The 144,179-nt window shown below is 33.9% G+C and overlaps 1 protein-coding gene across 1 annotated transcript; it reads left to right on the top strand.

Annotated features, from left to right (window-relative positions):
• Nucleotides 1–28,865: 28,865 nt before the first annotated feature.
• On the top strand, nucleotides 28,866–114,792 carry LOC149166147 (bifunctional dihydroflavonol 4-reductase/flavanone 4-reductase-like). Its single transcript, XM_089430063.1, has 9 exons — nucleotides 28,866–28,995; nucleotides 29,918–30,084; nucleotides 30,351–30,557; nucleotides 31,235–31,406; nucleotides 112,144–112,243; nucleotides 112,903–112,975; nucleotides 113,217–113,313; nucleotides 114,204–114,379; nucleotides 114,622–114,792. Exons 1-9 carry the CDS (start codon nucleotides 28,866–28,868, stop codon nucleotides 114,790–114,792), a joined length of 1,293 nt encoding a protein of 430 aa, XP_089286189.1.
• Nucleotides 114,793–144,179: the final 29,387 nt, after the last annotated feature.

Raw genomic sequence — 144,179 nt, forward strand, 5'->3', positions numbered from 1 at the left:
TTGTGAGGGACATTGGTTTGTTGCAAAAAGAGTTCTAAGGTACTTGAAGGGAACTCAAGACTTTGGAATCAAGTATACATAGGTGGATGACTTCAGTTTGATTGGATACTCTGATTCAGACTTCGATGGAGACAAAGAAACTGGGGTATCAACTTCAGGATATGCTATGAGTCTTGGATCAGGAGTTGTCTCTTGGAGATCACACAAACAATCAGTTCCAGTAGATTCCACAATAGAAGCAAAATACGTGGCAGCAGCTGAAGCAACAAAAGAAATTGTGTGGCTCAGGAAAATTCTTGAAGATTTTCAGGTTAAACAAGTACAATCAACTCCACTCATGATTGACAATACTTCTGCAATAAAGTTGGCCAAGAACCCAAAGTTCCATGATCGAATGAAGCACATCAATACTAAATATCATCTGATTCGACATCATGTTGAGGCCAAAACAATCCATCTCCGTAATTGTTCCACAAATGAGAAAATTGCAGACATCTTCACCAAAGCTCTTGGAAGGGAAAAGCTTGAACGATTCAGAATGATGCTTGGACTCACCAACATCCCTTCATATTAAGGGGGGAATGTTGACACCTAATCCTTGTGATTAGGTGAACTATTGTAAATAGATAAATAGGAAATATGAACAGTCATTCGGAGACGAACTGAAGAGTCTCTCCCTCATGTATATAATGAAGACCTACCTGATGGAATAAAAAACAGTCAAATGATTTCTGCCTTATGGAGTTACTGCCTGGCCTGACAAATTCTACTATTTATGTTTCATAATAAATTAAAATATTAAAATTATACAATATTGTATTTTTTTTTTTAGGTAATTCAAAGGATTTTCATTAATAAAAAGAGTTTACATGGAGTTCATATTTCTGAACTTGGTATATTTTACATCATTAAAAAAAACATGAACATCATAGTCATCCATAACATATAGAGGCTACACAACTAAGAGACGAAAACCAAGCCACCAAGAGATTCATTCTATGTCATACAACAGAAACCAACACTAAGCATATTCTAATTTTATAATAGTAGCTACGCACAAAAGACCATAATTTCCAACATTTTCATGCCAAAAATGGACGAAGACCAACGTGTACACTATGCCAATCCTACTGAAACAGATCCTTTGCCATCCCACAAGTCAACCAAGACCAATAGTTACACTGGGTGATCCCTGCAAAACAAGAGCTTATGTCTACTGCAATATACCATCTATCCAATCATGCCAAACAAGAACCATTAGCTACCACAAGATTCCACGAACCAAGGAACCAAAGCGAAGACCTAATGGAGACCAAAAGAAATGACCCTCAGCTGAAGAGGTTTGAACAAGAGGTTGAATTAAGCACGTGGCCGTCCAATGCAATAAAGAGTGTATTACCATACCCAGGAACCATCCAGAATCCATGAGGGAAAAACCCCAGGAGCCAAAACAAATGTAGAACCTAAAAACAATCTACGAACTTATTTTTACAACGTATCACCACAGAGAAGATCACAAAAAGCAATGAAAGACTAAAAACTATGATCCAATGGGAGGGTGCTTTCTTTGAGTGTGAGATACCCATAATTTTTTCGATCAAGGGATGATCTCACATATATTGGATATATTCTCCAATATAGATGGACTAAACCTCAAATTTGGGATCCAATAGTGCTTTGGGAAGGCAACTCCCTAGCACCTTGTTTCCATGATAGAGTATTAGGCGACAACACATTTTGTTGCTTCAAATTAAAGTGTTGGCGAAAAACATTGGGGTTGGAGGTAGAGGGATGCCCAATGCAATTGTAGCCTACTATAATCCAATTGTATGAATGGACTCTTGTCCCTCTACTAGAATTATCCATAAGAGGACCAATTTAGTGGCCACAAGAGTCACAACTGCTAGGATTTTGTTGCAAAATATGACAAAATATGTAGCCCTCTCTAATCAACTAAACAATGGTATAACATTTTTAAGTTATAATATATTTATGATTATTATTATGTGTGGGATATTAAAAGTAAACCATATATAAATGACGATTCATCCTTTAAAAGATATATAATAAATATCTATAAATTTTATTATCTATAAATATTTATATATATCTATTATATTTAGTATATCCCTTTCTTTGTTTGATAGATTTAGAGCTAAGGTGAATTTACGTTGAAATATAGTGAATATTTTTTCTTTTGATTGCGAGGTAAAGTGGTTCCTAAGATTATTGACATCCCTAATCTTTTGCTTGAGTCACTGCAATCTAGAGGCATGTAAGACGTTAGATCACCCATAGATTGCACCTAGTCTGGGCCACACTAGCCATTAGCATGGTTGGTTTTTTTATCATAGAGTTTTGAACTGCTGACATTTTCATAATGGAATGCCTTAACAGAATACCCTATCATCATCTATACCCCTTATGGGTAGATATTTAATGAATATTATTTATTGGTTTAAAATAAGTTAATGAGCAAGATCTTATACATATTTAATAAATAAATACAAATTATACCATTATTTAGCAAAAATATTTAATAAAAATAAAAGTATATTATTTTTTTGTTTCCTAGGTAATGTGAGTCTTTTGATGGTTAATATACCTAACCTGTGGCTTGAGTGATCATGAACCACAATCATCTAATATTATTATTTACTAAAAATATTCAATAAAATATATATATATATATATATATATATATATATATATATATATATATATATATATATATATATATATATATATATATATATATATTTCATTTAAAACTTAAATGTTATAATTTTTTCATTCTTTAATCAATATATAATTAGCATATTATTCTTAAAATTAATTATATTTACAATTTGTTAAAGATTTTATATTTTGATTACATTTAATTTGTATAATATTTTTATGTTATAATATATGATGATGATTACTATTATATGTTAAATAATGAAAGTAAATTTCATATAAATGACGATTCATTCTTTAAAAAATATATAATAATATATTTTATTTTAAAATGAATCTATATTTGTATAAATCATAATTCCATCACTAAAATAATATAAAAAAATTTCAAACATATTTAAAAGTATAAAAAATGTTGATGTGTTTCAATATGGTTATATATATATATATATATATATAGATAAATGAGAGACTAAATTGTAATTGAATTCTACTATTTATGCTTCATATTAAATTATAAGATTAAAAATTATATACTATTGTATTTCTTTTTTAGATAATGCAAAGGATTTTCATTAATAAAAGAGTTTACATGGAATTTATACAACTGAAATTGGAAAAGTTTACATCATTACAACACACGTGAACATCATAGTCATCCATAACAGATAGAGGCTACAAAATTGAGAGACGAAAACCAAGCCACCAAGAGATCCATTCCATGTCATTAAACAGAAACCAACATTGGGAATATTATATGATTACAACAGTAGCTACGCAAAAAAAACCATAATTTCCAGCACCACTATGCCAAAAATGAACGAATACCAATAGGTACACTACAACAATCCTACAGAAACAAATCCTTTACCATCCCACAAATGAACCAAGACTAATAGTTACACTATGTCATCCCCGCAAAACAGGAGCTTTTGTTTACCGCAATATATCATCTATTTGGTTGTGTCAAACAAGAACCATTGAATACCCCACGATGCCATGAACCATGAAACAAAAGCATAGGCCTAATGGAGACCAAAAGAAATGACCCTGAGTTGAAGAGGTTTGAACAAGAGGTTAGATTAGGCCCAGGGCCATCTAATGCAACAAAGAGTGTATTACCATACCTAGGAACCAGCCAGATTCCATGAGGGAAAAACACCATGAGCCAAAACAAATGTAGACCCAAAAAACAATCTCCCGACTTAGTTTTTTCATGTATCACCACAAAGAAGACCAAAAAAACCAATGGAACAAAAACTATGAAGCTCAAGAACAACAAAATTGCAAGATGAGATCCTTTTCAATCAGAGGAAATAAATATGATGTCAAGAGTGTTGTCAAGACAAGGGCCTGAAGGATTTACATGAGAATCACTGAGCCCTCCAAAGCATGAGTCTGACACAATATAACCTTCCCCATGGCGTAAACGCGAATCTATGTCATCTAGGTAAAAATGTATATTCCTGAGTAGGAGTTTTATATCCTCTTGACCAGAAAAAATCTTGTAGTGATCAACTTGTTGATCTTATAATACCATATGAAGGAGGGTATCCATTAACTGTCTTCGTTTCCTGAAATTACCTAGGCCTCGGAGCTAATGGAGACCATAGTTTCCCACTTCTGAATCAGAAAAGTTGGGATGGTCTCCAAACTCTTTCAATTCTAGTTCTTTTATTTTCCGACAGGCTTCTAGAGAAATAGAATCAAAGTAGGAAGGAATTGATTCTCATGCAAACAACATGTATGGATAAACCCTACAAGAAATAGCTCCATGATGACGACTAACCCTACGTTGGCGTGGAGGCATGGTGACTTGAACAATAGAACAGGGACAAGAACCACAGAAAAACCACAACCGAAAAGACACACAACAAAACTTACCACATACCTATGAGGACACAGATTGAGCACAATGCAATCATCCCCCAAACACCACACTCAAGGCTCAAGTAGAAATAGGGCTAGAGAATTGTAATAGAATAAAGAACAATGTAAATATTGAAATGAGAACTAATACTATTACCCATTTTTTTGACGTAGTAAAAATCAATTGATTTTGAAAAGTGGTGATTCATAATACATCCTTTTTTTAGCATATTTTTTATGCTTTAAATTTTTTTATGTATCAAATATGAACAATATTTTTAAAATGTTGGTGATTTTCATGTTGATTTTGAAAAGTATTGATGCAACATCAACCACTTCAACATAGGCATTCAACATTTTTGAAGACATTTTTGACACTTTAAATTTTATTATGTTCTTAGTATGCACAATTTTTTTTAAATGTTGACTATTTAACAAATTTTCAAGTTGTCTTATTTCTTTTCTTGTTTTTTGTCCTAGAATGTTAGTTTTTAAAGGGTTTTCCAAACATGTGTTTTTTTGTTTTTATTTGCAATGTTTTTTTATAATGAAATTTTAATTTTTTTTTTTTAAATAATAATAATAATATTAATAATAATAATACATATACATATATGTAAACAAAAACAAAGAAAGAAATATAAAAAGCCAAAAAATTAAAAAAATTAAAAATAAAAAATTTCATAACACATAATTTAACAAAAAAGAAAAAAATTAACACCTAATCCTTGTGATTGGGTGAATTATTGTAAATAGATAAATAGGAAATATGAACAGTCATCGGGAGACGAACTAAAGAGTCTCTCCCTCATGTATATAATGAAGACCTACCTGATGGAATAAAAACAGTCAAATGATTTCTGCCTTATGGAGTTACTGCCTGGCCTGACAAATTCTACTATTTATGTTTCATAATAAATTAAAAGATTAAAAATTATACAATATTGTATTTTTTTTTCTTAGGTAATGCAAAGGATTTTCATTAATAAAAAGAGTTTACATGGAGTCATATTGCTGAACTTGGTATATTTTACATCATTAAAACAAACATGAACATCATAGTCATCCATAACATATAGAGGCTACACAACTAAGAGACGAAAACCAAGCCACCAAGAGATTCATTCTATGTCATACAACAGAAACCAACACTAAGCATATTCTAATTTTATAATAGTAGCTACGCACAAAAGACCATAATTTCCAGCATTGTCATGCCAAAAATGAACGAAGACCAACGTGTACACTACGCCAATCCTACTGAAACAGATCCTTTGCCATCCCACAAGTCAACCAAGACCAATAGTTACACTGGGTCATCCCTGAAAAACAAGAGCTTATGTCTACCACAATATACCATCTATCCAATCATGCCAAACAAGAACCATTAGCTACCACAAGATTCCACGAACCAAGGAACCAAAGCGAAGACCTAATGGAGACCAAAAGAAATGACCCTCAGCTGAAGAGGTTTGAACAAGAGGTTTTATTAAGAGTGTGGCCATCCAATGCAACAAAGAATGTATTACCATACCCAGGAACCATCCAGAACCCATGAGGGAAAAACCCCAGGAGCCAAAACAAATGTAGAACCTAAAAACAATCTACGAACTTATTTTTACAACGTATCACCACAGAGAAGATTACAAAAAGCAATGAAAGACTAAAAACTATGATCCAATGGAAGGTGCTTTCTTTGAGGACCAGATACCCATAAATTTTCCGATCAAGGCATGATCTCACATATATTGGATATCTTCTCCAATATAGATGGACTAAACCTCAAATTTGGGATCCAATAGTGCTTTGGGAAGGCAACTCCCTAGCACCTTGTTTCCATGATAGAGTATTAGGCGACAACACATTTTGTTGCTTCAAATTAAAGTGTTAGCGAAAAACATTGGGGTTGGAGGTAGAGGGATGCCCAATGCAATTGTAGCCTACTATAATCCAATTGTATGAATGGACTCTTGTCCCTCTACTAGAATTATCCATAAGAGGACCAATTTAGTGGCCACAAGAGTCACAACTGCTAGGATTTTGTTGCAAAATATGACAAAATATGTAGCCCTCTCCAATCAACTAAACAATGGTATAACATTTTTAAGTTATAATATATTTATGATTATTATTATGTGTGGGATATTAAAAGTAAACCATATATAAATGACGATTCATCATTTAAAAGATATATAATAAATATCTATAAATTTTATTATCTATAAATATTTATATATATCTATTATATTTAGTATATCCCTTTCTTTGTTTGATAGATTTAGAGCTAAGGTGAATTTACGTTGAAATTTAGTGAATATTTTTTCTTTTGATTGCGAGGTAAAGTGGTTCCTAAGATTATTGACATCCCTAATCTTTTGCTTGAGTAACTGCGATCTAGAGGCATGTAAGACATTAGATCACCCATAGATTGCACCTAGTCTGGGCCACACTAGCCATTAGCATGGTTGGTTTTTTTTATCATAAAGTTTTGAACTGCTGACATTTTCATATTGGAGTGCCTTAACAGAATACCCTATCATCATCTATACCCCTTATGGGTAGATATTTAATGAATATTAATTATTGGTTTAAAATAAGTTAATGAGCAAGATCTTATACATATTTAATAAATGAATACAAATTATACCATTATTTAGCAAAAATATTTAATAAAAATAAAAGTATATTATTTTTTTTGTTTTCTAGGTAATGTGAGTCTTTTGATGGTTAATATACCTAACATGTGGCTTGAGTGATCATGACCCACAATCATCTAATATTATTATTTACTAAAAATATTCAAAATATATATATATATATATATATATATATATATTTCATTTAAAACTTAAATGTTATAATTTTTTATTTTTTAATCAATATATAATTAGCATAATATATTTAAAATTTGTTAAAGATTTTATATTTTGATTATATTTAATTTGTATAATATTTTTATGTTATAATATATGATGATGATTATTATTATATATTAAATAATGAAAGTAAATTTCATATAAATGATGATTCATTCCTTAAAAAATATATAATAATATATTTTATTTTAAAATGAATAATAAATCATAATTCCATCACTAAAATAATATAAAAAAAATTCAAACATATTTAAAAGTATAAAAAATGTTGATGTGTTTCAAGATGGTTATATATATATATATATATATATATATATGAGAGACTAAATCGTAATTGAATTCTACTATTTAAGTTTCATATTAAATTATAAGAATAAAAATTATATAATAATTTTTTTTTTTTTCGAGATAATGCAAAGGATTTTCATTAAGAAAAGAGTTTACATGGAATTTATATAGCTGAAATTTGCAAAGTTTACATCATTACAACACACGTGAACATCATAGTAATCCATAACAGATAGAGGCTACAAAATTGAGAGACGAAAACCAAGCCACCAAGAGATCCATTCCATGTCATACAACAGAAACCAACATTGGGAATATTCTATGATTACAATAGTAGATACGCAAAAAACCATAATTTCCAGCACCACCATGCCAAAAATGAAGGAATACCAATAGGTACACTACACCAATCCTACAGAAACAAATCCTTTACCATCCCACAAATGAACCAAGACTAATAGTTACACTATGTCATCCCCGCAAAATATGAGCTTTTGTTTGCCGCAATATATCATCTATTTGGTTGTGTCAAACAAGAACCATTGAATGCCCCACGATGCCATGAACCAAGAAACTAAAGCGTAGGCCTAATGGAGACCAAAAGAAATGACCCTAAGTTGAAGAGGTTTGAACAAGAGGTTAGATTATGCCCAGGGCCATCTAATGCAACAAAGAGTGTATTACCATACCTAGGAACCAACCAGGGTCCATGAGGGAAAAACACCATGAGCCAAAACAAATGTAGACCCAAAAAACAATCTCCCGACTTATTTTTGTCATGTATCACCACAAAGAAGACCGAAAAAAACCAATGGAACAAAATCTATGAAGCTCAAGAACATCAAAATTGCAAGATGAGATCCTTTTCATTCAAAAGAAATAAATATGATGTCAAGAGCATTGTCAAGACAAGGGCCTGAAGGATATACAAGAGAATCACTGAGCCCTCCAAAGCATGAGTCTGACAGAATATAACTTTCCACATGGCGTAATCGCGAATCTATGTCATCTAGGTAAAAATGTATATTCCTGAGTAGGCATTTTATATCGTCTTGACCAGAAAAAATCTTGTAGTGATCAACTTGTTGATCTTATAATACCATATGAAGGAGGGTATACATTAACTGTCTTCGTTTCCTGAAATTACCAAGGCCTCGGAGCTAATGGAGACCATAGTTTCCCACTTCTGAATCCGAAAAGTTGGGATGGTCTCCAAACTCTTTCAATTCTAGTTCTTTTTTTCTTCGACAGACTTCTAGAGGAATAGAATCAAAGTATTTAGCAATTGATTCTCATGCAAACAACATGTATGGATAAACCCTACAAGAACTAGCTCCATGACGACGACTAACCCTACGTTGGCATGGAGGCATGGTGACTTGAACAATAGAACAGGGACAAGAACCACAGAAGAAACCACAACCGAAAAGACACACAACAAAACTTACCACATACCTATGAGGACTCAGATTGAGCACAATGCAATCATCCCCCAAACACCACACTCAAGGCTCAACTAGAAATAGGGATAGAGAATTGTAATAGAATAAAGAACAATGTAAATATTGAAATGAGAACTAATACAATTACCTATTTTTTTGAGGTAGAAAAAAATCAATTGATTTTGAAAAGTGGTGATTCATAATACATCTTTTTTCTGCGTATTTTTTATGCTTTAAATTTTTTTATGTATCAAATATGAATAATATTTTTAAAATGTTGGTGATTTTCATGTTGATTTTGAAAAGTATTGATGCAACATCAACCACTTCTTTAATAGGGTTTATTTTTAACACTTTAAATTTTCTAATGTATTAATTGTGGATAATTTTTTTAAATGTTGGTGATTTTCATGCGGATTTTGAAAAAAATTCAACATAAGCATTCAACATTTTTTAAGACATTTTTGACACTTTAAAGTTTATCATGTTCTTAGTATGCACAATTTTTTTAAAATGTTGACTATTTAACAAATTTTCAAGTTGTCTTATTTCTTTTCTTGTTTTTTGTCCTAGAATGTTAGTTTTTAAAGGGTTTTCCAAACATGTGTTTTTTTGTTTTTATTTGCAATGTTTTTTTATAATGAAATTTTTAAATTGTTTTTTTGCCAATAATAATAATAATACATATACATATATATACATATACATATATGTAAACAAAAACAAACAAAGTAATATAAAAAGCCAAAAAATTAAAAAAATTAAAAATAAAAAATTTCAAAACACACATAATTTAACAAAAAAGAAAAAAATTAACACCTAATCCTTGTGATTGGGTGAATTATTGTAAATATAAAAATAGGAAATATGAAAAGTCATCGGGAGACGAACTGAAGAGTCTCTCCCTCATGTATATAATGAAGACCTACCTGATGGAATAAAAAACAGTCAAATGATTTCTGCCTTATGGAGTTACTGCCTGGCCTGACAAATTCTACTATTTATGTTTCATAATAAATTAAAAGATTAAAAATTATACAATATTGTATTTGTTTTTTCTTAGGTAATGCAAAGGATTTTCATTAATAAAAAGAGTTTACATGGAGTTCATATTGCCGAACTTGGTATATTTTACATCATTAAAACAAACATGAACATCATAGTCATCCATAACATATAGAGGCTACACAACTAAGAGACAAAAACCAAGCCACCAAGAAATTCATTCTATGTCATACAACAGAAACCAACACTAAGCATATTCTAATTTTATAATAGTAGCTACACACAAAAGACCATAATTTCCAGCATTGTCATGCCAAAAATGAACGAAGACCAATGTGTACACTACGCCAATCCTATTGAAACAGATCCTTTGCCATCCCACAAGTCAACCAAGACCAATAGTTACACTGGGTAAAACCCTGCAAAACAAGAGCTTATGTCTACCACAATATACCATCTATCCAATCATGCCAAACAAGAACCATTAGCTACCACAAGATTCCACGAACCAAGGAATCAAAGTGAAGACCTAATGGAGACCAAAAGAAATGACCCTCAGCTGAAGAGGTTTGAACAAGAAGTTGTATTAAGCGCATGGCCATCCAATGAAACAAAGAGTGTATTACCATACCCAGGAACCATCCAGAATCCATGAGGGAAAAACCCCAAGAGCCAAAACAAATGTAGAACCTAAAAACAATCTACGAACTTATTTTTACAACGTATCACCATAGAGAAGATCACAAAAAGCAATGAAAGACTAAAAACTATGATCCAATGGGAGGGTGCTTTCTTTGAGGACCAGATACCCATAAATTTTCTGATCAAGGCATGATCTCACATATATTGGATATATTCTCCAATATAGATGGACTAAACTTCGAATTTGGGATCCAATAGTGCTTTGGGAAGGAAACTCCCTAGCACATGTTTCCATGATAGAGTATTAGGCGACAACACATTTTGTTTCTTCAAATTAAAGTGTTGGTGAAAAACATTGGGGTTGGAGGTAGAGGGATGCCCAATGCAATTGTAGCCTACTATAATCCAATTGTATGAATGGACTCTTGTCCCTCTACTAGCATTATCCATAAGAGGACCAATTTAGTGGCCACAAGAGACATAACTGCTAGGATTTTGTTGCAAAATATGACAAAATATGTAGCCCTCTCCAATCAAATAAACAATGGTATAACATTTTTAAGTTATATATATTTATGATTATTATTATGTGTGGGATATTAAAAGTAAACCATATACAAATGATGATTCATCCTTTAAAAGATATATAATAAATATCTATAAATATTATTATCTATAAATATTTATATATATCTATTATATTTAGTATATCCCTTTCTTTGTTTGATAGATTTAGAGCTAAGGTGAATTTACGTTGAAATTTAGTGAATATATTTTCTTTTGATTGCGAGGTAAAGTGGTTCCTAAGATTATTGACATCCCTAATCTTTTGCTTGAGTAACTGCAATCTAGAGGCATGTAAGACATTAGATCACCCATAGATTGAACCTAGTCTGGGCCACACTAGCCATTAGCATGGTTGGTTTTTTTATCATAGAGTTTTGAACTACTGACATTTTCATAATGGAGTGCCTTAATAGAATACCCTATCATCATCTATACCCCTTCTGGGTAGATATTTAATGAATATTAATTATTGGTTGAAAATAAGTTAATGAGCAAGATCTTATACATATTTAATAAACAAATACAAATTATACCATTATTTAGCAAAATATTTAATAAAAATAGAAGTATATTATTTTTTTGGTTTTCTAGGTAATGTGAGTCTTTTGATGGTTAATATACCTAACCTGTGGCTTGAGTGATCATGACCCACAATCATCTAATATTATTATTTACTAAAAATATTCAAAATATATATATATATATATATATATATATATATTATATATATATATATATATATATATATATATATATAACTTAAATGTTATAATTTTTTCATTCTTTAATCCATATATAATTAGCATATTATATTTAAAATTTGTTAAAGATTTTATATTTTGATTATATTAGATTTGTATAATATTTTTATGTTATAATATATGATGATGATTATTATTATATATTAAATAATGAAAGTAAATTTCATATAAATCACGATTCATTCTTTAAAAAATATATAATAATATATTTTATTTTAAAATGAATCTATATTTGTATAAATCATAATTCCATCACTAAAATAATATAAAAAAATTTCAAACATATTTAAAAGTATAAAAAATGTTGATGTGTTTCAAGATGGTTATATATATATAGATATATATATATATATATATATATATATATATATATATATATATATATATATATATATATATATATATATATATATATATTCCCAGCTGGTTCACGGACCCTGGTCAGTTGATCCGCTACTCCAGGTTCGAGAATTCTGGGTGGACCCCTCCCGAAGGGGGTCCACCCCTCGGTCACCACAGACCTAACCCCAAGAGCTTTCGAGTTTCGACCCTGTGACCTCCCATTTGGCGAGGCCCCGACTTGACCGATTGAGCTAACCCTTGGGGCTAGTTATATCTATATATATATATATATATCTATATATATATATATATATATATATATATATATATATATATATATATATATATATATATATGAATGAGAGACTAAATTGTAATTGAATTCTACTATTTATGTTTCATATTAAATTATAAGAATAAAAATTATATAATATTGTTTTTTTAGATAATATAAACGATTTCCATTAATAAAAGAGTTTACATGGAATTTATACAACTGAAATTTGCAAAGTTTACATCATTACAACACACGTGAACATCATAGTAATCCATAACAGATAGAGGCTACAAAATTGAGAGACGAAAACCAAGCCACCAAGAGATCCATTCCATGTCATACAACAGAAACCAACATTGGGAATATTATATGATTACAACAGTAGATACGCAAAAAAAACCATAATTTCCAGCACCACCATGCCAAAAATGAACGAATACCAATAGGTACACTACACCAATCCTACAGAAACAAATCCTTTACCATCCCACAAATGAACCAAGACTAATAGTTACACTATGTCATCCCCGCAAAATAGGAGCTTTTGTTTGCCGCAATATATCATCTATTTGGTTGTGTCAAAAAAGAACCATTGAATACCCCATGATGCCATGAACCAAGAAACAAAAGCATAGGCCTAATGGAGACTAAAAGAAATGACCCTAAGTTGAAGAGGTTTGAACAAGAGGTTAGATTAGGCCCAGGGCCATCTAATGCAACAAAGAGTGTATTTCCCTACCTAGGAACCAGCCAGAGTCCGTGAGGGAAAAACACCATGAGCCAAAACAAATGTAGACCCAAAAAATAATCTCCTGACTTAGTTTTGTCATGTATCACCACAAAGAAGACCGAAAAAAACCAATGGAACAAAATCTATGAAGCTCAAGAACATCAAAATTTCAAGATGAGATCCTTTTCAACCAGAGGAAATAAATATGATGTCAAGAGCGTTGTCAAGACAAGGGCCTGAAGGATATACATGAGAATCACTGAGCCCTCCAAAGGATGAGTCTGACACAATATAACTTTCCACATGGCGTAAACGGGAATCTATGTCATCTAGGTAAAAATGTATATTCCTGAGTAGGCGTTTTATATCCTCTTGACCAGAAAAAATCTTGTAGTGATCAACTTATTGATCTTACAATACCATATGAAGGAGGGTATCCATTAACTGTCTTCGTTTCCTGAAATTACCTAGGCCTCGGAGCTAATGGAGACCATAGTTTCCCACTTTTGAATTCGAAAAGTTGGGATGGTCTCCAAACTCTTTCAATTCTAGTTCATTTATTTCCCGACAGACTTATAGAGGAATAGAATCAAAGTAGGAAGCAATTGATTCTCATGCAAACAACATATATGGATAAACCCTACAAGAACTAGCTCCACGACAACGACTAAACCTACGTTGGCGTGGAGGCATGGTGACTTGAACAATAGAACAGGGACAAGAACCATAGAAAAACCACAACCGAAAAGACACACAACAAAACTTACCACATACCTATGAGGCCTCAGATTGAGCACAATGCAATCATCCCCCAAACACCACACTCAAGGCTCAACTAGAAATAGGGCTAGAGAATTGTAATAGAAGAAAGAACAATGTAAACATTGAAATGAGAACTAATACGATTACCCATTTTTTTGAGGTAGAAAAAAATCAATTGATTTTGAAAAGTGGTGATTCATAATACATCTTGTTTTTTAGCATATTTTTGATGCTTTAATTTTTTTTATGTATCAAATATGAACAATATTTTTAAAATGTTGGTGATTTTCATGTTGATTTTGAAAAGTATTGATGCAACATCAACCACTTCTTTTATAGGGTTTATTTTTAACACTTTAAATTTTCTAATGTATTAATTGTGGATAATTTTTTTAAATGTTGGTGATTTTCATGCAGATTTTGAAAAACATTCAACATAAGCATTCAACATTTTTTAAGACATTTTTGACACTTTAAATTTTCTTATGTCCTTAGTATGCACAATTTTTTTTAAATGTTGATTATTTAACAAATTTTCAAGTTGTCTTATTTATTTTCTTGTTTTTTGTCCTAGAATGTTAGTTTTTTAAAAGGTTTTCCAAACATGCGTTTTTTTGTTTTTATTTGCAATGTTTTTTTATAATGAAATTTTTAATTTTTTTCTTTTTGCAAAATAATAATAATAATAATAATAATAATAATAATAATAGATATACATATACATACATATACATATATGCAAACAAAAACAAACAAACAAATATAAGAAGCCAAAAAATTAAAAAAATTCAAAACACACATAATTTAACAAAAAAGAAAAAAATTAACCCAAAACATAGAAAAATACAAGCAATTTTAATTTTTTTATGTTCTAATATATTTTATTATTAACTTATTATTATTATTATTATTATTATTATTATTATTATTATTATTATTTTCTAATTTTTTCAATGTTTTATTGTCATGGTTTTTTTTATATATTATTTATTTATTTATTATTATTTTTTAAAATTTGTGTGTGTGTGTATGTGTTGTTCAATGTTTTAATTTTTGTGTTCTTCTATATTTTTCATTTGTATTTATTTATATATTTATTTATTATTTTGTTTTATTTTATTTTTTCCTACAAGGTCTGTGTCGATCCTCGACTAGTAACCCAATCTCATTATGTCTCAATCTGGTTGTTGATTTTAAATCTTTCGTTATAAAGAAACGATTCCACCCTCACAATGTATCAATTTGATGGTTGGCATTTAAGTTTTCATTACAATGGGTTAAGTTTTCTTATATTATTTGTAAATTTGATCTGGTTATGCTGACCTTTGGGTGGAACTCATTCAAGGCACCCCTTATATGTGAACATCTAGGTCTCGTTCAAGATGCCTTATATATAGGCATTCTGTCGAGATTTCATTCGGATCCCCTTCTATACGTCCTTGTCTTAGAGCATCAAAACGGGATGTTAAGTATCATTCAAGGATTTCCTTGTATATGAGCATCCGCTCTCGAGGTGGCCACTGGCCTAATGAGCGCTCCTTCAATGTTATCAATTGATTTAGTTCCCCTTCCTTTCGAGTGTCGATTCCTTGGTTGGTTAGGTCTCTTTAGGAGTGGGAATCCTCAATTGTCCTTTGTCAGATGCGGGTCCATCTGTGTGGTGGGGGTTGCCTCCATTCCCCTCCCCCCCTCCAAGCCCGAGAGAGATGCGAGAAAACATAATCAATCAAGTGGGCGGCATATCCTTTCGGGTACCAATGCTAGATGACCTTCTGTTCTTACCCTTTTAAGCATGGCAATGTCATGACATTATATTTGTTGACTTTTAAATTTTTGTTGCAATACGTCATGTTGTCTTAAGCTAAGATTTTAAAGTTGTCATATTTGTAACATTTAAAAATGAAATTACTCATATAATAACTTCATTTAGGTGTTCATTTTTAAATTTTTTTTAGTCATAAAATTTTTCCATAATGTCATGGTTGAAAAATTGTCAAAATTTTAAAATTTTTCTGGCACTCCAGTATTCCAGCATCAACAATTTTCATTTTTAGGTTGTTTTTCATATTTTTTGGGGTTTTTTTGGCTAGAGTTCTCATTTTAAGTTTACAGTTCCCGTTTCAAAATTTACATTGTTAAAGGTAGATACCTTTGAAAACTCCCTGCAACAGACACCACAATGAGACGCTTTTAGACAAATACTATTCATTGAAGCACCCCTAGAATGTGATACCAACACAGCCTCAGACATTGTGAAAGTAATAGGAAAAAGATAAGAAACAACCCCTAGTAAAGTAGCAAAGCCCCAATTCCTCAAATGATTGAATGAAAAAAACTTAGACCAGAGATGAAACCAGAATGCCCAAATATTACATGGCATTAGCAAATGGAAAGGAGAAAAGCACACACTAAAACCAAACTAGGAAATTTCCAGGATACCAACAACCACTAACTAATACTAGGAAACAATATGAAGTACCTGCAAAATCGTAATCCTCGAGGGCCAAATTCGAAAGGATGAAAACCAATTCGAACACACGTCTGCTTGTTGAGGTGTGCAGAAAGAGAATGAATAACATTGACCCAATTCTAGAATGAGCATGAAGGAAATCATGAAGCAAGGCACTACTCTACGGTTTACTCCTAAATCGACAACAAAATCACAAAAATACTTGACAAAACCTCCAAAGAACACTAAAACCACAGCTAGAGAAAACTAGAAGGGCTGAGGTGAGGATATGACCTCCCCTCCCCCAAACTCCACTTCATAACTTTTCCACCCTATGCTTTCCCCCATGCATTTATAGTAAGAAGATGTGAGTTGATACACTGAAGTCTGAGATTCAATGCGATACCACACCATGACCATAGTTTGACAGGTGCTGAGTTTGCATGCCATTCAACGTAAATGAAAAAACACATTCCCTCTACGATTAAACCCCCATCAAGGACCCTCTAGATTTAGATGTTGTGTCCAGTCAAATAAGGATGACGTACTCTTCATTTCTTCAGGCCACTCCTTTAGGGGCTAGGGTTCATGTAGATGTAAATACTTAATCTAACATCCTATATTATCTAAAAAAATATACCACTTGGTTCCTTGGCTATCTTGTGTGTTGCATAATTGCATACTCCAGGTGCCTCAACAAACCGCTAATATCATTCACCAACCCCTCCAGACGCCAGCTCTGGACAGTCTTAGAAACTGGTTGTCCATGTAAGAGTTTCTGAATACATTATATAACTAACAAAGAGTCACCATCCACCTATATCAACTTAAAGCCCTCCCAAATGGTTATCTGAAGGCCTTTTCCTAAAGACAAGAATCTGGCTGAGTTATTATTGGTAAACCCATTACTCATTGTGAAAACCCTTAAGGTAGCACAGGTCTTATCATGAAAAATGCCTCCAAGCCTTGTTAGGCATGGGTTGCCATTTTAGGCCCCATCAAAAATTTATTTTGATGAAATTACTGGGACGGGGCCCGAGATAGGACATGTTTGTTATGATAGTAGCAACCTGTTGTGACCCAAGTCTAGAAAAGATCATGGCTTTATCCAATTTGAGATTACAAAAAATTGCAACTTTTGACACCCCCACTTCCAAATCCACTGACGACCATTGTGTGACTAGAAGTGTTTCCCTCAAATTTGAAATGGATATATCATGAACCACCTAAGCTGAATGTTTCTTTTACTTAAAAATCCTACCATTTCTCTCCTTCCATAAATTCCGTAAGATAAATTCAAACATCAGATTCCAAGATCTACTAATTATAGGGTTCTTGAACCTAGGACAATACCAGGGATCCAAAATCATCAGGAAATTAACATGATTAGGATGAACAACACCAAATATACTAAAACGAATATCCTAGACTTGTAGGGGAAATGCACAAGAAAGAAATAGATGATTTATGGTTTCCTTTTCTTGAAAAAAAAGAAAGCATATAGAGGGTCCTTCGTAACATCTTGTGAATCCTTTCCTAGGTTAGAAGTTTACGCCAAGAAATCAACCACAAGAAGGTGGAAATATTTGGCCATGAGAAGCCTAACCAAATCCAACTCCAAAGTTTGTCTTTCTCTAGGAATGAATGGTTTGCCACAATAGAATATGCTTCCTTTAAAGAAAAGGACCCTTTGGGAAGCCTTCCCTATCACAAAATATCACAACTGTAGGAAAATCAAAGCAATCTTTCTTTTAGCTTTTGATGCAAGAACTCCCAAGGTAGGTCCTGAGAGGGTGTGGGCTAATCCTCCTTAGTCTTCCATCACCTCCAAGACTTAGAACCCTCCACAGGTTTCCAAAAATGTGCTACTTTAATTTCACCTAGATTGGTTGTAAAAATTTAGAGAGCCCTTACATTCTCCTTCTCCAAAAACGATGGCATTTTTTTCCATGTATCATCCTAAAACCTAGTCATTTCCCTTGTCTTGATTTCCCAAAAGGCATGTTGTCACACCATGTCCCTATTGTCCTACGCCCATGCCCAAAGGCTGGAACTTTCTATTAATGAATTGAATCGTAATCTCGGTTCCTATGTCTCTAAGGGAGCATATTTGTGTTTCCAAATTTGTTTTTAGAATTCATTGTCTCCTTTCACACACAACCACCTTAACTTAGCACTAAATGCTTTACTCATATTTGAGGATCTTGTAGACCAAAACCTCCAGAGGATTTGGGTTTGACTAACTTTTCCCAACCTATTAATGACTAGCGATTCACCTTATTCTAACCTCACCATAGGAACTCATCCCATAATGATCTAAGTTTGTAACATATAGTCTTTGGAATAAGCATAACAATGATTTGATAAACAAGAATAGCCTGCAAGACAGATTTGTGAGAGTTAGTCACCCTGCAAAATTCAAAGCGTGAAAAATCCATTTGTTTACCATGGTGGACATTTTTGTCAATAAATATTGCAAACAAGAAGTACGTTTTGGGTAGAGGACCAATGGAAATCTCAAATATTTGGAGGGAAGTTGGTCTCTATGAAATTCTAGCACACTAGTTAAATGCCATTGAATATGTTCTTTACAATTAAAGAAAAATATATTGGTTTTCTCCTTGTTGACAAAAGTACTAGAAGCTTCCATAAAGATCTGTAAGATTGTTTGAATTCCTTTTGCCTCCCTGAGAGGAGGACCAGACAAACAAACATTTTCTATAATTTTTTGAATAGAAGATCATCACCATACAGGTGTAAACCTTTGATGTAACCTTGAACACATTCACGAGAAACAAATATGCCAAGACCTTCCAAAGCCAATATGAACAAGAAAAGGGATAGGGGTATCCATGTCTCAATCCTTGAGATGATTTAAATGTATGGGAGGGAAAACCATTTACAAGAATTGAGAAAAAAAGGGGAAGAAATAAGAGAGAAAATAAAAGAGATCCACTTCCATGAGAACCCAAAAGCATCCAACACTTGCAACAAATAGTCCCAGTCGATTCTATCATAGGCTTTAGACATATATAAGTTAATCAAAATCCCTGATTTATTTAATGATTTTAAAGATTTGATGATTTCCTAAACTGTAAAGATACCATCTGAAATATGTCTACTAAAGCCAGTATGTTCTGGCGAAATTAACATAGATAGGATAGGTTTCATACGTTTCACAATAACATTAGATATCACTTTATAGAGAACATTACATAATGCAATAGGGTGAAAACCACTGGGATCTTCAGAACTTCGTGATTTGGGAACTAAGGCAATGAAATTAGCATTAAGGCCACCCCACATTGACTGAGTTTGTCTAGATTCCTCTACAAGCTCATGGGTCTCTTGATTAAGAAAATACTAGCATGCTTGATAAAAACCAGAAACAAACCATCTGGTCCTAATGATTTATTTCACAACATTTCTATTACCATTAATTCTACCTCTTGGAAAGAGATAAGTTGCATCAATTCTAAGTTTTGTTATGTACTAATTAGTTGAGGAATGCTCTCCAAAATCCTATTTATATGAGATTGTCAGTGGAAGGAGGGGTCTAATAATATGTGATGGTTATAATCAACCATTTCATGCTCTATGTCCAAATGGAAGAATTTTCGAGCACCATCTCGTCCTATTAGGGAGAAAATCCAATTATTATGACACCTTTGTAGCATGGACTTATGGAAAATTTTCGAATTATGTTTGCCCTCTTTTACCCACTGTAACTAGAAATTCTACCTCCATAGAATTTTCTCTTTCTTTCTTCATTGTTCCAGGCTATGCAAAGTTAAACATTCTTCAATAAATAACTCTAAAGTTCATCCTTCAAGTATCAAACGTTTTTGCAGTTCTTTTATCTTGACTTCTAGTTTCAATTTCTATTCAAAGATATTTCCAAATTCTTTTTTATTCCATATTTTTACCCCATCTTTGATCTATTTAAGTTTTAACTGTAATGAGTGCATTTTGTTATTACCTGATACCTTAATTGTCGTCCACCAACCTTTGAGCTTGTCAATAAATTTAGGCTCTTGTAACCAAAAACTTTCAAACCTAAATGGGCGATTCTTGGGCACTTCCTTTAAATTAATTTCCATTTTAGATGGCCAATAATCTTGCCCAAGAGAAGGAAAAATAGTTGCCTCAACAAATAAATATTTTTGCATCACCTGCTCCAATACAAAAAGTTGTCTAGGTGACTAGATCTTTGATTTTAACCACCTGTTCTATTGTTCCAGATGAAAACCCCATTGATAGTGGGAATGTCCAATAAGTTCAGTCGTTCTATAAGACCATCAAACAAAGCCGAGGAAGGATATAATTTGCGTAACCCCCCTTTTTTCTCCTTTAGAGATCGAAGAAGGTTGAAATATCCACCCAAAATCCACAAAGAATCTAGGAATACCTGTCAATGACACAACATTTTGTCCAAAAATTGAACTTTCTCCCCTAGGAATGGAGGGTTGTATCTTGTTGTCAAGACAAGTTGTTCTCTTGTACCAAGATAACGAAATCATTGAGTCATAATTCTAGGGATCTCTAACCAATCTTGAAAGATGATTTCCATAGGATGCCAAAGATTTCCAACCCACCCGAACTAATTTGAGCATCTAAGACCATGAACTGGTAGCCCCTCCAACAACTATCACAAATAACAGACATCTTATTTCAATCAATTTTAGTTTCTTGCAAAATAACCACTGCCAGTCTCTCATTTATTTTACGATCTTGTTGGATATTGGTGGCCACCTTCCTATTCCAATTGGACCCCCACCATTGTTTCTTTCAGTTTCCTTAATTGTAGCGCAATTTACTATTTTTGTCAGTTTTTCGGGTCTTGAACTTCTGGAGCCGTTTTGAGGCCCTAAACGACATTTTTTTGGAAAATGGACAAACAAGTATAATAATTCTATGTTTATAGTTGAAATTTGTAGTCCTGGGATAAATCTTTCTAATGGGTATTATACACATCAAACAAAGATCGTATTCCAAAGCTACGCCCCCCGGAAGTTGATGTACCAATGTACCCTAATGGGGCCCATAGACTTTTGACGCTTCGTCTGTTAGGGTTAGGTTTTAATATGTTTAGGGTTTTCCATTATTTTTAAAAAATAGGTAGGTGTTTGAGCCTCATTGTAACACAATTTTTAAGGCATGTAACTGACACATCTCTTCTCAAATATAAATTACCATCACCTGAGCTAATTTATTTTTATCCTACATGTAAACAATTTTCAATACTTTGTTATTAATGAATTGAAGTTTTATTTCAATATATATTTGGGTTTCTATTTATATATTTATTTCATTTCATTCCTCCATAAATTTGGACTAGTGGTATCAGAGTGGTCTACTCTTTCTTTGTTTTTTTATGCATGTCCCCAATGAGGTCGGGGTATAAGGAGTTAGGGCTTGAACTAGTTGAACCGTTGCAAGACCAGTCTTGCCGACCTTGAAGGCCTCCCATGGCGAAAGAAAAGAAATACGATGGAGCAGGAGATCATTTCCAAATATTTCTCGAAGAAGCCCTCGAGGAACAAAGGAACGTGATGATGGACAACTTTGCCCAGATCCTTCGGTGGATGCCCACCAACGACGCATCTTCATCCAACAGTAACTTTGGAGGTGTTGTCCCCTTAAAGGTATAAGTGAACTTTGATATGCCTATATTCAAAGGTCAAATACATGCAGATGTTATAGATAAATGGTTGAATCTACTAGAAGGTTATTTTTCATTCAATAGTTTCTTGGATAGGGAGAAGATTACTTTTGCACTGCTCAAGGCCGCCCCAATGTCAAGGACTGGTGGGAAACTTACTATGAGAAAAGGGGTCAAGGAACCCTCTCTGTTTACTGATAATCCAAATTAGAACTCTTTCCGAGATGTTGTCAAGAAATAGTATTACCCAAAGGGGAGCTATGAGGACAAGTACATACAATGGACCACACTAGTTTTACAAATGTTTTTCATACTCTACATATAAAGTTGGGTATTAAAGACTCTAAGGGACATCTGTTGCTCAAGTATCGTGGCTATCTTCACAAATACATTCAGGAAGAAATGGAGTTCTTAGATATCCCCTCACTTGGTGCAATGTACTGATATGCTGCCAAGATTGAACAAAAATTCAAACAAAAGAAGTGTGACTTTGGGTTTGTGAATCAAAAGCAACACAAGAGCATCCCCAAACCACAGAACAAAGGATAGAGCCAAGGTGGAGCAACCTAGGAAAGCCCATCGAAGTCGCAAGCAAATAATAGGACCATGAAGACGAAGAAGGACATAGGAAAGTGGTGTGAGTTCCACAAGATCCCCACTCACAACACAAATGAGTGTCGCACCAAGTAGTCACTAGTGGTCAAGATGAAGGCTTTCGAGTATGAGGCATTTTCTTATTTTTAAGCCAGAACTAGACAAGGGGAACGATAAGGGGAACTAGATTATTGACTCTGAACCCAGTTCCACCATTGACACCACTAAGTTCCAGAAGATTGAGCCTGAAGATCCAGAGGACAGGGAGAGTATAGATGTGGGTGAAGGGTTTTCCACTGTAATTCATTATCAATAGCGGGAGCTAAAAGAGCCTCATTTGAGCATAGGTCATGAAGCGCTTGGGCCTATTTTCCAAACCACACCCGTAGTTGTAAACCATCGGGTGTCTTCACCAATGACGAGATCTTCGCGTCAACCAACAATGCCACCTTCCATACAACATCAAGCCCTTCGTGAATGAGGTATCGTTTGATATTTCTCCTCTTGAAGTTTGTGATGTATTATTAGGCCAAGAGTACTTGTGGAAGTGTCATGTTGTGTATGAGTCTAGGCCTCACACTGTATTTATTACTTTTGGCAATAAGTTATACAAGATACCAGAGAGAGCCCCGCCTATTGCCATCTCTTTCATCTCTGCTAAGAAATACAGTAAGATCATCTCCTAGACTGGGAACTAATTTTTTTTAGTTTTATTCGCTCTCAAAGTAAAGGAAGATTGTGGCGACATCCATGGCCCCTAGGAAAGGTTCCTCCACGCAGCAGAAGCAAGTGGATAAGGTCGTGGAAGAATATAAGAACACATTCTCCTCATCCACAGGGGTTCCCTTACACTATCGGGTCAAGCATTTGATTGGTCTAACCCCCATAGCACCTCTACCTAGTGGGCTGATATACCATCGCTCCATCCTATAAAATGAAGAGATCAAGTGGAAGATCCAAGAACTATTGCAAAAAGGGCACATCTGACCAAGTTCCTCACCTTGTGGGAGCTTGATTGTACTTTTACATAAGAAGGATGGGACCTAGAGGCTTTGCATTGATTATCGGGCTCTGAACAAAATCATTGGCATGAACAGGTATCCAATCCTATGAAGTGATGACCTTCTTGACCAACTCAAGGGGGCCAAGTATTTCAGCAAGCTCAATCTGAAGTTTGGTTATGATTCATATTAGAGGAAATTTTAGCCTAAAAGTTCCCTTGAAATTTTCACGTAATTTCCATGTCATAATATGTAAACCAATCAAAATCCTTTAATTTTAGAAAGAGGCACATGTCCTAAATAATTTTAAATTGTTTAATTTGGGTATCTGTGAAATATTTTATTATTAATTTAGATAGCAGTGAAATATTTTATAATTAATTTGGGTATTCGTGAAATATTTTATTAATGTTATTTACCTACCTTACCCATATGAATTAGAATATCGAAAAATTATTAATGCAAGGTAAATCTTAATATTAGTGAAAAAATATAAATAAAATATGTGGGTCCATTTGACATTAATAACCATGCCCCAAGCCCCAAGGGTTAGCTCAACTAGTCAAATAAGTGCCTCACTGTTTGGGAGGTCACAAGGTCAATTCTCCCCGAAGCCCTTGGGGTTAGGCCTAGATATTGGCCGCAGGGCTTGATACCCTTGATCAAGCTCAAATATTTCCGTGGATGTAGCGGCCACCTAGTGACCATAGGTGTCCATGAACCACACGTGAAAAAAAAATAATAACCATGCCCTGTGAAACACCAAAAAAAGTCAAATATAAAATATATTTATAGGAAGTTAAATAAAAAATAGTTAAAAAGTTAAAAAGTAGTTAAATATAAAATATGTAATATGTAATATAAGCCAAGATCTTCTGGAGAAATCACATAGAAAACTTAGAAAACTTAGGGTCGATGCATTTTGAACCTCTATCTAGGTTCATTATAGGACAAGGATGAGGAGCAAGATCAATGGACCACTAATTTATATCAGAGATGCAACGGTAAATTTCCAACAGTCAAAAAAGAAATATAACTAAAAATATACGTTAAAGGATAAAAGGCAATTTAGTTACTAGTTATTTTTTAATTTAATTCTAATTTATTTAATTTATATTTTCAATATATAGAAATTATTATAGATTCTAACAATTTCTAATATTTTATTATATAATTTATTAAGATTCAAATGTCTTAACAATTAAAATTATATTAAATATAAATAATGATTTATTAAAAATTATATTTATCTAATATGAAAGGAAATTTATAATAATATTATTATTAATGAAAAATAACATTATAACTCTCTAATAATAAAGGAAAATTATATAATAATATTATTATTAATAAAAACCAATAACTATAATGATAAAACAAAATTCAAAATAAAATCAAAACAAATAAAAGAAAAGAGAGATCCTAGAACCGAACAGACACTAACCAAGAAAGGATAAGGAAACAAAGGAGGGGAGAAAAACCCAGGAGGTTGAGAACAAAGAGAAGGGACCAACGAGTTGATTAACTTCCATCCACCATCCCTAATAAGAGTCGGCCTCAAAACTAGGCAAGTCAGCCTAAAAATTGGCAACATAATCACTATATAAAGGCAGTAACTCGACCTCATTTGTCACTCACTCACAACAAGTTTGATCTGCAGTATCTGGGCCAAGAAAAAGTGTGAAATTCAAGGAAGAAAGAGAAGAAGGATAGCAGAGAAGAAGGAGGACCCTTTCAAGAATAAAAATCAAACATTCCTCGCAATGGCGAATGTCTCGACTGACATTATTATAAAAGTAAGTACCTCCCTCAAAAACCCAAGAAGACAAAAAATCCTCTTTATCTAGGTTGAAACATTCCTCGCAATGGTGAATGTATCGACTGACATTATTATAAAAGTAAGGACCTCCCTCAAAAACCCTAGCCTTATCTTCCAAATTAGCAAAAATGTCATTGAAGAAGCCATTTGCACCCAATCTTAAATGAATTTCTCTTTCGGTTGGAATTTTTGCACGATCTACCTTTCTAATTCCTTCTCTGTTGGCCAACCTCCAATAAATTTGCAGATAAACACATGGTTCTTCATCCTCTTGCGATGATCTTCCAGACGTTTTGGAGGTATGACAAATTTTTGAGGGGATTTTGGGACACATTTTCCCCTCAAATTGGCTTGTCATTTCGTTCCTAAAATAGGTAAATCCAATGAAGAAGAAAAACCTCCTAGTTGATCTCCTTTATTTGGAATTGGATTCAATTTCCCTTCCACAACATTTCAGAAGGAGGGGTGTCCAACCACCCCTTGCAGAACACTCATCCTTTGACTAATGAACCAAGGAGAATTGATAGAGATGCTTAACAACCCTAGGAGAGAAAAATAGTTGCACCCTATGAAGGCCCAGAATCGAAACTCAAACTTTTTTGTAATATTTTATTTGTTAATTTTAATAATGATTAAATATAATATTAGATATTTTCTAAATATTTTTTTGTTTACTAGGTAGAGTCCTAAGATGACTAGAACACCTAACCTGTGGCTTGATTAATTGTGACCCTAGGGCATATAAGCCATCAAAATCACTCATCGATTGCATCTAGCTTGAGCCACACCAACCCTTAGCATGGTTGGATTTTTGCTTGTAGATTTTCAAATCAATGGTCTTTTCAACCTAGAGTTTCTTAAAAAAAACTATGTCACCCATCTACTCTATGACCCATGGGAAGATATTTATTGAATATAAATTATAAAAAATTTAATGAAAACAAAAGTTTCTCTCTCTCTCTCTCTCTCTCTCTCTCTATATATATATATATATATATATATATATAGAGAGAGAGAGAGAGAGAGAGAGAGAGAGAGAGAGAGATCGTTTTCTAAGTAATGTAAGTTCTGAGATCACCATAGATACCTAACATGCGGCTTGAGTAGCTGGAACCCATGGGCATCTAGGCAGTCAAAGTCACCCAAGGATCACACCGGGCACCTGCTTAGGCCACACCAACCTTTAACATGACTAGATTTTTGCCCACAAAATTTTAAACTAGTGACCTTTTCACTAGAGACTACCTTAACATTACACCCATTCACATACTTATCTCCTCTAAACCTATAAATAAAAATAAAAATGTATTATTATTTTACATATAATTAAATTTTATTATAAATAATAAAATAGATTTTCATTCAATCCTGAATTTTATAATTTTTAGATCATTTAATCTAAATAAACTTAATATATTTTCTTTTAAAATTAATTCTATTTTAAAAATTAGTAAAGGTTTTATCTTTTGATCATATTTCTTTGTGTAATATTTTTAATAATTTTGTTATACTGATGGAAAATGATGATTCGTATATATAATTAATATATTTTATTTTAAAATTTATTAAATTTATATATATATTTATTTATAATATTATTGACCGGTAATGTATTATCTATAGAATATGAAAACTCAAATATATTTTATTTTGAATTTATATAACTAGATTTTATTATAGATAATATTTTTTCATTAAAGGTTAAATATTATAATTAGTTATATCTTTTAACTAAAATAGAATTAATATTTTTTTATTTTAAAATTTTTTAAAGTTTATATTTTTTGTATTCAGGTTTCAGTGATCTATAATGAATTAAGAAAAGTCTTTCGATACAAATCATATAAGAGAAATTTTTCTCCCACGTATTTCTAATCAATTTAGTTATAATATATTGATGATAATCATACGTGGATATTAAAAGTAAAGCATATGTAAATGATCACTTGTCTTTTTTAAAATATATAATTAACCTATTCTATTCTATTTTAGAATTTATTAAAATGTGTATATATTTATCTATGAAATATTAAAACATAATCTAGTTTTTCACATTAATTATATTATTAAAAGTTGGTTGACATTTCCAATCAACTAGTTGTGAGGGTGGACCACATAAACTCAACCAAATCCTAATAATGTGGTTAATCCATGATCACAAAATTCTTAGATTTAACATTTTAAATTTACTAAAAATTATATTTTTATTATATTTTATTTATATAATATTTTAAATAGTAAAATTTAATTTATAGATAATTTTTTTTTAAATTAAAATTTAGTGATACAGTTTCAAATAAAATAGAGATTTTTTATTTTTTAAATACATTTTTAATTTATAAATAAATTCATTAAAAAACTTAAGTTTATGTTTTTAAAAATTTCTAAAAAAATTTAATTAAAATTGATTTATAAAAGTCATTTTGTTTTTTAATATTAACTCATAATATATAATGCCTAGAATATCAAAGTCAACCAATTTATAGTTTAAGGTAAATGACAAGCATCATATATTAAGGGAGTTGTTTTTAGTGTATTTTTTAATATTAGGTCATAATATATAATGCTTAGAATATCAAAGTCAATTAATTTATAGCTTAAGGTAAATAACAAGTACCATATATTAAGGGAGTTGTTTTTAGTGTGATTTTTTGGACTGGCAGAAAAATTTAAGGTGAAATTTTGATATATGTTATTTATGGATTCAACGCCCTGAAAAATCCCTATGGCTATTACATTGTACAAAGGTTATCCATAAAACTTGTAATTTCAATAAATTCTTGCAAAATTTTAGAAAAATTAAATTAGAAAAACCGAACAAAAACTTAAAAAAAAAATCACACTCAAAACAAATTTTATATTAAAACACTAAATAAACCAGTACTTCTTTATCTTAGGCATTAAATGAAATAAAATAATATTCAACAGGTCGCATCCTAATATAATATAAGACAATTACGTCGGCTTACGTCCTTGGATCCGACAACCAGAAACAGGCTCGACCCAATTGCTCGTTATAAGTTGACAGAAGTCGAGTGCAAAGCAAGTTACTCATTAATTTTCACTGCGTATTCGTGCTTCTCTGTGCCCTCCATTAAAAATGGAAATCCAAGAAGGGAAAGGTGGTGTGAAGATGTGCGTTACAGGAGCAGGGGGATACGTCGGATCATGGCTCGTCAAGAAACTTCTTCACAGAGGCTACACTGTCAACGCCACACTTCGAGATCTGCGTAATTAATTTTATTATTAATTATTTTTGGGTTGGTTTAAGTTATGGGGATTTGAATCTTGAATTTTGGAGTTTGTATAATAATTATTTGAGTTACTTTGAGTTATAGCTATTTCAATTTTGGAATTTGTATAATAATTATTTGGTTTGATTTGAGGTAGGGAGATTTGAATATTGAATTTTGGAGTTTATATAATATGGTTGTCGAGTGTGTAACTTCTCTAAAATTTTATAAGAATTTATTGAAATTACAAGTTTGATGGATAACTAGTGCATAATCTAAATGCCTTTAAGATATTTTCAAGGTACTAATCTATATATACAATCAAAAAACTAATTAAATAACACAAATTAATATTTCACCTCAAAATTCAAGCAAAAAAAATCCAAATTTTTTTTGCTAAAAACAATTCCTATAACTATCGTGGTTAGTTTGAGTTATTGATTTGTATAATAAGGTTATTGTGATTAGTTTGAATTATAATCCATAACTGGGTAGACTTGAAAGATAACATATACTCTACGTTTAATTATAATTGCTTTCGATATTATTGATTTAAAAGTAGATTTTAATTATAATTGCTTTCGATATTATTGATTTAAAAGTAGATTTTAATTATAATTGCTTTCGATATTATTGATTTAAAAGTAGATTTTAATTATTGTTTTCCGATTGTTATTGAATTTTTATATTTATTAGTGTAGATTCATATTGATTTTAGATTTACCTGTGTATGAAGGGAGTTTTTGGCAAATTTGTCAGAGACAAGGGCAGGGACATTTTACAGCTCAGTGAAAGAGATTGTAGAAAGCCATAGAGTTATAATAATGTCTTTTATTAATCTACTAAATTAGCTTCTCAACGCAATTGATCAATGAATTCCTAATTTACAGTGTCAATTCGCTCTAATATTTGCATGCAGAAAATGAGGAAAAAATTGGGCCTCTGCTGTCGTTGCGTGGGGCAGCAGAGAGACTGAAGCTCTTCCAAGCAGATCTATGTGAAGAGCACGCCTTTGATTCCACCGTGGAGGGCTGTCAAGGGGTGTTTCACGTGGCCAGTCCTATGGATTTTTCTAAATGTACAGAGGTAAATTATTAATAGCTACAATCTAATATAAGTTTAGAGGTTCGAGTGCAAATTTTTAAATGTTTTGTATAGGTTTTTTTTTAATATTTCATCATAGATATAATAAAATTTTAATTCAATTTTGATGTAGAGGAGATAATGTTAAACAGCATACTGGACTGTAGAATAAATTTCTCTAAATTTCATCATAAATTTTAAAATAAAATAAAAAACCAAAAAATCCAAATAACTTACAGGTTTTTTTTTTTTTTTAAATTGTGAGGTAGGATGATTTTCTTCAGCCTGCTGTGAAGGGAGTAATGAATGTGTTGAATGCCTGCTCACGAGCTAAATCGGTGAGGCGTGTGGTCTATACTTCGTCGATAGCAGCAGCCAGTCAGCTTAACGAGGGAGAAGTTATTAAGGATTGCGGTGTGGACGAATCTAGATGGACTCCTGTAAATAAAATAAGGAAACACCAGCATCCTCTTGCTGTGAGTAGAATTTTTGTTTAAGAAATTAATTTAAATTTAGTTAAAAATATGGGTAGATTTTGGAAATATTTTAAAATTTAATATGAATAAGCAAAATTAAAATATTTTTGTATCCATCGGACTACAAAATTTATGTTGATTGTTGATTTTGTCAATATATTGATTGACATGTCTGTCAGATTCCAAAATATTCAGAAAATCAGAATAGACTTGCTCATGGGTAAAATATTGACATTGAAATAAATTGACTGACATGTCAGTCAGATTCCAAAAGCAGTTGTTTATAATGCGACTTTTTCGAAGCCTTTTGGGTGGCTTTTTCCGGTCAAAATCCGGCAGCAATTTATTGGAATCACAAGTTTGGTAGCTAGTTTGTGCACAATCAAACGGTCGCAGGGGTTTTTCAGGGTGCTGAATCCAAATATGCAGTTAAAAACCCATTTTAACTGCAACAAATCAAGATTTAACCTCAATTTCTTCCGCCGAATTCGGTAGAATCTCCAAAAAATCACATTATAAACAACTCCATTCCAAAATATTCAACCAATATATTTAATGACATATCCGTCAGATTCCAAAATATTCAGAAAATCAGAATAGAATAGACTTGCGCATGGGTAAAATATTGGCATTGAAATAAATTCAAAATTGAAATACTGACTATTATTTACTTGCAGTTTTATTCCGTAGCCAAGACTTTGGCGGAGCAAGCAGCAATTGAGTATGGGTCAAAGAGCGAAATGGAGGTTGTGACAATTGGACCGAGTTTAGTGTGTGGGCCTTGCCTTACTTCTACATTTCCGTTTTCATGCCGAGTGGCACTGAGCCTTCCAAGAGAATCAGAGCCAGGTATTTGGTTTCTGGTTCACCAAAGTATATAGATGATTAGTTTAGATTAATATTTTAGTAGTTTAGCAAAGAAGGAAGGTGATTTGTTGATTGATATTAAAAAAGTGATTTGTTGAGATTAATAGTTTTTAATAATGATTATGAATTTATTATAATTGGAAAAAAATATTAAATTAAAAAAAAAAAAAAAAAAAAATTATTTAAAATTTTATTTTTATACTTAAATAATATTAGAAAAATAATTTATTATTGTTAGTATATAATATTTTAAATCTAAATCTCATTAGTAATTAATAGTTTTATATGTTTTTAACAATTATTATGAATGATAATTATATATTATTTTTAATCATCTTAATTTTAATTATTTTTTTAGTATCTTTAACTATACTAATTTATAACTAAATCTATAATAATAAATAATTATTCCCTCTTTTAGAATAATTTGAATTTTACTCTTAACCTTATAACTTGATTATTAAAATTATATAACATCTATTTTTATTTTATTATTATATGATGTCCCATCCTTTTTTTATTAAAAAAATTCTTCTAGCTTTCTTGATAGCTCTTTACTATTATTTATCATCTTAACTAATTTATAACTATATTTAGAATAACTAAATTATTAAATAATTTCATTCTAATTTCATTATAATTTCTATTTATCTATTTAACTAATCTCCAACGGCTAGTTTTTCAATCATTGACCATGGGCTATGATGCATCCCTGCTATTTATTTTTTAAGATTGTATGATTTTTTCATCTTAGTTGCTTCAAAACGTTAACCAAATCCTAATGATGTGATTAATCTGAAAAACATTTATCTACAATATAAATCACAAAAATCTCAAATCTAATATTATTTTAATTTTATTAAATTAATTAATTAACAAAAAATATTTTTTCCTTTTTACTTTTGTTTTTAGAAATAGTGTAAACTTTGGGAAAAAACTTATTTTCTTTTACTTTTGTTGCTACAACTCCGTTAAGTTGGGCGCCAAAATAATTACTCTCTCTTTTAGAATAATTTGAATTTTACTCTTAACCTTATAACCTGATTATTAAAATTATATAACATCTATTTTTATTTTATTATTATATAATGTCTCATCCTCTTTTTTCAAGAAAAAATTTCTAACTTTCTTGACAACTCTTTACTATTATTTATCCTATCAACTAATTTATAATTATATTTAGAATAACCAAAATATTAAATAATTCATTATAATTTTTGAGAATTTCTATTTATCAATTTAACTAATCTCCAACAGCTAGTTTTTCAATCATTGACCATGGGCTATGATGCATCCCTCGTATTTATTTTTTAAGAATGTATGGTTTTTTCACTTTAGTTTCTTCAAAATGTTAACCAAATCCTAAGGATGTGATTAATCTGAAAAAACATTTATCTACAATAAAAAACACAAAAATCTCAAATTTAATATTATTTTAATTTTATTAAATTAATTAATTAACAAGAATTATTTTTTCCTTTTTACTTTTGTTTTTAGAAATAATGTAAACTTTGGGAAAAAACTAATTTTCTTTTACTTTCGTTACTACAGCTTTGTTATCAGTTACGTTGGGTGCCAAGATAATTACTCTCTGTTTTAGAATAATTTGAATTTTACTCTTAACCTTATAACCTGATTATTAAAGTTATATAACATCTATTTTTATTTTATTATTATATAATGTCTCATCCTCTTTTTATTAAAATTTTTTTTCTAACTTTCTTGACAACTCTTTACTATAGTTTATCGTATCAACTAATTTATAACTATATTTAGAATAACTAAAATATTAAATAATTTCATTCTAATTTTTGAGAATTTCTTTTTATCTATTTAACTAATTTCCAACGGCTAGTTTTTCAATCATTGACCATGGGCTATGATGCATCCCTGCTATTTATTCTTTAAGATTGTATGGTTTTTTCACCTTGTTATGAGAATGAACCACATTAATTTATTCAAAACGTTAACCAAATCCTAATAACATGATTAATCTGAAAAACATTTATCTACAATATAAATCACAAAAATCTCAAATCTAATATTATTTTAATTTTAATAAATTAATTATTTAAAAAAAAAAATCTTTTACTTTTGTTTTCAAAATAATGTAAACTTTGAAAAAAACTAATTTACTTTTACTTTTGTTTTCAAAAACAAAAAACTAATTTACTTTTACTTTGGAAAAAACTAATTTACTTTTACTTTTGTTTTCAAAAACAAAAATAATGTAAACTTTATTAGCAATAAAGTTTAGATCCATATCATTGGTTCACGTAGACGACGTATGTGAGGCCCACATATTTTTGATGGAGCAACCCAATGTAGAAGGCCGACATATTTGCTCGGCGTTAACTGCCACTTCCTCGGAGTTCGCAAATATGATGCATAAACTACGTCCTCATTGCATCCCACCATTCAAGTAAGCAATCTTCTGATCTGCAGGTATTAAGCATATAAGTCCTCAAGTAGCGACATATTTAGAATAGAAAAATAAGCATTCTTATAGCTTACGTATTTTAACTAACTTATTTAGGCAAGCCATGTTCCTATATTTTAGTTTTTTTGGTGTGAAATATATAATTATATTAATTTATTTTAAGGTAATTGATTTTTATTGCAGATATGATGAAGAAGGTGAAGAAGGTGATGGAATTGTTTATTCTTCGAAGAAACTTTTGGATATGGGTTTTTCTTATAAATATGGTTTAGAGGATATTCTTAATGATACTATACAATCGGCTCAATCTTTTGGATTATTGAAATAAATCAAGATAATTGATTTATCATTAGACATGGTTTTATTTTTACAAATATGGTTTAGAGGATATTGTTAATAAGACTACAATCTGCTCAATTTTATGGATTATCGAAATAAATCAAAATAATTGATTTATTATTGGAGAAATTTTCTCAAAAACTTTTGAAGATGGTTTTTTTTTACAAGTATGATTTAAAGGAAATTATTAATGAAAATATAAAATCTACTCAATTATATATATATATATATATATATGATCATATTATTTGAGGTGACTTTTAGACATTAGTTTAACTAATATATAATTTTGTAAAAGGAAAGAGCAATTGGTATCGAGAAATCATATTGTAAAATGATGGTCAAGTTTATTTAGAGGAGAGGACAATTTTTTCATATAGTTCAACATTTACTTGTGTATGCTTTTTTTAATCATTAAGATTTTGTTTAAAAAATTCAAAACTAATATCTTTAACGATAAATAGTAATGGAAATTTCAATATTGATTTAATCTCTATTATTATTATCAAATAACATGTTTTTTGGATTTATTCTTTAATATTGATATAACTTTATTGCAATATTTTTATTAAAGATATGATGAATATTATTGTATTTTGTCTTGGATATCATTTGTTAACAAAAGAATATGAATTGTATGTAAATATGAGATTTTATCTGAAAATATTCAAAACTAATATCCTTAATGATAAATAGTAATGGAAATTTGATTATTGATTTAATCTCTAATATTATTATCGAATAATATGTTTTTTGGATCTATTCTTTAATATTGATATAACTTTATTGCAACTTTTTTTTACGAAAGATAGGAGGGATATTATTGTATTTTGTCTTGGATATCATTTGTTAACAAAAGAAAATGAATTGTATCTAAATATGAGATTTTGTTTTAAAATATTCAAAACCAATATCTTCAATGATAAATAGTAATGGAATTTTGATTATTGATTTAATTTCTATTATTATTATCAAATAATATGTTTTTTGGATCTATTCTTTAATATTGATATAACTTTATTGCAATATTTTTATTAAAGATATGATGAATGTTAGAAATATTAATTTCTAATTGTTAGAATGATTTATGAGAAATACACAAAATTTTATGTAATATATTTAATTGATTGATAATATTTGAAATGATGATTACAAGGTTGAGGCAGTGCTCCTTTAATAGGAGTTGACTAGTCATGCCTGATCAGAGAGATATGTCCTTTCGGACTAATGTCTCTTCATTTAGATAATTATTTCTTAATTGATTGATTACAATTATTCATTTAATTATTTATGTAATATTTTAACATTTTATGAATTTTATGAATTTAAATTCATAAAATTGCCTTCCCCTTAAGATGGTTTTTCCTCAAAGCATAGGTAGGTTTGGGTGTTGATGAAGAAAAAATTGTAATTTCCACGACGAATCTTCCTCTAGTAACCTCTTCCATTTGATGATGTATTCCTTTATTGTCTTGTATCGTAAAACCTTTTCTTAGGTAGCGAGTATACCTTCAGGTTCCAGGACTATTCTTCCTTCTTCATCGGTCTCTAGTATTTCTGTTTGTACTATTTGGTTTTACCCTAATACTCTCTTGAGACTTGATACATGAAAGGTATTATGGATTTGACACTTGTCAAGTAACTTTAATCCATAGGCCACGCTACTTATTTTTTATTATTATTTGATACGGCTCATAATGTTTAGGTAATAATTTATTCTTCCCTTGTTGTTTTAGTGATAATTTCTTATAAGGATGGAGTCTAACAAAGACCCAATCTCCCTCCTCGAACTCTCTCTCATATAGGTGTTGGTCAACTTTTTGTTTCATTCTATTACGAGCCATGGTTAGATTTTCTTTTAGTAATTTGATGATCCTTTGACTTTATTCTAGGTGGTTTTTAACTGCTGGTACCTTGGAATCAAGGAGTGCAAAGTCTTTCCATCTAGGTGGATCGTAAACATATAAGGTTTGGAAAGGTGTCATCTTAGCTGAAGTGTAGTACGTGGTATTATACCACCATTCTGCCAGGTGTAGCCACTGGGTCCCTCTGTTTTGTTTATTTGTAATGAAACAACGAAGATATGTTTCCAAGCATTTATTAATGATTTCGTTTTGTCCATCTATTTACGGGCGATATGTCGAACTCATGTTGAGGGATATTCCTACTTGGTGGCAGAATTCCTTCAAAAAAATTCCTTTAAACCTTACATCTCTATCACTGACGATGACCTTAGGAAACCCATGTAGTTTGTAAATATTTTTACAAAACACATCAGCGATTTGTTTAGTTGTGTTAGTATTTTTAATAGCCATAAAGTGGGCATATTTAGTGAGCCTATCAACTACTACAAATATTTTATCATTTCCGTCAGATGCAGGTAGTCCTTCAATAAAGTTCATCGAAATCTCCTCCCACTTTTGATTTGGAATGTGTAGTGGGTGTATCAACCCTTGAGTCGGAACATTTTCGCTCTTGTTCCATTAACAAATATCACATTCTACATCATATTTTTGAATTTCCTTACTTATACCCTTCCAATAGAATGACTATCGAATGTTCTCGTAAGTCTTGTAGAATCTGACATGTTTGGCTGCAGGCGAATTGTGAGACTCTTTTAGTATTCTCACCTTAAATTTGGATGCGGGTGTTAGGTAAATTCTACCCTTGTACCATAAGATGTCATTCTTCCACTCGAAGTTGGTATATTGACTGATATTATTAATCATGGAGTCACAATCCTCATCCTTAGCATATTCCGCTCATATTTCATCCAACCACTCTGGAACAACTATCATGGCGGCACATGTTGTGTGGTCGTCATCCTTATGTGAGAGTGCATCAGCTACGACATTCTCCTTTCCTTTCTTGTGCAATATTTCTAAGTCGAAAGCTGATAACTTCTCCATCCACTTCTATTGTTCTGTTGATAATGTCTTTTGATGAAGTAAGAATTGAAGAGTGTTATGGTCGGTTCGGATTGAAAATTTACTCCCGAGAAAATATTGGCGCAACTTTGTTAAAGCATGTATGATGGCGAGCATCTCCTTTTGGTATGTTGATTTTAAGCCTTATCTTTTATTAAGTTTCATGCTTTCAAATGATATAGGGTGGTTTTCCTACATTAATATAGCTTCAATTCTGAATCCAGAAGCATCACATTCTACTACAAATGGCTTGGAGAAGTCAAGAGTTGCTAGCACTAGTGTGGTTGACATTACTTCCTTTAGATTCTCGAAACACTTGTTTGCTTGGTCATTCCGCTGAAAAGCATTTTTCTTTAACAAGTTGGTGAGGGGTGTTGTCAAATGCACATAGTTTCTTATAAATCTTATGTAATACTGGGTTAGCCCTATAAATCCTCTTAGCTTGGATACGTTCTTGGGTTTGGGCCATTCTTTGATTGCCTTGATTTTGTTGGGATCCACTTGGAATCCTTCCCTGGATATAACATGTCCTGGGTATTCAACTTCCTTTTGCCAAACATACACTGTGATAGTTTGGCGTAGAACTAGTTCTTCTCCAAATAATACTTCTTCCATATGCTTGAGATGTCCCTTCCACATCTTACTATAGACCAAAATATCATCAAATAAAACTAATACAAACTTCCACAGATATAGGTGAAAATGTTCGTTCATGGTTGCTTGGAAGGTGGTTGGTGCATTTGTTAATCTGAATGGCATAACTTTGAACTCATAATGCCCTTCATGAGTCCTGAATGTTGTCTTTTTGACGTCTTTTAGTCTTACTCGTATGTGGTAGTAGCCTAATCTTAGATCTAATTTGGAGAAGTTTTCTGCACCGTCTAGTTCATCTAGCATTTCATCAATGAACAGAATCAAAAACTTATGTTTAATAGTGATTATGCTTAAACCTCTATAATCTATACATAATCGGAAGGATCCATCCTTCTTCTTGACCAACACTATGGCTGCAGCGTATGGACTTCTAATTTTCATAATGATTCCAAGCTTCAACATGTATTGTATTAATCGTTATATTTCTATCTTGTGATGATGGGGATAATAATATGGCTTAAAGTTTACTAGTGTTGAGTTTGGTTTGACTCCAATAATGTGTTCAATTTGTCTTACAGGGGGTAATTTCATTAGATCTTGGAAAAACTTCTTGTATTTCTGAACCAAGGATGAAATTTATGATGGTTGGTGGGTCCCTTCCATCGATAGTAATTCCAACTGCTGACATTGTGCAACAATTTTTGGTGCCCCCTTGTGAATAAGTTTCTTCATTTGCTGAGCAGAGATGACTCGAGTTGTTGGAGCTTGAAACCCAAACAACTTATATTTCCTTCCATCCTACTTGAATTTAATGAAATTTTTTTGGTGATTTGTTGAACACGTGCCTAGTGTTTGTAACCATTGTACCCCTAAAATGACGTCTGCTCCTCCTAGGGGGACTGTATAAAAATTGGACTCCATTTTGTATTTTCTTAATTGCAACTTAACTTTATGGCACTTGCCTACTCCATCTATAATTTTTCCATCTACTACCATAACTTTTGAATCTACTATTGGGTAAGCAAAAATGTTCAGTCTTTTTGCAACACTGAAGTCTACAAAGTTGTGTGTACTCCCTGATTCTATTATAAGGATAACGTTTTGATTCTTGATGTGACCCTTAAGCTTTAGTGTCTGTGGCTGAGCTATCCCTCTGATGGTTGCCAAAGATGGCATATATTCTTCTAATTCTAGACTAGGAGTTGCATTTTCTTCATTATTATGTTCATCAGAGTTGTCTTCTGAAGATTATTCTTCTTTTACGGCTTCATAGTTGTACAATTTTTGTGTTGCGCATTTGTGTCCTATGTAATACTTCTCTCCGCATTTCCAGCATTTTCCATCCTTTTTCCTTTCAACACTAGATTTTTGTTTTTCCTTCATTTCACATTGGTGGTGGAACGTACTTGCTAGTGTTCTCTGATGATGGTTTACCTTACTTTCCTTTGGAATAGTTGTTAGTTATCTCGTTGCTAGCATATGGTGCCTTATAGAGTTTATATTTCTGCTCGATAATTATGGTTGCGTGATTGGCCTCCTCAATGGTTTTGGGTTTATGCAATTTTAATTCTTCGCGAATGTAATCTTTAAGGCCACAATGATACATTTTTAACAACTCTTCATCTAAGAACCCTCTCTGCCTTCTTGCTAATACTTCCCATTCATGAGTTTACTCACTCATTGATCCTTTTTGTTTTACTTGAACAAATGTCTCATGGACATCATCCTCTTCCTTGTCATGAAACCTTTTTAGCAAGGCATTTTTAAATTTTTTCCAATTGAACGGGCAACCCGTACATTTAGATGACCACCACAAAAACCAATCCTATGCTTCCTCTTCTAAGTAGTTGGATGCAGTCACGACTCTTTATTGCTAGTTGAGTGCGGGGTTTGCTAAATAAAAGGCGTCCGCCTTATTTACCCATACGACGACGCCCTTATAGTTATTACCGTCATACTTAGGTAATTCATTTTTAATTTTAAGATGGTTCGTTTCGAAAGATATGGTATAATATTGGCCTCCTTCGAAGTGAATTTTTCGTATTTGGTGCTTCTCATGCCCCTAGCACTCATGCTCTAGAGAAGTCTCACCTTCCGGAGTCTTGGGACTCTATGTAGCTAAAGGTGGATAAGTCCCTCCGAAACACTGGCTCATCAAGGATTTTAAGAAAGAAATATCATTGACCATTTCGTATTACTTACTAACTGACTTCTCGACATTATCTAGGCATTTATTTAACTTGTTTATGTCCTCTTGATTTTTTTTCATATCGTCACTATTGTTGCTTGCCATTTTGTTTCGTTTTTTTCTACTCGACCCAATTTTTAATTATATATATATATATATATATATATATAATATAATTAAAGTTATATATATTATAAAATTATAATTGATTTATATGTTCTAACTATGCTATAGCCCACCAATCACCGTGTCTGATCGAATAACAGGTTACGACTGTTGACCGGATTGACTGATTGAATAAGGGACGACAACATATCAATTTTTCCACACCACAGAGCATATGCCACAGCATAGGGTGACGACAGATCAAAACTATAGTTGGCACGGTGAGGTATCGATCAGTCAATGCTCTTGTGAGACCGGACCACACTCAATGCCAGAAAGGTGATGACGGTTGTTCTATGACCAAACCCATAGACACAATGATCCTCTTCCACGACTTGTTGTACCTACACGTCAATGAGCATAGGGAACCACATGACTATTCGGATAGCAACAGCCTTGCTGCCACAGAGCACAACGCATGACCTTTCCAAGTAGCACTTTGCAGTAGAAAAGTAATAGAGCAGGCTCAGGATGGGAGGCTCGTAAGGCCTGACGGCTAGCAGAGCGACGTGGGGCATCATCAGAGGAATTTTTTCTCTAATACCACTGTTAGAAATATTAATTTCTAATTGTTTGATTGATTTCTGAGAAATACTCAAAAGTTTTTATAATATATTTAATTGATTGATAATATTTTAAATGATGATTACAAGGTTGAGGCAGTGATCTTTTAATAGGAATTGAATGACCATGCCTGATCAAAGAGACATGTCCTTTGGGACTAATGTCTCTTCATTTAGCTAATTATTTGTTAATTAACTGATTACAATTATCCATTTAATTATTTAGGTAATATTTAAAATTTTAGGAATTTAAATTCATAACAATGAATATTATTGTATTTTATCTTGGATATATTATGGTGAAAAAAGAATATGAATTGTATGTAAATCAAAATAGATCCATCTTAATTCTAGACCTACCAAGTGTTAAGAGGGATCAAATTTCTCGAGATGCAAACCTCTTTTTGAGTGCAAAACTTGAGGAAAAGTTTACGGCTTGAGAGCCTTTATTACTATCGACTCTTGTTGTTGGAAATATATTGTCATTGATGGAAAAGGAAAAGCAGTGATGATGTTATCGTTGATGCAATGACAAAGCTAAGAAGACTGCAAGAAGAAGGAAGATCAACACATGTATAGAAAGGATGCTTGCAAGATGAGAAAATAATGGATGGAGATGGTGTTGTGACTTTGAAGGCATTTCTAGTATAGAAGATCACTTAAAGAGTCATTGAAACCCAATTATATGGAAAGAGGCCTGAAAGAGATTTGCAGTGGTATGTGGAAGTCAATGGCCTCCTGGACCGGGAGATATGGCCAATCAAAGCAAGGACCCCAAAAGTAAAATTTTGCAGAGCTAAATATGGTGGAGATGCTTTGGAGGAGTTAAGTTTAACGCATTGCCAAAGCTGGCAGAAGGTTGGAGGGATCCAAACATCAAACGTTGAGCATGTCTAGAGGCGAACTTGGTGCAACGCGTCCCCAATGACACATTGGAGAAACTCTGAGGGGGTTTGTCACTCAATCGTTAACGTGTAAGGGGGGTGACACAATGGGTGATTTTCCTAAATCGTCGATTGTCAAATCGATGGTAGAGATAAATTACGCTAAGACCCTTGGCCCCAATACCACGAAACATGTAGGGGGGGGGTCATGCAAACCACCAAATGGTTTTCCCTGATAGCCAAGGTGGTTGTGGCTCTAACAACGGTGGTGTTGAAAATGTAAATATGGTTGGTCTTCATAATCGCTATTGTAATTTTTCACTATGTATTTATTGTAAAATTGAACAAGAAGGAAAGAAAAAATATTTTGAAACATGAGCTCACGCTTTTTAGGTCAAAGGCTCCATTGTAGGCTTTTGTGGTTTCTCTTGAGTCATTAGAGTCATTATCATTATATTATAAACCCTTCTTGGGCTCTTTGTGTCAAGAAAGAAAAATATTTTTTATGTATTTTGGTCATCTTGTCCCCTCCATCAAGTCGGCTTCCTAATCTTCTTTAGTTGGCCTCATGAGGGGATACATCCATCTTGTGAATGCTATATAAAGGAGCACTTGACCTATTGCAAAGTGTATCAATCATTGATTTGATATAGAAATAAGAAGTGAAATTGAAGTGCGAGCCATACTAAGAGAGCTTGTTCTATTACAAGAAGAAAAGAATCCCAAGTGAAGAAGATTAAAAGGTCTAGTAGAGGTCTGGTGTTGATCATATTTTTTTCACACATAATAATTGCAGATTCGAAGTTGCATAACTAAAGTAAGAAATTGAGAACGCAGAAAAGAAGAAGGATACTGAGATTCTAGTTGTTGTGATGTTCCTCTTTGAATCAATCTTGAAGTTTGATGTGTCTACATCGAAATCTAACTTGGTGGATGGAGAAAAATTTGTGTCATGGTGTAAAAGTGCCCTAGATTATCTCACTTTGACTTGGTTCTACTAGTAGAAGAGTTTGACTAGGTTTTCCCCTTCTAAGGGGGCTTTTCCCTATCTTGGAGCCTATCTCTGGTGTCCTATTTCTGCATTTGTGATATTATTGTTTTTCATTTGTATTGATGATGAATAGAACACAATAATGATGATGAAGAAATAATATAATGATCACAATAGCTTGTAAAAGATATGAGAAATTAAGCTAAGGAACATAAACTATATGTTTCCCTACATTTCTCAACATGGTATCAGAGCTTAGTTCATTGGCATAAGGGCACTTAGAAGGTCACTATAGTAATAGAATGCTTCAAGGCAACGGAGAAAAGTTAGTTACCTAGGACCAAGCTCCTAGAGGAAAGTAAAAGAAAATTTTGGGCATATTTGTAAGCCCATACCACAATGACCAGGATGTGGTCCTGAACTAGGAGAACGAGAGGTTTTGAGGAGCCTAGAGGCTCTGTTCCAAAAATACGAGAGGATAGGTAAGCATCCTTAGCATGATTGAGAAGCCTGAAAAGAAGAAAAAATCCCTATACCTAAGTCACAAGGTCTGGAATCTTCATCAAGGATCTGAATTTTAGTACTATCTCATAGATCTCATAGTTCACAACTTTATGAATATTGATGATCGAACCAAGTCAAAGGCATATCTTTAGTGGACTAAAAGTAGTCCTAGTAATGAGTTAAGGAAGAAAACAAGAACGAATTTTTTAGAATACTTTTTTCCTATTCTTGGAAGACCTAAGAGGAAGCTACAACCACCATGTTAAACTACAATCACCATACTTGGAGAGAAAAGCACAGACCCGTACTATGGTATAGAAGCTGAGATTTTGTGGTAGAAGAAAGCAGCCATGTGTGTAATAGGGAAGCCCTAATCAGAGGGATATTATCTCAAAAACATTTTGCAGTCACTCTCTATAACACGTCTTTTAAAGGGAAGATTGATCTTTTTCAGAAATCTTAGACCTAGGGTCTAGTCTACAAAGAAAGCTACGGGTAGAAGTAGTAATAGAACATCTCAAAGTAAGGCTACTATATTTGTCTTAAGAAAAAAGATCAAGATGTATATATGTAGCACTCATTTCTATCAATTGAGAAGAAACAACATTAACTTTCACTTTTGTGTGCCTCATACAAAGAAATCATGGGAGGAAGCAGCTTGAGACCAACTTGAAGCAAATCAAAAAAACTAAGTGTTCAAGTAGGTATTAATCTTGTTTTATATCTCAAACTATCTAACACGATGCCTTTGCTTTGAAATAAACTAAATGGAAGATAAAACCATAGAATACAAAGGTATGTAATCTTGAGGTACACATAACATGTTTATTTAAGGATTTAGTTCTATTGTTTGAAAATTCGCATTGTATTAAAGATTGTTAATATCTAGGGATGGTACTCAGTTCCTCTTAGAACTTTATCTCTTAATGTCTAGAGTTTGTAAGATATATATAACATTCCTTGGCAAGAATGAGATGGAATGATGTCTACGTTTTAACATATTTCTCTTTAGATCTAGTTAAGGTATGTACTCAAAATCCCTATGAATTCATCTTTTATAAGTTTATTGGAAACCCTTTATTATATTCTCTTACTTGCATGCTTTTGAATGTAATTGTCAAGAAAAATGTTCCAGGTATATTCTAGAGGGACTAAGCTTCCAGATTTATTTATTGTGACTAGATTCAGAGGGAGCCTTCAAGGGGAATCCTTAGGAAATCCTGTAAGGTTTGTAAAGGGACCAACTCAAGGTATGTTCAAGTCCACATGATTTGTAACTAGTATTATTCATATAAAAAGGTATTTTCATTTTTTGTATTAACTTATATTACTAACTCTCTCATGTTTAGGATTTTGAATCGTCACACTTCTTATTTAAGGGTGATTAATCTCTAGATTAAATCAACCCTCATCTTAATATCATTTTGATCCAAGCTTAAACAAGAACGTAAAAAATTACAGATATAACCATAAATACAGAGATGCAACAGAAATAACACTTCATTTCATTAATATCAAATACTGAAATAAGCTTACAAATAGAATGGAAATAAACTAGCTCAAGCGATGGTAGCTTATCTCTGAGAAGAGATGTGGTAGCTACATGCCTCTGAAATGTGTTACAATGAGGCTCGAAGGCCTATTTATTATTGAGAAACAATGGAAAACCCTAAACATCCAAAAACCTAACCCTAGGAGATGAAGCGCCAAAACTATGGGCCCTGTTTGGGTAAATTGGTACATCAACTTCTCAAGGTCGTAACTTTGGCACACGATCCTCGTTTAATGCGTGAAATACCTCGTTAGAAAGATCTATCCAACGAATACAACATTTCCATGGAAAACATCAGTTGATATTTCATGTTTTGCCAGTATTTCCCAAAAAACATCGTTTAGGACCACAAAACGGCTCCGAAAGTTCAAGACTCAAAAAACTGCCAAAAATAGTAAATTGTGCTACAATTAAGGAAACTGAAAAAATGAAAGAGACAGTGGTGGGGGTCCAAGTGGAATAGGCAGGTGACCACTAACATCCACTTGGATCATGTTTGTTCACTCTAGTAAAACTCTAATATTTAGGGTTCACTGTAAAACCCTAGCCATTTTGTTGTTTAGCGTTTGTTGATGTTATGAAGAAATCCTAACCTCTTAGGGTTTGTTATTGATTTTTAGGGTATATGATAAAAACCTATATTTATAGGGTTTGATGAATTAGGTTTCAAGAAAAAACCCTTGTAATAATTAATGAAAGATCTTAGGAATGAAACCCTAGGTGTGTATGCTTCCATGTGATTGAAACCCTAGCTAGGTCAAATTGTTGAATATCTAACATTGAAGTTTTGATGTTTGTATCTAGGTTTTATGACCAAAATCATAGTAAACATTGATATGAGATTCTAAAACATGATAATGAAACCCTATATGTAAAATGATTTTGGTATGATTATGTATTTAATTGTTAATATCTAAAGTTTAGTTTTGGTAAAGGAATCTAGGGTTTATGACAAAACCCTAGTATAGATTACTGTGAAAGTCTAGGGCATGAAAAGTGTAACCCTTGTTGACTATAAATCTAAATAAGTTTAGGTTTTGATATCTAAAGTCTGGTAAAGGTATCTAGGGTTTATGACAAAAACCTAGTATAGATTACTGTGAAAGTCTAGGGCATGAAAGGTGTAACCCTTGTTGATTGTAAATCTAAGTTTAGGTTTTGATACTTAAAGTCTGATTTATTACACTCCCATTACATTTATATGCTAATCCTATATTGGTAAAGTTGAATTCATGCTCTACATTTGTGCTCGGTTGAACTATTGTTGAATATTTGCAAGTACATAGTCTTCAAGGTGTTGAAAATGCTTACCTACCTCACAGTTGTTGATGACTTAATAATGATGATTGAGCATGATGGAATGAGGGAGCCATGAGAATCTTGAAGTACGCCTTGTTGATGACCTTGTTTCCAAGTGAGAATAGAAGGAATGGTGTTTTGGAAAGTTAAAGTTCTCTGATGATATGACAAAGCCTATGCGGATAAGTTATTGAAAATTTTATTGATGAGTTATTGATGATATGATAGAGCCTATGTGTCAAGTGGCACTGAGCCTACCACTGAGCTTACCAACATAATCATCAGAGCCCTCAGAGCCAGATATTTGATTTTATATGTATAAAGTTGAGGTTTATAGTTAACCAAAGTAGAAAAGTGATTTGTTTAGATTAATATTTTGGTTTAGCAAAGAAAGAAGGTGATTTGTTGATTAATATTTTGGTTTACCAAATTAGAAAAGCTATTTATTGAGATTAATATTTTTAATAATGATTATTAATGTTTATTAAAATTGAAAAAAATATTAAATTTAAAAAAATTAAAAAAATTAAAGAAATTTATTAAATTTTAAAATAAGAAATTATTTAAAATTTTATTTTATATTTAAATAACCTTAAAAAACACTTTTCAAAATTATTTTAATTTTATTGAATTAATTAATTGGGAAAAAAAAATCTTTTACTTTTGTTTAAAAAATAATGTAAACCTCGGAAAAAAACTAATTTGCTTTTACTTTTGTTTTCATAAATAATGTAAACTTTATTAGCAATAAAGTTTGGATCCATAGCATTGGTTCACGTAGCCATGTTCTTCTATTTTAGTTTTTTCCCCTTTTTGAAATATATAATTATATTGATTTATTTTTAAGGTAATTGATTTGTTATTGCACATATGACGGAGAAGGTGATGGAATTGTTTATTTTTCGAAGAAATTTTTGGATATGGTTTTCTTATCAATATGGTTTAGAGGGCACTCTTAATGAGGCTATACAATTCGCCCAATCTTTTAGATTATTGAAATAAATTAAGATAGTTGATTTATTATTGGACATGGGTTTTTCTTACCAATATGGTTTCAGGGGACATTGTTAATAAGATTATAATCTGTTCAATTTTATGGATTATCGAAATAAATCAAGATTTAATTTATTATTGGTAAAAAATTTCCCACAAATTTTTGAAGATGTTTTTAACCAATATGATTTAAATGACATTATTAATGAAAATATAAAATCTACTCAATTATATATATAATTATATAATTATATATATATATATATATATATATATATATATATATATAATCATATTATTTGAGGTAGCTTTTAGACATTAGTTTAACTAACATATAATTTTGTTTATAATTTTGTAAAAAGAAAGAACAATTGTTATCAAGAAGTCATATTGTAAAATGATGGTCAAAGTTATTTAGAGGAGGACAATTTCTTCATATGGTTCAACATTGACTTGTGTATGGTTCTTTTTAATCATTAACTTTTAATTCATAAAGGAGATTTTGTTTTAAAAGATTCAAACTAATATTATATAAATAGTAATGGAAATTTGATTATTGAATTAATCTTTATTGTTATTATCAAATAATATGTTTTTTGGATCTATTCTTTAATATTGATATAACTTTATTGCAATATTTTTATTAAAGATATGATGAATGTTAGAAATATTAATTTCTAATTGTTTGAATGATTTATGAGAAATACACAAAAGTTTATGTAATATATTTAATTGATTGATAATATTTGAAATGATGATTACAAGGTTGAGGCAGTGCTCCTTTAATAGGAGTTGACTAGTCATAGGAGTTGACTAGTCATGCCTGATCAGAGTTGACTAGTCATGCCTGATTAAAGATATGATGAATATTATTGTATTTTGTCTTGTATATCATTCGTTGACAAAAGAATATGAATTATATGTAAATATGAGATTTTGTTAAAAATATTCAAAACCAATATCCTTAATGATAAATAGTAATGGAAATTTGATTATTGATTTAATCTCTATTGTTATTATCAAAAGATATGTTTTTTGATCTATTCTTTAATATTGATATAACTTTATTGCAATATTTTTATTAAAGGTATATTGAAAACTATTGTATTTTGTCTTGGATATCATTTGTTGACAAAAGAATATGAATTGTATGGAAATATGAGATTTTGTTTAAAAATATTCAAAACCAATATCCTCAATGATAAATAGTAATGGAAATTTGATTATTTATTTAATCATTATTATTATTATCAAATAATATGTTTTTTGGATTTATTCTTTATTATTGACATAACTTTATTGCAATACTTTTATTAAAGATATGATAAATATTATTGTATTTTGTGTTGGATATTTTTGTTGACAAAATAATATGAATTGTATGTAAATCAACATAGATCCATCTTAGTTCCAAATCTACCAAGTGTTAAGAGGGATCAAATTTCTCGAGATGAAAACCTCTTTTTGAGTGCAAAACTTGAGGAAAATATTACACCTTGAGAGCTTTTATTACTATCGACTCTTGTTGCTGGAAATATATTGTGATTGATGGCAAAGGCAAAGCATTGATGATGTAATCATTGATGCAATGGAAAAGTTGAGAAGACTTCAAGTAGAAGGAAGATCAAAACATCTATGGCAATGATGCTTGGAAGATGAGAAGAGCATGGATGGAGATGGTGTAGTCACTTTGAAGGAATTTCTAGTACAAAATATCACTTAAAGATTCATTGAAATCCACTTATATGGAAAGAGGTATGAAAGGGCTTTCCAGTGGTATGTGGAAATCAATGGCCTCCTAGATCAAGAGATATGGCTAGTCAAAGCGAGGACCCCAAAAGTCAAATCTTGCAGAGCTAAATATGGTGGAGGTGTTTTGGAGTAGTTAAGTTTAGCGCATTGCCAAAATTGGCGGAGGTTGGAGGGGCCCGACCATTAAACGTTGAGCATGTCTAGAGGCAAACCTAGTGCCACGTGTCCCCAATGACACATTGGAGAAACTATGAGGGGGTTCGTCACTCGATCATGAAAGTGCAAGGGGGGTGACGCAATGGGCGATTTTCCCAAATGATCGATTTTCAAATCGACAGCAGAGATAAATTACACTACCCCCCCCCCCCCAATACCACAAACCATGCATGGGGGTCACATAAACGACCAGACGGCTTTCCCTGATAGCCAGGGTGGATGTGGCTCTGATAGCAGTGGTGTTGAAAATGTAACTATGGTTGTTATTCATAATTGCTATTGTAATTTTTCATTAGGTATTTATTGTAAAATTGAAAAAGAAGGAAAGAAAATCATTTTGAAGCACGAATTCCATGCTTTTCAGGTCAAAGCCTCCATTGTACGCTTATGTGCTTTCTCTTGAGTCATAAGAGTCATTATCATTATATTATAGACCCTTCTTGGGCTCTTTTTGTAAATAAAGAAAAGCATTTTTTTTGTATTTTCATCATCTATGTCCCCTCCACCAAGTCGGCTTCTTAATCTTGTTTAGTTGGCCTCATGAAGGTATGCTTCCATCTTGTGAAGACTATATAAAAGAGAACTTCACCAATTGTGAAGTGTATCAATCATTGATTTGATATAGCAATAAGAAGAAATTGAAGTGCGAGTCATACTAAGAGAGCTTGTTATATTATAAGAAGAAAAGAATCCCAAGAAATGGAGATTAAAAGGTTTAGAATAGGTCTCGTGTTGATCATATTTCTGTGAAACATAAGAATTACAAATCTAAAGTTACATAACTGAAGTAAGAAATTGAGAATGCAGAAAAGAAAAAGGAGACCGAGATTCTAGCTGTTGTGATGTTCTTCTTTGACTCAATCTTGAAGTTTAACATGTCTACATGGAAAACTAACTTGGTGGATGGAGGAAAATTTGTGTCATGGCGTAAAAGGGCCCTAGATTATCTCACTTTGACTTGGTTCTACTAGTAGAAGAGTTTGACTGGGTTTTCCCCTTCTAAGGGGGTTTTTCCCTAGCTTGGAGCATATCTCTGGTGTCCTATTGTTGCATTTGTGATATTATCATTTTCTATTTTTGTTGATGATGAATAGAACACAATAATGATGATGAATAAATAATATAATGATCACAAGAACTTGTCAAAGAGAAGAGAAATTAAGTTAAGAAACATAAACTATATGTTGCCCTAGATTACTCAACATGGTATCAGAGCTTGGTTCATTGGCATAAGGGTAGTTAGAAGGTAACTATAGTAATAGAAGGCTTCAAGGCAAGGGAGAAAAGTTAGTTACCTATGACCGAGCTCCTAGAGGAAAGAAAAAGAAAATTTTGGGCACATTTGTAAGCTCATACCACAATGACTAGGACGCGGACTTGAACTAGGGGAACGAGAGGTTTTGAGGAGCCTAGAGGCTATGTTCCAAAAATACGAGAGGCTAGGTAAGCAAACTTACCCTAATTGAGAAGCCTAAAAAGAAGAACAAATACCTATACCTAAGTCATAAGGTCTGGAATCTCCATCAAGGATCTGAATTTCAGTATTATCTCAAAGATCTCATAGTTCAGAACTTTATGCATATTGATGATCAAACCAAGTCAAAGGTGTATCTTTAGTGGACTAAAAGTAGTCCTTGTAATCAGTTAGGGAAGAAACTAAGAATGAACTATTTAGAAGACTTTTTGGCCTATTCTTAGAAGACCTAACATGAAGCTACAACCACCACGTGAAACTACAGTTACCACACTTGAAGAGAAAAGCACACACTTGTACTATGGTATAGAAGATGAGATTTTGTGGTAGAAGAAAGAGGCCCAGTGTGTTTTAGGGAAGCCCTAATTAGAAGGATATTATCTCAGAAACATTTTGCAGACACTCTCTAAACACTTCTTTTAAAGGGAAGATTGATCTTTTTCAAAAATCTTAGACCCAAGGTTTAGTCTACAAAGAAAGCTATAAGTTGAAGTAGTAATAGAATGTCTCAAAGTAAGGCTACTATATTTCTCTCAAGAAGAAAGATCAACATGGAGATATGTAGCAGTCACTTCTAGAAATTGAGTATAAACAACATTATCTTTCACTTTTGTGTGGCTCATTGAAAGAAATCATGGGAGGAAGTAGCTTGAGACCAACTTGAAGCAAATCAACAAAATTAAGCGTTGAAGTAGGTATTAATCTTGTTTTATATATCAAAGCATCTAACACAATGCCTTTGTTTTGTAATAAACTAAATGGAACATCAAACCATATAATACAAAGGTATGTAATCTTGAGGTACATATAACATGGTTATTTAAGGATTTAGTTCTAGCATTTGCAAATTCACATTGCATTAAAGATTGTTAATGTCTATGGATTGTAATCACTTCCCCCTTAGAACTTTATATCTTAATGTCTAGGGTTTGTAAGATATATATAACATTCCTTGGAAAGAATGAGATGGAATGATATCTAGGTTTTAACATATTTCTCTTTAGAACTAGTTAGGGTTTGTACTCAAAATCCCTATGAATTCATCTTCTATAAGTTTATTGGAAACCCTAGATTATATTCTCTTACTTGCATGCTTTTGAAGGTACTTGTCAACAAAAGTGTTCCAGGTATATTCTAGAGGGACTAAGCCTGTAGATATATGGATTGTGACTAGATTGAAAGGGAACCTTTGAAGGGAATCCTTAGGAAATCCTATAAAGTTTGTAAAGGGACCAACTCAAGGTATGTTCAAGTCCACATGATTTGTAACTTGTCTTCTTCATATAAAAAGGTACTATAATTTTTTGTATCTTCTCTACATTACTAACTCTCTAATGTTTAGGATTTTGAATCGTCGAGCTTCTTATTTAAGGGCGATTAATCTCTAGATTAAATCAACCCTCATCTTAATATCATTTTGTCCAAACTTAAACATGAATGCAACAAATTATAGATATAACCATAAATATAGAGATGCGGTAGAAATAACACTTAATTTCATTAATATCAAATATTGAAATAAGCTTACAAATAGAATGGAAATAAAGTAGCTCAGGCAATGGTAGCTTATCTCTTAGAAGAGATGTGGCAGCTACATGCCTCTGAAAAGTGTTACAATGAGTCTTCAAGAACTATTTATTATTGAGAAACGATGGAAAACCCTAAAAATCCAAAAACCTAACACTGGGAGATGAAGCACCAAACTATGGGCCCCGATTGGGTAAATTGGTACATCAGCTTCTCGAGGTTGTAACTTTGGCATACAATCTTTGTTTAACATGCACAATACCTCATTAGAAATACCTATCTGAGGAATACAACTTTGAAATGGAAAAAATCAATAGAAATGACATTTTTACCTCGAAAATCCCTGAAAACATCGTTAAGGGCCTCAAAATGGCTCCAGAAGTTCAGGGCCCAAAAAACTACCAAAAATAGTAAATTTTGCTACAATTAAGGAAATTGAAAAACCGAAGGAGATAGTGGTGGGGGTCCAATTGGAATAGGCGAGTGACCATCAAAATACACCTGGATCATGTTTGTTCACTCTGGTAAAACCCTAATATTTAGGGTTCACTGTAAAACTCTATCCATTTTGTTGTTTAGGGTTTGTTGATGTTATGAAGAAATCATAGCCTCTTAGGGTTTGTTGTTGATGTCTAGGGTTTATGATAAAACCCTATATTTATAAGGTTTCATGAATCAAGTTTCATGAAAAAATCCTTGTAATAATTAATGAAATATCCTAGGAATAAAATACTAGGTGTATATGCTTCCATGTGATTTAAACCCTAGCTTGGTCAAATTGTTGAATATCTAACATTGAAGTTTTGATGTTTGTATCTAGGGTTTATGACAAAAACCCTAGTAAAGATTGATATGCGATTCTAAAACATGATAATGAAACCCTCGATGAAAAATTATTTTGGTATGATTACATTTAGTTGTTAATATCTAAAGTTTAGTTTTGGTAAAGGAATCTAGGGTTTATGACAAAACCCTAGTATAGATTACTATGAAAGTCTTTGGCATGAAAAGTGTAACCCTTGTTGATTGTAAATCTAAATAAGTTTTGGTTTTGATATCTAAAGTTTGGTAAATGAATCTAGGGTTTATGAAAAAACCCTAGTATAGAGTGCTATGAAAGTCTAGGGCATGAAAAGTGTAACCCTTGTTGATTGTAAATCTAAATAAGTTTAGGATTTCGTATCTAAAGTATGATTTATTATGCTCCCATTATATCGATGTGCTAATCCTATATTGGTAAAGTTGAATTCATGCTCTACATTTGTGCTCGGTTGAACTATTTTTAAATATTTGCAGGTACATAGTCATCAAGGTGTTGAAAATGCTTACCTGCCTCACACTTGTTGATGACTTAATAATTATGATTGAGCATGATGGAATTAGGGAGCCATGAGAATATTGAAGTACACATTGTTGATGACCTCGTTTCCGAGTGAGAACAGAAGGAATGGTGTTTTGGAAAGCTGCAGTTCTCTAATGATATGATAGAGCCTATGTGGATGAGTTATTGATAGATTTATCCCCTTGTAAGAAGAAGCTTTGATAAAGAAGGTGTATATATCCCAATTTCAGAGGGAGGACATGTTGGGACAATTATAATTCAGACAATGAAGAAAGAATGAAGATCACAGATAGGATAAAGCACTACAGATGATTATATGTGATTGATGATGTTACAAAAAAGACTTGCATATATAAAGAATAGATGTGCATCTAATGCTATAAGAAACAAAACTCCATATGAAATGTGGTATGGACATGTTCCTTCGGTAAAGCATCTTAGGGTCTTTGGTTCCACCTGTTATGCCTTGATACCAAAGGTACATGAAACAAACTTGGTGCTAGAAGTCGTAAGTGTATCTTCCTGGGGTATTCAAACAACTCCAAAGCATACCGCCTCTATGATGAAGTAAAGAAGAAGTTTGTTGTATCTAGAGATGTAATTTTCCTTGAATCATCCAAAACTGGCAATGTTGTTGAGCAGAAACTTGATCACTTGGATAGATTCGCAAAAGAAAAATCATTTCAACAATTTGATAATTAGATTCCACATCTTGAAGGGGGGATTCCTATACTAGATCAACATGTGGAATCTTCTTCTGAAGAACACTCTCCCCCGCATGAAACTCCAACAACGGATGATGCTTTAAGTGATGTAATTGATAGAATTGGGAGACTCAATCTTGATTCGGTCCCAACTCATCCAGTGGAGCAGCATGGACCATCTGAGAAAGGTCCCCCAAAGTGGCTAACAAAGATACTTGAAAGTGTTCATCCTGATGAAGTTGGAAGGACAGGAACCAGAAATTCAAACCAGCGAAATGGAGGTGATGTAGATGACTCTAATTCACTTGTTGATATGGATGTTTCTTATGATTGTGAATTGAACTTGTCTACAGATTTTGAACCAACTTCCTTTAAAGAATCTGCTTCTCATGATGAATGGAAAGAAGAAATGCAAAAGGAGTATAATGCCCTCATAAAGAACGACACTTGGAAGCTGGTTGATCCTCCATTTGGAACCAAACCAATTGGTTGCAAGTGGGTCTACAAGAACAAGTATAAAGCTGATGGCTCACTTGACAAGCACAAAGCTAGGCTTGTGGCAAAAGGTTTTTCATAGAAGGAAGGGGTCGATTATGAGGACTCGAGGAGACTTTTGCCCCCATAGCAAAATGGGCTACCATCCGGACACTCTTTGCACTAGCAGCTCAGAAAGGTTGGAAAGTCCATCAAATGGATGTAAAAACTCCTTTCTTGAATGGAGATTTGAAATAGATTGTTTTTATGTCTCAGCCTGAAGGATTTGTTGTGAAAGAACATGAACATAAAGTATGAAAACTTGTGAAGTCCTTGTATGGCCTCAAACAAGCACCGCGAGCCTGTTATCAAAAACTAACTGAGCATCTTCTGAAACTCTATTTCAAACATTTTGATCTTGATGATGCAACTTTACTTATCAAGAAAGTTGGAAAAATAGTTGTATATCTTGTGGTATATGTAGATGATCTTTTGATGACGGGGAACAATGAAAGCTACATTGCATCCATAAAGAAGGAATTGGGGAAAAGTTTTGAAATGACTGATTTAGGCTATGTTCATTACTATCTTGGCATTGAAGTAACCTAACATCCAAAGTCCATATTTCTTTCTCAAAGGAAATACATTAGAGATCTGTTGAACAGGTTTGGCATGACAGAGTGCAATCCTCTTGCTACTCCAATGGAACAAAACTTAAAGCTCACATCTATTGAAGGAAAATAATTTGAGGATGCAACAAAGTATAGACAGCTTGTAGGAAGTCTCAACTACCTAACTATTACTAGACCAGACATTTTGTTTGCTATTAGAATCCTCTCCAAGTTAATGCAAAAGCTTTGTGAGGGACATTGGTTTGCTGCAAAAAGAGTTCTAAGGTACTTGAAGGGAACTCAAGACTTTGGAATCAAGTATACACAGGTGGACGACTTCAGTTTGATTGGATACTCTGATTCAGACTTCGATGGAGACAAAGAAACTAGGGTATCAACTTTGGGATATGCTATGAGTCTTGGATCAGAAGCTTTCTCCTGGAGATGATGCAAACAATCAGCTCCAGCAGATTCCACAACAGAAGCAGAATACGTGGCAGCAGCTGAAGCAACAAAAGAAGTTGTGTGGCTCAGGAAAATTCTTGAAGATTTGCAGGTAAAACAAGTACAATCAACTCCACTAATGATTGACAATACTTCTGCAATAAAGTTGGCCAAGAACCCAAAGTTCCATGATCGAACGAAGCACATCAATACTAAATATCATCTGATTCGACATCATGTTGAGGCCAAAACAATCCATCTCCGTAATTGTTCCACAAATGAGCAAATTGCAGACATTTTCACCAAAGCTCTTGGAATGGAAAAGCTTGAATGATTCATAAGGATGCTTGGACTCACCAACATCCCTTCAGATTAAGGGGGGGAAAGTTGACACCTAATCCTTGTGATTGGGTGAATTATTGTAAATAGATAAATAGGAAATATGAACAGTCATCGAGAGACAAACTGAAGTGTCTCTCCCTCATGTATATAATGAAGACCTACCTGATGGAATAAAAAACATTCAAATGATTTCTACCTTATGGAGTTACTGCCTGGCCTGACAAATTATACTATTTATGTTTCATAATAAATTTAAAGATTAAAAATTATACAATATTGTATTTGTTTTTTTTTAGGTAATGCAAAGGATTTTCATTAATAAAAAGAGTTTACATGGAGTTCATATTGCCAAACTTGGTATATTTTACATCATTAAAACAAACATGAACATCATAGTCAGCCATAACATATAGAGGCTACACAACTAAGAGACGAAAACCAAACCACCAAGAGATTCATTCTATGTCATACAACAAAAACCAACACTAAGCATATTCTAATTTTATAATAGTAGCTACGCACAAAAGACCATAATTCCCAGCATTGTCATGCCAAAAATGAATGAAGACCAACGTGTACACTACGCCAATCCTACTGAAACAGATCCTTTGCCATTCCACAAGTCAATGAAGACCAATAGTTACACTGACAAGAGCTTATGTCTACCGCAATATGCCATCTATCCAATCATGCCAAACAAGAGCCATTGGCTACCATAAGATTCCACGAACCAAGGAACCAAAGCGAAGACCTAATGGAGACCAAAAGAAATGACCCTGAGTTGAAGAGGTTTGAACAAGAGGTTGTATTAAGCACGTGGCCATCCAATGCAACAAAGAGTGTATTACCATACCTAGGAACCATCCATAATCCATGAGGGAAAAACCCCAGGAGCCAAAACAAATGTAGAACCTAAAACAACCTACGAACTTATTTTTACAATGTATCACCACAAAGAAGATCACAAAAAGCAATGAAAGACTAAAAACTATGATCCAATGGGAGCGTGCTTTCTTTGAGTGCCAGATACCCATAAAGTTTCCGATCAAGGCATGATCTCGCATATATTGGATATATTCTCCAATATAGATGGACTAAACTTTGAATTTGGGATCCAATAGTGCTTTGGGAAGGCAACTCCCTAGCACCTATTTCCATGATAGAGTATTAGGCGACAACACATTTTGTTGCTTCAAATTAAGGTGTTGGCGAAAAACATTGGGTTTGGAGGTAGAGGGATGCCCAATGCAATTGTAGCCTACTATAATCCAATTGTATGAATGGACTCTTGTCCCTCTACTAGCATTATCCATAAGAGGACCAATTCAATGGCCACAAGAGACACAACCGCTAGGATTTTGTTGCAAAATATGACAAAATATGTAGCCCTCTCCAATCAACTAAACAATGGTATAACATTTTTAAGTTATAATATATTTATGATTATTATTATGTGTGGGATATTAAAAGTAAACCATATACAAATGACAATTCATCCTTTAAAAGATATATAATAAATATCTATAAATTTTATTATCTATAAATATTTATATATATCTATTATATTTAGTATATCCCTTTCTTTGTTTGATAGATTTAGAGCTAAGATGAATTTATGTTGAAATTTAGTGAATATTTTTTCTTTTGATTGCGAGGTAAAGTGGTCCATAAGATTATTGACATCCCTAATCTTTTGCTTGAGTAACTGCGATCTAGAGGCATGTAAGACATTAGATCACCCATAGATTGCACCTAGTCTGGACCACACTAGCCATTAGCATGGTTGGTTTTTTATCATAGAGTTTTGAACTGCTGACATTTTCATAATGGAGTGCCTTAACAGAATACCCTATCATCATCTATACCCCCTATGGGTAGATATTTAATGAATATTAATTATTGGTTGAAAATAAGTTAATGAGCAAGATCTTATACATATTTAATAAATAAATACAAATTATACCATTATTTAGCAAAAATATTTAATAAAAATAGCATTATATTATATTTTTTGTTTTCTAGGTAATGTAAGTCTTTTGATGGTTAATATACCTAACCTGTGGCTTGAGTGATCATGACCCACAATCATCTAATATTATTATTTACTAAAAATATTCAATAATCTATATATATATATATATATATATTTCATTTAAAACTTAAATGTTATAAGTTTTTCATTCTTTAATAAATATATAATTAGCATATTATATTTAAAATTTGTTAAAGTATATTTTGATTATATTTAATTTGTATAATATTTTTATGTTATAATATATGATGATGATTATTATTATATATTAAATACTGAAAGTAAATTTCATATAAACGACGATTCATTCTTTAGAAAATATATAATAATATATTTTATTTTAAAATGAATCTATATCTGTATAAATCATAATTCCATCACTAAAATAATATAAAAAAATTTCAAACATATTTAAAAGTATAAAAAATGTTGATGTGTTTCATGATGGTTATATATATATATATATATATATATATATATATATATATATATATATGAGAGAGAGAGACTAAATTGTAATTGAATTCTACTATTTATGTTTCATATTAAATTATAAGATTAAAAATTATATAATATCGTATTTCTTTTTTAGATAATGGAAAGGATTTTCATTAATAAAAAGAGTTTACATGGAATTTATACCGCTGAAATTGGCAAAGTTTACATCATTACAACACACGTGAACATCATAGGCATCCATAATAGATAGAGGCTACAAAATTGAGAGTCGAAAACCAAGCCACCAAGAGATCCATTCCATGTCATACAACAGAAACCAACATTGGGAATATTCTATGATTACAACAGTAGCTACGCAAAACAAACCATAATTTCCAGCACCACCATACCAAAAATGAACGAATACCAATAGGTACACTACACCAATCCTAAAGAAAAAAATCCTTTACCATCCCACAAATGAACCAAGGCTAATAGTTACACTATGTCATCCTCACAAAATAGGAGCTTTTGTTTGCCACAATATATCATCTATTTGCATGTGTCAAACGAGAACAATTGAATACCCCATGATGCCATGAACCAAGAAACTAAAGCGTAGGCTTGCACGTTATCCGATCCGGGTGGGCTGTCTGGCTCATGAGGGGGAAATGAACGATGTAGTTGCTCGCCGCCTCGACGCATTCTCCTCTCTCCTCGGCATCATCCCACACAGAAAGAAAGAGATTGCCCGCCCGATAGTATCATGTAAGTCTGCTAACTAACGTGAAGCGAGGGGTTGAGCCAGCACCTATTGAACCAGCAGCATCACTAGTTGTTGACCTTGAACCAGTTGATCCATCAGTAGAACCATAAAAGGCATAGGCATAGGCACAAGTAGCATAGAAAGCAGGTGACCCAGTAGATTAAGCTGATGACTCAGCAGTGTATGTGGAAGAATACAGAGATATCTTCACTTCACCTACAGGGGTGCCTCTGCACTGTTAATTCAAGCATTCAATTTCTTTGATACCTAGATAGTAAGCAGCATCTTAGTGGAGACCAAAAGAAATGATCCTAAGTTGAAGAGGTATGAACAAGAGGTTAGATTATGCCCCAGGCCATCTAATGCAACAAAGAGTGTATTACCATACCTAGGAACCAGCCAGAGTCCATGAGGGAAAAACACCATGAGCCAAAACAAATGTAGACCCAAAAAACAATCTCCTGACTTAGTTTTGTCATGTATCACCATAAAGAAGACCGAAAAAACCAATGGAACAAAAACTATGAAGCTCAAGAACATCAAAATTTCAAGATGAGATTCTTTTCAATCAGAGGAAATAAATATGATGTCAAGAGCGTTGTCAAGACAAGGGCCTGAAGGATATACATGAGAATCACTGAGCCCTCCAAAGCATGAGTCTAACACAATATAACTTTCCACATGGCGTAAACGTGAATCTATGTCATCTAGGTAAAAATGTATATTCCTGAGTAGGCATTTTATATCCTCTTGACCAGAAAAATTCTTGTAGTGATCAACTTGTTGATCTTATAATACCATATGAAGGAGTGTATCCATTAATTGTCTTCGTTTCTTGAAATTACCTAGGCCTGGGAGCTAATGGAGACCATAGTTTCCCACTTCTGATCCGAAAAGTTGGGATGGTCTCCAAACTATTTCAATTCTAGTTTTTTTATTTCCCCACAGACTTCTATAGGAATAGAATCAAAGTAGGAAGCAATTGATTCTCATGCAAACAACATATATGGATAAACCCTACAAGAACTAGCTCCATGATGTCAACTAACCCTACGTTGGTGTGGAGGCATGGTGACTTGAACAATAGAGCAGGGATAAGAACCACAGAAAAAACCACAACCGAAAAGACACACAACAAAACTTACCACATACCTATGAGGACTTAGATTGAGCACAATGCAATCATCCCCCAAACACCACACTCAAGGCTCAACTAGAAATAGGGCTAGAGAATTGTAATAGAAGAAAGAACAATGTAACATTGAAATGAGAACTAATAGGATTGCCCATTTTTTTGAGGTAGAAAAAAATCAATTGATTTTGAAAAGTGGTGATTCATAATACATCTTTTTTTAGCATATTTTTGATGCTTTAAATTTTTTTATGTATCAAATATGAACAATATTTTTAAAATGTTGGTGATTTTCATGTTGATTTTGAAAAGTATTGATGCAACATCAACCACTTCTTTTATAGGGTTTGTTTTTAACAATTTAAATTTTCTAATGTATTAATTGTGGATAATTTTTTTAAATGTTGGTGATTTTCATGCGGATTTTGAAAAACATTCAACATAAGCAATCCACCTTTTTTTTAGTCATTTTTGACACTTTAAATTTATCATGTTCTTAGTATGCACATTTTTTTTTACATGTTGACTATTTAACAAATTTTCAAGTTGTCTTATTTCTTTTCTTGTTTTTTGTCCTAGAATGTTAGTTTTTAAAGGGTTTTCCAAACATGTGTTTTTTTGTTTTTATTTGCAATGTTTTTTTATAATGAAATTTTTAATTTTTTTTTTTGCAAATAATAATAATAATAATAATAATACATATACATATACATATATATACATATACGTATATGTAAACAAAAGCAAACAAACAAATATAAAAAGCCAAAAAATAAAAAATAAAAAATTTCAAAACACACATAATTTAACAAAAAAAAAAATTAACCTAAAACATAGAAAAATAGAAACAATTTTAATTTTTTTATGTTCTAATATATTTTATTATTAACTTATTATTATTATTATTTTGTTTCTAATTTTTTCAATGTTTTATTGTCATGGTTTTTTTTATATATTATTTATTTATTATTATTTTTTAAAATTTGTGTGTGTGCGTGTGTTTTTCAATGTTTTAATTTTTGTGTTCTTCTATATTTTTCATTTGTATTTATTTAAATATTTATTTATTATTTTTTTTTATTTTATTTTTTCCTACAAGGTCTGTGTCGATCCTCGACTAGTAACCCAATCTCATTATGTCTCAATTTGGTTGTTGATTTTAAATATTTCGTTATAAAGAAACGATTCCACCCTCACAATGTGTCAATTTGATGGTTGGTATTTAAGTTTTCATTACAATGGGTCAAGTTTGCTTATATTGTGTGTAAATTTGATTCGGTTATGCTGGCCTTCAGGTGGAACTCATTCAAGGCCCCCCTTATATGTGAACATCTAGGTCTCGTTCAAGATGCCTTATATATAGGTATTCTGTCGAGATGTCATTCGGATCCCCTTCTATACACCGTTGTCTTAGAGCATCGAAACGGGATGTTAAGTATCGTTCAAGGATTTCCTTGTATATGAGCATCCACTCTCGAGGTGACCACTGGCCTAATGAGCACTCCTTCAATGTTATCAATTGATTCAGTTCCCCTTCCCTTCGAGTGTCAATTCCTTGGTTGGTTAGGTCTCTTTAGGAGCGGGAATCCTCAATTTGTTAGATGCGGGTCCATTTGTGTGGTGGGGGTTGCCTCCATCCCCCCCCCAAGCGCGAGAGATATGCGAGAAAACATCATCAATCGAGTGGGGGGAATATCCTTTCGGGTACCAATGCTGGATGACCTTCCCTTCTTACCCTTCTTAGCATGGCAGTGTAATGACATTATATTTGTTGACTTTTAATTTTTTTTTGCAATATGTCATGTTGTCTTAAGCTAAGATTTTAAAGTCGTCATATTTGTAACATTTAAAAATGAATTACTCATATAATAACTTCATTTAGGTGTTCATTTTTAAAGTTTTTTAGTCATAAAATTTTTCCATAATGTCATGGTTGAAAAATTGTCAAAATTTTAAAAAATTTCTAGCATTCCAGTATTCCAGCATCAACAATTTTTGTTTTTAGGTTGTTTTTCATATTTTTTGGGGTTTTTTTGGCTAGAGTTCTCATTTTAAGTTTACAGTTCCTGTTTCAAAATTTACATTATTAAAGGTAGATACCTTTGAAAACTCCCTGTAGCAAACACCACAATGAGACGCTTTTAGACAAATACTATTCATTGAAGCACCCCTAGAATGTGATACCAACACAACCTCAGACATTGTGAAAGTAATAGGAAAAAGGTAAGGAACAACCCCTGGTAAAGTAGCAAAGCCCCAATTCCTCAAACGTGTGAATGACAAGAACTTAGACCAGAGATGAAACCAGAATTCCCAAATATTACATGGCATTAGCAAATGGAAAGGAGAAAAGCACACACTGAAACCAAACTAAGAAATTTCCAGGATACCAACAACCACCAACCAATACTAGGCAACAATATGAAGTACCTGCAAAATCGTAATCGTCGAGGGCCAAATTCAAAAGGATGAAAACCAATTCGAACAGAAGTCTGCTTGTTGAGGTGTGTAGAAAGAGAATGAATAACGTTGACCCAATTCTGGCAAATCATGAAGCAAGGCACTACTCTACGATTAACTCCTAAATCGACAACAAAATCACCAAAATACTTGATAAAACCTCCAAAGCACACTAAAACCACAGCTAGAGAAAACCAGAAGGGGTGAGGTGAGGATATGACCTCCCCTCCACCAAACTCCACTACATAAATTTGCCACCCTATGCTTGCCCCCATGCATTTATAGTAAGAAGATGTGATTTGATACACCGAAGTCCGAGATTCAATGCGATACCACACCATGACCATAGTTTGACAGGTGGTGAGTTTGCATGCCATTCAACATAAATGAAAAAACACATTCCCTCCAGGATTAAACCCCCATCAAGGACCCTCTAGTTTTGGATGTTTTGTCCATGTCAACTAAGGATGACATACTCTTCATTTCTTCGAGCCATTCCTTTAGGGGCCAGGGTTCATGTAGATGTAAATCCTTAATCTAACATCCTATATTAGCTAAAAAAAATATACCACTTGGTTCCTTGGCTATCTTGTGTGTTGTATAATTACATACTCCAAGTGCCTCAACAAACCGCTAATATCATTCACCAACCCCTCCAGACGCCATCTCTGGACAATCTTAGAAACTGGTTGTCCATGTAAGAGTTTCTAAATACATTATATAACTAACAAAGAGTCACCATCCACCTATATCATCTTAAAGCCCTCCCAAATGGTTATCTGAAGGCCTTTTTCTAAAGACAAGAATCTGGCTAAGTTATTACTGGTAAAACCATTACTCATTGTAAAAACCCTCAAGGCAGCACAGGTCTTATCACGAAAAATGCCTCCAAACCTTGTTAGGCATGGGTTGCCATTAAAGGCCCCATCAAAATTTATTTTGATGAAATTACGGGGAGGGGGGAGATAGGACATATTTATTATGATAGTAGCAGCCTGTTGTGACCCAGATCTAGAAAAGATCATGGCTTTATCCAATTTGAGATTACAAAAAATTGCAGCTTTTGACACCCCCACTTCCAAATCCACTGAAAACCATCGTGTGACTAGAAGTGTTTCCCTCAAATTTGAAATGGATATATCATGAACCACCTAAGCTGAATGTTTCTTCTACTTAAAAATCCTACCATTTCTCTCCTTCCATAAATTCCGTAAGATAAATTCAAACATCATATTCCAGGCTCTACTAATTATAGGGTTCTTGAACCTAGGACAATACCAGTGATCCAAAATCATTAGGAAATTAACATGATTAGGATGAACAACACCAAATATACTAAAAAGAATATCCCAGATTTGTAGGGGAAATGCACAAGAAAGAAATAGATGATTTGTCGTTTCCTTTTTTTGAAAAAAAAGAAAGCATATAGAGGGTCCTTCGTAACGTCTTGCGAATCCTTTCCTAGGTTAGAAGTTTACGCCAAGAAATCAACCATAGGAAGGTGGAAATATTTGGCCATGAGAAGCCTAACCAAACCCAACTCCAAAGTTTGTCTTTCTCTAGGAATGAATGGTTTGCCACAGTAGAATATGCTTCCTTTAAAGAAAAGGACCCTTTGGGAAGCCTTCCCTATGACAGAATATCACAACTGTAGGAAAATCAAATCAATCTTTCTTTTAGCTTCTGATGCAAGAACTCCCAAGGTAAGTCCTGAGAGGGTGTGGGCCAATCCTCCTTAGTCTTCCATCACCTCCAAGACTCATAACCCTCCATAGGTTTCCAAAAATGTGCTACTTTAATTTCACCCAGATTGGTTGTAAAAATTTAGAGAGCCCTTACATTCTCCTTCTCCAAAAACGATGGCATTTTTTTCCATGTATCATCCTAAAACCTAGTCATTTCCCTTGTCTTGATTTCCCAAAAGGCATGTTGTCGCACCATGTCCCTATTGTCCTATGCCCATGCCCAAAGGATGGAACTTTCTATTAATGAATTGAATCGTAATCTCAATTCCTATGTCTCTAAGGGACCATATTTGTGTTTCCAAATATGTTTTTAGAATTCGTTGTCTCCTTTCACACACAACCACCTTAACTTAGCACTAAATGCTTTACTCATATTTGAAGATCTTGTAGACCAAAACCTCCAGAGGATTTTGTTTTGACTAACTTTTCCAAACCTATTAATGACTAGTGATTCACCTTATTCTAACCTCACCATAGGAACTCATCCCATAATGCTATGAGTTTGTAACATATAGTATTTGGAATAAGCATAACAATGATTTGATAAACAAGAATAGCTTGCAAGACAGATTTGTGAGAGTTAGTTTCCCTGCAAAATTCAAAGCGCGAAAAATCCATTTGTTTACCACGGTGGACATTTTTTTCAATAAAAATTGCAAACAAGAAGTACGTTTTGAGTAGAGGACCAACGGAAATCTCAAATATTTGTAGGGAAGTTGGTATCTATGAAATTCTAGCACACTAGTTAAATGCCATTGAATATGTTCTTTACAATTAAAGAAAAATATATTGGTTTTCTCCTTGATGAAAAAAGTACTAGAAGCTTCCATAAAGATCTGTAAGATTGTTTGAATTCCTTTGGCCTCCCCAAGAGGAGGACCAGACAAACAAACATTTTCTATAATTTGTTGATGTGTGAATGGAAGATCATCACCATACAGGTGTAAACCTTTGATGTAACCTTGAACACATTCACGGGAAACAAATATGCCAAGACCTTCCAGAGCCAATATGAACAAGAAAAGGGATAGGGGTATCCATGTCTCAATCCTCAAGATGATTTAAATGTATGGGAGGGAAAACCATCTACAAGAATTGAGAAAAAAGGGCAAGAAATAAGAGAGAAAATAAAAGAGATCCACTTCCATGAGAACCCAAAAGCATCCAACACTCGCAACAAATAGTCCTAGTCGATTCTATCATAGGCTTTAGACATATATAAGTTAATCAACATTCCTGATTTATTTAATGATTTTAAAGAGTTGATGATTTCCTAAACTGTAAAGATACCATCTAAAATATGTCTACCTTTCATAAAGCCAGTATGTTCTGGTGAAATTAACATAGATAGGATAGGTTTCATACGTTTCACAATAACATTAGATATCACTTTATAGAGAACATTACATAATGCAATACGGCAAAAACCACTGGGATCTTCAGAACTTCGTGATTTGGGAACTAAGGCAATGAAATTAGCATTAAGGCCACCCCACATTGACTGAGTTTGTCTAGATTCCTCTACAAGCTCATGGGTCTCTTGATTAAGAAAAGACTAGCATGCTTGATAAAAACCAAAAACAAACCATCTGGTCCCAATGATTTATTTCACGAAATTTCCATTACCATTAATTCTACCTCTTGGAAAGAGATAGGTTGCATCAATTCTAAGTTTTGTTATGTACTAATTAGTTGAGGAATTCTCTCCAAAATCCTATTTATATGAGATTGTCAGTGGAAGGAGGGGTCTGATAATATGTGATGGTTATAATCAACCATTTCATGCTCTATGTCCAAATGGAGGAATTTTCGAGCACCATCTCGTCCTATTAGGGAGAAAATCCAATTATTATGACACCTTTGTAGCATGGAGTTATGGAAAATTTTCAAATTATGTTCGCCCTCTTTTAGCCACTGTAACTGGACATTCTACCTCCACAAAATTTCCTCTTTCTTTCTTCATTGTTCCAGGCTATGCAAAGTTAAACATTCTTCAATAACTAACTCTAAAGTTCATCCTTCAAGTATCAAACATTTTTGCAGTTCTTTTATCTTGACTTCTAGCTTCAATTTCTATTCAAAGATATTTCCAAATTCTTTTTTATTTCATATTTTTACCTCATATTTGAGCCCTTTAAGTTTTAACTGTAATGAGTGCATTTTGTTATTACCTGATACCTTAATTGTCGTCCACCAACCTTTGAGCTTGTCAATAAATTTAGGCTCTTGTAACCAAAAACTTTCAAACCTGAATGGGCGATTCTTGGGCACTTCCTTTAAATTAATTTCCATTTTAGTTGGCCAATAATGTTGCCCAAGACAAGGAAAAATAGTTGCCTCAACAAATAATTATTTTTGCATCACCTGCTCCAATACAAAAAGTTGTCTAGGTGACTAGATCTTTGATGTCAACCACCTCTTCTATTGTTCCAGATGAAAACCCCATTGATAGTTGGAATGTCCAATAAGTTCAGTCGTTCTATAAGACCATCAAACAAAGCCGAGGAAGGATATAATTTAAGTAACCCCCCTTTTTTCTCCTTTAGAGATCAAAGAAGGTTGAAATATCCACCAAAAATCCACAAATAATCTAGGAATACATGTCAATGACACAACATTTTGTCCAAAAATTGAACTTTCTCCCCTAGGAATGGAGGGTTGTATCTTGTTGTCAAGACAAGTTGTTCTCTTTTACCAAGATAATGAAATCATTGAGTTATAATTCTAGGGCTCGCCAACCAGTCTTGAAAGATGATTTCCATAGGATGCCAAAAGATTTCCAACCCACCTGAACTACCTTGAGCATCTAAGACCATGAACTGGCAGCCCCTCCAACAACTATCACACATAACAGATATCTTATTCCAATCAATTTTAGTTTCTTGCAAAATAACCATTACCAGTCTCTCCTTTATTTTACAATCCAGTTGGATATTGGTGGCCACCTTCCTATTCCAATTGGACCCCTACCATTGTTTCTTTCAGTTTCCTTAATTGTAGCATAATTTACTATTTTTGGCAGTTTTTCGGGTCTTGAACTTCTGGAGCCATTTTGAGGCTGTAAACGACATTTTTTTGGAAAACGGACAAACAAGTATAATCATTCTGTTTGCATTTGAAATTTGTAGTCCTGTGATATATCTTTCTAATGGGTATTATATACATCAAACAAAGATCGTATTCCAAAGCTACGACCCTGGGAAGTTGATGTACCAATTTACCCCAATGGGGCCCATAGACTTTTGACGCTTCGTCTGTTAGGGTTAGGTTTTTATATGTTTAGGGTTTTCCATTATTTTTAAAAAATAGGTAGGCCTTTGAGCCTCATTGTAACACAATTTATAAGGCATGTAACTGACACATCTCTTCTCAGATATAAGTTACCATCACCTGAGCTAATTTATTTTTATCCTACATGTAAACAATTTTCAATACTTTGTTATTAATGAATTGAAGCTTTATTTCAATATTTATTTGGGTTTCTATTTATATATTTATTTCATTTCGGTCCTTCATAAACCTGAACTAGTGGTATCAGAGTGGTCTACTCCTTCTTTGTTTTTTTATGCATGTCCCCAATGAGGTCGGGGTATAAGGAGTTAGGGCTTGAACTAGTTGAACCTTTGCAAGACCAGTCTTGCCAACCCTGAAGGCCTCCCTTGGTGAAAGAAAAGAAATACGATGGAGCAGGAGATCATTTCCAAATATTTCTCGAAGAAGCCCTCGAGAAACAAAGGAACGTGATGATGGAAAACTTTTCCCAGATCCTTCGGTGGATGCCCACCAACGACGCATCTTCATCCAACAGTAACTTCGGAGGTGCCGTCCCCTTAAAGGTATAAGTGAAATTTGATATGCCTATATTCAAAGGTCAAATACATGCAGATGTTACAGATAAATGGTTGAATCTACTACAAGGTTATTTTTCATTCAATAGTTTCTCGAATAGGGAGAAGATTACTTTTGCACTACTCAAGGCCGCCCCAATGTCAAGGACTAGTGGGAAGCTTACTATTAGAAAAGGGGTCAAGGAACCCTCTCTGTTTACTGATAACCCCAATTAGAACTCTTTCCAAGATGTTGTCAAGGAATAGTATTACCCAAAGGGGAGCTATGAGGACAAGTACATACAATGGACCACACTAGTTTTACAAATGTTTTTCATACTCTACATATAAAGTTGGTTATTAAAGACTCTAAGGGACATCTGGTGCTCAAGTATCGTGGCTATCTTCGCAAATACATTCAAGAAGAAATGGAGTTCTTAGATATCCCCTCGCTTGGTGCAATGTACTGATATGATGCCAAGATTGAACAAAAATTCAAACAAAAGAAGTGTGACTTTGGGTTCGTGAATCAAAAGAAACACAAGAGCATCCCCAAACCACAGAATAAAGGATAGAGCCAAGATGGAGCAACCCAGAAAAGCCCATCAAAGTTGCAAGAAAATAATAGGACCATGAAGACGAAGAAGGACATAGGAAATTTGTGTGAGTTCCGCAAGATCCCCACTCACAACACAAATGAGTGTCACACCAAGTAGTCACTAGTGGTCAAGATGAAGGCTTTAGAGTATGATGCATTTTCTTATTTTTAAGCCAGAACTAGACAAGGGGAACGATAAGGGGAACTAGATTATTGACTCTGAACCCAGTTCCACCATTGCCACCACTAAGGTCCAGAAGATTGAGCCTGAAGATCCAGAGGAGGGGGAGCGTATAGATGTGGGTGAAGGGTTTTCCACTGTAATTCATTGTCAATAGTGAGAGCTTAAAGAACCTCATTTGAGCATAAGTCATGAAGCACTTGGGCCTATTTTCCAAACCACACCCGTAGTTGTAAACCATCGGGTGTGTTCACCAATGAAGAGATCTTCGTGTCAACCAATAATGTCACCTTCCATACAACATCAATCCCTTCACGAATGAGGTATCATTTGATATTGCTCCTCTTGAAGTTAGTGATGTATTATTAGGCCAAGCATACTTGTGGAAGTTTCATGGTGTGTATGAGTCTAGGCCTCACACTGTTTTTATTACTTTTTGCAATAAATTATACAAGATACCAGAGGGAGCCCCACCTACTGCCATCTCTTTCATCTCTGCTAAGAAATACAGTAAGATCATCTCCCAGACTAGGAAATATTCTTTTTTGTTTTTATTCGCTCTCAAAGTAAAGGAAGATTGTGGCCACATCCATGTCCCCTAGGAAAGGTTCCTCCATGCAGCAGAAGCAGGTGGATAAGGTCGTGGAAGAATATAAGAACACATTCTCCTCATCCGCAGGGGTTCCCTTACACTATCAGGTCAAGCATTCGATTGATCTAACCCCCGTAGCACCTCTACCTAGTGGGCTGATATACCATCGCTCCATCCTATAAAATGAAGAGATCAAGTGGAAGATCCAAGAACTACTGCAAAAAGGGCACATCTGACCAAGTTCCTCACCTTGTGGGAGCTTGATTTTAATTGTACATAAGAAGGACGGGACCTAGAGGCTTTGCATTGATTATCGGGCTCTAAACAAAATCATTGTCATGAACAGGTATCCAATCCTACGAATTGATGACCTTCTTGACCAACTCAAGGGGGCCAAGTATTTCAGCAAGATCAATCTGAAGTTTGGTTATGATTCATATTAGAGGAAATTTTAGCCTAAAATTGCCCTTGAAATTTTCACATAATTTCCATGTCATAATATGTAAACCAATCAAAATCCTTTAATTTTAGAAAGAGGCACATGTCCTAAATAATTTTAAATTGCTTAATTTGGGTATCTGTGAAATATTGTATTATTAATTTAGATATCGGTGAAATATTTTATAATTAATTTGGGTATTCGTGAAATATTTTATTAATGTTATTTACCTACCTTACCCATATGAATTAGAATATCGAAAAATTATTAATGCAAGGTAAATCTTAATATTAGTGAAAAAATATAAATACAAAATGTGCGTCCATTTGACATTAATAACCATGCCCCAAACCCCAATGGTTAGCTCAACTAGTCAAATAAGTGCCTTGCCATTTGGGAGGTCACAAGGTCAATTCTCCCCAAAGTCCTTGGGGTTAGGCCTAGATATTGGCTGCAGGGCTTGATACCCTTGATCAAGCTCAAATATTTCCGTGGATATAGCGACCACCCAGTGACCATAGGTGTCCATGAACCACACGTGAAAAAAAAAAAATAACCATGCCCCATGAAACACCAAAAAAAGTCAAATATAAAATATATTTATAGGTAGTTAAATAAAAAATAGTTAAAAAGTTAAAAAGTAGTTAAATATAAAATATGTAATATGTAGTATAAGCCAAGATCTTCTAGAGAAATCACATAGAAAACATAGGGTTGATGCGTTTTGAACCTCTATCTAGGTTCATCATCAGGACAAGGATGAGGAGAAAGATCAACAGACCACTAATTTATATCAGAGATGCAACGGTAAATTTCCAACAGTCAAAAAAGAAATATAACTAAAAATATATGTTAAGGGATAAAAAGCAATTTATTTATTAGTTATTTTTTAATTTAATTTTAATTTATTTAATTTCTATTTTCAATATATAGAAATTATTATAGACTCTAACAATTTCTAATATTTTATTATATAATTTATTAAGATTCAAATGTCTTATCAATTAAAATTATATTAAATATAAATAATGATTTATTAAAAATTATATCTATCTAATATGAAAGGAAATTTATAATAATAATATTATTAATAAAAAATTAACATTATAACTCTCTAATAATAAAGGAAAATTAAATAATAATATTGTTATTAATAAAAACCAATAGCTATAATGATAAAACAAAATTCAAAATAAAATCAAAACAAATAAAAGAAAAGAGAGATCCTAGAACCAAACAGACACTAACCAAGAAAGGAGAAGGAAACAAAGGAGGGGAGAAAAACCTAGGGGGTTAAGAACAAAGAGAAGGGACCAACGAGTTGATTAACTTCCATCCACCATCCCTAATAAGAGTCGGCCTCAAAACTAGGCAAGTCGGCCTAAAAATTGGCAACAAAATCACTATATAAAGGCAGTAACTCAACCTCATTTGTCACTCACTCACAACAAGTTTGATCTGCAGTATCTGGGCCAAGAAAAGTGTGAAATTCAACGAAGAAGAGAAGAAGGATAGCGGAGAAGAAGGAGGACCCTTTCAAGAATAAAACTCAAAATTTTCTTTCTTTCCCACACATGTGAAGTTGTGCAACTACTAGAAGGGGGTCCAAATTCTATAGTAACCTGGAGACCAAAAATCTACTGTAGGAGGTCGAAATACTACAACTCAGAAGTCGAATTTTTGGATTATTGCTAGGCTGAAGTTGTTAGATAAGAAGATACTACTATATTATCTTGGAAGGCTGACTTGGTGGCGGAGGAAATTCTATTAGTCTAGGGTCTTGGTCCATCTCAATTTGAATTACTGAAGGAAGATTTATTGACTAGGTTTTCCCCTATATAGGGGTTTCAGCGCTAAATATCTGCCTACATATGGTGTCCCTAATCTTCATATTTTGTTTTGATAATTTCCCGATGAACTAAGATAAAACAACAACATAAGAAAGATACAAAGAATTCAAATATATCAGAAGTAATTAACAACTAAAGAAAATCTTTATGTCTTTCTAATTTTCTAACAAGCTCCTCTACACAATAGAAGTAGTTGAATAAGGTCATTGAATAATACAAGGACATCTTCTCCTCACCCACAAGGGTGCCCTTACACTATCAGGTCAAGCTTTCATTCGATTTGACCCCCAAAGCACCTATAACCAATGGGTCGATATACCGCTACTCCATTCTAGAAATTGAAGAGATTAAGCGACAGATCCAAGAGTTGTTGCAAAAATGGAATATTTGACCAAGTTCCTCACCTTGTGGGAGACTGATTGCACTTGTACAGAAGAAATATGGGACCTGGAGGCTTTGCATTGGTTATCAAGAACTGAACAAAATCACTATCAGGAGCAGGTATCCAATCCTTATGATTGATGACCTTCTTAACAAACTCAATGGGGCTAAGTATATCAACAAGATTGATCTAAAGTCTGGCTATCGCCAGGTTCCAATAGAGCCCACAGATGTATGGAATACCACCTTCAAATCCAAGGAAGGCCTTTTTGAATGGTTGGTCATACCTTTCAGGTTGAAAAATGCCTCTATTGTGTTTATGAGGTTAATGGATGACATCTTGTGTCCCTTCACCAACTCGTTTGTGGTTGTATATCTGGATGACATTCTTATCTTCAATAAGAGTTAGGAAGAGCACTTGCAACACAGTCAAGAGGTCCTTCAGACCCTGTGGCAACACAAACTATGTGCCAACCTGGAGAAACGCACCTTTAGCATGGGTTAGGTCCAATATATGGGTTACATCATAGATGAGCAAGGTGTGCATATGGATTTGGCTAAGATCCAATTCATCTAAGATTGTCCATCCCTGGCCACTCTCACAAAGCTTTGAAACTTTTTGAGCCTTAACAATTTTTATCAGAGGTTTGTATTGGGATTCTCGCATATCACTTGGCCTTTAAGTCAGGTTACTAAGGGCAGAGAGAAAGCAAAGTTTTTCTAGTCCAAGTCCTAACATAAGGCGTTCGCTGAGCTGAAGCATCACCTCTTCCCTGTACCTATACTCACATTTCTAGACTTGCAACAACCATTTTAAATCAAGACAGATGCCTCTTACTATGTTGTTGGTGCAGTTCTCACCCAGCAATGGCATTCAGTGACCTGTCACAGTGAGACACTTTATGATACAATTCAAAAGTACCTCACCTATGATAAAGAAATTTATTCTATCGTGCAGGCTTTTCGACAATGGAAACATTACATTTTATGGAAGGAAATGGTCATTCACATAGATCACCAACCTCTTCAGTTCATATAGACACAAGCGAAGTTGCAGAATGGTTGCCATCAGTAGTGGTCTACATATCTGCAACAATTCCACTTGAACATTAAGTATAAGAAGGGAAACAACAATCATGTTGCAGATTTCTTCAGTCGACCCCTAGTTGTGGCACTAACTACTATTCTCAACTCTTATGGCCACAAGACCTGTGGATGGTCATAATTGTACAAGAATGATCCAGAGTTCACCACCACTTACCATACGGTAGTGGATGGAAAGCAAGTTCCATATTTACATCTTTAGGATGCATTATATTCTACCTGGGCCACCTTTGTGTTCCTTCAAGCGAGTGTGCCAAATTTATTTGGGAGGCACACTATAGTCGGGTTGCGGGACACTTTGGGGTCGAGAAAATTGCGGTTGTACTACAAAAGTATTTTTATTGACCAAAAATCTGATGGGATGTTGGAAAATATATCAGATCCTGCACTACCTATGTCATCACCAACTTAGCCAACCATCTAGAAGAAAGGCTTGTACACTCCTCTACCTACTCCCATCCATCCCTGAGAATCCATCTCCATGAACTATATATCGGGCCTCCCTTTTACCGTGCATGGTAATGATTGTGTGTTTGTGGTCATGGACATATTTTCTAATATGGCCATACTATCGTCTTGCAAGAAGAGAATCACAACAGAGAACACTGCCGAACTCTTTTTTTAACGAGTATGGTCTATTTTGAAATCCCATAGACCATTATATCAGTTTGAGATAGCAGGTTCCTAAGCACGTTTTGGTTGAGCCTCTAGACATTATTGGACACTAAGCTCACCAATTCGACTACATTCCATCCCCAGAATGATGGCCAAACAGAGGTCATCAACAAGATGATAATGCACATCCTAAGCATGTACAACGACAAGCCTCCATGAACCTAGGATGAGAGCCTTCCTTATGTGCAACACAACTATAAGAGAGCTCTCCATAGCTTGACTAGTCGTAGTCCTTTTCAAGTGGGTCTGGGGTTTTAACCATTGTGTCTAATTGATGTTTCCATGCCTCATGCGATCACACAGAAATAATCCACACATGTATAGTCTTAGGTTGATGAAGCAACCCAATTTATTGAACGCATCCAACACATCCACAAACAGGTGCACGAAATCTTGGATAAGTCTAATGCCAAGTACATGCAATGAAATGATCAACATTCGGTGACACCCAAGTTTCAGGTGGGTGAAAAAGTTTGGTTTCATTTCCAGAAAGAACGTCTTACCGGAGCTCATCGAAAGCTCAAACCATTCTAATATGGGCCTTACACCATCACCAAGGTTATGGGAAACAATTCTTTTGAGCTCAGCATTACCCCATTCCTTGGCCTGCACCTAGTGTTCAATGTGGACCGCCTTCGGCCATACTTTCCACCATTACATGACACATTAGACATTGCAGAACAACTCACACCAATAGAGCTAAACCAAAATTGCAATGAACATGCCACAACTAATTGGATCATGGACACGAAGATCAAGAACACTCACCAAGAGAAGATCCAACTATATTAGTCTGTCAAAGCCAGCCAACTCCTGCACCAAGGAAAGTGGCTCACCAGGGACCAAGTTCAACAAAAGTTTCCCTATCTCATGTTGGAACTTAACACAATGGGGACCATTACTTCCTAAGGGGGGAGGACTTATCCAGGTGGATATTGGTGGCTGTCTGCCTATTCCACTTGGACCCCCACCATTGTTTCTTTCAATTTCTTTAATTGTAGCACAATTTACTATTTTTGGCAATTTTTCTAGTTATGAACTTCTATAGCTGTTTTGAACCAATCTTTAATAGTCGAATTTGTATTCCATAGATAAATCTATTTAATGAGGTATCATATGTGTCAAACTGAGATCATATGCGAAAGTTACGACCCTAGGAAGTTGATGTACCAATTCACCCCAATGGGACCCACAATATTTTGGCGCTTCATCTCCTAGGGTTAGGTGATGGGCCTCCAAAATAGACACAAATTAAGGCCCATCTAACCTTTCTTAGGCACATGAAGGCTATATTAAGCCTCTCCTTCTACACTTAAGAATGATTTTTTAGCTTTAATATGTTCATTAGGAAGGTTTAGAGATAATTTCATATTTGTTCCTAATATTATTTATTTTTGTAGAATATTGTGAGAATATTGGGTAGATTATGAAGATTTGGAGGAGATAATCTAGGGACTTTCTCCCTACTACAGGAGGATCAAGATTGGATAATAAAACAACAAGATATTATGAAATTATTGCACAAATTCTAGAGCTCCAATGATTGAGAAAATCTAGGAATGTGTTCCCTATCATTTAATGTAGATTCCTAGTGTTGGGAACCAGATCCACTATTTGAGGGATTTTGGAGGGGAAAACTTCCTTTTTTCAAGTATAATGCTTCCTCATCATTTTTTGTAAGTACCAATTCGAATTTTCCTCTAGAGGGATGTATTTCGTAGTCTTCTTGTGGAGAAAACTTGTAATTTTGCAGCTCCACTTTCATTTCTAGCAGGGATGTACTTGGATTGATTCAAATAATGAATTTTTGTGCCATTTTCAGCTTCTAAAGCTTGGTCTCCTTCATAGGATTCTGAGTATCATTGATATTTTCCATCCCAAGAGCCTTAAAGCTCTTTTGTGTAATTTTTTTTCTTCTTTTCAGTTTTTATTCACATGGATCTCTTATTCTTGTTTTTCCTATTTCTGCAAACAGTATTGATGCTTCTTTTGTTGTAGGATTGGGTGATATGATTAAAGTAATTTATTTTGTAGGTTATTTACAAAGTCACAGGCATGATGCATCCTTAGAACAACTTTGAAAATTCGTCTTCATCATTGAGCTACATGGATTCGTTTACTAGTTCACAAATCTAGAATTTTTGGAAATCCTTTGTAGCAAAATAGTAGTAATTTTTATCTATTGTTAAAAATGTATTAATGAGCTTCATTTCAGTTGATTCTACTTGTATTAGGTCATAAAAAAATTCAATTTAATAACAAAATTTACCCCATTGCATTTTCACCTAATTAGGTTACGCATTTGATAGGTTAACTAGCTCACTAGTTCTTGAATTTCCATTTTTTAGAGTAGTAATTTTCTGCTATTTTTTAGCATGTGTTAATAGCAGTATTTTGTAGTGATTCCACTTGGAATGGAGACCCAATACATCCTACTTAATATAAAAAATTTCCCATCCCATTTTCATTTTATTTACTTGGTCATTAGGTGAATTGTCTCCTCCTGTAGCAATTATGTTTCACCTATAGCAACCTCCTGTAACACTCCTGTAGCACATGTAAACTTGACCATATTTGCTCCAAAAGCTTGGTTTTTGTCTCTTAAGCTTGAATCATAACCCCTAGGCTCTAAATCCATGATTGAGGAAGAATAAACCCCAATCAGGGATGACTTTTTACAAAGTATATTAGGATCATTTATTTGAATTCGTGTTCTAAGGATTTCAATTACAATTTGTTGTTTTTGCCTAGGATTAATTTCTTTACAAAGTAACATTTCCAATTCTATAATTAGTTTAGACTTTAATTTCATGGCATTCACTCCATTACATCAGATCAATGAAAGAAGGACAGATTCTATGTTTCCCATATAGTTCCAACACCTCTTAAGTCTGTACGAACCCTGAGTTGATAATTTAAGTTGCTAGCCTTGGGAGTTGCAGTATTCTTGTTGCAATATTGGGGCTCATCATTAGGTTTTTGGATGTTTACGGTTTTTCATTGTTTTTCAATAATAAATAGGTCTTCAGGCCTCATTATAACACAATGCAAAAGGCATGTAACCACCACATCACTTCTCAGAGATACGATATCACCCCTTGAGTTAGTTTATTTCCATTATCCATGTAAACAATTTTCAATACTTTATTATTAATGAATTGAATTTCTATTTCGCTATATCTCTAGGTTTCTATTTATATCTATATTTCATTTTGTTCCTTCATAAATCTGGATCACTCCATCTCTCAAAAATCGTTTTTTCCCTTTGCTATTTAGACCCCTCATATTCCATGAAAGAATTTTAATCATTAATATTTTTGAAAAGGTGGAAAAAACTCTAGGATTATAGTCATTTGACCTAAGTTAACCATCTCTTCCCGGGTATCGTGTATTAAATTATGCTTCAATTTTCATCCCTTTCTTTTGGTGTCCTTCGCAATATCTTTAATCAATAGATCCTTACTTTTATTTTTTATTTCACTTACAAAGAAAACACCATGTTTTTCATAAGATATTTTTCATTGACAAGTTTTCCATTCAATGTATGTCGTTGCATACTATTCTCGTTGTTCCTTTGATAACTCAGCCAAATGTTTCTCAACCCAATCATTGAGGATTCCAACCAAAGCACGTTCTTCCTCTATAAGAGATCCAGGGGTTTGCTTGGATAATTGTACCACTTCCTCGATCCTAAAAAATCAAAGAAATTCTCATCAAACTTTGCATTCACTTCACCCTCTGGTGTTTTCCTCTTCGGAGGTGGTTTCTCTGGTGTTAACATTAGAGCTTGCTCCAACATAGGGAGATCATTTGGTACATCCATTCCATGATCTTCCTCCATTTCTTCTAAAGGTTCAAAAGCATTCTTGGTTGTGATTGTCAATTTCACCGCCTAGTTTCTAGCTTGAGAATTCTACCTTCTCGATGGAACTTTTGTGAAACCCTCATTTCCCAATGATCCAACACTCTCGTGATCCTTCTTCCATCTTGGAAAGTCACGAAATAAATTTCCATGTTCATGAAAAAGTCAACAACAGAAAGGTACATCTTCATAATCTAAAGTTTGAGACCAGATTTCACCTTGGTAATCAAGATCGATAGATTCCTACAAGGGGTGGGAGATATCCATGTAGATGCAGAGATGGGCATAAGACATATTTCTGCCTCTTCGAGTCATCTCTGACATTTTAATAAAATGACCTAGAACATTACCAATACCCTCCAGTATTTTAGGAACACATAAATCAACAGGAAAGGAATACAATCTTACCGATACTGGAGCAGACAAAAAATCCTCTTTATCTAGGTTGAAACATTCCTCACAATGGCGAATGTATCAACTGACATTATTTTAAAAGTAAGGACCTCCCTCAAAAACCCTAGCCTTATCTTCCAAATTAGCAAAAATGTCATTGAAGAAGCCATTTGGACCCAATCTTAAATCAATTTCCCCTTTCGGTTGCAATTTTTGCATAATCTACCTTTCTAATTCCTTCTCTGTTGGAAAACCTCCAATAAATTTGCAGATAAACACATGGTCCTTCACCCTCTTGCAATGATCTTCCAGACATTTTGGAGGTATGAAAAATTTTTGAGGGGATTTTGGGATACATTTTCCCCTCAGATTGGCTTGTCATTTCATTCCTAAAATAGGTAAATCCAATGAAGAACCAAAACCTCCTAGTTGATCTCCTTTATTTGTAATTGGATTCAATTTCCCTTCCACAACATTTCAGAAGGAGGGGTGTCCAACCACCCCTTGCAGAACACTCATCCTTTGACTAATGAAGCAAGGAGAATTGATAGAGATGCTTAACAACCCTAGGACAGAGAAAAATAGTTGCACCCTATGAAGGCCCAGAATCGAAACTCAAAATTTTTCGTAATATTGTATTTGCTAATTTTAATAATGATTAAATATAATATTAGATATTTTCTAAATATTCTTTTGTTTACTAGGTAATGTGAGTCCTAAGATGACTAGAACACCTAACTTGTGGCTTGATTAATTGTGACCCTAGGGCATGTAAGCCATCAAAATCACTCATCGATTGCATCTAGCTTGAGCCACACCAACCCTTAGCATGGTTGGATTTTTTCTCGTAGAGTTTCAAATCAATGGTCTTTTCAACCTAGAGTTTCTTAACAAAAAGCTATGTCACCCATCTACTCTATGGCCCATGGGAAGATATTTATTGAATATAAATTATTGGTTGAAAATAAGTTAATGAGCAAAATCTTATACATATTTAATAAAAAATTATACCATTATTTACCAAAAAAAAATTAATGAAAATAAAAGTTTGTCTATATATGTCTATATATATATATATATATATATATATATATATATATATATATATATATATATATATATATATAGATATATATATATCGTTTGCTAAGTAATGTAAGTTCTGAGATCACCATAGATGCCTAACATAAGGCTTGAGTAGCTGGAACCCATGGGCATCTAAGCAGTCAAAGTCACCCAAGGATCACACCGAGCACCTGCTTAGGCCACACCAACCTTTAACATGACTAGATTTTTGCCCACAAAATTTCAAACTAGTGACCTTTTCACTAGAGACTACCTTAACATTACACCCATTCATATACATATCTCCTCTAAACCCATAAATAAAAATAAAAATATATTATTATTTTACATATAATTAAATTTTATTATAAATAATAAAATAGATTTTCATTCGATCCTGAATTTTATAATGTTTTGGATCATTTAATCTAAATAAACTTAATATATTTTCTTTTAAAATTAATTCTATTTTAAAATTTAGTAAAGGTTTTATATTTTGATCATATTTCTTTGTATAATATTTTTAATAATTTTATTATATTGATGGAAAATGATGATTCGTATATATAATTAATATATTTTATTTTAAAATTTATTAAATTTATATATATATATATTTATTTATAATATTATTGAACCGTAATGTATTATCTATAGAATATGAAAACTCAAATATAGTTTATTTTGAATTTATATGAGTAGATTTTATTATAGATAATATTTTTTTCGTTAAAGGTTAAATATTATAATTAGTTATATCTTTTAACTAAAATAGAATTAATATTTGTTTATTTTAAAATTTATTAAAGGTTTATATTTTTTGTATTCAGGTTTCAGTGATCTATAATGAATTAAGAAAAGTTTTTTGGTACAAATCATATAAGAGAAAGTTTTCTCCCACTTATTTCGAATCAATTTAGTTATGATATATTGATGATAATCATAAGTGGATATTAAAAGTAAACCATATGTAAATGATCACTTGTCTTTTTTAAAATATATAATTAACCTATTCTATTCTATTTTAGAATTTATTAAAATGTGTATATTTATCTATGGAATATTAAAACATAATCTAGTTTTTCACATTAATTATATTATTAAAAGTTGGTTGACATTTCTAATCAACTAATTGTGAGAATGGACCACATTAGTTGGTTTGAAAACTCAACCAAATCCTAATAATGAGGTTAATCCATGATCACAAAAATCTTAGATTTTACATTTTAAATTTATTAAAAAAATTATATTTTATTATATTTTATTTATATAATATTTTAAATAGTAAAATTTAATTTATAGATAAAATATTTTTATTTTATTTTTTAAACTAAAATTTAGTGATACAATTTCAAATAAAATAGAGATTTTTTATTTTTTAAATACATTTTTAATTTACAAATAGATTCAAGTCATTAAAAAAACTTAAATTTAAGTTTTTAAAATTTCTATAAAATTTTAATTAAAATTGATTTATAAAAGTCATTTTGTGTTTTAATATTAACTCATAATATATAATGCTTAGAATATCAAAGTCAACTAATTTATAGTTTAAGGTAAATGACAAGCATCATATATTAAGGGAGTTGTTTTTAGTGTATATTTTTTAATATTAGTTCGTAATATATAATGCTTAGAATATCAAAGTCAATTAATTTATATTTTAAGGTAAATACTAAGCATCATATATTAAGGGAGTTGTTTTTAGTGTGACTTTTTGGTCTGGCAGAAAAATTTGAGGTGAAATTTTGATATATGTTATTTATGGATTCAACACCCTGAAAAACCCGTATGGCGCTTAGAAATTAAACTAGAAAAACTCAACAAAGACTTCGAAGAAAATCACACTCAACATAAATTTTATATTAAAACACTAAATAAATCAGTACTTTTTTATCTTAGTCATTAAATGAGATAAAATAATATTCAACACGTCGCATCCTAATATAATATAAGACAATTACGTCGTTGCCTGGGGCAGCAGAGAGACTGAAGCTCTTCCAAGCAGATTTATGTGAAGAACACGCCTTTGATTCCGCCATGGAGGGCTGTCAAGGGGTGTTTCACGTGGCGAGTCCTATGGATTTTTCTAATTTTTCTAAATGTACAGAGGTAAATTATTAACAGCTAGAATCTAATATCAGTTTAGAGCTTCGAGTGTAAACTTTTAAATGTTTTGTATAGTTTTTTTTTTAATATTTCATTATTTTTATATTTTATTAGATGTAGTAAATTTTTAATTCAATTTTGTAAGCCCATACCACAATGACAATGATGTGGTCCTGAACTAGGAGAACGAGAGGTTTTGAGGAGCCTAGAGGCTCTGTTCCAAAAATACAAGAGGATAGGTAAGCATCCTCAACAAGATTGAGAAGCCTGAAAAGAAGAACAAATCCCTATACCTAAGTCACAAGGTCTGGAATCTTCATCAAGGATCTGAATTTTAGTACTATCTCATAGATCTCATAGCTCAGAACTTTATGAATATTTATGATCGAACCAAGTCAAAGGCGTATCTTTAGTGGACTAAAAGTAGTCCTAGTAATCAGTTAAGGAAGAAAACAAGAATGAATTGTTTAGAATAATTTTTTCCTATTCTTGGAAGACCTAACAGGAAGCTACAACCACCATGTTAAACTACAATCGCCATACTTGGAGAGAAAAACATAGACCCGTACTATGGTATAGAAGCTGAGATTTTGTGGTAGAAGAAAGCAGCCATGTGTGTAATAGGGAAGCCCTAATTAGAGGGATATTATCTCAAAAACATTTTGCAGTCACTCTTTATAACACGTCTTTTAAAGGGAAGATTGATCTTTTTCAGAAATCTTAGACCTAGGGTCTAGTCTACAAAGAAAGCTACGGGTAGAAGTAGTAATAGAACATCTCAAAGTAAGGCTACTATATTTACCTCAAGAAAAAAGATCAACATGGATATATGTAGCACTCACTTCTAGAAATTGAGAAGAAACAACATTATCTTTCACTTTTGTGTGGCTCATACAAAGAAATCATGGGAGGAAGCAACTTGAGACCAACTTGAAGCAAATCAACAAAACTAAATGTTCAAGTAGGTATTAATCTTGTTTTATATCTCAAACTATCTAACACGATGCCTTTGTTTTGCAATAAACTAAATGGAAGATAAAACCATAGAATACAAAGGTATGTAATCTTGAGGTACACATAACATGTTTATTTAAGGATTTAGTTCTAGGGTTTGAAAATTCGCATTGTATTAAAGATTGTTAATATCTAGGGATGGTAATCAGTTCCTCTTAGAACTTTATCTCTTAATGTTTGGAGTTTGTAAGATATATATAACATTCCTTGGCAAGAATGAGATGGAATTATGTCTACGTTTTAACATATTTCTCTTTAGATCTAGTTAAGGTATGTACTCAAAATCCCTATGAATTCATCTTTTATAATTTTATTGGAAACCCTACATTATAGTCTCTTACTTGCATGCTTTTGAACGTACTTGTCAAGAAAAATGTTCCAGGTATATTCTAGAGGGACTAAGCTTCCAGATATATTTATTGTGACTAGATTCAGAGGGAGCCTTCAAAAGGAATCCTTAGGAAATCCTATAAGGTTTGTAAAGAGACTAACTCAAGGTATGTTCAAGTCCACATGATTTGTAACTAGTATTCTTCATATAAAAAGGTATTTTCATTTTTTGTATTAACTCTATATGACTAACTCTCTCATGTTTAGGATTTTGAATCGTCACACTTCTTATTTAAGGGTGATTAATCTCTAGATTAAATCAACCCTCATCTTAATATCATTTTGATCCAAGCTTAAGCAAGAACGTAAAAAATTACAGATATAACCATAAATACAGAGATGTAGCAGAAATAACACTTCATTTCATTAATATCAAATACTGAAATAAGCTTACAAATAGAGTGGAAATAAACTAGCTCAAGCGATGGTAGCTTATCTCTGAGAAGAGATGTGGTAGCTACATGCCTCTAAAATGTGTTACAATAAGGTTTGAAGGCCTATTTATTATTTAGAAACAATGGAAAACCCTAAACATCAAAAAACCTAACCCTAGGAGATGAAGCGCCAAAACTATGGGCCCCGTTTGGGTAAATTGGTACATCAACTTCTCAAGGTCGTAAATTTGGCACACGATCTTCGTTTAACGCGTAAAATACCTCGTTAGAAAGATCTATCCAACGAATACAACATTTCCATGGAAAACATTAGTTGATATTTCATGTTTTTCCCATATTTCCCAAAAAACATCGTTTAGGACCAAAAAACGGCTCCGAAAGTTCAAGACTCAAAAAACTGCCAAAAATAAAAAATTGTGCTACAATTAAGGAAACTGAAAAAATGAAAGAGACAGTGGTGGGGGTCCAAGTGGAATAGGTAGGTGACCACTAACATCCACCTGGATCATGTTTGTTCACTCTAGTAAAACCCTAATATTTAGGGTTCACTGTAAAACCCTAGCCATTTTGTTGTTTAGGGTTTGTTGATGTTATGAAGAAATTCTAGCCTCTTAGGATTGTTGTTGATTTTTAGGGTATATGATAAAACCCTATATTTATAGGGTTTGATGAATTAGCTTTCAAGAAAAAACCCTTGTAATAATTAATGAAAGATCTTAGGAATGAAACCTTAGGTGTGTATGCTTCCATGTGATTGAAACCCTAGCTAGGTCAAATTGTTGAATATCTAACATTGAAGTTTTGATGTTTGTATCTAGGTTCTATGACCAAAACCATAGTAAAGATTGATATGAGATTCTGAAACATGATAATGAAACCCTATATGTAAAATGATTTTGGTATGATTATGTATTTAATTGTTAATATCTAAAGTTTAGTTTTGGTAAAGGAATCTAGGGTTTATGACAAAACCCTAGTATAGAATACTGTGAAAGTATAGGGCATGAAAAGTTTAACCCTTGTTGACTATAAATCTAAATAAGTTTAGGTTTTGATATCTAAAGTCTGGTAAAGGTATCTAGGGTTTATGACAGAAACCTAGTATAGATTACTGTGAAAGTCTAGGGCATGAAAGATGTAACCCTTGTTGATTGTAAATCTAAGTTTAGGTTTTGATACTTAAAGTCTGATTTATTACACTCCCATTATATCGATATGCTAATCCTATATTGATAAAGTTGAATTCATGCTCTACATTTGTGCTCGGTTGAACTATTGTTGAATATTTGCAAGTACATAGTCTTCAAGGTGTTGAAAATGCTTACCTACCTCACACTTGTTGATGACTTAATAATGATGATTGAGCATGACGGAATGAGGGAGCCATGAGAATCTTGAAGTACACCTTGTTGATGACCTTGATTCCAAGTGAGAATAGAAGGAATGGTGTCTTGGAAAGTTAAAGTTCTCTGATGATATGATAGAGCCTATGTGGATAAGTTATTCAAAATTTTATTGATGAGTTATTGATGATATGATAGAGCCTATGTGTCAAGTGGCACTGAGTCTACCACTGAGCCTACCAACATAATCATCAAAGCTCTCAGAGCCAGATATTTGATTTTATACGTATAAAGTTGAGGTTTCTAGTTAACCAGAGTAGAAAGGTGATTTATTTAGATTAATATTTTGGTTTAGCAAAGAAAGAAGGTGATTTGTTGATTAATATTTTGGTTTACCAAATTAGAAAAGCTATTTTTTGAGATTAATATTTTTAATAATGATTATTAATGTTTATTAAAATTGAAAAAAATATTAAATTGAAAAAAATTTATTAAATTTTAAAATAAGAAATTATTTAAAATTTTATTTTATATTTAAATAACATTAAAAAAAGCTTTTCAAAATTATTTTAATTTTATTGAATTAATTAATTGAAAAAAAAAAATTCTTTTACTTTTTTTTACAAAAATAATGTAAAGTTGGGAAAAAAACTAAATTGCTTTTACTTTTGTTTTCATAAATAATGTTAACTTTATTAGCAATAAAGTTTGGATCCAGTTCACGTAGCCATGTTCTTCTATTTTAGTTTTTTCCCTTTTTGAAATATATAATTATATTGATTTATTTTTAAGGTAATTGATTTGTTATTGCACATATGATGGAGAAGGTGATGGAATTGTTTATTTTTCGATGGAGTTGGTGATGGAATTGTTTATTTTTCGAAGAAATTTTTGGACATGGTTTTCTTATCAATATGGTTTAGAGGACATTCTTAATGAGGCTATACAATTCACTCAATCTTTTAGATTATTGAAATAAATCAAGACAATTGATTTATTATTGGACATGGTTTTTTTTTACCAATATGGTTTCAGGTTAATCTGTTCAATTTTATGGATTATCGAAATAAATCAAATTATCGAAATAAATCAAGATTTGATTTATTATTGGCGAAATTTTTCCCACAAACTTTTGAAGATGTTTTTTAACCAATATGATTTAAATCACATTATTAATGAAAATATAAAATCTACTCAATTATAATTAATATATATATATATATATATATATATATATAATCATATTATTTGAGGTAGCTTTTAGACATTAGTTTAACTAACATATAATTTTGTAAAAAGAAAGAACAATTGTTATCAAGAAGTCATATTGTAAAATGATGGTCAAAGTTATTTAGAGGAGGACAATTTCTTCATATAGTTCAACATTTACTTGTGTATTGTTCTTTTTAATCATTAACTTTTAATTCATAAAGGAGATTTTGTTTTAAAAGATTCAAACTAATATATATAAATAGTAATGGAAATTTGATTATTGAATTAATCTTTATTATTATTATCCAATAATATGTTTTTTGGATTTATTGTTTTAATATTGATATAATTTTATTGCAATATTTTATTAAAGATATGATGAATATTATTGTATTTTGTCTTGCATATCATTTGTTGACAAAAGAATATGAATTGTATGTAAATATCAGATTTTGTTAAAAATATTCAAAACCAATATCCTTAATGATAAATAGTAATGGAAATTTGATTATTGATTTAATCTCTATTGTTATTATCAAATAATATGTTTTTTGATCTATTCTTTAATATTGATATAACTTTATTGCAATATTTTTATTAAAGATATATTGAAAACTATTGTATTTTGTCTTGGATATCATTTGTTAACAAAAGAATATGAATTGTATGGAGATATGAGATTTTGTTTAAAAATATTCAAAACCAATATCCTCAATGATAAATAGTAATGGAAATTTGATTATTTATTTAATCATTATTATTATTATTATCAAATAATATGTTTTTTGGATTTATTCTTTATTATTGACATAACTTTATTGCAATACTTTTATTAAAGATATGATAAATATTATTGTATTTTGTGTTGGATATCTTTTGTTGACAAAATAATATGAATTGTATGTAAATCAACATAGATCCATCTTAGTTCCAAATCTACAAGTGTTAAGAGGGATCAAATCTCTCGAGATGAAAACCTCTTTTTGAGTGCAAAACTTGAGGAAAATCTTACACCTTGAGAGCTTTTATTACTATCGACTCTTGTTGCTGGAAATATATTGTGATTGATGGCAAAGGCAAAGCATTGATGATGTTAACATTGATGCAATGGAAAATTTGAGAAGACTTCAAGTAGAAGGAAGATCAAAACATCTATGGCAATGATGCTTGGAAGATGAGCAGAGCATGGATGGAGATGGTGTAGTCACTTCGAAGGAATTTCTAGTACAAAATATCGCTTAAAGATTCATTGAAATCCACTTATATGGAAAGAGGTATGAAAGGGCTTTCCAGTGGTATGTGGAAATCAATGGCCTCCGAGATCAAGAGATATGGCTAGTCAAAGCGAGGACCCCAAAAGTCAAAGCTTGCAGAGCTAAATATGGTGGAGGTGTTTTGGAGCAGTTAGGTTTAGCGCATTGCCAAAATTGGAGGAGGTTGGAGGGGTCCGACCATTAAACGTTGAGCATGTCTAGAGGCAAACCTAGTGCCACGTGTCCCCCATGACACATTGGAGAAACTATGAGGGGGTTCGTCACTTGATCATGAACGTGCAAGGGGGGTGACGTAATGGGCGATTTTCCCAAATCATCGATTTTCAAATCGACAGCAGAGATAAATTACACTACCCACCCCCCCCCCCCCCCCCCCCCCCCCCAATACCACAAACCATGCAGGGGGGTCACATAAACGACTAGATGGCTTTCCCTGATAGCCAGGGTGGATGTGGCTCTAATAGCAGTGGTGTTGAAAATGTAACTATGGTTGGTCTTCATAAAGAAAATCATTTTGAAGCATTCCATGCTTTTCAAGTCAAAGCCTCCATTGTACGCTTCTGTGCTTTCTCTTGAGTCATAAGAGTCTTTATCATTATATTATAGACCCTTCTTGGGCTCTTTGTGTAAAGAAAGAAAAGCATTTTTTTTTTAATTTTCATCATCTATGTCCCCTCCACCAAATCAGCTTCTTAATCTTGTTTAGTTGGCCTCATGAAGGTTTACGTCCATCTTGTGAAGAATATATAAAGGAGAACTTCACCTATTGTGAAGTGTATCAATCATTGATTTGATATAGCAATAAGAAGAAATTGAAGTGCGAGTCATACTAAGAGAGCTTGTTATATTATAAGAAGAAAAGAATCCCAAGCAAAGGAGATTAAAAGTTTTAGAATAGGACTCGCGTTGATCATATTTCTGTGAAACATAAGAATTAAAAATCTAAAGTTACATAACTGAAGTAAGAAATTGAGAATGCAGTAAAGAAAAAGGAGACCGAGATTCTAGCTATTGTGAAGTTCTTCTATGACTCAATCTTGAAGTTTAACATGTCTACATGGAAAACTAACTTGGTGGATGGAGGAAAAATTGTTTCATGGCATAGAAGGGCCCTAGATTATCTCACTTTGAATTGGTTCTACTAGTAGAAGAGTTTGACTGGGTTTTCCCCTTCTAAGGGGGTTTTTCCCTAGCTTGGAGCATATCTCTGGTGTCCTATTATTGCATTTGTGATATTATCATTTTCTATTTTTGTTGATTATGAATAGAACACAATAATGATGATGAAGAAATAATATAATGATCACAAGAACTTGTCAAAGATAAGAGAAATTAAGTTAAGAAACATAAACTATATGTTGCCCTAGATTACTCAACATGGTATCAGAGCTTGGTTCATTGGCATAAGGGTAGTTAGAAGGTAACTATAGTAATAGAAGGCTTCAAGGCAAGGGAGAAAAGTTAGTTACCTAGGACCGAGCTCCTAGAGGAAAGAAAAAGAAAATTTTGGGAACATTTGTAAGCTCATACCACAATGACTAGGACATGGACTTGAACTAGGGGAACGAGAGGTTTTGAGGAGCCTAGAGGCTATGTTCCAAAAATACGAGAGGCTAGGTAAGAAACCTTACCCTAATTGAGAAGCATAAAAATAAGAACAAATACCTATACCTAAGTCATAAGGTCTGGAATCTCCATCAAGGATCTGAATTTTAGTATTATCTCAAAGATCTCATAGTTCAGAACTTTATGCATAGTGATGATCAAACCAAGTCAAAGGTGTATCTTTAGTGGACTAAAAGTAGTCCTTGGAATCAGTTAGGGAAGAAACCAAGAATTAACTATTTAGAATACTTTTTGGCCTAATCTAAGAAGACCGAACATGAATCTACAACCACCACGTGAAACTACAGTGACGATACTTGAAGAGAAAAGCACACACTTGTACTATGGTATAGAAGATGAGATTTTGTGGTAGAAGAAAGAGGCCCAGTGTGTTTTAGGGAAGCCCTAGTCAGAAGGATATTATATCAGAAACATTTTGCAGACACTCTCTGTAAGACATCTTTTAAAGGGAAGATTGATCTTTTTCAGAAATCTTAGACCCAAGGTTTAGTCTACAAAGAAAGCTATAAGTTGAAGTAGTAATAGAATGTCTCAAAGTAAGGCTACTATATTTCTCTCAAGAAGAAAGATCAACATGGAGATATGTAGCAGTCTCTTCTAGAAATTGAGTATAAACAACATTATCTTTCACTTTTGTGTGGCTCATTGAAAGAAATCATGGGAGGAAGTAGCTTGAGACCAACTTGAAGAAAATCAACAAAATTAAGCGTTGAAGTACGTATTAATCTTGTTTTATATATCAAAGCATCTTGTTTTGTAATAAACTAAATGAACATCAAACCATATAATACAAAGGTATGTAATCTTGAGGTACATACAACATGTTTATTTAAGGATTTAGCATTTGCAAATTAACATTGTATTAAAGATTGTTAATGTCTATGGATTGTAATCACTTCCCTCTTAGAACTTTATATCTTAATGTCTAGGGTTTGTAAGATATATATAACATTCCTTGGAAAGAATGAGATGGAATGATGTCTAGGTTTTGACATATTTCTCTTTAGAGCTAGTTCGGGTTTGTACTCAAAATACCTATGAATTCATCTTCTATAAGTTGATTGGAAACCCTAGATTATATTCTCTTACTTGGATGCTTTTGAAGGTACTTGTCAAGAAAAATGTTCCAGATATATTCTAGAGGGACTAAGCTTGTAGATATATGGATTGTGACTAGATTGAAAGGGAATATTTGAAGGGAATCCTTAGGAAATCCTATAAAGTTTGTAAAGGGACCAACTCAAGGTATGTTCAAGTCCACATGATTTGTAACATGTCTTCTTCATATAAAAAGGTACTATAATTTTTTGTATCTTCTCTACATTACTAACTCTCTAATGTTTAGGATTTTGAATCATCAAGCTTCTTATTTAAGGGTGATTAATCTCTAGATCAAATCAACCCTCATCTTAATATCATTTTGTCCAAACTTAAACATGAATGAAACAAATTATAGATATAACCATAAATATAGAGATGCAGTAGAAATAACACTTAATTTCATTAATATCAAATATTGAAATAAGCTTACAAATAGAATGGAAATAAACTAGCTCAGGCAATGGTAGCTTATCTCTTAGAAGAGATGTGGCAGCTACATGCCTCTGAAAAGTGTTATAATGAGTCTTCAATAACTATTTATTATTGAGAAACAATGGAAAACCCTAAAAATCCAAAAACCTAACACTGGGAGATGAAGCGCCAAACTATGGGCCCCGATTGGGTAAATTGGTACATCAGCTTCTCGAGGTTGTAACTTTGGCATACAATCTTCGTTTAACATGCACAATACCTCATTAGAAATACCTATTTGACGAATACAACTTTGAAATGGAAAAAATCAATAGAAATGACATGTTTACCTCGAAAATCCTTGAAAACATCGTTAAGGGCCTCAAAATGGCTCTAGAAGTTCAGGGCCTGAAAAACTACAAAAAATAGTAAATTGTGCTACAATTAAGGAAAATGAAAAACTGAAAGTGATAGTGGTGGGGGTCCAAGTGGAATAGGCGAGTGACCATCAAAATACACCTGGATCATGTTTGTTCGCTTTGGTAAAACCCTAATATTTAGGGTTCACTGTAAAACCCTATCCATTTTGTTGTTTAGGGTTTGTTGATGTTATGAAGAAATCCTAGCCTCTTAGGGTTTGTTGTTGATGTTTAGGGTTTATGATAAAACCCTATATTTATAGGGTTTGATGAATCAGGTTTCATGAAAAAATCCTTGTAATAATTAAGGAAATATCCTAGGAATAAAATACTAGCTATATATTCTTACATGTGATTTAAACCCTAGCTTGGTTAAATTGTTGAATATCTAACATTGAAGTTTTGATGTTTGTATCTAGGGTTTATGACAAAAACCCTAGTAAAGATTAATATGAGATTCTAAAACATGATAATGAAACCCTCGATGAAAAATTATTTTGGTATGATTACATTTAGTTGTTAATATCTAAAGTTTAGTTTTGGTAAAGGAATCTAGGGTTTATGACAAAACCTAGTATAGATTACTATGAAAGTCTTTGGCATGAAAAGTGTAACCCTTGTTTATTGTAAATTTAAATAAGTTTTGGTTTTGATATCTAATGTCTGGTAAAGGAATCTAGGGTTTATGACAAAACCCTAGTATAGAGTGCTATGAAATTCTAGGGCATGAAAAGTGTAACCCTTGTTGATTGTAAATCTAAATAAGTTCAGGATTTCGTATCTAAAGTATGATTTATTATGCTCCCATTATATCGATGTGCTAATCGTATATCGATAAAGTTGAATTCATGCTCTACATTTGTGCTCAGTTGAACTATTATTGAATATTTGCAGGTACATAGTCTTCAAGGTGTTGAAAATTCTTACCTGCCTCACACTTGTTGATGACTTAATAATTATGATTGAGCATGATGGAACGAGGGAGCCATGAGAATATTGAAGTACACATTGTTGATGACCTTGTTTCCAAGTGAGAACAGAAGGAATGGTGTTTTGCAAAGCTGTAGTTCTTTGATGATATGATAGAGCCTATGTGGATGAGTTATTGATAGATTTATCCCCTTGTAAGAAGAAGCTTTGATAAAGAAGGTGTATATCTCCCAATTTCAGAGGGAGGACATGTTGGGACAATTATAATTCATACAATGAAGAAAGAATGAAGATCATAGATAGGATAAAGCACTACAGATGATTATATGTGATTGATGATGTTACAAACAAGACTTGCATATATAATGAATAGATGTCCATCTAATGCTATAAGAAACAGAACTCCATATGAAATGTGGTATGGACATGTTCCTTCGGTAAAGCATCTTAGGGTCTTTGGTTCCACCTGTTATGCCTTGATACCAAAGGTACATAGCAACAAACTTGGTACTGGAAGTCGTAAGTGTATCTTCCTGGGGTATTCAAACACCTCCAAAGCATACCACCTCTATGATGAAGTAAATAAGAAGTTTGTTGTATCTAGAGATGTAATTTTCCTTGAATAATCCAAAACTGACAATGTTGTTGAGCGGCAACTTGATCGCTTGGATAGATTCGCAAAAGAAAAATCATTTCAACAATTTGATAATCAGATTCCACATCTTGAAGGGTGGATTCCTATACTAGATCAACATGTGGAATCTTCTTCTGAAGAACACTCTCCCCCACATGAAACTTCAACAACGGATGATGCTTTAAGTGATGTAATTGATAGAATTGGGAGACTCAATCTTGATTCAGTCCCAACTCAATCAATGCAGCAGCCTGGACCATCTGAGAAAGGTCCCCCAAAGTGGCTGACAAAGACACTTGAAAGTGTTCATCCTGATGAAGTTGGAAAGACAGGAACCAAAAATTCAAACCAACAAAATGGAGGTGATGTAGATGACTCTAATTACCTTGTTGATATGGATGTTTCTTATGATTGTGAATTGAACTTGTCTATAGATTTTGAACCAAATTCCTTCAAAGAAGTTGCTTCTCATGATGAATGGAAAGAAGCAATGCAAAAGGAGTATAATGCCCTCATAAAGAACGACACATGGAAGCTGGTTGATCCTCCATTTGGAGCCAAACCAATTGGACCTTGCAAGTGGGTCTACAAGAACAAGTCTAAAGCTGATGGCTCACTTGACAAGCACAAAGCTAGGCTTGTGGCAAAAGGTTTTGCATAGAAGGAAGGGGTCGATTATGAGGAGACTTTTTCCCCCATAGCAAAATGGGCTACCATCTGGACACTCTTTGCACTAGCAGCTTAGAACGGTTGGAAAGTCCATCAAATGGATGTAAAAACTGCTTTCCTGAATAAAGATATAAAATAGAATGTTTTTATGTCTCAGCCTGAAGGATTTGCTATGAAAGGACATGAACATAAAGTATGCAAACTTGTGAAGTCCTTGTATGGCCTCAAACAAGCACCGCGAGCTTGTTATGAAAAACTAACTGAGCATCTTCTGAAACTCAATTTCAAACATTTTGATCTTGATGATGCAACTTTATTTGTCAAGAAAGTTGGCAAAACAGTTGTATATATTGTGGTATATGTAGATGATCTTTTGATGACAGGGAAAAATGAAAGCTACATTGCATCCATAAAGAAGGAATTTGGGAAAAGTTTTGAAATGACTGATTTGGGCTTTGTTCATTACTATCTTGGCATTGAAGTAACCTAACATCCAAAGTCCATATTTCTTTTTCAAAGGAAATACATTGGAGATCTGTTGAACAAGTTTGACATGACAGAGTGCAATCCTCTTGCTACTCCAATGGAATAAAACTTAAAACTCACATCTATTGAAGGAAAAGAATTTGAGGATGCAACAAAGTATAGACAGCTTGTAGGAAGTCTCAACTACCTAACTACTACCAGACCAGACATTTTGTTTGCTATTGGAATCCTCTCCAGGTTTATGAAAAAGCTTTGTGAGGAACATTGGTTTGCTGCAAAAAGAGTTCTAAGGTACTTGAAGGGAACTCAAGACTTTGGAATCAAGTATACACAGGTGGACGACTTCAGTTTGATTGGATACTCTGATTCAGACTTCGATGGAGACAAAGAAACTGGGGTGTCAACTTCGGGATATGCTATGAGTCTTGGATCAAGAGCTGTCTCCTGGAGATCACGTAAACAATCAGCTCCAGCAGATTCCACAACAGAAGCAAAATACGTGGCAGCAGCTGAAGCAACAAAAGAAATTGTGTGGCTCAGGAAAATTCTTGAAGATTTGTAGGTAAAACAAGTACAATCAACTCCACTAATGATTGACAATACTTCTGCAATAAAGCTGGCCAAGAACCCAAAGTTCCATGATCGAACGAAGCACATCAATACTAAATATCATCTGATTCAACATCATGTTGAGGCCAAAACAATCCATCTCCATAATTGTTCCACAAATGAGAAAATTGCAGACATCTTCACCTAAGCTCTTGGAAGGGAAAAGCTTGAACGATTCAGAATGATGCTTGGACTCACCAACATCCCTTCAGATTAAGGGGGGGAATGTTGACACCTAATCCTTGTGATTGGGTGAATTATTGTAAATAGATAAATAGGAAATATGAACAGTCATCGGGAGACGAACTGAAGAGTCTCTCATTCATGTATATAATGAAGACCTACCTGATGGAATAAAAAACAGTCAAATGATTTCTGCCTTATGGAGTTACTGCCTGGCCTGACAAATTCTACTATTTATGTTTCATAATAAATTAAAAGATTAAAAATTATACAATATTGTATTTGTTTTTTTTTAGGTAATGCAAAGGATTTTCATTAATAAAAATATTTTACATGGAGTTCTTATTGCCAAACTTGGTATATTTTACATCATTAAAACAAACATGAACATCATAGTCATCCATAACATATAGAGGCTACACAACTAAGAGACGAAAACCAAAACACCAAGAGATTCATTCTATGTCATACAACAGAAACCAACACTAAGCATATTCTAATTTTATAATAGTAGCTACGCACAAATGACCATAATTTCCAGCATTGTCATGCCAAAAATGAACGAAGACCAACGTGTACACTACGCCAATCCTACTGAAACAGATCCTTTGCCATCCCACAAGTCAACCAAGACGAATAGTTACACTGGGTCATCCCTGCAAAACAAGAGCTTATGTCTACCGCAATATACCATCTATCCAATCATGCCAAACAAGAACCATTGGCTACCACAAGATTCCACGAACCAAGGAACCAAAGCAAAGACCTAATGGAGACGAAAAGAAATGACCCTGAGCTAAAGAGGTTTGAACAAGAGGTTGTATTAAGCGTGTGGCCATCCAATGCAACAAAGAGTGTATTACCATACCCACAAACCATCCAGAATCCATGAGGGAAAAACCCCAGGAGCCAAAACAAATGTAGAACCTAAAAACAACCTACGAACTTATTTTTACAACGTATCACCACAAAGAAGATCACAAAAAGCAATGAAAGACTAAAAACTATGATGCAATGGGAGGGTGCTTTCTTTGAGGGCTAGATACCCATAAATTTTCCGATCAAGGCATGATATCACATATATTGGATATATTCTCCAATATAGATGGACTAAACTTCGAATTTGGGATCCAATAGTGCTTTGGGAAGGCAACTCCCTAGCACATGTTTCCATGATAGAGTATTAGGCGACAACACATTTTGTTGACTTCAAATTAAGGTGTTGGTGAAAAACATTGGGGTTGGAGGTAGAGGGATGCCCAATGCAATTGTAGCCTACTATAATCCAATTTTATGAATGGACTCTTGTCCCTGTACTAGCATTATCCATAAGGGGACCAATTCAATGGCCACAAGAGACACAACTGCTAGGATTTTGTTGCAAAATATGACAAAATATGTAGCCCTCTCCAATCAACTAAACAATTGTATACCATTTCTAAGTTATAATATATTTATGATTATTATTATGTGTGGGATATTAAAAGTAAACCATATATAAATGACAATTCATTCGTTAAAAGATATATAATAAATATCTATAAATTTTATTATCTATAAATATTTATATATATCTATTATATTTAGTATATCCCTTTCTTTGTTTGATAGATTTAGAGCTAAGATGAATTTACGTTGAAATTTAGTGAATATTTTTTCTTTTGATTGCGAGGTAAAGTGGTTTCTAAGATTATTGACATTCCTAATCTTTTGCTTGAGTAATTGCGATCTAGAGGCGTGTAAGACATTAGATCACCCATAGACTGCACTTAGTCTGGACCACACTAGCCATTAGCATGGTTGGTTTTTTTATCATAGAGTTTTGAACTGTTGACATTTTCATAATGGAGTGCCTTAACAGAATACCCTATCATCATCTATACCCCTTATGGGTAGATATTTAATGAATATTAATTATTGGTTGAAAATAAGTTAATGAGCAAGATCTTATACATATTTAATAAATAAATACAAATTATACCATTATTTGGCAAAAATATTTAATAAAAATAAAAGTATATTATATTTTTTGTTTTCTAGGTAATGTGAGTCTTTTGATGGTTAATATACCTAACCTGTGGCTTGAGTGATCATGACCCTCAATCATCTAATATTATTATTTAAAATAATCAATAAAATAGATATATATTTCATTTAAAACTTAAATGCTATAAGTTTCTCATTCTTTAATCAATATATAATTAGCATATTATATTTAAAATTTGTTAAAGATTTTATATTTTGATTGTATTTAATTTGTATAATATTTTTATGTTATAATATATGATGATGATTATTATTATATATTAAATACTGAAAGTAAATTTCATATAAATGACGATTCATTCTTTAAAAAATATATAATAATATATTTTATTTTAAAATGAATCTATATTTGTATGAATCATAATTCCATTACTAAAATAATATAAAAAAATTTCAAACATATTTAAAAGTATAAAGAATGTTGATGTGTTTCAAGATGGTTTTATATATATATATATATATGAGAGACTAAATTGTAATTGAATTCTACTATTTATGTTTCATATTAAATTATAAGATTAAAAATTATATAATATTGTATTTTTTTGTAGATAATGCAAAGGATTTTCATTAATAAAAAGAGTTTACATGGAATTTATACCGCTGAAATTGGCAAAGTTTACATCGTTACAACACACGTGAACATCATAGTCATCCATAACAGATAGAGGCTACAAAATTGAGAGACGAAAACCAAGCCACCAAGAGATCCATTCCATGTCATACAACAAAAACCAACATTGGGAATATTCTATGATTACAACAGTAGCTGCGCAAAAAAAAAACCATAATTTCCAGTACCACCATACCAAAAATGAACGAATACCAATAGGTACACTACACCAATACTACAAAAACAAATCCTTTACCATCCCACAAATGAACCAAGACTAATAGTTACGCTATGTCATCCCCGCAAAATAGGAGATTTTGTTTGCCGCAATATATTATCTATTTGGTTGTGTCAAACAAGAACCATTGAATACCCCACGATGCCATGAACCAAGAAACTAAAGCGTAGGCATAATGGAGACCAAAAGAAATGATCCTGAGTTGAAGAGGTTTGAACAAGAGGTTAGATTATGCCCAGGGCCATCTAATGCAACAAAGAGTGTATTACCATACCTAGGAACCAGCCAGAGTCCATGAGGGAAAAACACCATGAGCCAAAACAAATGTAGACCCAAAAAACAATCTCCCGACTTAGTTTTGTCATGCATATATTTCAATCAATATTTTCACTATAAAAGTGTTAAACTAATCCATTTATGGAGAGGAGATCTAGAATGATGTTCAAGCATTTGGAGGAGATTCAAGAGAATGAGGACTACATTGAAGATTGGTTTCAAAAGGTGACTAGGGCACAACATTCTTCCATTCTTCAATGGATTGATCTCTCATATCCTTGTAGACACTCAGGTATATTTTTCAAATTTGGATGTGAGCATACTAGAGACTTCGATCTGTAAATGGCTTCATTGGAAATACTCCTACACTTGAAAATAAAAATAAAAATCTCTTTCTCGAAAGGGAGTAGGATAGAATAGGAAAATAAAACCAAGCTTGGAAAGTTTTTTAAAAGTTTTGATTTTTAAAATTTGATTTCATTTATTTCTTGGAATTTTGGTGGTGCAGTAAGAGCCACCTCATTCACTAACCATTGGCAGGAATCTACAAATAAAGGGATGTTTGTGAGAAGGAAAACAAGTGGAGTTCAGAGCACTAAAATTTGAGGTTTGAGATCAATTCTTCTTACTATGTTTCAAATTCAAAATTTCAAATGTATAAAGAATTGACAAAACTCCGAAGTATGCTCTCTTCCTGCGCCTTGTTGCGACCTGGAAGATCAGAAAAGGAAATTGAACAAGTTAGCCTTGAAATTTTACAATAAAAATCATAGATCTAGATAAATAACTAGGAGATCTAAAATTGCTATTGATTGTAAAAAAATGATCTCCAACTTATTTGTTAAATAAATGATTTTTGATTTCTTTTTTATTTATTTATGAAACATAAAAACAAAACATTAATAAATAAAATAATAAAATACAAACCATAGAAAAAATGCAAAACATTAAAAACAAATTAAAAAATAAAAACAAAACAAAAAGTCATATATATTAAACAAAACAATAAAACACATTTTAAAAAACAATAAAGAATTAAAAAAAAACCAAAACGAATGCATTACATATGAAAATTAAAAATAAAACAATACATTAAAGAAACCATGGAAACGTGAATGAATTAAACGATGGTTCATATGAAACAAATCGAAATCGATATGGTGAATGAATTAATCGATGGTTCATATGAAACAAATCGAAATCAATTTATTGCACAGTGTTATGATATGTGAATGTACAGGTTGAGCCGTGGGTCTGGAATTTTTCGTGGGGATTTCTCCTTGAATAAACTCCAACACAACCTGAAAATTAAAAAAATTTCCTTTACGCACAAAATTTCTGATGGTTTGATCAACAATTAAAATCGTAACATGTAGAATTTCGATCAGTTTTTTCTTGGGGTGGACAAGTTCGAATTGAATAAATATTTTGCTGGACTATTGTTAACTAGACACGTGTACCCCAATCAATGGATCGTTCAAATTCTTTGGCAAAGATCATGGGTTCAATCACAACAGCTGCCATGTGGTTCAATCACATTCAAAATTAAGTTGTAATTTACAAAAATCCCCTGAATCACGGCATTTGAGTTTAATTGAAATAAGTTAATTTTTAAACAACTGTCAGCCAAAACAGAACTCAAGCTATTCAAGTCAGCAAGTTGTTCCTAATACATATGACCACATTCTGTCAAGCTTGCCCCCGATCAATGAACAAAAATTGGCGTAAATCCATATTCAAATCCGTTGAGTAGATCCTATTTTGCAGATTGTGTGGTGGATTTTCTATTGGTCACTCTGGCATTGGCATTCGCACTAGACAAGAATGGGTACTACATGCAGAAAGGTTTCCTAGGAAGAAAGTAGGGATGCTGCGAGGGAGAAGATGCAAGAAGAGCCTTTGAAAAATATTCCTACTTTGAGCATGCATGGATAGAAGCCACTACATCACAATCATGTTTTCTTTAAGTCGATTGCAATTCTCTAGATAAATTGATTATTTACATTTCATTTCTACTAACATGTTTTCATACAGAATGATCATGTTTCTTTTAATCTGGTAGGAATAAAATCGGAAGGCATCAAAAACTGGAAAATCTTATGCCATGGCTCAGCCAAAGAAGATAGACAGAATTTTTAGGTGCAGGAAGGGCGCAATCCTGCAACTGAGAAACCTTATGACAAACTTCACTGTTTCACCCAAATTTCAAATAAGCACAACTTTCTCATACGACATCGGATTTCGACGATTCAAGCGTCATTGGAAAGGTCTTGGCGAGATCTACACAATGAGAAAGCTTTCAAAATAGTTTGAAACAGTTCAAGATTGAAGAAAATTCTGACAAGACATAACATGTAAAATGAGGCACTAGTTTCGAGACAGGTAAAAATTCTTTTGGTTTTTATTTCAAGAATTTGTTTCATTAGTACCAATTCTCAGTTTCTTTTTGTAAATGTTATAAATAGAGAGGTTGATCACCTCTCTATTATGATAAACTTACATTTCACTGCAGAAAAAGTACTAATTTTTTGCAGGTTCGAGGAAGATAAACAAATGAGCACAAACAAACGGTGTCTTTTGAAGACCCCATTTCAAGCATGAAGACATGCGTTTGGGTAAGCCAAGGGGGAGAGTGTCATCATATTCATCACTTGCAAGCCTTTCAGATGCTAGTGTCTCCATTGCATCCATGCTTCTTCAGTTAATAAACATTCGCCTCATTTCCCTTTACATTCGCCATTATATTTCTACTCCTTTTTAGTAAATAAAAAATTCATTGCATTCCCACTTCTTTAGTCAATAAATTTTCCATTCCATTTTCTTTTTCATGTTTTCAAATAAAACCTTGATCCATTGTTCATTTTCCTTCACAATCATTTTCCTGTCTCTTTCACTAACCTATAACCCATGAATAAAGTCATTGAGCTCCCTTACAAAGCTGAGTCACCCCATTTTCCTTTTCTTCCAAATAAACCATGCTTCAATGCAAATTTTCCATCTATGGTCCTTCAAAATCATTATTTCATACTCATGTTAGATGATGGAGAATTCCTTAAGGCCTCCCTTCTAACAAGTCTTGACCCATCGACCTCAACACCTTATCTGGGATAAAGACTAGAGTCATTATTAGTACCTTGAGGCTTGTATGCCTTAATGACAAGCTCTCTCCCCAACAATCATGGGAATACACTAATCTCCCTTGATCATTGGATCTTGCAAGTGGCTCGACATCGGCTCATCTATTCGCACTTCACAAAATGTACTTAGATACCTTGGCACTCATTGAAATTAATGGTGAGTTTGCCTCGCATTGGTTAACGACATTCATCAATGGTCGGTGATCCAATAACTTCTTTCCATGTTCGACATTGACACATTTATTCACATGGAAAGAATTGTGCCACGATATGGAACGACATGAAGACTATATGGTTCAGTAGCAGATTCAACAATAATAAAGGATCCACATTTACGATTCATCCATCATGTATGCAACCAGGACACAGATCACATTATTGTATTCTCCATTCCATGATTCAGCAGCAGGAGCTACACTTTTCTACATATACACAGTTTGTCCACTTTGGTAAGTAAAGGTATGTTCTTTTCTAGCTTTTTATCATACAATTCCTTTAATACTAAAATTATAATTTTTGGAAAATGTTTCACCATGTTCATTCACATTCACCATTCATACTCCATTATCACCTTCCATATGTCATATATGTCCTTTCTACACATATCATCCTAACCAACATACTTTCTCCAAACAATTACTATTACATTATGATTCAAACATTACATGTTTTTCAAATAATGATCGAAGGATCAATGGTTGATTAAATTTTTTCAAAGTCTTTTGATGCAACATAAAAATAGTGAAAGTATTGTTACACAAGAACCAATACTAATCAAATTTTGGTTGTCACACAAGAACCAACTAAAATAATATGTTGCAATCAAATGTTTTTCAAGAAAGAAGACTTTGCAAAAAGGAACAAAGTTGTCAAAAAGAAAATCATGTGAAGTTAAAAAAATCAATATCAGCCAAAGTTCATGTAAAAGCAAGACAATTTAAAAGATCAAATCATGATCAATGTAATAGATTGCATGAGGACATGCAATAACTTAAGTTGGGGGGTATGTTGGGCCGCCAAATTAGCATACATTTTCACTCCATTTTCACCTTTATCCTCATTTTGTCACCTCATTTCATCACATTATCATTACATAACCCTATATTTCCATTACCATATGGGTTTATATTTTCATTTTCCAAAGTTATTAATTTCAAGTATTTAAAGTGAATTTATGATTAAAAGTTAGAAAAATAACATGTATTTGCTTATACCTAAAGGTGGAATGAGTTTGGTGACATGTGTAGGTGATTTGGAAGGTTCCAAGATACTCTTATGTGGCCTCCAAGACTCAAATTCGAATTCTCTTGAAGATTTGAAGGATATTTGGGATAGGGGTCAAGCATATCTCATGGAGAAAAATCATGGATAAAGGAATATGTGTCCCATATTAGTTGTAACCATATGAGGGATTAGTGGATCCCCATTAATGAGTTAGTTGCTTAAATTTTTGTATAAATAGGAGCACCTCCTCCATTCCAAGGGGAGGACTCTTGGAGCATGTATCCAACTTATGATGGAATAGAATAAAGCTTCATTTTACATAAATTTCCATTATATAGTTTTAGATATAAATTGTCTTAATGTAGTATATGGAATAATTTGTCACTTTGTTCTTAGGAGAATTGAGCTCACTCTAAAAGGATCAAAGAAACATTTTATTTCATAATAGATCTTATTTCATTTAATTGCTTAGATGTTTGAGGGTTTGTTTGTGATTGATGAATGAGTTTTAAATTAAAATCTTATCAGCATATGAGAGGACAACCAAGGGTCTAAGTTAGGCTCTCTCTCTATTTGATTTGCATGATAATTGAAATTCATTCTTTTGCTTTTAAGTTTCAAGTTATTTCATTTATTATGCTTATGAATGAATATTAGTTTAGTTTGGATCAATATATGAGGGAACAATCAAGAGACTAAGTTAGTCTCTCTCTCTACTTGAATCTGAACAACAATTAAATTCATTCTCTTGTCTTTATTTCAAGTTTCTAGTTTTATGCAATCAATGATTTCTTTTCAATCTATAATACTATAGGGAAGGACGACTAGGACCTCCTCAATCAGGAGCCTCTTCCTTGCATATTATATTGAATCGGAAATCATTTAGTTAGTCATAGAGTTAGTTGCCTACTCCTGCATATATTTTGCTAGCATCATCACAAGCTTACGAGTTTCCCTGGTTGATAATTTAATGAAAGCAATTTAAGCAATTAAGTTGTCCAACAGGAAATTCTATTAGTCTAGGGTCTTGGTCCATCTCAATTTGAATTACTGAAGGAAGATTTATTGACTAGGTTTTCCCCTATATATGAGTTTCAGCCCTAACTATCCGCCTACATATGGTGTCCCTAATCTTCATATTTTGTTTTGATAATTTCCGGATGAACTAAGATAAAATAATAACATAAGAAAGATACAAAGAATGCAAATATATCACAAGTAATTAACAACTAAAGAAAATATTTCTGTCTTTCTAATTTTCTAACAAGCTCCTCTACACAATAGAAGTAGTTGAATAAGATCATTGAATAATACAAGGACATCTTCTCCTCACCCACAGGGGTGCCCTTACACTATCAAGTCAAGCATTCATTTGATTTGACCCCCAGAGCACCTATAACCAATGGGTCGATATACCGCTACTCCATTCTGGAAAATGAAGAGATTAAGCGGCATATCCAAGAGTTGTTGCAAAAAGGGAATATTTGACCAAGTTCCTCACCTTGTGGGAGCCTGATTGTACTTGTACAGAAGAAATATGGGACTTGGAGGCTCTGCATTGGTTATCAGGCACTGAAAAAAATCACTATCAGGAGCAGGTATCCAATCCTTAGGATTGATGACCTTCTTAATGAACTCGATGGGGCTAAGTATATTAGCAAGATTGATCTAAAGTATGGCTATCGCCAAGTTCCAATAGAGCCCATAGATGTATGGAATACCACCTTCAAATCCAAGGAAGGCCTTTTTGAATGGTTGGTCATACCTTTCAGGTTGAAAAATGCCTCTATTGCTTTTATGAGGTTAATGGATGACATCTTGTGTCCCTTCACCAACTCGTTTGTGGTTGTATATCTGGACGACATTCTTATCTTCAACAAGAGTTAGGAAGAGCACTTGAAACACATTCAACAGGTCCTTCAGACCCTGTGGCAGCACAAACTATGTGCCAACCTAGAGAAATGCACCTTTAGCATGGGTCAGGTCCAATATATTGGTTACATCATAGATGAGCAAGGTGTGCATATGGATTTCGCTAAGATCCAATTCATCTGAGATTGTCCATCCCTGACCACTCTCACAAAGCTTTGAAACTTTTTGGGCCTTAACAATTTTTATCAGAGGTTTGTATTGGGATTCTCGCATATCACTTGGCCTTTAAGTCAGGTTACTAAGGGCAGAGAGAAAGCAAAGTTTTTCTAGTCCAAGTCTCAACATAAGGCATTCGATGAGCTGAAGCATCACCTCTTCCCTGTACTTATACTCACATTTCTAGACTTGCAACACCATTTTAAATCAAGACAGATGCCTCTGACTATGTTGTTGCTGTAGTTCTCACCTAGCAATGGCATTCAGTGACCTATCATAGTGAGACACTTTCTGATACAATTCAAAAGTACCTCACCTATGATAAAGAAATTTATTCTATCGTGCAGGCTTTTTGACAATGGAAACATTAAATTTTATGGAAGGAAACGGTCATTCAAATAGATCACCAACCTCTTATGTTCATATAGATACAAGGGAAATTGGACAATGGTTGCCATAAGAAGTGATCTACATATCTGCAACAATTCCACCTGAACATTAAGTATAAGAAGGGAAACAACAATCATGTTGCAGATTTCGTCAGTCGACCCCTAGTTGTGGCACTAACTACTATTCTCAACTCTTGTGGCCACAAGACCTGTGGATGGTCATAATTGTACAAGAATGATCTAGAGTTCACCACCACTTACCATATGGTAGTGGATGGAAAGCAAGTTCCATATTTACATCTCTAGGATGCATTATTATGCTACCTACGCCACCTTTGTGTTCTTTCAAGCGAGCGTGCCAAATTTATTTGGGAGGCACACTATAGTCAGGTTGTAGGACACTTCGGCATCGAGAAAATTGTGGTTGTACTACAAAAGTATTTTTATTGACCAAAAATCTGATGGGATGTTGGAAAATATATCAAATCCTACACTACCTGTGTCATCACCAACTTATCCAACCATCTAGAAGAAAGGCTTGTACACTAATCTACCTACTCCCATCCATACCTGAGAATCCATCTCCATGAACTATATGTCAGGCCTCCCTTTTACCGTGCATGGTAATGATTGTGTGTTTGTGGTCGTGGACATATTTTCTAATATGGCCATATTATCGTCTTGCAAGAAGAGAATCACAACAGAGAACACTGCCAAACTCTTTTTTGAATGGGTATGGTCTATTTTGCAATCCCATAAACCATTATATCAGTTTGAGATAGCAGGTTCCTAAGCATGTTTTGGTTGAGCCTCTAGACATTATTGGACACTAAGCTCACCAATTTGACTGCATTCCATCCCTAGAATGATGGCCAAACAGACGTCATCAACAAGATGATAATGCACATCCTAAGCATGTACAACGACAAGCCTCCATGAACCTAGGATGAGAGCCTTCCTTATGTGCAACACAACTATAAGAGAGCTCTCCATAGCTTGACTAGTCGTAGTCATTTTCAAGTGGGTCTGAGGTTTTAACCATTGTGTTTGATTGATGTTTCCATGCCTCATGCGATCACACATAAATAATCCACACATGTATAGTCTGAGGTTGATGAAGCAACCCAATTTATAGAACGCATCCAACACATCCACAAACAGGTGCACGACATCATGGATAAGTGTAATGCCAAGTACATGCAATGACATGATCAACATTGGGTGACACACAAGTTTCAGGTGGGTGAAAAAGTTTGGTTTCATTTCTAGAAAGAACATCTTACCGGAGCTCATCAAAAGCTCAAACCATTCCGATATGGGCCTTACACCATCACCAAGGTTGTGGGAAATAATTCTTTTGAGCTCAGCATTACCCCATTCCTTGGCCTGCACCCAGTGTTCAATGTGGACCGCCTTCGGCCATACCTTCCACCATTACAGGACACATTAGACATTGCAGAACAACTCACAGCAACAGAACTAAACCAAAATTGCATGGAACATGCCGCAACTAATCGGATCATGGACACGCGGATCAAGAACACTCACCAACAGGAGATCCAACCATACTAGTCTGTCAAAACTGGCCAACTCCTGCACCAAGGCAAGTGGCTCACCAGGGACCAAGTTCAACAAAAGTTTCCATATCTCATGGAGCCACTCAATACAATGGGGACCATTACTTCCTAAGGGGGGAGGACTTATCCAGGTGGATATTGGTGGCTGTCTGCCTATTCCACTTGGACCCCCACCATTGTTTCTTTCAATTTCTTTAATTGTAGCACAATTTACTATTTTTGGTCATTTTTCTAGTTATGAACTTCTAGAGCTGTTTTGAGGCCCTAAATGACGTTTTTTGGAAAACGGAAAAATGTGAGTCTTTGACTCACTTTGTAGTCGAAATTTTTATTCCACAGATAAATCTATTTAATGAGGTATCATATGTGTCAAACTGAGATCATATGCGAAAGTTACGACCCTAGGAAGTTGATGTACGAATTTACCCCAATGGGGCCCACAATATTTTGGTGCTTCATCTCCTAGGGTTAGCTGATGGGCCTCCAAATTAGACACAAATTAAGGCCCATCTAACCTTTCTTAGGCACATGAAGGCTATATTAAACCTCTCCTTCCACACTTAAGAATGGGTTTTTAGCTTTAATATGTTCATTAGGAAGGTTTAGAGATAATTTCATATTTGTGCCTAATATTATTTATTTTTGTAGAGTATTGTCAGAATATTGGGAAGATTATGAAGATTTGGAGGAGATAATCTAGGGACTTTCTCCCTACTACAGGAGGATCAAGATTGGATAATAAAACAATAAGATATTATGAAATTATTGCACAAATTCTAGAGCTCCAGTGATTAAGAAAATCTAGGTATGTGTTCCCTATCATTTAATGTAGATTCCTAGTGTTGGGAACCGGATCCACTATTTGAGGGATTTTGGAGGGGAAATATTCCTCCTTTCAAGTATAATGCTTCCTCATCATTTTTTGTAAGTACCAATTCGAATTTTCCTCTAGAGGCATGTATTTCTTAGTCTTCTTGTGGAGAAAACTTGTATTTTTGCAGCTCCACTTTCATTTCTAGTAGGGATGTACTTGGATTGATTCAAATAATGGATTTTTGTGCCATTTTCAACTTCTAAAGCTTGGTATCCTTCATAGGATTCTGAGTATCATTGAGATTTTCCATCCCAAGAGCCTCAAAGCTCTTTTGTGTAATTTTTTTTTTCTTCTTTTTAGTTTTTATTCACATGGATCTCTTATTCTTGTTTTTCCTATTTCTGCATTTAGTATTGATGCTTCTTTTGTTGTAGGATTGGGTGATATGATTAAAGTAATTTATTTTGTAGGTTATTTACAGAGTCACAGGAATGATGCATCCTTAGAAAAACTTTGAAAATTCATCTTCATCATTGAGCTACATGGATTCGTTTACTAGTTCACAAATCTAGAATTTTTGGAAATCCCTTGTAGCAAAACAGTACTAATTTTTTGCTATTTTAAAAATGTATTAATGAGCTTCATTTCAGTTGATTCTACTTGTATTAGGTCATAAAAACATTCAATTTAATAACAAAATTTACCCCATTGCATTTTCACCTAATTAGGTTACACATTTGATAGGTTAACTAGCTCACTAGTTCTTGAATTTCCATTTTTTAGAGTAGTAATTTTCTGCTATTTTTTAGCATGTGTTCACAACAATATTTTGGAGTGATTCCACTTGGAATGGAGACCCAATACATCCTACGTAATATAAAAATTTTCCCATCCCATTTTCATTTTATTTACTTGGTCATTCGGTGAATTGTCTCCTCCTGTAGCAATTATGTTTCACCTATAGCAACCTCCTGTAACACTCCTGTAGCACATGTAAACTTGACTAGATTTGCTCCAAAAGCTGGGTTTTTATCTCTTAAGCTTGAATCATAACTCCTAGGCTCTAAATCCATGATTGAGGAAGAATAAAAACCAATCAGGGATGACTTTTTACAAAGTATATTAGGATCATTTATTTGAATTCGTGTTCTAAGGATTTCAATTACAAATTGTTGTTTTTGCCTAGGATTAATTTCTTTACAAAGTAACATTTCCAATTCTACAATTAGTTTAGACTTTGATTTCATGGCATTCACTCCATTACATCAGATCAATGAAAGAAGGACACATTCTATGTTTCCCATATAGTTCCAACACCTCTTAAGTTTGTACGAACCCCGAGTTGATAATTTAAGTTGGTAGCCTTGGGAGTTGTAGTATTCTTGTTGCAATACTGGGGCTCATCATTAGGTTTTTGGATGTTTATGGTTTTTCATTGTTTCTCAATAATAAATAGGCCTTCAGGCCTCATTATAACACAATGCAAAAGGCATGTAACCACCAAATCACTTCTCAGAGATAAGATATCACCCCTTGAGTTAGTTTATTTCCATTATTCATGTAAACAATTTTCAATACTTTATTATTAATGAATTGAAGTTCTATTTTGCTATATCTCTAGGTTTCTATTTATATCTATATTTCATTTTGTTCCTTCATAAATCCAGATCACTCCATCTCTCAAAAATCGTTTTTTCCCTTTGCTATTTAGGCCCCTCATATTCCATGAAAGAATTTTAATCATTAATATTTTTGAAAAGGTGGAAAAAAATCTAGGATTACAGTCATTTGACCTAAGTTAACCACCTCTTCCCGGGTATCGTGTATTAAATTATGCTTCAATTTTCGTCCCTTTCTTTTGGTGTCCTTTTCAATATCTTTAATCAATAGATCCTTACTTTTATTTTTTATTTCACTTACAAAGAAAACACCACGTTTTTCCTAAGATATTTTTCATTGACAAGTTTTCCATTCAATGTATGTCATTGCATACTATTCTCGTTGTTCCTTTGATAACTCAACCAAATGTTTCTCAACCCAATCATTCAGGATTCCAACCAAAGCACGTTCTTCCTCTATAAGAGATACAGGGGTTGCTTGGATAATTGTACCACTTCCTCAATCCAAACATATCAAAGAAATTCTCCTCAAACTTTGCATTCACTGCGCCGTCTGGTGTTTTCCTCTTCGGAGGTGGTTTCTCTAGTGTTAACATCAGAGCTTGCTCCAACATAGGGAGATCATTTAGTACATCCATTCCATGATCTTCCTCCATTTCTTCTAAAGGTTCAAAAGTATTTTTGGTTGTGATTGTCAATTTCACCGCCTAGTTTCTAGCTTGAGAATTCTACCTTCTTGATGGAACTTTTGTGAAACCCTCGTTTCCCAATGATCCAACACTCTCGTGATCTTTCTTCCATCTTGGAAAGTCACGAAATAAATTTCCATGTTCATGAAAAAGTCAACAACGGAAAGGTACATCTTCATAATCTAAAGTTTGAGACCAGATTTCACCTTGGTAATCAAGATCGATAGATTCCTACAAGGGATGGGAGATATCCATGTAGATGCAGAGATGGGGATAAAACATATTTTTGCCTCTTCGAGTCATCTCTGACATTTTAATAAAACGACCTAAAACATTACCAATACCCTCCAGTATTTTAGGAACCCATAAATCAACAGGTAAGGAATACAATCTTACCGATACTGGAGCAGACAAAAAATCCTCTTTATCTAGGTTGAAACATTCCTCGCAATGGCGAATGTATCAACTGAAATTATTTTAAAACTAAGGACCTCCCTCAAAAACCCTAGCCTTATCTTCCAAATTAGCAAAAATGTCATTGAAGAAGCCATTTGGACCCAATCTTAAATCAATTTCCCCTTTCGGTTGCAACTTTTGCATAATCTACCTTTCTAATTCCTTCTTTGTTGGCAAACCTCCAATAAATTTGCAGATAAACACATGGTCCTTCACCCTCTCGCAATGATCTTCCAGACATTTTGGAGGTATGACAAATTTTTGAGGGGATTTTGGGATACATTTTCCCCTCAGATTGCCTTGTCATTTCATTCCTAAAATAGGTAAATCCAATGAAGAACCAAAACCTCCTAGTTGATCTCCTTTATTTGTAATTGGATTCAATTTCCCTTCCACAACATTTCAGAAGGAGGGGTGTCCGACCACCCCTTGCAGAACACTCATCCTTTGACTAATGAACCAAGGAGAATTGATAGAGATGCTTAATAACCCTGGGACAGAGAAAAACAGTTGAACCCTATGAAGGCCCAGAATCGAAACTCAAATTTTTTCATAATATTGTATTTGTTAATTTTAATAATAATTAAATATAATATTAGATATTTTCTAAATATTTTTCTGTTTACTAGGTAATGTGAGTCCTAAGATGACTAGAACACCTAACTTGTGGCTTGATTAATTGTGACCCAAGGGCATGTAAGCCATCAAAATCACTCATCGATTGCATCTAGCTTGAGCCACACCAACCCTTAGCATGGTTGGATTTTTTCTCGTAGAGTTTCAAATCAATGGTCTTTTCAACCTAGAGTTTCTTAACAAAAAACTATGTCACCCATCTACTCTATGACCCATGGGAAGATATTTATTGAATATAAATTATTGGTTGAAAATAAGTTAATGAGCAAAATCTTATACATATTTAATAAAAAATTATACCATTATTTACCAAAAAAAAATTAATGAAAATAAAAGTTTGTCTATGTATATATATATATATATATATATATATATATATATATATATATATATATATATATATATATATATCATTTGCTAAGTAATGTAAGTTCTGAGATCACCATAGATGCTTAACATGCGGCTTGAGTAGCTGGAACCCATGGGCATCTAGGCAGTCAAAGTCACCCAAGGATCACACCGGGCACCTGCTTAGGCCACACCAACCTTTAACATGACTAGATTTTTGCCCATAAAATTTCACACTAGTGACCTTTTCACTAGAGACTACCTTAGCATTACACCCATTCACATACTTATCTCCTCTAAACCCAAAAATAAAAATAAAAATATATTATTATTTTACATATAATTAAATTTTATTATAAATAATAAAATAGATTTTCATTCAATCCTGAATTTTGTAATTTTTAGATCATTTAATCTAAATAAACTTAATATATTTTCTTTTAAAATTAATTCTATTTTAAAATTTAGTAAAGGTTTTATATTTTGATCATATTTCTTTGTATAATATTTTTAATAAATTTATTATATTGATGGAAAATGATGATTCGTATATATAATTAATATATTTTATTTTAAAATTTATTAAATTTATATATATATAAAATATTATTGACCGGTAATGTATTATCTATAGAATATGAAAACTCAAATATATTTTATTTTGAATTTATATAAGTAGATTTTATTATAGATAATATTTTTTTCATTAAAGGTTAAATATTATAATTAGTTATATCTTTTAACTAAAATGAGTGATCTATAATGAATTAAGAAAAGTTTTTCGGTACAAATCATATAAGAGAAATTTTTCTCCCACGTATTTCGAATCAATTTAGTTATGATATATTGATGATAATCGTAAGTGGATATTAAAAGTAAACCATATGTAAATGATCACTCGTCTTTTCTAAAATATATAATTAACCTATTCTATTCTATTTTAGAATTTATTAAAATGTGTATATATTTATCTATGGAATATTAAAACATAATCTAGTTTTTCACATTAATTATATTATTAAAAGTTGGTTGACATTTCGAATCAACTAGACCACATTAGCTGGTTTGAAAACTCAACCAAATCCTAATAATGTGGTTAATCCATGATCACAAAAATCTTAGATTTAACATTTTAAATTTATTAAAAAATTTATATTTTTATTATATTTTATTTATATAATATTTTAAATAGTAAAATTTAATTTATAGATAAAATATTTTTATTTTATTTTTTAAACTAAAATTTAGTGATTCAATTTCAAATAAAATAGAGATTTTTTATTTTTTAGATACATTTTTAATTTATAAATAGATTCGGGTCATTAAAAAACTTAAATTTAAGTTTTTAAAATTTCTATAAAATTTTAATTAAAATTGATTTATAAAAGTCATTTTGTTTTTTAATATTAACTCAAAATATATAAGGCTTAGAATATCAAAGTCAACTAATTTATAGTTTAAGGTAAATGACAAGCATCATATATTAAGGGAGTTATTTTTAGTGTATTTTTTTTAATATTAGCTCGTAATATATAATGCTTAGAATATCAAAGTCAATTAATTTATAGTTTAAGGTAAATAATATGAACCATATATTAAGGGAGTTGTTTTTAGTGTGATTTTTTGGATTGGCAGAAAAATTTGAGGTGAAATTTTGATATATGTTATTTATGGATTCAACACCCTGAAAAACCCCTATGGCGCTTAGATTGTACAAAGCTTACCCATAAAACTTGTAATTTCAATAAATTCTTGCAAGATTTTAGAGAAATTAAACTAGAAAAACCCAACAAAAACTTCCAAAAAAATCACACTGAAGACAAATTTTATATTAAAACACTAAATAAATCAGTACTTCTTTATCTTAGTCATTAAATGAGATAAAATAATATTCAACAGGTCGCATCCTAAAAGACAATTACGTCGGCTTACGTCCTTGGATTCCGACAACCAGAAACAGGCTCGACCCAATTGCTCGTTATAAGTTGGCAGAAGTCGAGTGCAAAGCAAGTTACTCATATCTATCCGCGATATTAATTTTCACTGCGTATTCATGCTTCTATGTGCCTTCCATTAAAAATGGAAATCCAAGAAGGGAATTGTAACGCCCTGCGGTTCATACCGGGCGCGCGCTCCTCCGACTCGCGAATTTGACTAAGTGTTGGTCACCATCGCATATAGGCGCGCAGAGTAATATGACTTGTGGCAGTTATGTATATGCGATGGATGAGTGTGCAATGAGCCTACCCACACTTGGGGCGAGCTGACAGTGGACAAACCAAGTATGAGGGCGCTCATTGTTATGATTGTGAGGTCGGCCAAGGTTGGGCGCACAACCATTGTGCGCATATATATTGGTGAGGCTGCAATTCATTTGGACATCGAACTTCGCTCTTGCTCCAATGCACAAAGAGGAGTGCGCAGAAAAGAAGGGCGCAGAAGTGTGATACGACGAGCGGTTGGATGAGCCCGCCGAGTCGGGCGTTCCGGGTGTGAGTCGGTTGTGTGGTGCGGTCGGTCGCCACCACACGGTTGTATATCTTGTTGTGTGTTGTGGTTCGGCGGTGGGTTCGTGCATGGGTGCGCCCGCCCGCCCAACGACACAAGAGGTGTATATGTTATATGTTGTAAAGTCGTATTTTGGTGGAGTCTTGGCAGACCGCCGTGCGCTCTTGCACGGGCGGGCGCCCTCCCGTTTATGGAACGTAGGTTGAGTGCGGCTTCCGGTCATGTAACTTTGCATATATAATAAAAAATTGATTATTATTATTATTGCCGAGTTTGATTTATTATCTTTATATTGTTAATGGTTTCCGCACATTAATAATATGAATTCATGTGTATTATGAATTGTTAAGGCGTAGTTCGTAAAGTTTATTAACGATGGAACATCTTAATAACTTAGGCGGTGCCGCACCCGGCCAATTTAATGAAAAAAGAATTGGGGGCGTGACAGGAATGGTGGTGTGAAGATGTGCGTTACAGGAGCAGGGGGATACATCGGATCATGGCTCGTCAAGAATCTTCTTCACAGAGAGTACACTGTCAACGCCACACTTCGAGATCTGCGTAATTAATTTTATTATTAATTATTTTTGGGTTGGCTTAAGTTATGGGGATTTGAATCTTGAATTTTGGAGTTTGTATAATAATTATTTGGGTTATCGATATTTAAATTTTGGAATTTTTATAATAACTATTTGGTTTGGTTTGAGTTATGGAGATTTGAATATTGAATTTTGGAGTTTATATAATAAGGTTATCGAGTATGTACTTTCTCTAAAATTTTACAGGAATTTATTGAAATCACAAGTTTCATGGGTAACTAGTGCACAATCTAAATTATTTAAGGGATTTTCAAGGTGCTAATCCATATATACAATCAATAAACTAGTTAAATAACACAAATTAAGATTTCACCTCAAATTGTTTTGCCAAATTCAAGCAAGAAAATTCCAAAAAATTTTGCAAAAACAATTCCTATAATTGTGGTTGAGTTATAGATTTTTATAATAAGGTTATTGTGATTAGTTTGAATTATATGGATTTGAATTCTGAATTTCAAGATTTTTATAATATAATTATTGTAATTCATAACTGGGTAGACTTCAAAGATAACATATATTCTATGTTTAATTAGATTAATTATAATTGCTTTCGATATTATGGATTTAAAAGTAGATTTTAATTATTGTTTTCTGATTGCTATTGAATTTTTATATTTATTATTGTATATTCATATTGATTTTAGATTTACCTGTGTATGAAGGGAGTTTTTGCCAAATTTGTCAGAGACAAGGGCAGGGACATTTTACAGTTCAGTGAACTGTAAAAGAGATTGTAGAAAGCCATAGAGTTATTATAATGTCTTTTATTAATCTACTAAATTAGCTTCTCAACGCAATTGATCAGTGAATTCCTAATTTACAGTGTCAATTCGCTCTAATATTTGCATGCAGAAAATGAGGAAAAAATTGGGCCTCTGCTGCCATTGCCTAGGGCAGCAGAGAGACTGAAGCTCTTCCAAGCAGATTTATGTGAAGAGCACGCCTTTGATTCCGCCGTGGAGGGCTGTCAAGGGGTGTTTCATGTGACCAGTCCAATGGATTTCTCTAATTTTCTTAAGTGTACAGAGGTAAATTATTAACAGCTAGAATCTAATCTAAGTTTAGAGGTTCGAGTGTAAATTGTTTAGAGGTTCGAGTGTAAATTTTTAAATGTTTTGTATAGGTTTTTTTTTTTTTTTAAACAGCATACCAGACTGTAGAATAAACCTTCCAGCTTAATTAAGTTTATTCTTTTCGTCATAAATTTTAAAATAAAATAAAAAACCGAAAGATCCGAATAACTTACATTTTTTTTTAAATTGTGAGGTAGGATGATTTTGTTCAGCCTGCTATGAAGGGAGTAATGAATGTGTTGAATGCCTGCTCACGAGCTAAATCAGTGAGGCGTGTGGTCTATACTTCGTCGATAGCAGCAGCCAGTCAGCTTATGCCTCTCACTATGTTGTTGGTGCAGTTCTCACCTAGCAATGGCATTCAGTGACCTATCACAGTGAGACACTTTCTGATACAATTCAAAAGTACCTCACCTATGATAAAGAAATTTATTCTATCGTGCAGGCTTTTCGACAATGGAAACATTACATTTTATGGAACGAAATGGTCATTCACATAGATCACCAACCTCTTCAGTTCATATAGACACAAGGGAAGTTGCAGAATGGTTGCCATAAGAAGTGGTCTACATATCTGTGACAATTCCACTTGAACATTAAGTATAAGAAGGAAAACAACAATCATGTTGCAAATTTCTTCAGTCGACCCCTAGTTGTGGCACTAACTACTATTCTCAACTCTTGTGGCCACAAGACCTGTGGATGGTCATAATTGTACAAGAATGATCCAGAGTTCACCACCACTTACCATATGGTAGTGGATGAAAAGCAAGTTCCATATTTACATCTCTAGGATGCATTATTATGCTACCTGGGCCACCTTTGTGTTCCTTCAAGTGAGCGTGCCTGTAACATCCCTTGTGAAAAGTTAATGTAGTAAATAGTAAAAGTAATTATTGAACAAAGAATTTATTTGAAAAATATATATAATCCTGTTATTAATTTTATGTTAATGAAAAACAATTGTGTTGGTACTATTTGAGCTGAGTTATGATTAATCATGGTTAGTAACTGAGGAATCAGATACAATCGAACCCTAACTACCCTAAGGTAGTTGAGACCCCAGAGGAAAAAGGGGGAAATTCCAAGTCTGGTTAGGATCAGATGGCAGAGGGAAGAGAAGAGATTCATGCTATGTCTGGTTAGGATCAGATGGCATAAGAGGAAAAGAATTTTCCTGTGTACGCTATGTTTGGTTAGGATCAGATAGCGTTTACTGGCGAGACCAGTGTAATTGCGGTCAAGTAGGACCGGCAATTGCTTGGGTGTGGAAGGTCAAAGAGAAGTCTTCCTACGGACAGGTGGTTTGACAAGCACAACAAGTAGGTTTGCAGAGTAGCAAGTATGGCCTATTATGTGTCTATTTATTTACTGAGATGTCTCTTATACTGTTCTGTGCTAAAAAGATATAATGTTCTATGAGAAGAAATAGAAACAGTAGGGATTATTCGACTGTTATTTTTAACTGAGAAAGAAAAAGAAAAACAAACATTATTTGTTGTAATATAGACAGAGATCGAAACGCATTCGTATTTTGAAGAAAAACAAACATCAAGCCCTCGCATTCTATTTGGAAATAACAGTAAGACAAATCAGAATATTCAAACCCTTGTTACTTAAGTAATGGCTATAAATACGAAAGAGGTAATGCCGTAGACCCTCTATTTATTTTACATGTCAAGAAAATGAAATAAACATTCGGTACAAAAAGAATCGAAAGAAAAGAACATGCAACCTTGACAGGAGAATGTAATACACATCTACAACATGGAATCCATTCATAAGGTGGACTGGTAAGTCTCGCAGCTAGATGAATACAAATAAACTATATCGTTGTCTACATAAGGTAAGAAACTTAAATGCAGGCTAAACCCCAGCCAGGAGAGCCGTAAGAATCTCATAAGGTGAGAATCGGACCCCTGTAACATTTGCATGCACGAGTTAAATACTCAAACAAAACGCATTTTCTATTATTATACGAATAAGAAATATGTGCGCCAAGGAATGCATGATAACTATGGTTACATGCATTCTCAGTCCGACTCTTACGTAAACCCTTACCTGTAACTGTTACTCAAGCAGTACTGAAAACTTGTCTAAGACCGCAAGGGTGTCATAATCGAACACATCAACACGAAGTTCATCATATAACAGGAATATCATAACAGTAATGGAACTTCATAACAGTGTAACAATTATTCAGTGGAATAACTTTGCATGATGAACTTGGAAACAGTAGATAAACTCCGTCCGAGAGGACGGTTAAACAAGAACATATGAACAAATCGGACTTGCGGGGTTACCTTCAACTTTACACAAGAAATATTAAACAGTTTATGACAGAGTCAAAACCATAAGTTCGTGCGCAACCATTGTCTGTAGATAGCGAGACGAGTGGCTTAAGATTAAATATACAAGTTAAAATAGTCCCAGGACTAAATAATCAAAGCTCAGTGTGTTGGGTTTCCTGACATGGGTTTTCTGCCTGAGCGGGGCAAGAAACCGAACTTTTGCCAGAGAGAACCCTGGATTGTGCGGGAACCGAACCGAAATGGACAATGACTGACATCCCTGCCCAAGGGAAGAAGGATTTAGACATTGCTCGAATGAAGTGAATGTGGAAAGACTGTCAGTATTGTTGCATACCTGGTTAAGGGCAGCCAACAACATGTAAAAACCCCCCTTGCCTCAATGATCGACGATAGCCATTACATGAGACATAAAACCGATAAACGATTTAGAACCAAGAATGAAATGAAAGGGATGTAACAGATTAAAAATAAAGCTAACAGAGTGTATTACCAGCTGGGAATAGCTGAAGATGAAGGGACTGTAACAGCTTAAAAATATAAGTAATACAGTGCATTTACCAGCTGGAAAACATTAAAGCGATGTAAAACATAACTAAACGCATACCTGAATCACCACATAGCCATGACGGCAGCTGGAAGATATATGAAATGCACACAGGAATTACAGAGCTGCAGCCACACATCTCATGCCCAAATGAAAATCAGGATCCGACAGAAAGGGAACCGACTTATAAACATTCCATACCTCTTACCGTTTCATGGCAAGCTTTCATCCGTTGATCTGCCTTAAACCCTGATTACCGTCCGATAGCCGGTGGGCATCAGAACCCTTTGGGCGCGAAATCAACAATAATCGAGGTGCCAGGCCGTAACACTTCGAGCTTCGGGCGCACATGGCCAAACGCCATCGCACCGTCTATCTTCCCAAATGGACGACGCTGGTATGGACAATTGGTGTCTGATGCAGAGGCCGGACGAGTGTATTAAGCGCAGGTAACTTCAGGATATGGAAATCCGAATGGGTAGCTATTGCCATTAATGTTAATCGTGTTCTGTGCAAGGTATATGAACTGAAGGTATACATAGTGGCAGAAACACTTTAAAGGTTTATGTAAATGAACGCCATATAAAACTTTATAACCCTTATGTAAACGAATAACACATGTGTTGAATATCATTGTTTGCGTGCAATTATATGCGTATCCTTATATGTGCAGAGTCAAACTTTAATTCTTACCGTAGTAATGTAGATATAAGGTTATTACATGGAGGAACTGAGTAGTCCGTTGTATTTATATTTATATGTTTATTACCACGTTATTTATCAAGTAACATTTGAAAACATGATTTATTATCAAGGTAATTATTACCAAGTAATATATTTTAAAAAAAAATTTACTTAGTATGAGAATGTGACAAATTGGTATCAGAGCCAAGTTTACAACTCTGTGACCTTTGGGAAAATTTCAAAATTTACAGTAACATGAATATAAATGGTATCATGATATAACTTCAGAATACGTCAAGATGAATTATATCTGTTTAATGAGTTATTCTGAAGCAGGTAGTAGCAGAATGAGGAGAGCAAATAGTGCTCCTTATGGGAATCTGGAACCCCCGGATATCATGGGACAACCTCAGGGAAATCCTAAGCTTTGGGTACAATTGGGAGCAGCAGGTCGCAATACTGATTCGACGCTATTGAGGACAGTTCAGGAGCTAAAGGACGAAATGGCCCGGCTGCGTGCGAACAACGCAAGATTAAATGTAGAACAGGAGAGGATCCTGAAAAGCTTATCTGATAAGCAACATCAACAACAGTCACATCCAAGACCTGAACAGCCACGGGTAACAGATGAACAGAGCTATCATACTGAACCAGAAGAAGCAGACGACAGGGCAGAGACGCGAGGAGAAAATTCTGTCAATGCTTCCGAATATCAAACCCCAAAAAGGCCCCGGATGGAACTACAAGGGGAGTTTCAGAAAATTAAACCACCTCATTTCAATGGGGAATCTGAAGGAGCTACAGAGGCATGGCTAATTAATATGAATAAGTATTTTCAAGTGTATGAATATGATCATCATCTTAAGGCAAGGCTGGCTATATTCCAGCTGCAGGCCAAAGCCACGCTATGGTGGGAGGAGGTCAAGATGGTGCGGGGAGTGAGTGATCAAGATGTGACATGGGAAACGTTTCAAAGATATTTTAAGGAGAAGTATCTAACAGAACGCTTTTAAGATGAAAAAGCACGAGAATTTCATGATCTGCGGTTGGGACAGCAGACCATTGACAAGTTCGTAACTAAATTCACTTCCCTGCTTCGTTACGTACCCTATATTCGTGAAGAGAAAGCTAAGGTACAAAGATTTGTCAGCAGTTTGCCTCTGAAAATGCGAGAAAGGATAGAGTTCGATAATCCGAAGCCCATGGACGAAGCAATTCGGAAGGCAAGACTGTGTTATCAGCAGAACAAATCAAAAGGAGAAAATTCTGGGAAGCGATGGACAGAAAAGTGGGGCAGTAAAATGCCTATGGGAAGTAAGGGAGCACGCAGCAGTTTTCAAAAAGGATTCTCGTAAGGAGCCAACACTAAGAATCCAATGAAAAATGAGAACATATTCAAGCCTCCTACAGAATCCAAATACAGTGAACAACAAGTTAGATTGGACAATGAAGGCTCAGCTCGGCCACCTGTTCAGTGTTGGGGTTGTGGTAGACCCCATTATATTAGAAACTGCCCTCATCGGAAGGACAGCGATCAGCTGTCCCAGATCTACGAAGCTTCAACAGTAGGAGATGTGGCTCGATCCATGCCCAGAACAAATGCAGCACTGGAGGATCGACAAGCTGATTATCAGCCAACAATGATAGAGTTTGAAGGTAAGATCTTTGATCGAACTGTTTCTGTTTTAGTAGATCCAGGAGCTACTTTAAGCTATATAAGCCCCAAAGTTGTGGAAAGTTGTGGTTTGCAAACTACTAAATTTAAAAGCCCTTGGCTAGTACAGCTGGCCACTGGGACCAAAAGATGAGTACTAACCAAAGTCCGCAATTGTCCATTAAGGTTAGCTAGCCAAACAATAACAACTGAATTAAATGTACTCCCTCTTGGTTCCTATGATGTGTTGATAGGAATGGATTGGTTGGAACGGCGGTGGTCTGTAATTAATTGTAAAACAAAAACAGTCTCTTACCGAGATGAACTGGGTGTGGGAAAAGAGATTCAAGGCATCCAGAAACCAGTGCAGATTCGGCCGATCACAGCCTCACAGCTGGTTAAGTGTATCCGGAATAAGTGCCAGATTTATGCAGTACAAGTGGGGTTTGCAGATTCTGTGGATAAGGTTGCAACTGTTAAAGATATACCAGTAGTGCAGGATTTTGCAGATGTATTTCCTGAAGAAATTCCAGGGCTGCCGCCCAAAAGGGATTTAGACTTCACCATTGAGCGGATACCCGGAGCAGCCCCAGTGTCTCAAGCACCCTATTGGATGAGTGTGCCGGAATTAACTTAGTTAAAAATGCAACTGCAAGAGCTGCTGGAAAAGAAGTATATCCGCTCCAGTGTCTCTCCTTGGGGAGCCCCTGTGCTATTTGTGAGGAAAAAGGATGGGACTCTGCGAATGTGCATAGACTATAGACAATTGAATAAACTAACAGTTGAGAACAAATATCCACTACCCCGCATTGACGAACTGTTTGATCAGGTAAAGGGGGAGACAATCTTCTCAAAGATCGATTTAAGATCGGGTTACCATCAAATCAGAATCAAAGATGAGGACATAGCCAAGACAGCTTTTCGTACTCGTTACGGACATTACGAGTTTGTGGTACTACCTTTTGGATTAACTAATGCACCTGCAACATTCATGTGTTTGATGAATAGTGTATTTCATCAATACTTAGACAAATTTGTATTGATCTTCATTGATGACATACTTATATACTCCCGGAACATGAAGGAGCATGAGGAGCATTTAAGGATAGTGTTACAGACTTTACGGGAGCATCAGTTATATGGAAAAGTCAGCAAATGTGATTTTTATAAAGAACAGATCCAGTATTTGGGTCACATTATTACAAAGGAAGGAATAGTTGTAGATCCCAAAAAGATTAAAACTATAATGGAATGGCCTACACCTAAGGATGTAGCAGATATTCGATCTTTCATGGGGCTGGCTGGATATTACCGGCGGTTTGTAGAAGGTTTTTCTAGAGTTGCCTACCCTATTACCTCCTTGCAAAAGAAGGGAAAAGTGTTTAAATGGACAACAGACTGTCAGCGGAGTTTTGAACAGCTCAAACATTTACTTACCACAACACATGTGTTGTGTGTGGTAGATCCCGAAAAGGAGTATGTAGTTTGTACAGATGCCAGTAAGGAGGGCGTGGGTGGAGTACTAATGCAGGAAGGTAAAGTGATTGCCTATGAATCCAGGAAGTTGAAAGAACATGAGCAGAAATATTCTGCCTATGATCTGGAATTAACCGCTGTGATCCATGCTTTGAAGATGTGGCACCATTATTTAGTAGGGAGGAAATTTTTGTTAATGACGGATCACCACAGCTTGACTAGTTACTTTAGTCAACCCACTTTAAACGCAAGACAAGCAAGATGGGTGGACTTTTTGGGAAATTTCGATTTCGAAATTAAACACTTAAAGGGAAAGGAGAACAGAGTAGCTGATGCACTGAGCCGAAAAGTGCATTGCATTTATGAGATTGGTATCAGTCAAGGATGGTCCACTCTTGACAAAGAGATTGAGGAGGCTGCAGCGCAAGATCAGATTTATTTACAGAAGAAGCACTTGGTGCAGAATTCAAATACCCGTTCAATACAACAAGGGTACACCTTGAATGCAGCCGGAATTTTGTGCTTCCAGAAGAATATTTACATACCCAATCAAAGCAGTATTAAAGAAAAGATTATGGATGAAAATCATAGAAGTCCTTATGCAGGACATCCTGGTTACCAGAAATTAATCACCTCACTAAGGAAGGAGTATTACTGGCCAGGCATGAAGAAGGATGTTGTAGAATACCTGGCGCGCTGTTTGGAGTGTCAACAGGTGAAGGCTGAACATCAGCATCCTGCAGGACTACTACAACCAATACCCATACCAGAATGGAAATGGGAGACCATAACCATGGACTTTATTACCGGTTTGCCGAAATCCAAAAAGAATAATGATTCTATAATGGTGGTAGTGGATAAACTCAGCAAGTCAGCTCACTTTATACCGGTTCAATCCACATATCGTGTAGCTCAAATCGCAAATATTTTTATGCAAAATATATTTAAACTTCATGGGCTGTCGAAAGTAATAATATCTGATCGTGATGTTAAGTTTACCTTAGCTTTTGGGAGGACCTTATTTGAAGGTCTAGGAACTCAATTGAGCTTCAGCACCGCATATCATCCGCAAACTGATGGACAGACTGAGCGAGTGAATCAAGTGTTGGAGGACATGCTGAGGTCTTATGTGATGCAGCAACCTACGCGATGGGAGGAGTACCTACACCTAGTGGAATTCGCCTATAACAATGGCTATCATTCATCCTTGAAGATGAGCCCATTCGAAGTACTCTACGGCTGGAAATGCCGCACACCCTCCAGTTGGGGTGGACCAGAGGATAAATTCTTGCTGGGTCCTGAGATGTTGGAAGAAATGGAAGTTACGGTGAAAACGTTTCGAGCTAATCTAAAGATGGCACAAGACAGACAGAAGAATTTTGCAGATTGGAAGAGGACATTTAAAGAATACCAAGTGGGTGAACATGTGTACATCAGAATTCGAGCTAGAAAAAGCACCCTCCAATGGAATGCCTGTGCCAAATTGGCACTGTGTTTTTGTGGACCATTCCAAATACTGGCACGAGTAGGGCCGGTAGCTTATCAGCTCGCCCTACCCAACCATATTCAGGTTCATAATGTCTTCCATGTATCAGTTTTAAAGAGATATGTGTATGATCCTAGGCATATAATAAGTTGGCAGGACATTCAGGTAAGGGAAGACTGTTATATAAGGTAAACTGAAATAGAATACTAGTAAGAAGCTGGTTTAATTGTTATGTGTTTCAAGTGGAACCGGAAGGAGAGTTCCTGGTCGAACCAGTGAACATATTAGATTGGAGAAGAGTCGAGCTGCAGAAAAAGGTCATCAGCCAGGTTAAAGTGCAGTGGCAGCACTTTGGGCCTGAAGAGGCCACCTGGGAAGATGAACAAATGATGAGGGATACTTATCCCAGACTGTTTTTGGATGAACAGCAACATCGGGACGATGTAGACTTTCAGGAGGGGGAGATGTAACATCCCTTGTGAAAAGTTAATGTAGTAAATAGTAAAAGTAATTATTGAACAAAGACTTTATTTGAAAAATATATATAATCCTGTTATTAATTTTATGTTAATGAAAAACAATTGTGTTGGTACTATTTGAGTTGAGTTATGATTAATCATGGTTAGTAACTGAGGAATCAGTTACAATGGAACCCTAACTACCTTGAGGTAGTTGAGACCCCAGAGGAAAAAGGGGGAAATGCCAAGTCTGGTTAGGATCAGATGGCAGAGGGAAGAGAAGAGATTCATGCTATGTCTGGTTAGGATCAGATGGCATAAGAGGAAAAGAATTTTCCTGTGTACGCTCTGTCTGGTTAGGATCGGATAGCGTTTACTGGCAAGACCAGTGTAATTGCGGTCGAGTAGGACCTGCAAGTGCTTGGGGGTGGAAGGTCAAAGAGAAGTCTTCCTACAGACGGGTGGTTTGACAAGCACAGCAAGTAGGTTTGCTAGAAGTAGCAGGTATGGCCTATTATGTGTCTATTTATTTACTGAGATGTCTCTTATACTGTTCTGTGCTAAAAAGATATACTGTTCTGTGAGAAGAAATAGAAACAGTAGGGATCATTCGACTGTTATTTTTAACTGAGAAAGAAAAAGAAAAAACAAACATTATTTGCTGTAATATAGACAGAGATCGAAACGCATTCGTATTTTGAAGAAAAACAAACATCAAACCCTCACATTCTATCTGGAAATAACAGTAAGACAAATCGGAATATTCAAACCCTTGTTACTTAAGTAATGGCTAGAAATACGAAAGAGGTAATGCCGTAGACCCTCTATTTATTTTACATGTCAAGAAAACGAAATAAACATTCGGTACAGAAAGAATCGAAAGAAAAGAACATGCAACCTTGACAGGAGAATGTAATACACATCTACAACATGGCATCCATTCATAAGGTGGACTGGTAAGTCTCGCAGCTAGATGAATACAAATAAACTATATCGTTGTTTACATAAGGTAAGAAACTTAAATGCAGGCTAAACCCCAGCCAGGAGAGCCGTAAGAATCTCATAAGGTGAGAATCAGACCCCTGTAACATTTGCATGCACGAGTTAAATACTCAAACAAAACGCATTTTCGATTATTATACGAATAAGCAATATGTACGCAAAGGAATGCATGATAACTATGGTTACATGCATTCTCAGTCCGAATCTTACGTAAACCCTTACCTGTTACTGTTACTCAAGCAGGACTGAAAACTTGTCTAAGACCGCAAGGGCATCATAATCGAACACATCAACACGAAGTTCATCATATAACAGGAATATCATAACAGTAGTGAAAATCATAACGATGATGCGGTATCATAACGGTAATGGAACTTCATAACAGTGTAACAATTATTCAGTGGAATAACTTTGCATGATGAACTTGGAAACAGTAGATAAACTCTGTCCGAGAGGACGGTTAAAAAAGAACATATGAACAAATCGGACTTGCTGGGTTACCTTCAACTTTACACAAGAAATATTAAACAGTTTATGACAGAGTCAAAACCATAAGTTCGTGCGCAACCATTGTCTGTAGATAGTGAGCCGAATGGCTTAAGATTAAATATACAAGTTAAAATAGTCCCAGAACTAAATAATCAAAGCTCAGTGTGCTGGGTTTCCCGACATGGGTGTTCTGCCTGAGCGGGGCAAGAAACCGAACTTTTGCCAGAGAGAACCCTGGATTGTGCGGGAACCGAACCGAAATGGACAATGACTGACATCCCTGCCCAAGGGAAGAAGGATTCAGACATTGCTCGAATGAAGTGAATGTGGAAAGACTGTCAGCATTGTTGGATACCTGGTTAAGGGCAGCCGGCAACATGTAAAAACCCCCCTTGCCTCAATGATCGACGATAGCCATTACCTGAGACATAAAACCGATAAACGATTTAGAACCAAGAATGAAATGAAAGGGCTGTAACAGATTAAAAATAAAGCTAACACAATGTATTACCAGATGGGAATAGTCGAAGATGAAGGGACTGTAACAGCTTAAAAATATAAGTAATACAGTGCATTTACCAGCTGGAAAACATTGAAGCGATGTAAAACATAACTAAACGCATATCTGAATCACCACATTGCCATGACGACAGCTGGAAGATATATGAAATGCACACAGGAATTACATAGCTGCAGCGACTCATCTCATGCCCAAATGAAAATCAGGATCTGACAGAAAGGGAACCGGCTTATAAACATTCCATACCTCTTACCGTTTCGTGGCAAGCTTTCATCCGTTGATCTGCCTTAAACCCTGATTGCCGTCCGATAGCCGGTGGGCATCGGAACCCTTTGGGTGTGAAATCAACAATAATCGAGGTGCGAGGCCGTAACACTTCGAGCTTCGGGCACACATGGCCAAACGCCATCGCACCGTCTATCTTCCCAAATGGACGACGCTGGTATGGACAACTGGTGTCCGATGCAGAGGCCGGATGAGTGTATTAAACGCAGGTAACTTCGGGATATGGAAATCCGAATGGGTAGCTGTTGCCATTAATGTTAATCGTGTTCTGTGCAAGGTATATGAACTGAAGGTATACATAGTGGCAAAAACACTTAAAAGGTTTATGTAAATGAATGCCATATAAAACTTTATAACCCTTATGTAAACGAATAACACATGTGTTGAATATCATTGTTTGCATGCAATTATATGCGTATCCTTATATGTGCGGAGTCAAACTTTAATTCTTACCGTAGTAATGTAGATATAAGGTTATTACATGGAGGAACTGAATAGTCCGCTGTATTTATATTTATATGTTTATTACCACGTTATTTATCAAGTAACGTTTGCAAACACAATTTATTATCAAGGTAATTATTACCAAGTAATATATTTTAAAAAAAAAATTACTTAGTATGAGAATGTGACAAATTGGAGAATGTCACAGTGCCAAATTTATTTGGGAGGCACAGTATAGTCAGGTTGCAGGACACTTTGGCGTCAACAAAATTGTGGTTGTACTACAAAAGTATTTTTATTGACCAAAAATTTGATGGGATTTTGGAAAATATATCAGATCCTGCACTTCCTGTGTCATCACCAACTTAGCCAACCATCTAGAAGAAAGGCTTGTACACTACTCTACCTACTCCCATCCATCCCTGAGAATCCATCTCCATGACCTATATGTCGGGCCTCCCTTTAACCGTGCATGGTAATGATTGTGTGTTTGTGGTCGTGGACATATTTTCTAATATGGCCATACTATCGTCTTGCAAGAAGAGAATCACAATAGAGAACACTGCCAAACTCTTTTTTGAACGAGTACGGTCTATTTTGCAATCCCATAGACCATTATATCAGTTTGAGATAGCAGGTTCCTAAGCACGTTTTGGTTGAGCCTCTGGACATTATTGGACACTAAGCTCACCAATTCGACTGCATTCCATCCCCAGAATGATGGCCAAACAGAGGTCATCAACAAGATGATAATGCACATCCTAAGCATGTACAACGACAAGCCTCGATGAACCTAGGATGAGAGCCTTCCTTATGTGCAACACAACTATAAGAGAGCTCTCCATAGATTGACTAGTCGTAGTCCTCTTCAAGTGGGTCTGGGGTTTTAACCATTGTGTTTGATTGATGTTTCCATGCCTCATGTGATCACACAGAAATAATCCACACATGTATAGTCTAAGGTTGATGAAGCAACCCAATTTATTGAACGCATCCAACACATCCACAAACAGGTGCACGACATCTTGGATAAGTCTAATGCCAAGTACATGCAATGACATGATCAACATTGGGTGACACACAAGTTTCAGGTGGGTGGAAAATTTTGGTTTCATTTCTAGAAAGAACGTTTTACCGGAGCTCATCGAAAGCTCAAACCATTTTGATATGGGCCTTACACCATCACCAAAGTTGTGGGAAACAATTATTTTGAGCTTAGCATTACCCCATTCCTTGGCCTGCACCCAGTGTTCAATGTGGACCACCTTCGGCCATACTTTCCACCATTACAGGACACATTAGACATTGCAGAACAACTCACACCAACAGAGCTAAACCAAAATTGCATGGAACATGCCACAACTAATCGGATCATGGACACGCGGATCAAGAACACTCACCAATAGGAGATCCAACCATACTAGTCTGTCAAAACTGGCCAACTCCTGCACCAAGGCAAGTGGCTCACCAGGAACCAAGTTCAACAAAAGTTTCCCTATCTCATGGAGCCACTCAACACAATGGGGACCATTACTTCCTAAGGGGGGAGGACTTATCCAGGTGGATATTGGTGGCTGTCTGCCTATTCCACTGGGACCCCCACCATTGTTTCTTTCAATTTCTTTAATTGTAGCACAATTTACTATTTTTGGTAATTTTTCTAGTTATGAACTTCTAGAGCTGTTTTGAGGCCCTAAACGACGTTTTCTTGGAAAACGGCAAAATGTGAGTCTTTGACTCACTTTGTAGTCGAAATTTGTATTCCACAGATAAATCTATTTAATGAGGTATCATATGTGTCAAACTGAGATCATATGTGAAAGTTACGACCCGAGGAAGTTGATGTACGAATTTACCCCAATGGGGCCCACAATATTTTGGTGCTTCATCTCCTAGGGTTAGGTGATGGGCCTCCAAATTAGACACAAATTAAGGCCCATCTAACCTTTCTTAGGCACATGAAGGCTATATTAAACCTCTCCTTCTACACTTAATAATGATTTTTTAGCTTTAATATGTTCATTAGGAAGGTTTAGAGATAATTGCATATTTGTGCCTAATATTATTTATTTTTGTAGAATATTGTGAGAATATTGGGCAGATTATGAAGATTTGGAGGAGATAATCTAGGGACTTTCTCCCTACTACAAGAGGATCAAGATTGGATAATAAATCAACAAGATATTATGAAATTATTGCACAAATTCTAGAGCTCCAGTGATTGAGAAAATCTAGGAATGTGTTCCCTATCATTTAATGTAGATTCCTAGTGTTGGGAACCAGATCCACTATTTGAGGGATTTTGGAGGGGAAAGATTCCTCCTTTCAAGGATAATGCTTCCTCATCATTTTTTATAAGTACCAATTCAAATTTTCCTCTAGAGGCATGTATTTCTTAGTCTTCTTGTGGAGAAAACTTGTATTTTTGCAGCTCCACTTTCATTTCTAGCAGGGATGTACTTGGATTGATTCAAATAATGAATTTTTGTGCCATTTTTAGCTTCTAAATCTTGGTCTCCTTCATAGGATTCTGAGTATCATTGAGATTTTCCATCCCAGAAGCCTCAAAGCTCTTTTGTGTAATTTTTTTTTTCTTCTTTTCAGTTTTTATTCACATGGATCTCTTATTCTTGTTTTTCCTATTTTTGCATTCAGTATTGATGCTTCTTTTGTTGTAGGATTGGGTGATATGATTAAAGTAATTTATTTTGTAGGTTATTTACAGAGTCACAGGCATGATGCATCCTTAGAACAACTTTGAAAATTCGTCTTCATCATTGAGCTACATGGATTCGTTTACTAGTTCACAAATCTAGAATTTTTGGAAATCCCTTGTAGCAAAACAATATTAATTTTTTGCTATTTTAAAAATGTATTAATGAGCTTCATTTCAGTTGATTCTACTTGTATTAGGTCATAAAAACATTCAATTCAATAACAAAATTTACCCCATTGCATTTTCACCTAATTAGGTTACACATTTGATAGGTTAACTAGCTCACTAGTTCTTGAATTTCCATTTTTTAGACTAGTAATTTTCTGATATTTTTTAGCATGTGTTCACAGCAATATTTTGGAGTGATTCCACTTGGAATGGAGACCCAATACATCCTACTTAATATAAAAAATTTCCCATCCCATTTTCATTTTATTTACTTTGTCATTCGGTGAATTGTCTCCTCCTGTAGCAATTATGTTTCACCTATAGCAACCTCCTGTAACACTCCTGTAGCACATGTAAACTTGACTAGATTTGCTCCAAAAGCTGGGTTTTTGTCTCTTAAGCTTGAATCATAACCCCTAGGCTCTAAATCCATGATTGAGGAAGAATAAACATGAATCAGGGATGAATTTTTACAAAGTATATTAGGATCATTTATTTGAATTCATATTCTAAGGATTTCAATTACAAATTGTTGTTTTTGCCTAGGATTAATTTCTTTACAAAGTAACATTTCCAATTCTACAATTAGTTTAGACTTTGATTTCATGGAATTCACTCCATTACATCAAATCAATGAAAGAAGGACACATTCTATGTTTCCCATTTAGTTCCAACACCTCTTAAGTTTGTACGAACCCCGAGTTGATAATTTAAGTTGGTAGCCTTGGGAGTTGTAGTATTCTTGTTGCAATGCTGGGGCTCATCATTAGGTTTTTCGATGTTTATGGTTTTTCATTGTTTTTCAATAATAAATAGGCCTTCAGGCCTCATTATAACACAATGCAAAAGGCATGTAACCACCAAATCACTTCTCAGAGATATGATATCACCCATTGAGTTAGTTTATTTCCATTATTCATGTAAACATTTTTCAATACTTTATTATTAATGAATTGAAGTTCTATTTCGCTATATCTCTAGGTTTCTATTTATATCTATATTTCATTTTGTTCCTTCATAAATCTGGATCACTCCATCTCTCAAAAATCGTTTTTTCCCTTTGCTATTTAGGCCCCTCATATTCCATGAAAGAATTTTAATCATTAATATTTTTGAAAAGGTGGAAAAAACTCTAGGCTTACAGTCATTTGACCTAAGTTAACCATCTCTTCCCGGGTATCGTGTATTAAATTATGCTTCAATTTTCGTCCCTTTCTTTTGGTGTCCTTTGCAATATCTTTAATCAATAGATCCTTACTTTTATTTTTTATTTCACTTACAAAGAAAACACCATGTTTTTCCTAAGACATTTTTCATTGACAAGTTTTCCATTCAATGTATGTCATTGCATACTATTCTCGTTGTTCCTTTGATAACTTAGCCAAATGTTTCTCAACCCAGTCATTGAGGATTCCAACCAAAGCATGTTCTTCCTCTATAAGAGATCCAGGGGTTGCTTGGATAATTGTACCGCTTCCTCGATCCTAACAAATCAAAGAAATTCTCCTCAAACTTTGCATTCACTTCACCCTCTGGTGTTTTCCTCTTCGGAGGTGGTTTCTCTGGTGTTAACATCAGAGCTTGCTCCAACATAGGGAGATCATTTGGTACATCCATTCCATGATCTTCCTCCATTTCTTCTAAAGGTTCAAAAGCATTTTTGGTTGTGATTGTCAATTTCACCGCCTAGTTTCTAGCTTGAGAATTCTACCTTCTTGATGGAACTTTTGTGAAACCCTCGTTTCCCAATGATCCAACACTCTCGTGATCTTTCTTCCATCTTGGAAAGTCACGAAATAAATTTCCATGTTCATGAAAAAGTCAACAAGAGAAAGGTACATCTTCATAATCTAAAGTTTGAGACCAGATTTCACCTTGGTAATCAAGATCGATAGATTCCTACAAGGGGTGGGAGATATCCATGTATAAAACATATTTTTGCCTCTTCGAGTCATCTCTGACATTCTAATAAAATGACCTAGAACATTACCAATACCCTCCAGTATTTTAGGAACCCATAAATCAACAGGTAAGGAATACAATCTTACCGAGACTGGAGCAGACGAAAAATCATCTTTATCTAGGTTGAAGCATTCCTCGCAATGGTGAATGTATCAACTGACATTATTTTAAAACTAAGGACCTCCCTCAAAAACCCTAGCCTTATCTTCCAAATTAGCCAAAATGTCATTGAAGAAGCCATTTGGACCCAATCTTAAATCAATTTCCCCTTTCAGTTGAAATTTTTGCATAATCTACCTTTTTAATTCCTTCTCTGTTGGCAAACCTCCAATAAATTTGCAGATAAACACATGGTCCTTCACCCTCTTGCAATGATCTTCCAGACATTTTGGAGGTATGACAAATTTTTGAGGGGATTTTGGGATACATTTTCCCCTCAGATTGGCTTGTCATTTCACTCCTAAAATAGGTAAATCCAATGAAGAACCAAAACCTCCTAGTTGATCTTCTTTATTTGTAATTGGATTCAATTTCCCTTCCATAACATTTTAGAAGGAGGGGTGTCCAACCACCCCTTGCAGAACACTCATCCTTTGACTAATGAACCAAGGAGAATTGATAGAGATGCTTAACAACCCTAGGACAGAGAAAAATAGTTGCACCCTATGAAGGCCCAGAATCGAAACTCAAAATTTTTCGTAATATTGTATTTGTTAATTTTAATAATGATTAAATATACTATTAGATATTTTCTAAATATTTTTTTGTTTAGTAGGTAATGTGAGTCCTAAGATGACTAGAACACCTAACTTGTGGCTTGATTAATTGTGACCCTAGGGCATGTAAGCCATCAAAATCACTCATCGATTGCATCTAGCTTGAGCCACACCAACCCTTAGCATGGTTGGATTTTTGCTCGTAGAGTTTCAAATCAATGGTCTTTTCAACCTAGAGTTTCTTAAAAAAAAACTATGTCACCAATCTACTCTATGACCCATGGGAAGATATTTATTGAATATAAATTATTGGCTGAAAATAAGTTAATGAGCAAAATCTTATACATATTTAATAAAAAATTATACCATTATTTACCAAAAAAAATTAATGAAAATAAAAGTTTGTATATATATATATATATATATATATATATATATATATATATATATATATATATACCGTTTGCTAAGTAATGTAAGTTCTGAGATCACCATAGATGCCTAACATGTGGCTTGAGTAGCTGGAACCCATGGGCATCTAGGCAGTCAAAGTCACCCAAGGATCACACCGAGCACCTGCTTAGGCCACACCAACCTTTAACATGACTAGATTTTTGCCCACAAAATTTCACACTAGTGACCTTTTCACTAGAGACTACCTTAACATTACACCCATTCACATACTTATCTCCTCTAAACCCATAAATAAAAATAACAATTTATTATTATTTTACATATAATTAAATTTGATTATAAATAATAAAATAGATTTTCATTCAATCCTGAATTTTATAATTTTTAGATCATTTAATCTAAATAAACTTAATATATTTTTTTTCAAAATTAATTCTATTTTAAAATTTAGTAAAGGTTTTATATTTTGATCATATTTCTTCGTATAATATTTTTAATAATTTTATTATATTGATGGAAAATGATGATTCGTATATATAATTAGTATATTTTATTTTAAAATTTATATATATATATATATATATATAATATGAAAACTCAACTATATTTTATTTTGAATTTATATAAGTAGATTTTATTATAGATAACATTTTTTTCATTAAAGGTTAAATATTATAATTAGTTATATCTTTTAATTAAAATAGACTTTAATATTTTTTTATTTTAAAATTTATTAAAGGTTTATATTTTTTTGTATTCAGGTTTCAGTGATCTATAATGAATTAAGAAAAGGTTTTTGGTACAAATCATATAAGAGAAATTTTTCTCCCGCGTATTTCGAATCCATTTAGTTATGATATATTGTTGATAATTATAAGTGGATATTAAAAGTAAACCATATGTAAATGATCACTTGTCTTTTTCAAAACATATAATTAACCTATTCTATTCTATTTTAGAATTTATTAAAATGTGTATATATTTATCTATGGAATATTAAAACATAATCTAGTTTTTCACATTAATTATATTATTAAAAGCTGGTTGACATTTCAAATCAACTAGTCGTGAGGATGGACCACATTAGTTGGTTTGAAAACTCAACCAAATCCTAATAATGTGGTTAATCCATGATCACAAAAATCTTAGATTTAACATTTTAAATTTATTAAAAATAACTAAATTACAACTAATTTATAACTAAATCTATAATAATAAGTAATTACTCTTTCTTTTAGAATAATTTGAATTTTACTTTTAACCTTATAACTTGATTATTAAAATTATATAACATCTATTTTTATTTTATTATTATATAATATCTCATTCTCTTTTTATTAAAAAATTTCTTCTAACTTTCTGGACAACTCTTTACTATTATTTATCATATCAACTAGTTTATAACTATATTTAGAATAACTAAAATATTAAATAATTTCATTCTAATTTTTGAGAATTTTTATTTATCGATTTAACTAATCTCTAACAACGAGTTTTGCAATCATTGACCATGGGCTATGATGCATCCCTACAATTTATTTTTTAAGATTGTATGATTTTTTCACCTTAGTTGCTTCAAAACGTTAACCAAATCCTAATGACGGGATTAATCTGAAAAACATTTATCTACAATAAGAATCACAATAATCTCAAATCTTTTAATTTTATTAAATTAATTAATTAACAAAATTATTTTTTCCTTTTTACTTTTGTTTTCAAAAATAATGTAAACTTTGGGAAAAAACTAATTTTCTTTTACTTTTGTTACTACGTCCGTTATCCGTTACGTTGGGTGCCAAAATAATTACTCTCTCTTTTAGAATAATTTAAATTTTACTCTTAACCTTATAACCTGATTATTAAAATTATATAACATCTATTTTTATTTTATTATAATGTGTCATCCTCTTTTTATTAAAAAAGTCTTCTAACTTTCTTGACAACTCTTTACTATTATTTATCATATCAACTAATTTATAACTATATTTAGAATAACTAAAATATTAAATAATTTCATTCTAATTTTTGAGAATTTCTATATATCTATTTAACTAATCTCCAACTGTTAGTTTTTCAATCATTGACCATGGGCTATGATGCATCCCTGCTATTTATTCTTTAAGATTGTATGATTTTTTTCACCTTGTGATGAGAATGAACCACATTAACTGGTTCAAAACGTTAACCAAATCCTAATAACATGATTAATCTGAAAAACATTTATCTACAATATAAATCACAAAAATCTCAAATCTAATATTATTTTAATTTTATTAAATTAATTATTAAAAAAAAAAATCTTTTACTTTTGTTTTCAAAATAATGTAAACTTTGGAAAAAACTAATTTGAAAAAAACTAATTTGCTTTTACTTTTGTTTTCAAAAACAAAAATAATGTAAACTTTATTGGCAATAAAGTTTGGATCCATATCATTGGTTCACGTAGACGACGTATGTGAGGCCCACATATTTTTGATGGAGCAACCCCATGTAGAAGGGCGACATATGTGCTCGGCGTTAACTGCCACTTTTTGATGGAGCAACCCCATGTAGAAGGGCGACATATGTGCTCGGCGTTAACTGCCACTTCCTCGGAGTTGGCAAATATGATGGATAAAGTACGTCCTCATTGCATCCCACCATTCAAGTAAGCAATCTTCTGATCTGCAGGTATTAAGCATATAAGTCCTCAAGTAGCGACATATTTAGAATAGAAAAATAAGCATTCTTATAGCTTACGTATTTTAACTAACTTATTTAGGCAAGCTATTTTAGTTATTTTTTTAAAAATATATAATTATATTAATTTATTTTAAGGTAATTGATTTTTATTGCAGATATGATGAAGAAGATGATGGAATTGTTTATTCTTCCAAGAAACTTCTGGATATGGGTTTTTTTTATAAATATGGTTTAGAGGACATTCTTAATGAGACTATACAATCGGTTTAATCTTTTGGATTATTGAAATAAATCAAGATAATTGATTTATCATTAGACATGGTTTTTTATTAGACATGGTTTTTTTTTACAAATATGGTTTAGAGGATATCGTTCATAAGACTACAATCTGCTCAATTTTATGGATTATGAAAATAAATCAAAATAATTGATTTATTATTGGAGAAACTTTCCCAAAAACTTTTGAAGATGGTTTTTTTTTACAAATATGATTTAAAGGACATTATTAATGAAAATATAAAATCTACTCAATTATATATATATATATATATATATGATCATATTATTTGAGGTGACTTTTAGACATTAGTTTAACTAATATATAATTTTGTAAAAGGAAAGAGCAATTGGTATCGAGAAGTCATATTGTAAAATGATGGTCAAGTTTATTTAGAGGAGAGGACAATTTTTTCGTATAGTTCAACATTTACTTGTGTATGCTTTTTTTAATCATTAAGATTTTGTTTAAAAAATTCAAAACTAATATCTTTAACGATAAATAGTAATGGAAATTTCATTATTGATTTAATCTCTATTATTATTATCAAATAATATGTTTTTTGGATTTATTTTTTAATATTGATATAATTTTATTGCAATATTTTTATTAAAGATATGATGAATATTATTGTATTTTGTCTTGGATATCATTTGTTAACAAAAGAATATGAATTGTATGTAAATATGAGATTTTATCTGAAAATATTCAAAACTAATATCCTTAATGATAAATAGTAATGGAAATTTGATTATTGATTTAATCTCTATTATTATTATTATCAAATAATATGTTTTTTGGATCTATTCTTTAATATTGATATAACTTTATTGCAATTTTTTTACAAAAGATAGGAGGGATTGTCACGCTTACACAAATAATTTTTTTTTTTATATAATAATACAGCAATGTTAGTTTTTCTACCTAAGCATTATTACTATGACTTACACATTATTGGATGCATTCAAACCCTACCAATACTTAAACATTGCTATTTTGTTGTACTCATGGCTTGATATATCTGTTGTTATGTTCGCACTCATATATATCCACTTACGTTCCACACACTCATGCCTTCAATGATTCAATATACATTATACCCTAATTATTTGTGAATGAAAAAGGCATAATCCACGACTTATGGAAAAGATTAATCGTTGACCACGCAATATATATAGTTGTATGCAATGTTGATCATGGAATGTTTATTACATATCCCGAGAGATCGGGTTTGATTGTTTGTCCAGCCACCGTATTCCCGGACCAGGTGTATGCATCCTCCATCGTCCATTTGGAAAGATGTGCGGCAGATGGCAATCTTGCCATGTGCGTCCTGTACATGGCCCTGACTCCTCGGCCTTGATGCTTTTCGCGCCGGAGAACCTCCACGGTAAACCGGCAATTGTATGGTTGACAATTCTTTCTGCAGATCAAGGGTTCACAATGAGCCACGAGCCGGTAACCTTCTGGAGGGTTTACAACTTGTCTAAACTTTCGGGTTGCCGTAATGTTTATTCCATTTCCTCCGCCTCGTTCCAGCTCTGTAGCCTCATGATGCTCCGCTGCATCGGTCTTTGGCCTCAGGCATGCAGATCGGGCCACCATTCATCCTCATTGCTATATGAAGGTAAGGTGCCGTGTTGCAGAAACCAGGTGCAGCTCGGTTATGGTTATGGTTTAGTTTCTTTGCTCTGGATTCCTTACAGTTTTTAATACCAAGTTTATATAATGCTAACAGTGTGTAGTTTTTGTGCAGAAATGGGATCCTTCCGCCATAAGGGACGAGGGTTCTTCTCCTCCTCGTCTTCCTCACCGACAGGTAAGTTTCAACCCACTTGTCGCCGCTATACATACGAGTTCTGTGTAGCTAGAGTCTAAGAGGTGCTCGTCCGCTTGACAGGGGTTCCGACATTGAGTCTCAAATCTATTCCCTGCACAAGCTCGGGGTCTATTGAAGGCATGTAGTGTTAGCTTTGTATATTAAAACCCTTCGCTAGGACTCCGAGGGTTGCATTACTGGCTCATGAATGATTTACAGTTCTGTCTCAGGCACTGTTCTGACATTTTATTCTTTTAGAAACACAGTCTAATATTATTTCCTGAGCTCGACTTCGGTTCTAATGGTTGTTTAGTCTTTGTTGTATATGGATATAGTACCTTTACGACCATCTGGTCATTGGTTTCAATGGGTCGTGCCATTTGCTTCCAATGAACAATATAAAGGTATTTCTAGATCTTTTTTACATGTTTGAGTTTTTACTACCGTTCAGATGAATGACCCTAAGGCCATTCGACTCCGGCTTGGTCACTCCACTGGCTGAGCGTAAGCTCCCGCTGCAATAGTTACCATGCCAGGGTTTCCACCGGCCACAACCGCCCGAGAGAGCATGTAACCCTGGTTACCCTGCTCTGTCCTCGGCGTCCATTATTTATACATATGTTATACAATAATGATGCATGTTTCATTTCAACGTTTACCTAATATGTTTAGAGTAATATGAATGCATTCTGTTTCAAATACCCGTTGAGGCCCTCCTCACGGCTTTACACCAGGGTTTCTATATTTAATACCTTTATTCATTCGAGCGTTTTATATATTACAGTGTGAAGGAAGACTCTAGTTCGACATTGCTGTGAATGTGAAAGTATATACAGATAGTCAGAATATTTTCCTTTTGATGCGGAACACTTGTGTCCATTACATCTTAAAATGTTGTTGTGTAATGTTTCTTGGTTCGGTTCTTGAACGCGTCTTAGGGTTTCTCAGTAATCTTTACAGAACTGTATATTCTCGTTTAATAATGAGGCCTATACATTTGGTTTAGCTTATTATATGCTAATGGTTGCAAATCATTTGGAATGGAATACGTTTTCCCTATCGCAGGCCTATCTCTGCATTCTCTGTTATAATATAAAAGACTGCATTCTCTGTTATAATATAAAAGATTGCATTCTCTGTTATAATATAAAAGGTTGCATTCTCTGTTATAATATAAAGACTGCATTCTCTGTCATAATATAAAAGGTTGCATTCTCTGTTATAATATAAAAGGCTGCTGTAATAAAAAGGGTTTTGTTCTTCCTTATACTCAGTTATAAATGAGTAACTAGTATCGAGCTCTGTTTATAGAGTTATTCTTATTTTTATGTTATTCTCAGGAAAAGAACAACTAATATCAGTCTCAGTCCGAGTTAAAGAAATTAATCTTCTTTACATCTTATACTCAAGAAAGAACAACTAATAACCGTCTTTGTCTGTGTCATAGAAATTACTCATCTTTATCATATATTCTCAAGAAAGTAGCAGTTATTACCAGTGGTTTTTCCTTCGACACAGAATAATAACAGAAGTATTTCTAGTAGGTGTGAGCATTATGAGCCATACCTTCTCTTCCGCAACCTACTTGTTATTGCTTGCCAAACCTCCCGACCGTAGGAAGACTTCTCTCGTTGATCTTCCACCCCCAAGCAATTGCAGGTCCTACTCGACTGCAATAATACTGGACTCGCCAGTAACGCTATCTGATCCTAACCAGACTTAGCGTGCACAGGAAATTCTTTTCCTCTCATGCCATCTGATCCTAACCAGACATAGCATGCCAAAAGATTGCCATCTGATCCCCACCAGACTTGGCAATTCCCCTTTTTCCTCTGGGGTCTCAACTACCTCAAGGTAGTTAGGGTTTCCAACATAACTGACTCATCAGTTACTTAACCAAGATTAATCATAACTCAGTTCTAATAATGTCAACACAATTATTTTCCATTAACACAAATTTAATAACCAGAATATATATATATATATATATATAATTTCAAATAAAGTCTCATGTTCAATAATTACTTTTACCATTTACCAACATTACTTTTCACAGGGGATATTACATCTCCCCCTCCTGAAAGTCTACATCGTCCCGATGTTACTGTTTACCCAAAAACAGTCTGGGATAAGCATCCCGCATCATCTGTTCATCTTCCCAGGTGGCCTCTTTAGGCCCAAAGTGCTGCCACTGCACTTTAACCTGGCTGATGACCTTTTTCCGCAGCTCGACTCTTCTCTGATCTAATATGTTCATTGGTTCAACCAGGAACTCTCCTTCCGGTTCCACCTGAAACACATAACAATTAAATAAGTTGTCTGCTAGAATTTATTTCAATTTACAGTTTTATGACAGTCCCTCCTCACCTGAATGTCCTGCCAACTTATTACATGTTTAGGGTCATACACATATCTCTTTAAAACTGATACATGGAAAACATTATGAACCCGAATATGGCTGTGTAGGGCGAGCTGATAGGCTACAGGCCCCACTCGTGCCAGAATTTGGAATGGTCCACAAAAACGTGGTGCCAATTTGGCACAGGCACTCCATTGGAGGGTACTCTTCCTGGGTCGAACTCTGATGTATACATGTTCACCCACTTGATATTCTTTAAAGGTTCTCTTCCAGTCTGCAAAATTTTTCTACCTATCTTGTGCCATCTTTAAATTAGCTCGAACCTTTTTCACCATGACCTCCATCTCTTCCAACATTTCAGGTCCTAACAAGAGTTTGTCCTCTGGCCCGCCCCAACTGGAGGGTGTGCGGCACCTCCGGTCATAAAGTACTTCGAATGGGCTCATCTTCAAGGACGAGTGATAGCCATTATTATAGGTGAATTCTACTAAGTTCTCAACATATCCTCCAACACTTGATTCACTCGCTCAGTCTGTCCGTCAGTTTGCGGATGATAGGCGGTGTTGAAACTCAACTGAGTTCCTAGACCTTCAAATAAGGTCCTCCAAAAAGCTGAGGTGAACTTAACATCACGATCAGATATTATTACCTTCGGCAGCCCATGTAGTTTAAATATATTTTGCATAAAAATGTTTGCGATTTGAGCTGCACGATAAGTGGATTGAACCGGTATAAAGTGAGCTGACTTACTGAGTTTATCCACTACTACCATTATCGAGTCATTATTCTTTTTGGATTTCGGCAAACTGGTAATAAAGTCCATGGTTATGGTCTCCCATTTCTATTCTGGTATGGGTATTGGCTGTAGCAATCCTGCAGGATGCTGATGTTCAGCTTTCACTTGCTGACACTCCAAACAGCGCGCCAGGTATTCTACAACATCCTTCTTCATGCCTGGCCAAAAATATTCCTTCCTTAGTGAGGTGATTAGTTTCTGGTCGCCAGGATGTCCTGCATAAGGACTTCTATGCTTTTCATCCAAAATCTTCTCTTTAATACTGCTTTGATTGGGTACATAAATCTTCTTTTGAAAACACAACAAGTCGGCTGCATTCAAGGTATAACCTTGTTGTATGGAACGGGCATCTGAATTCTGCACCAAATGCTTCTTTTGCAAATAACTCTGATCTTGCGCCGACGCCTCCTCAATCTCTTGGTCAAGAGTGGACCATCCTTGACTGATACCAATCTCATAAATGCAATGCACTTTTCGACTTAGTGCATCAGCTACTCTGTTCTCCTTTCCCTTTAGGTGCTTAATTTCGAAATCAAAATTTCCCAAAAAGTCCACCCATCTTGCTTGTCTTGCATTTAAAGTGGGATGACTAAAGTAACTAGTCAAACTGTGGTGATCTGTCATTAACAGAAACTTTCTTCCTACTAAATAATGGCGCCACATTTTCAGAGCATGAATCACAGCAGTTAATTCCAGGTCATAGGCAGAATATTCTGCTCATGCTCCTTCAACTTCCTGGATTCATAAGCAATCACCTTGCCTTCCTGCATTAATACTCTTCCCACGCCCTCCTTACTGGCATCCGTACAGACTACGTATTCCTTGTCAGGATCTGCCACACACAACACAGGTGCTGTGGTAAGTAAATGCTTGAGCTGTTCGAAGCTCCGCTGACACTCCACTGTCCACTTAAACACTTTTCCCTTCTTTTGCAAGGAGGTAATGGGAAAGGCAACTCTAGAAAAACCTTCTACAAACCGTCGGTAATATCCAGCCAGCCCCATGAAAGATCGAATGTCTGCTACATCCTTGGGTGTAGGCCAATCCATTATAGTTTTAATCTTTTCGGGGTCTACGGCTATACCTTCCTTTGTAATAATGTGACCCAAATACTGGATCTGTTCTTTGTAGAAGTCACATTTGCTGAATTTTCCATATAGCTGGTGTTCCCGCAAGGTCTGTAACACGATCCTTAGATGTTCCTCGTGCACTTTCCTATTCCGTGAATAGATAAGTATATCATCAATAAAGATCAATACAAATTTGTCTAAGTATTGATGAAATACACTATTCATTAAACACATAAACGTTGCAGGTGCATTAGTTAACCCAAAAGGCAGTACCACAAACTCGTAATGTCCATAACGAGTAGGAAAAGCGGTCTTGGCTATGTCCTCATCCTTTATTCTAATCTGGTGGTATCCTGATCTCAAGTCGATCTTAGAGAAGATGGTTGCCCCCTTCACCTGATCAAACAGCTCGTCAATGCGGGGTAGTGGATATTTGTTTTTAACTGTCAGCTTATTCAACTGTCTATAGTCAATGCACATTCGCAGAGTCCCATCCTTCTTCCGCACAAACAACACAGGAGCTCCCCAAGGAGAGACGCTGGGGCGGATGTACTTCTTTTCCAGCAGCTCTTGTAGCTGCATTTTTAACTCAGTTAACTCCGGCACACTCATCCGATAAGGTGCTCGGGATACTGGGGCTGCTCCGGGTATCAGTTCAATGGTGAAATCCAGATCCCTTCTAGGCGGCAGCCCTGGAATCTCTTCAGGAAACACATCTGCAAATTCTTGCACTACTGGTATATCTTTAACAGTTGCAACCTTATCCACAGAATCTGCAAACACCACTTGTACTGCATAAATCTGGCATTTATTCTGGATACACTTAACCAGCTAAGAGGCTGTGATCGGCCGAATCTACACTGGTTTCTGAATGCCTTGAATTTATTTTCCCACACCCAGCTCGTCTTTGTAAGAAACTGTTTTTGTTTTACAATTAATTACAGACCACCGTCGTTCCAACCAGTCCATTCCTATCAGCACGTCATAGGAACTAAGAGGGAGTACATTCAACTCAGTTGTTATGGTTTGGCCAGCTAACCGTAATGGACAGTTGCTGACTTTGGTTAGTACTCTTATTTTGGTCCCAGTGGCCAGCTGTACTAACCATGGGCTTTTAAATTTAGTAGTTTTCAAACCACAGCTTTCTACCACTTTAGGACTTATATAGCTTAAAGTAGCCCCTGGGTCTACTAAAACAGAAACAGCGTGATCAAAGATCTTACCTTCAAATTCTATCATCGTTGACTGGTAATCAGCTTGCCGATCCTCCAGTGCTGCGTTTATTCTGGGCATGGATCGAGCCACATCTCCTACTGTTGAAGCTTCACAAATCTGGGACAACTGATCGCTGTCCTTTCGATGAGGACAGTTCCTGATATAATAGGGTCCGCCACAACCCCAACACTGAACAGGTGGCCGAGTTGTGCTTTCATTGTCCAATCTAACTTGCTGTTCACTGTATTTAGATTCTGCAGGAGGCTTGAATCTACTCTGAGATTTTGCTGGATTTTTAGTGCTAGCTCCTTTCGAGAATCCTTTCTGAAAACTGTTGCGTGCTCCCTTACTACCCATGGGCATTTTACTGCCTCGCTAATCTGTCCAACGCTTTCCGGGATTTTCTCCTTTTGATCTGTTCTGTTGATAACACAGTCTTGCTTTTCGTATTGCTTCATCCATGGTTTTCGGATTATCGAACTCTATTCTTTCTCGCATTATCAGAGGTAGGCTGCTAACAAATCTTTGGACTTTAGCCTTCTCTTCCCGAATATAGGGCACGTAGCGAAGCAGGGATGTGAACTTGGTTACAAACTCATCAATGGTCTGCTGTCCTAGCCGCAGATCGTGAAATTCACATGCCTTTTCATCATAAAAACGTTCTGTTAGGTACTTCTCCTTAAAATATCCTTGAAACTTTTCCCATGTCACATCCTGTTCACTTATTCCCCGCACCATCTTGACCTCTTCCCACCATAATGTGGCTTTGGCTTGCAACTGGAATATAGTCAGCCTTGCCTTCAGATGATGATCGTATTCGTATACCTGAAAATACTTATTCATATTAATCAGCCATGCCTCTGCAGCTTCTTCAGATTCTCCATCAAAATGAGGTGGTTTAATCTTCCTGAATTCTCCATGTAATTCCATCCGGGGTCTTTTGGGAGTCTGATATTCAGAAGCGTTGACAGACTTCTCTCCTCTCGTCTCTCCTCTGTCCTCTGCTTCCTCCTGTTCAGTATGATAGCTCTGTTCATCTGTTATTTGTTCTTGTTCCGGCCTCGGATGTGACTGCTGTTGATGCTGTTTATCAGATAAGCTTTTCAGGATCCTCTCTTGTTCAACATTCAATCTTGCGTTATCCGCACGCAACTGAGCCATTTCATCCTTTAGCTCCTGCAAGGTTCTCAATAGCGTTGAGTCAGTAGTGCGACCTGCTGCTCCCAGCTGTACCCAAAACTCAGAATTCCCTTGAGGTTGTTCTGTGTTGTCCGGAGGTTCTGGATTTCCATAAGGAGCACTGTTTGCTCTCCTCATTCTGCTGCTACCTGCTCAGATCATCTCATTAAACAGATTTAATTTAATGTATTGCTGAACTGTTATCATAATACTGTTATATACATGTTGCTGTAATCTTAAAATTTAAAATTTTTCCAAAGGCCACAGAGTTGTAACCTTGGGCTCTGATACCAATTTGTCACGCTTCCACAAATAATTTTTTTTTTTTTATAATAATACATCAATGTTAGTTTTTCTACCTAAGCATTATTACTATGACTTACACATTATTGGATGCATTCAAACCCTACCAATATTTAAACATTGCTACTTTGTTGTACTCATGGCTTGATATATCTGTTGTTATGTTCGCACTCATATATATCCACTTACGTTCCACACACTCGTGACTTCAATGATTCAATATACATTATACCCTAATTATTTGTAATGAAAAACGCATAATCCACGGCTTATGGAAAAGATTAATCGTTGACCACGCAATATATATAGTTGTATGCAATGTTGATCATGGAATGTTTATTACATATCCCAAGAGATCGGGTTTGATTGTTTGTCTGGCCACCGTATTCCCGGACCAGGTGTATGCATCCTCCATCATCCATTTGGAAAGATGTGCGGCAGATGGCAATCTTGCCATGTGCGTCCTGTACATGGCCCTGACTACTCGGCCTTGACGCTTTTCGCGCCGGAGAACCTCCACGGTAAACCGGAAATCGTATGGTTGACAATTCTTTCTGCAGATCAAGGGTTCACAATGAGCCACGAGCCGGTAACCTTCTGGAGGGTTTATAACTTGTCTAAACTTTCGGGTTGTCGTAATGTTTATTCCATTTCCTCTGCCTCGTTCCAGCTCTGTAGCCTCATGATGCTCCGCTGCATCGGTCTTTGGCCTCAGGCATGCAGAT

Source organism: Pinus tabuliformis, chromosome 5_1, assembly GCF_031772625.1.
Source record: "Pinus tabuliformis cultivar Carrire ecotype Pingquan chromosome 5_1, CPIR1, whole genome shotgun sequence".
Lineage (NCBI taxonomy): Eukaryota > Viridiplantae > Streptophyta > Pinopsida > Pinales > Pinaceae > Pinus > Pinus tabuliformis.

Bases quoted from the DNA above. Each gene is read 5' to 3' on its own strand.
- LOC149166147 (XM_089430063.1), top strand. From the start codon at position 28,866: ATGGAAATCCAAGAAGGGAAAGGTGGTGTGAAGATGTGCGTTACAGGA. The intron at 30,558-31,234 runs GTGAGTAGAATT...ATTTACTTGCAG, and splicing joins AACACCAGCATCCTCTTGCT to TTTTATTCCGTAGCCAAGAC. The intron at 112,976-113,216 runs GTAACTTTGCAT...GGTGGTGTGAAG, and splicing joins TGAGTGCGGCTTCCGGTCAT to ATGTGCGTTACAGGAGCAGG.